The sequence below is a fragment of the Mustelus asterias genome, chromosome 9, assembly GCF_964213995.1.
Source record: "Mustelus asterias chromosome 9, sMusAst1.hap1.1, whole genome shotgun sequence".
Taxonomy (NCBI): domain Eukaryota; kingdom Metazoa; phylum Chordata; class Chondrichthyes; order Carcharhiniformes; family Triakidae; genus Mustelus; species Mustelus asterias.
This window is the reverse complement of record NC_135809.1, coordinates 108,577,010-108,720,732: the sequence shown is the minus strand read 5'-3', so window position 1 is coordinate 108,720,732 and position 143,723 is coordinate 108,577,010. Positions and strand designations below refer to the sequence as shown.

The 143,723-nt window shown below is 42.5% G+C and overlaps 3 protein-coding genes, 1 long non-coding RNA gene and 8 other non-coding genes across 14 annotated transcripts in view; all 12 read left to right on the top strand.

Moving 5' to 3' along the window:
• pik3c2a (phosphatidylinositol-4-phosphate 3-kinase, catalytic subunit type 2 alpha) overlaps window positions 1–43,791 on the top strand; it is a 120,788-nt gene extending 76,997 nt beyond the window's left edge. The window contains exons 13-33 of the mRNA XM_078220761.1: window positions 3,757–3,924; window positions 4,066–4,177; window positions 7,722–7,861; window positions 10,678–10,866; window positions 12,382–12,475; window positions 14,243–14,337; window positions 17,471–17,651; window positions 18,743–18,844; window positions 19,876–19,968; window positions 20,472–20,601; window positions 21,764–21,900; window positions 22,247–22,416; window positions 23,408–23,564; window positions 24,132–24,241; window positions 28,409–28,616; window positions 35,129–35,253; window positions 35,344–35,461; window positions 36,506–36,587; window positions 38,581–38,690; window positions 39,214–39,339; window positions 40,545–43,791. Coding sequence (XP_078076887.1) covers window positions 3,757–3,924; window positions 4,066–4,177; window positions 7,722–7,861; window positions 10,678–10,866; window positions 12,382–12,475; window positions 14,243–14,337; window positions 17,471–17,651; window positions 18,743–18,844; window positions 19,876–19,968; window positions 20,472–20,601; window positions 21,764–21,900; window positions 22,247–22,416; window positions 23,408–23,564; window positions 24,132–24,241; window positions 28,409–28,616; window positions 35,129–35,253; window positions 35,344–35,461; window positions 36,506–36,587; window positions 38,581–38,690; window positions 39,214–39,339; window positions 40,545–40,727 — 2,830 coding nt within the window. The 3' untranslated portion in view covers window positions 40,728–43,791. The remainder of the gene's footprint in view (window positions 1–3,756; window positions 3,925–4,065; window positions 4,178–7,721; window positions 7,862–10,677; window positions 10,867–12,381; window positions 12,476–14,242; window positions 14,338–17,470; window positions 17,652–18,742; window positions 18,845–19,875; window positions 19,969–20,471; window positions 20,602–21,763; window positions 21,901–22,246; window positions 22,417–23,407; window positions 23,565–24,131; window positions 24,242–28,408; window positions 28,617–35,128; window positions 35,254–35,343; window positions 35,462–36,505; window positions 36,588–38,580; window positions 38,691–39,213; window positions 39,340–40,544) is intronic.
• A 49,423-nt stretch (window positions 43,792–93,214) lies between these two features.
• Window positions 93,215–106,584, top strand: LOC144498900 (uncharacterized). 3 transcript variants are annotated; one of them, XR_013498772.1, is made up of 8 exons: window positions 93,215–93,259; window positions 93,840–93,888; window positions 96,833–97,002; window positions 97,845–97,945; window positions 102,669–102,745; window positions 104,308–104,477; window positions 105,297–105,397; window positions 106,307–106,584. It is a non-coding gene; the product is annotated as an uncharacterized LOC144498900 (long non-coding RNA). The 3 variants fall into 3 exon arrangements; XR_013498774.1 differs by having other exon boundaries at window positions 102,669–102,868; XR_013498773.1 differs by lacking the exon at window positions 93,840–93,888.
• On the top strand, window positions 96,599–96,691 carry LOC144499341 (small nucleolar RNA SNORD14). The gene has a single exon (XR_013498816.1). It is a non-coding gene; the product is annotated as a small nucleolar RNA SNORD14 (small nucleolar RNA).
• Window positions 97,611–97,705, top strand: LOC144499340 (small nucleolar RNA SNORD14). Its single transcript, XR_013498815.1, has one exon. It is a non-coding gene; the product is annotated as a small nucleolar RNA SNORD14 (small nucleolar RNA).
• Window positions 98,042–98,137, top strand: LOC144499343 (small nucleolar RNA SNORD14). Its single transcript, XR_013498818.1, has one exon. It is a non-coding gene; the product is annotated as a small nucleolar RNA SNORD14 (small nucleolar RNA).
• LOC144499344 (small nucleolar RNA SNORD14) lies at window positions 104,064–104,156 on the top strand. Its single transcript, XR_013498819.1, has one exon. It is a non-coding gene; the product is annotated as a small nucleolar RNA SNORD14 (small nucleolar RNA).
• Window positions 105,062–105,157, top strand: LOC144499339 (small nucleolar RNA SNORD14). The gene has a single exon (XR_013498814.1). It is a non-coding gene; the product is annotated as a small nucleolar RNA SNORD14 (small nucleolar RNA).
• Window positions 105,494–105,589, top strand: LOC144499342 (small nucleolar RNA SNORD14). The gene has a single exon (XR_013498817.1). It is a non-coding gene; the product is annotated as a small nucleolar RNA SNORD14 (small nucleolar RNA).
• Window positions 106,585–110,958: 4,374 nt separating the features above from the next.
• rps13 (ribosomal protein S13) lies at window positions 110,959–120,560 on the top strand. The gene is made up of 6 exons (XM_078220760.1): window positions 110,959–111,106; window positions 111,693–111,741; window positions 114,221–114,299; window positions 118,284–118,453; window positions 119,279–119,379; window positions 120,276–120,560. The coding sequence occupies exons 1-6, from the start codon at window positions 111,084–111,086 to the stop codon at window positions 120,307–120,309; spliced, it is 456 nt and encodes a 151-aa protein (XP_078076886.1). The 5' UTR covers window positions 110,959–111,083; the 3' UTR covers window positions 120,310–120,560.
• Window positions 119,049–119,143, top strand: LOC144499346 (small nucleolar RNA SNORD14). The gene has a single exon (XR_013498821.1). It is a non-coding gene; the product is annotated as a small nucleolar RNA SNORD14 (small nucleolar RNA).
• LOC144499345 (small nucleolar RNA SNORD14) lies at window positions 119,473–119,568 on the top strand. Its single transcript, XR_013498820.1, has one exon. It is a non-coding gene; the product is annotated as a small nucleolar RNA SNORD14 (small nucleolar RNA).
• A 2,442-nt stretch (window positions 120,561–123,002) lies between the features above and the next one.
• On the top strand, window positions 123,003–143,477 carry LOC144498897 (uncharacterized). The gene is made up of 3 exons (XM_078220759.1): window positions 123,003–123,113; window positions 136,707–137,566; window positions 141,539–143,477. The coding sequence occupies exons 2-3, from the start codon at window positions 136,772–136,774 to the stop codon at window positions 141,749–141,751; spliced, it is 1,008 nt and encodes a 335-aa protein (XP_078076885.1). The 5' UTR covers window positions 123,003–123,113; window positions 136,707–136,771; the 3' UTR covers window positions 141,752–143,477.
• The last annotated feature ends 246 nt before the right edge of the window (window positions 143,478–143,723 follow it).

Here is a 143,723-nt window from a genome sequence, read left to right as displayed (position 1 = left end):
CCAAACCCTATTCCCATAAACCCATGCATTTACCCTAGCTAGTCCCCCAACACTAAGGGGCAACATGGCCAATCCACCTAACTCGCACATCTTTGGATTGTGGGAGGAAACCGGAGCACCCAGAGGAAACCCACGCAGACAGGGGGAGAATGTGCAAACACACAGACAGTGACCCAAGCCGGGAATCGAACCCTGGCACTAAGAAGCAGCAATTCTAACCACTGTGCTGCCCAAAGTTAGTTGGAAACTTGCTTTAGTCAATCTGCTTGTCTTTGACTCCCTGGTGGAGTTGAAGTGTGCACCTGTTCTGCGACCTGTTTTGGAAATACACGCAACTTTGATTTTCTACTGTTGAAATGCATTGGGTTGTCCTGATGATCTTGCAGGTAAAACCATTGGCTGGTGTACTACCAAACCATAAAGAATGGAAAGTTGCAGGTTCAGTTACTATGTGCTGTGGTATTGGTACCTGCTGGGGTACAGGCCACCTTAAAATTTGGTGAGGGAAATAATGAGCAATGGTTCATGTTCATGGTTGTTATCCAGTAGTCTTTTTCTAGAAAATTCACTTTGTGTTGGGTGAGGTCTGGTTTGAGCTTGACTGTTGACCCATCTGCTGTTGCTGACCATGCAAGGTCATGCATGAAGAATGACCAGTTGGATAAGCTAACAAAAAAGCAACCATGGAACCATGCTCCTCTTCTGAAGAATAGCTGATGTGATTGTGTGTGCGTGTGTGTGTGCGCGCGCACGCGCACGGACGGACGGACACTGTGGGGAAAAAAACCATTTTTCCTCTTTCAATTCTATTAGCTTGTTGACAAAGGGTTGGATTTAAATAAATGATGACTCTTGTTCATGACAATTGGCATGCTACCTAAACAGCTATTTTAGTTTTCCTTTGGCCTAAAGGCACAATTGGTTGTAGGCTAGTGTTTAGTCTCAAAAGCAGCAATGTTGTGATCTTTCCTATCCACTTTAAGTTGCAACTTGCCACCTATAATTCAGTATTCCAAAATCATATTCATTATTCACTGACTGCTTCCACATTTGCTTAAAAAAAACACACACCAGGTGTATGGTTCTTTTTAAAATTAGCATATTTGAGATTTTCTCATGTTTTTAGGAATTTTTTGAAAAATGTCAATGGAGTTTGATTTCTCGTGTCTGCTTTTGAGTGATGGGGAAAAGGAGAGAGAACAACTTAAGTGATGACAGAACAAAATGAGTGAAAATCAATTCCTTGTGACAGATGAGTTTGCTCAAGTTGGGTGCAGACCTAATGAATCAGAATGCTGTTATGGGGATCATGCAAAATATTCACTCCTAGTGAGTTAATAGAGGGTATTCTCTAAAGTCACATGGCAGGTGGCGGGCTTTTTGGCCAGTGACATGTGCTTTTCTCTTTTTATGTTGAAATAATGTCCAGCACGGTGGCACAGCGGTTAGCACTGCTGCCTCTCAGCACCAGGGACCTGGGTTCAATTCCTGGCTTGGGTCACTCTTTGTGGAATTTGCACATTCTCTTCGTGTCTGTGCGGATTTCCTCTGGGTGCTCCCACTCTCCAAAGATGTGCGAGTTAGGTGGATTGGCCATGATAAATTGTCCATTTGTGGCATGGGGATTAGCAGGGTAAATATATGGGGTTACAGGGATAGGGCCTGGGTGGGATCATTGTCAATGCAGGCTCGGTGGGCTGAATAGCCACCTCTTGCACTTTAGGGATTCTATGATTTTTTTGAACGGACAAATGGTTATAAAGAACCGTAGATAGAGATGTTTGTTTTCTTTTGATCTTACAATGTGTAGTGTGCATTTATCACCACACCAGTGAGCAACCGTTCAGCTGTTCCCTGTTAAATAATTGATTAATCATATTGCAGGTTTTGTCTCCCTGCAGGTCAGGGCAACTTGCTGACAGCTAAAACCATCAGTGAAATAAAAGCAAAATACTGTGGAAGCTGGAAATCTGAAATAAAAACAGAAAATGCTCTGGGTAAACTCAACAGGCCTAACGACATCTGGGGAGAGAGAAACATTAACTTTGTAAACATTAACTCTGTCTCTCTCTCTCTCTCTCCACACATGCAGCCAGACCTACTGTGTCGATCCAGACTCTCTCTTCTGTTTATATTTCAGAATGTGGAGATGCCGGCGTTGGACTAGGGTAAACACAGTAAGAAGTTTAACAACACCAGGTTAAAGTCCAACAGGTTTATTTGGTAGCAAAAGCCACACAAGCTTTCGAAGCTCTAAGCCCCTTCTTCAGGTGAGTGGGAATTCTGTTCACAAACAGAGCTTATAAAGACGCAGACTCAATTTACATGAATAATGGTTGGAATGCGAATACTTACAACTAATCAAGTCTTTAAGAAACAAAACAATGGGAGTGAAGAGAGCATCAAGACAGGCTAAAAAGATGTGTCTTGTCTCCAGACAAGACAGCCAGTGAAACTCTGCAGGTCCACGCAACTGTGGGAGTTACAAATAGTGTGACATGAACCCAATATCCCGGTTGAGGCCGTCCTCGTGTGTGCGGAACTTGGCTATCAGTTTCTGCTCAGCGACTCTGCGCTGTCGTGTGTCGCGAAGGCCGCCTTGGAGAACGCTTACCCAAATATCAGAGGCCGAATGCCCGTGACCGCTGAAGTGCTCCCCAACAGGAGGAGAACAGTCTTGCCTGGTGATTGTCGAGCGGTGTTCATTCATCCGTTGTCGCAGCGTCTGCATAGTTTCCCCAATGTACCATGCCTCGGGACATCTTTTCTTGCAGGCGGCCTTCGCGACACACGACAGCGCAGAGTCGCTGAGCAGAAACTGATAGCCAAGTTCCGCACACACGAGGACGGCTCAACCGGGATATTGGGTTCATGTCACACTATTTGTAACTCCCACAGTTGCGTGGACCTGCAGAGTTTCACTGGCTGTCTTGTCTGGAGACAAGACACATCTTTTTAGCCTGTCTTGATGCTCTCTTCACTCCCATTGTTTTGTTTCTTAAAGACTTGATTAGTTGTAAGTATTCGCATTCCAACCATTATTCATGTAAATTGAGTCTGCGTCTTTATAAGCTCTGTTTGTGAACAGAATTCCCACTCACCTGAAGAAGGGGCTTAGAGCTTCGAAAGCTTGTGTGGCTTTTGCTACCAAATAAACCTGTTGGACTTTAACCTGGTGTTGTTAAACTTCTTACTATATTTCAGAAACCATCATTGAGTTCAGTGGCAAAGGAGTTGCTGCCATTCATGCTTAAGGAAGGTAGACAGAATCGCCCTGCTCAAATTTTAATGTTAATGAGAGGCGAAAAATGCAAAAGTGAATTTATAAAGTTCCCTGAAGGTTGAGTAGGTTCCGTGTGTTTTTTTTTAAAAAAAGGTTTGCGCAAAGCTCAATTTAGACTACACCTGTGAGAAGTCCAATCAATGTAAGACTTTGAACTGGAAGCAGTTTGTAGCCCTTCACTGCTCTTGTTTGATTAACCTTCCTGTTGATGCTTCTGAAGCCTCTTCACATCAACACCAAAATGTTCGCCTAAAACAGCCCCAGTTTCCCTATGAAACTGATTTATCACACTCTCATTTGGTGGATCATTCCATTCCATCAAGTATTTTTGCTCTCTGATTTTAAAATACTTTTCTGATTTGTATTCATCAGTGGAGGCAATATTGAAAATCTTGATTCACAGTGCTTAAATAAGTATTGCCCACAATATTTGTATTGCCATAACAAACTTTTTATTCATTTCTACATTCCAGGATTAGCTTCCCTGTTCAGATTGCACAGCTGCCCCTCGAATCAATACTAAGTCTTAGTTTGCACGGACTTCTAAATCCCTCTGCAGCTGGATCACCAGATTCTAACAAACAACGGAAGGGACCAGAGTACCTTGGTCGAGTCTCCATGCCTCTCTTTGACTTTAAGCGGTGAGAATAGTTCTCCTCTTCCCTCTTAAGTAAATGCTATGCTAGATTTTGGCTCAATGTACCACAATTTGGGGATGTCTCATTTTGTTGTATATTTGACACTTCTCCTTTTGTATCTCCTTTCTGTATTTTCATGACAAGGGTATTGACAAGTGGAACAAAACTACTTAGTTTATGTACATCGATCCTTGTGAATCCAAGTGGTACGACTACCAGCAAAAAAGGGAGTTTGATGGAAAGAATTGTGTTGCAAGTGAGTTCAGCTGTTTGGTCAGTTAAACCCTTTTGGTAGATTCATGCTTTGAAAGATTTAAACTCAGTGTTTTTGCTATGTTTTCTGCTCAAACGTTTAGTTTTTCGTACAATTATTTTTCTACTTAGAAATTGGAACTTCAGATGATTTAATGTATGTTCTCGAATATCATAGGGAGCAAGATTTGTTTTACAGACAAATTGAATGTCTGCACCTCAACCTAGTTTTTCTGATTATTGAATAAAATCAATTATGGGGTGCCTGTATCTCAGCCAAACCTAGTCATTTGCTGAAAGACTGAGAAACTATTACTGTTGCAGAAATATCATTGTAATGATCATGTTAAACTGACAGTTCTCTCCATTTGTACGATTGCACGTTTAAAGCAAAGCTGGTCAACTAGGTTAGGATTGTTTTTGCTGGAGTTCAGACAAATGAGGTGGGATCTCATAGAGACTTACAAAATTCTAACAGGACTAGACAGGGTAGATGCAGGGAGAATGTTCCCAATGGTGGGTGTGTCTAGAACCAGGGATCACAGTCTGAGGATTCGGGGTAGACCATTTAGGACAGAGGTGAGGAGACATTTCTTCACCCAAGAATGGTGAGCCTGTGGAATTCATTGCTACAGGAAGTAGTTGATGCCAACACATTGAATGTATTCAAGAGGCAGCTGGATATAGCACTTGGGGTGAATGGGATCAAAGGTTATGGGGAGAAAGCAGGATTAGGCTATTGAGTTGGACGATCAGCCGTGATCGTGATGAATGGCGGATCAGGCTCAAAGGGCCAAATGGCCTCCTCCTGCTCCTATCCTCTATGTTTCTATGTAACTTGGTCCAAGTTTTTTATGCACAAAACAGTTGGGTGTATCTGTTTTTTGATTTTGTATTCAAATAGTACCTAGATTTTTCCACAAACATTGCTTAATGGTTTGGGATCTTTTTTAAATACTTAAAAGAAATGTCTTTACATCTCCCACTCTGTTTTCTTTGGACAGGGTAATTGTGAAACATTATAGATTGAGGTGCAATAAAATACTGGGTTCAACTTTGTTATTTAACAATAGCTTGCATTGAGAAATGATTACAATGGGTAAATTTGATTTTTTAAGAAAACATTGATTGCTTAACTGTTTAAGGTTGTTTCCATTGATTCCCAATTGTGAAGTGACTTATGTATTAAGGATTGTTGTTTGCGGGGTAAATGGAGAAGTTCACTTTTTATTCACCAATACTCCCCAAATTCAGGGCCGTTAGATCATGGAATCTTTCATTGAGGCACAAAGTTGTATAAAAGGGAGCTGGATTAATAAGAAAAAGAATTCTGAGAATTTGGAGTAGAGGAGATCTAGTCTTGGGCACCTGAGAAGCCCAAGACTAGATGGTGTTGGTGACCTTTGAAATAGTTGAGTTTGAAGATAACGCAAGCACATTTGAGGGTTTTGGCAGTAGACAGGTGAGGCAGTGTACAGAGAATTATATTTTGGAGGTGGAAGCAGGCTGTCTTATTGGAGAAGAAATTAGATTGAATGCTCAGCTTGGGATCAGAAATGGTGCGTAAGATACTGATGTTGCTTGTAGTCTAATCGGAGCAATAGGAAACTGAAACTGTGTGTCTGACTAATAATAGCCTTGCTCTTTGATAATGCACAACCACTATCACCAACAAGGAAATCACCTTGAATCATTTCAGAACTGAATATAGAGATAAAAGGGTTGATTATTTCCAACAAACCCAAACTCCAACTACTGAGACAAACCAGAAGTGATGAGGCAATTTTTTAATATAGATTTGTATTCACTAGGTAAGACTTGGCACATCCTAAAATCTAAGCAGTTGTTCCAAAGGTCAGCAGCATTCTCATTACACCCTCTGTGTAAATGCAATCTGCACACGACTTCTCCCAATGGCCCCAGGCAATGACCCACCAGTCAGTGCGCCAATAAATGTCCGATCTCTCTGCCAGCCCATCCTTCCTCTAGGATTTAACTGTGGAATGGTTCAAAACCACCTATGGCTTGAATACCTTCACTCTCTGCTCAGGAACCCCTTCTCAGGCTTTGCTGCATAAAGAAAATATATGGAGACCAATTTAACCCAAACATTAACTTTGTTATTTAACTAACCTCGTTACAAAAGATGACCTGTACCAGCTGTCCACCCAGGCAAAAGGAGAGTCTCAGAATCTCTGTCTTCCCTCACTCTGACTCCTATTAGCTTGTAAACTTTCCAATGTCAAGCTTGACTAAAGCAGAGAAACATGGTCTGCCTTGGTAACCAGTTGTTTTGTTTCCACTTTGCTTGCATCTGAGTCTGGTGTTCTACTGGGATGCTTATCTTTTAATTTTAGAATCTCTTAGTTTTTGTTCAGCAATCATCAGTTTTCTCACTCACTCGAATTTCTGCTGATTACTTTTAAACTTTTCAAGCCAATATGTGATCAGAGAAGGCCCAATTCAGTTTCCCATCAAGTCACCTTCCAGCTGTTTTTACCCAGAACCTATCACAAACAGGAATATAGTTCAGTTCAACCATAATCCTGCCTCATGCAGTAAAAGACACTCTAATTTACAATCAGTCAATCATACCACTTAGGTTAGCTCTCACCGGTTAGCAAGAAAGCCTGATTTTAGGGATTTCCAAGGATGCTTAACAGTGGAATGAAGAGCCATCACAAGAGTTGCTGATTTTGAATAGATAGGCAGTAGTGGGACAGGTGTCACCAGTCCACCTCAGCTGAAGGATGGCATGAGTGACCTTGCCAAAGGATGCAGGGATTGAGAACTATGAGGAAGGATAGTGCATGGCTGGATAGAAGTAGCCAGGATTGCCCATAGATTGCAACATACAATTTCAGAAAGTTGCTTGAATTTATTGTGCAAATCTAGCAAACTTTTTTTGTATTTGGCTTTTAAGCACCTTAACTTTCAGATTGTACCATTTTGCACAGAAAATAGTGGTAACCATCTGTGTTGTCTCAGTTATGTTCAATACTTTACCTGGATGAATATGCAAGAGAACTCACCTTATTAAAGCATGGTTTTTATATTTAATTATATTGGGGCAGAATTTTTGGGAAGCATGCACTATCTTCATTTGGTAACTTAGGATCATAGAATCCCTACAGTGCAGAAGGAGGCAATTCAGCCTATCAAGTCTGCACCCAGGCCCTTTCCCCATAACCCCACGTATTTGCCCTTGCTGGTTCCCTGACACTAAATGTCAATTTAACATCCACCTAATATGCACATCTTTGGACTGTGGGAGGAAACCAGAGCACCCGGAGGAAACCCACACAGAAACAGGGGGCGCAGTCACCTGGAATTGAACTTGTGTCCCTGGCTCTGTGAGGTAGCAGTGCCACCATGCAGCCCTTCCTGACAAAAGACTCATTCTGGTCAAGGTGTAGAATCCTGAACTTGGCATTCATTGAACAGTTACAGCATTTTTTAATACAAAAACATTATCTTTTGTCTGCTTTATGTACCACAGATAGCAGTAAGAAGTAGATTCTAATCTATTGCTTTATTTCTTAATGTAGGTGGACTTTCCATCCTTTTCCTTTGATATTGTCTACTGTCCTCCACAACGTGGGCGAGTGATTGAACTTGGGTTTGAAACACTGGATCAAAGTTTTCAGAAACAGCTTCTCGAGTTGTTTGCCAAAGATTTGACATTTGAGTAGGTTCTTCCTGTGAAAACATTCTTGATTTCATTTTGATTTGTTACCATATGTAGGATCCCATTGAAGACAACATGTCTAGAAGTTCACTTTGCAAAGAAGGTTGTGTTACTTTAGGGACACTGTTGCATGCTCTGAATAAGTCAAGTGCTACAAATGTTCATCGGTTACATTTTTTAAGCTGCAGTTAATGCTCGTTAAATAGAGGTGAAATCATACTGGACCAAGCTTCCAAGATGAATGATTTTATAGTTTTACATATTTTTTGATAATCTCCAGTTCATTTAATGAAGAAAAGACATTTCTAAAAAATCTTGATCGTGCAAAGAGTAATCCTGCTTCATTCAATAAGGCAGAATGAATGTTAAGCTGACATCCTTCAAGGACAAAGAAAAGTGGGTCACTCTCCAGATGGCTGTTGTAAAAGCAGTATTACAAACCATACAGGCCAGAATGCACTGAGTTCAGTTCCTGGTCGGCTAAGTTAGCTGATCTAAAATGGATCTGTTGAAGAATAAGAGCTGACTCCTGAGCTAGAGGAAGGAAAAGTAATTGGAGCCAGGGATAAAATTCACTGCATCATTTTCCATATTGAAGGCCAGTTGCTTGCAGCAGAGCGACTATGTATCTATTTCCTTCCTTCCGTATTTTTTCATCAGGGGTGATGTCAGTAAATTCTAATAAACACGGTGCCAAACATTTGAGTTCTTTTAGAATTTCCTGTTATGGTAGTTATAATGTGAAGGGCTGATCTGGGAAGGCATATTGTACTTAAACCGGCTTGAAATCTGCACAGGTTCCTGCATGCTTAACTATTAACTTTGGTTAGGATTTCTGCTTTGCAGTTTATCTATGTAGTTCTTGATCTTGATGTGAGTGACTACATGTACAGATTTAAAAACCTGATGAGATGCAAGATTATAATTGTTTGAAATTGCAAGTATGAGTTAGATGCTTACAATGTGGCTCAAAATCTGTTGCCCAAATTATGTTGTGCCAGCAGAATAATTGCAGCAACTCTCCAGTTATCTTCCTGAGTAGCAATCCTTCATGTGTGTGCGCAAATTGAATGCTTATTACCCTGGGCTAATAACATATTGTGCTTCATTTTGTCCTTGCACATTTTTTATGTATGATCTTGGCTCTTTAATTCTGTTCATGTATAACCTAATCAAAAAAAAAGGCAATAACAAAATCTGTTTTGTCTGTGACATCAAACTTTGCCATTTCCCACCAGACCAATTTGGTGTTACATTGCTTGTCTTTTTCCCTCAGCTGCATCCCAGCGCTGAAATATAAATTTGCAGAGGGTTTAATGCCACACGTTTGCTTTGAATGTTTCATGCATATCTGGTTGCATACACTTGCTGAATTCCAAGGTAGTCAGTGTAAGGCTTATGTGAAATGTATCAGTAGGCATTAAATCTCTGGCTCTAAAATAATTTATGTATTTACAAAGACTATTTAAACATACAGGTTAAAAACACCACAAATTTCAGAGGTCACCCAAGACTCATCTCTATTACAGAGATACATATTTTGAATGGTTACTTGGAGTTAGAGTCATAGAGGTTTACAGCATGGAAACAGGCCCTTCGGCCCAACTTGTCCATGCCGCCCTTTTTTTTTAAACGACTAAGCTAGTCCCAATTGCCTGTGTTTGGCCCATATCCCTCTAGAGCCATTTCGCCCATGTAACTATCTAAATGCTTTTTGAAGGACAAAATTGTACCTGCCTCTACTACTACCTCTGGCAGATTGTTGCAGACACTCACCACCCTGTGTGTGAAAAAATTGCCCCTCTGGATCCTTTTGATCTTTCCCCTCTCACCTTAAACCTATGCCCTCTAGTTTTAGATTCCCCTACCTTTGGGAAAAGATATTGACTATCTAGCTGATCTATGCCCCTCATTATTTTATATACCTCTACAAGATCACCCCTAAGCCTCCTACGCTCCAGAGAAAAAGTCGCAGTTTATCCAGCCTCCTTGTAACTCAAACCATCAAGTCCCGGTAGCATCTTAGTAAATCTTTTCTGCACTCTTTCTAGTTTAATATTCTTTCTATAATAGGATGACCAGAACTGTACACAGTTTGCTCCCTCTAACTGCCAGTCCTTGGTATGCTTCTTTAACTGACTCCAGTTTTAATGTAAACTGGTGCTTGAAGACTATTTGATCTCATGTGAAATTGGCAATACTTCTGGGAATGTGTATCTGAACAGAAACGCATAACTTAGCAATATGAAGCTAATTGCCATTTGTGTTCCCTCAAGCAGTTGTCAGAGCAGGCAAATGTGTACGTTTCATTATATTTTACCTGCTGTGGCCTATTTAGTGCATTTCTGCTATACATTGGGGAACCTCTTAATCACTGTGTCTGGAACGAATCATTACTTGTTCTGAAGTGCTTCTAGGGCTCCGATTTCCTGAGTTATAAATGCCAAGACTTTCCATCTGCAGTCTGAGAATGTCAAACATGATATATTACATCTAAACGTTTTGTAGAGACCCCTGCTGGGGAGAACAGGTGTGTGGGCATTAATTGAATATGACAACAGATGGATTCTTGATGCCCTCCACTGTCCATTAGCCTCCTGACGGTTGCTGTTCTAACTCTTCTATGAATAAGGACCCGCACCTGGGGGGCACAGCTATTTGGCTAATGTCTGAGGGATGTACTGCAGTAACACCTTTGATAGTACAGAATGAAATTTGGAGGGGGGAACTAATTAGCTTTATTGTAGTATGCAGTTTAAAAGAGAAAAGGGCATGTAATAATTCTAACAGACTGCCATTTGTTTTTTTGCCTACAGACTGTCCAAGGCAGATAAAGAACTTTTGTGGGATAAGAGACAGTACTGTTTTTCCCATGGTAACAGCCTTCCTAAGATACTTGCTAGTGCATCAAGTTGGGACTGGGATACTCTACCAGAGATCTATGCACTGCTTCATCAATGGACACCACTCTCACCTGTTGCTGCCCTGGAACTACTGGATTCTAAGTAAGTTTTTTCTTAACAGAAACTCAACTGCTTTATAAGCCTAGTTTTTTGTCTACCTGCTGCTGATAAATATCAGCCAGAGGCTCTGCTTCTGGTTACTGTCCAGTAAACAGCTGCCTGAATCTGAAACACTCTGTAATAATCTGTTCTCTATTCAATCAGTGCAAATATGACAGCTCAGTAATGAAGCCCCCCCTGGTCAAGTAATCTGTGAGCAAACATTGTTATTGTAAGGGCAAGACAACATAGTCAGGATACTAGAGGAGCCCATAGAGCTTGGTGGCCCAGGCGCTTCAGTTCCATGAATTAAATGGTATAAAAGTGTCGAGTGACATTTTTAAACTTGTAATCAGAGTTCATAGTGTTTTGTTGTATCTGCAAGTTCCAATGGTGCTGATGTTTTTAAGAATGTAATTTGACTTAGAATTTTAATTAGAAGTAATAGATTGAAGTGATGGTGTAAAGAAAAATCTCCATCGTGTTCTTTTTGTCATTTTTATTTTTCTTGGAAGAATCTGTGATGTAACATAAATGAACACTGAGGAATAACTGTCTTACAATCAGAATCCTATCAGATAACATTACTCAAAAGAAAAGTTTAGTCAAGTTTCTTTTTTGAGTTGGAAGATCCAGGTAATTGGGTTGTGCAGGATCATATTTTCCAGGATTTCCTTTTGAGCTTTTCATGTCACAGAAGAAAAACAAAAGCAAACCAGTCTCCCATCCATTGACTCTGTCTACACTTCCCGCTGCCTTGGCAAAGCAGCCAGCATAATTAAGGACCCCATGCGCCCCGGACATTCTCTCTTCCACCACCTTCCGTTGGGGAAAAAGATACAAAAGTCTGAGGACACGAACCAACCGACTCAAGAACAGCTTTTTCCCTGCTGACATCAGACTTTTGAATGGACTTGCCCTGCATTAAGTTGATATTTCTCTACACCCTAGCTATGACTGTAACAGTACATTCTGCACTCTCTCGTCTCCTTCTCTATGAACGGTATACTTTGTCTGTAAAGCGCGCAAGAAACAATATTTTTCACTGTACACTAATACATGTGACAAATCAAACTTGCCAATAGGTCGGGCAAATTTATTACAGACTCTACTGCGTTTAGCAGCCTTGAATCCCTCATCTCTATCTCCGAGCACCTTGTGGTGACAGTGGCTGCAACAATTGGAAGGTGACTGTCCTGCATGAAACTGTAGGCATCCACAAAAAGAGGGAAATATAAGCTGTCAGGCCAGGAAGAAGAAAGGAAAGAACAGGATGTACATAAGAAATGCACTTTAATCTCATGAATTAAATGGTGCAAAAGTGTTTGAGTCATTTCCAGTGACTTGTTTTAAACTTGTCATCGGTGTTCATAGTTTTTTGTTGTATCTGCAAGTTTTGATGGTACTGGTGTTTTGAAGAACATAATTTGACTTGGAATCTTAATTACAAGGTAATGGAGTCTCTGCTGTAGTTTAAAACGATGCATTTGGAGCTTTGATCATTGTGCTTCTTTGCAGGTTTGCAGATCAAGAAGTGCGAAGCACAGCAGTGAACTGGATTGAACTCATGACTGACGATGAACTTGTTGATTATCTGCCTCAATTTGTAGAGGTATGTTGGCTTGTTGAAACATTTGGACTCAACAGTGCAAACATGTGTTTCCTGATGCACGGTAGCACAGTGGTTAGCACTACTGCTTCACAGCTCCAGGGACCTGGGTTCGATTCCCAGCTTGGGTCACTGTCTGTGTGGAGTTTGCACATTCTCCTCATGTCTGCGTGGGCTTCCTCCGGGTGCTCTGGTTTCCTCCCACAGCCCAAAGGTGTGCGGGTTAGGTTGATTGGCCATGCTAAAATTGCCCCTTAGTGTCCTGGGATGCGTGGATTAGCGGGTAAAATATGTGGGGATATGAGGGTAGGGCCTGGGTGGGATTGTGGTCGGTGCAGACTCGATGGGCCGAATGGCCTCTTTCTGTATTGTAGGGTTTCTATGATTTCACACCTAATTGTATGCAAATTAATCTATAGGCATTTTGTGAGTAAAATATCAAAGGGGATGGCACTATCTTGCAATTTGCCTGGATTAAAACGAAATTCTCAGCAACAAAGATGCTGTGATCCCTTGGCCGCCTTGAATTAAATTTAAATACTCTGAACAATGGGACTGTTTTTAGAACTCCTCCCCTTGGTCTAATTTATTTGAACTCCATTGTAATGAATATTTCCCGTAGTTTATTTTCTTCTAATTTCCACCCCCGTCCCACCTCCTTCCAGTTGGAAGGGATTGACTTCATTAGGGTTCCATATCTCATGCCAAGTCTGCAATATTGAATCTAGGTCGCTATTCCTCGTGTGTGAGCCTAAATTCCTCATGCGGACCCAGGTTCGATTCTCGGCTTGGGTCACTGTCTGTGTGGAGTTTGCACATTCTCCCCGTGTCTGCGTGGGTTTCCTCCGGGTGCTCCGGTTTTCTCCCACAGTCCGGAGATGTGTGGGTTAGGTGGATTGGCCATGCTAAATTGTCCATTAATGTCAGTGGGACTAGCTAGGGTAAATGCATGGGGTTATGGGAATGGGGCCTGGGTGGGATTGTGCTGACCCAATGGGCCGAATGGCCTCCTTCTGCACTGCAGGGAATCTATGAACAAATATCATGTAATTAGGTCAGAGATCAAACTTGTTTTTTCTTATTAAGCAATGAATGTTTCAGCATTTTTAGAAATAAACTTGATGTATGTTAATTTTTCAAACCTTTTCTAAACAGACAGCAACACGTTAAGCTTATTTAAGTATAAATTCCAATTAAATTGATCTGCTGCATTCCCATTCTTTGCACCACAGCAAAAGAAAATCTTGAATTAAATGATCTGTGTATGTTCTGTCCAGTTACTCGTCAAGGCAGATCTGAACATGGGGTCTATTCTACCCCAATCAATTGTCAACTCACTGGCTTTATTTGATTTAATGAATGGTTAGGCGCATTGGCCAGGCTAAATTCTCCAACAGTGTACCCGAACAGGCACTGGAGTGTAGCAACTAGGGGATTTTTGCAGGAACTTCATTGCAGTGTTAATGTAAGCCTACTTGTGACACCAATAAATAAACTTTTAAAACTGAATAGTACTTGTGGTTGTTGCATTCAAATTTAAATTATTTACATCAAAAAGCTCCAAACAATCTTGTTTATATTTCAAATTTAAAGTGGAAGAAGGCCAAAATGCTTCACACAAGTGATAAGTTAAATGATTTTTAAAATACTCTTTTATTGAATCATATAAATCCTACACCTCTGTGGGGCTCCTGCTGTTTTTCTTTACAAGTTAGGATTTCGCGTTTCCAGAACACTAGGATTTAATCGTGTTGCCTGATTCATTTCTAGGCTGTGAAGCACGAGTGTTATCTAGACAATGCCTTGGTGAAATTCCTTTTGTCTCGAGCATTGGCAAATGTTGGCGTGGCACACCACTTATACTGGTAAGAAGATAACTTCATGCATGTAATAAATGTTACTTTCTTGACTAACCTACTTGGAATAAGCATATAATCAAAACTCTGGTATTGGGGTTCTGAAGTAAGTGCCCATTTTTCCCTTCCCTTTTGAATCTCCTACCACTGTTATAGCACTTAAACAACCTCAATCAATGTCATAAATTACATTCACTGTGACTGCAGTCTTGTATTCCTCGTCAACCTTCTAGACCTCTCTGCCTTTGAATGTTTCACCTGGGTCAAAATCCTGGATCTTGGTCCCTAGCAGCACCTTGAATGAATCTACACAACATGGACAGGGTTCAAGAAGTGACTCACCACTGTCTTCCCGAGGGCAAAGAGATGAGCAATAAATGTTGGTCTTGTCAGCAATGGTCACATCCCATGACTGAATTTTTAAAATAAGCCTCCAAGCATCCTCCTGGCACACCTGCTTCCAGCCTCCGTAAACTTGAGCTCAGTTGAACTGCCCTGCACAGTTACCCTGTAATCCCCTAAGGATCTATCCTTGCCTCCTCCTCCTCTCCCCCCCCCCCCCCCTTCCCCCCCTTCCCCCCCCCCCCCCCCCCAATCTTACTCTTCTGCATGCTATCCTTCTGTGGCATCCTTCTAAAGACAAGGTGACATGTTCTGCATACATAATGTCAAACAACCCTATCTCACTGCTATTTCTCTTGACTCCTCCACACCTCTGTTTTGTGCAAACCACAATGTCCATCATTTAACTTTGAGAACGCTAGAATCTCATGAGTCTTTGGCTCATGCTAAAAATATGATTCCCTTCACCATCCCTAGCCTCCTAGCCACTATCTGACCTGACAGAATTGACACTTTGCAAAATCAACAACATATTTGACCTGAGCTGAGCTCCCTACCCTGTATCCTCTTCATCACAAAAACTACCAACTTCCACCTCTGACATCTCCCATTTCCATCCCTACCTCTGCTACTGAAGCCTCCCCTGTTCTTTTCATCTCCAGACTCCACAATTCCAATGTTTTCCTGGCAGGCCTCACATTTTACAGTCTCCGTACACTTGAGCTCATTCAGAACTCAGTCCAGATCCTCATGTATCCAAAATTCTGTTCAGCCATCACCCTGGGCTCGGTGAACTGCAGTGGCTTCTAGACACTCAAATCTCCCCTTTGTGTTGAAGTTCCTCCACCGAGCCTTATCCCTCCTGGTATCTGTAGTCTTCTGCAACCCTACAACCCTCAGAATACTACACCTTTGGCTTCTGATGAATTACCCAGTCCCATTCAAAACTAACCTATGGAAGCAATATTTTGCTGATCAGTAGGTGGAACAAGCTCTCTAGGGAGACAGTGGATACTGTTGTTTTATTTAGATCCAAATTGGGATAATTTATTTTTGAGAATAACATTTGGCACACATTCCCCCCTTTCTTTCCTCCTCTAAGATGCACTTCATAAAGTCTTTCTTGTTGACCAAGATTGTGACTATTTGCCGTAATATTTCCTTATGTGGCTTATTGTCATATTTTTGGTTTTGTAGTGTCTCTTGGCGCATTAAAGGTGCTATATAATTGTATTCATTGCCACAATTAATTAATTTAATATCCTGCATCTACCAAGGTGGTTGAAGGCAAATTAGAAACATCTCGGACATGTTTTGTCTAGTGATCGCGACATTGCTTTTCTCCCCACCACTGGTGGTATTTCATCAATTATGTAGAGTCGAAGGGTTGGAATTCCCTCCTTAAACCTCTCCAACCCTTTCCTCCTTTTAAGGCTATACTTAAACCTGATCACCTTGATCAAGCTTTCCCTGTGAAAGACCTTAAAACATATTGCAGTGTAAAAAAAAAGCTGTATATATGCAAATTGCTGTTGATTATTTGAATTTTTGATTTGCCATTACTGTCCCTTTTGAATATGCTGAAACAATCCAGCACTCCAGCTGCACTGGCAGTAAAAGGAAAGCTGGTATTTAGTCTAGAGGATTTTGATCAGTTTCCTGATACTAATCTCAAATTCATATATTCCTCCACTTGAAGCCATACCATAATTGTTTCACACCAAGTGTGAGCAGTCTTTACAGATAAATTCAAATTATAGGGCCAGCAATAAAAACACTCTAGATCATTTAGAAACTGGCAAAACGCCAGAAAAATTCCAAACAAGGAGATTTGTTGCTTATTGAGCACCAACAGACCCACAAAAGCATTTAAATTGGTTAAGAGCAAAAATAGCCGACTAGCTAGATATCGAAGGTTTAGCTAAATTTGGTTGTTGTAGTCACCGCCAGTGTTGACTTGATAGCAATAATTGATGCTTCATTTTCAAATCCCAATACTAAACCCTATACATAGCTGTGTTTACTCAAGTTACTTCTATGTTTAATTTGGAGCTTGTGTCAACAGTTGCTAATGGTGTGGGTTTTACACACTCTGAAAACTTCAAACTTGGTTCAATTTGCTAAATCTGGTCACCAGAAGATTTCTTTTTGTGTATTCTGTTCTTCCTGCTGGCCCACTAAGTGAATCTGGAGCGTTTCGCTTTTTCGACAATCTGCTTAAAACCTGTGCAGTGGGGCTGGCAACACCAAAACCTGTGAAACTCAGTATTAACTCCCCTTTAATCAATTTAGTATGCTTATATGTCTTTGGTTTAAGTGTATAAAGTTAGCTTTTTCATTATAGGGCCACACTGTGAAATTCTCTTGTACTGCAACAATTATAGTTATAGCACCATAATCCATTATTGAAATTTAACCTATTTTATTTGGCAGAATCTGCAAAGTGGAGACTGTTATTTTCCAAAAGTCTAGGTCTGCTTTTATGTTGGCACTATTATTTTGGATTCTTGAAGGTGAAACCATCAGCTAACTCCTTTTCTTTATAATCCAATCTCATCTTTTTGTTTGCATTTATCGTTACAAAATACAGTACAAAAAGGTGATCCTTTTTGAGGTCAGTGATTAACTTGTTGGCTCTGCAAGTTTATACAGTGATACAGCCTCTGTGCTATAACTCAGCAGATCAACTCTTAACAAGCTGCTTGGGGCTTATAACTTATGTTACCTTGTTGGAAGCTTTGCATTCGTCACTTGCAAAAAAACCCCTTATTCAATTATTTAATTCACTTTAATTTTACAGGCTATTGAAAAATGCACTTTATGACCCATATTTTGGAATGCGCTATGAGCTCCTTTTGGGTGCCCTACTGTATGTATGTGGGCAAGGCTTACAACAGGAGTTTGAAAAACAGACCAAACTAGTACGAAAGCTGGGTGTGGTAGCAGAGAGAGTGCGCCAAGCCAATGGATCAGCAAGGCAGGTATGGAATCAATACCGACAAAATATTTAATATGCCGTGCAAATCCCAAAAGGTGTGTTATGTATTGAATTCACCAATAGCCTAGGTTACTGCAAAAACTAACTTTAAGGCTGCAATAGCATTAAAATAAAGTTCTGTGGATTTACACTAGTCACATGCTCCCTTCCTCTATTTTCTCTTCCTTTCACCTTGAAAAGTTGTCCCTTTCAAAGATGACAAGCCTTAACAGATTTCATTTGAACATGACCATTCCTGGAACAGCTCGTCATTACTCTCAAACACACTTGTACTAATGTGTATGTTGTAAGAACAAACATAACTGGTATGTCTTTTGCAAGAGTCCCTATCTACCCTCATGTTTTGATAAAATCTAAGTTGCTGAGTTTTGTTGCTTAGTTTTGCTCACTAATGGAGGGTTTGCTCATTAGTTGTGCTATTCGTTTTCCGACTCCATTCTTTCCACTGACATTTTTTTGAACAGGTAGGATGTTCATTCCCAAAGCTTCGTTGGACTGTTTAACCTTAGGATAAATGCTCATTCACATACCTGATTGGAACCAGCAAGTGCTGTGCTGTAGGTAAAGCAGCTAACTCTTTTGCATCGTTATGTTTAAGCTCTTTCTTGCAATTGAGAGGAACAAAAATCATGTTTGCCCCTCACCCAAAGCTATTTAATTCTTTATCTTTGGACTGTAAAAGTGTTCCTTTCCTGCACATGGAAGCCTCCCTTTTTCTCTTTGCTGCTAACCGTGTGTCTTGACTGTCTGCACTCTCCCTCCAAACCCCAGTCAACTGTTAAATTTGACTGATAGCCAGCAACACAGGTTTGCTTATAAAAGTGCAAGACTACTCGTGATCTAAATTGGGGAATCTTGCTTTACACTAGTGCCCGTTTTTTGCAATTCAAGGGAAATATGTAGCTGATTTGGAACGGCACTCATCATTTTTTCCTCATCCATATTTGTATAAGAAAACACACAATGCTAGTGATGGTTTTCATTCCGTATTTTTCAAGAATATAAATTCCTCCAATAATAAAGGATAAAGTAACATCACATAGTTACCAATACCAGTGTTTTACTTTTTTAAAGGTGGTCCTTCAGGAGGGTATGGATCGTGTCCAGTCATTCTTCAAAAATAAGTGTCGTCTGCCCCTGAATCCAAGCCTCGTGGCGAAAGAGTTAAATGTTAAGGTATGCAGACATCCAATAATTTGTCAAAACTGCCTTCTAATGCAATCTAAGCATTGTGTTAAACTTTCCTTATAGGCTACCTTTGCTGCAAGGAAACACCTTGAATTACAAGTTTATTTTTCACCTCAGTTACATTCTGATACATCATTTTGTTGCTGTAAATTTGTTTTTGGTCAGTAATCTTTTCAGAGTTGAAAGTTGAAAATGGCATTTCAATGTATTGCACTTGTGAGTAAATGTTTTTAAGTGTTGCCTTTCTCTGCCATGTCCTTTACATATTTTGCATGAAATAAAAATTGTGACGGTTTAAACTCTGTTTTCAATTTTAAATCAGTCGTATGGTGAGTATCAACAGCTCTTTGCGTGATGGCTTACTAAACCGACTACAATTTAAAAATCCTGCATTCAAGCTACACTTTGACATGGATCCCACTGATCTGCATCTACAATGCAAGTGCACACTTCTGTTTTTTATAGTCGTTTGGTAAAGGCTTCCTATAATTGATGTGGGGGGTGTTTGCAATTGATGTTTAACTTGTTGCAGATCGTTCACTGTTGTGCACAACATCAATATTTAGTGTAGCTCGCTAGCTTTTAGAATTTGCAGTATTTTAGTGCTGTTTCTCTGCACCTTTTGTGCACTGCAGCACAGTTTGTGGCCTTCCCTTGACTTTCCATCCATCTGTCCAAGATATTTTTTTCCCCATTTGTGCTTAACTGAGCTAAGCACAAACCATTCCTCAACCTGAAGAGACCAACTTCCAACAGGCTGCTTTGCTCCATTGGTAACAATCTTGAGTCCGTAAATTGAATTCAAGCCCTATCATGAACAAGAAGACTTTGCCCACATTTCAGTCCGGGACTGGGATTGAGAATGCTGCATTGTAAGAGTTGCTGCCTTTCACATGAATCCTTTAATTCACATGACGTTACCTTTGTGTTCTGGATAGTGCCAAAGTGTCTCCATCTAAAGCTTTTGCCTTTAATATGACTACCTCGTTTTCTGATTGTGTGCCTCTTTTTATTTTTAGGCTTGCTCTTTCTTCAGTTCCAATGCAGTTCCACTGAAGGTAACACTGGTGAATGCTGACCCCCTGGGAGATGAAATCAATGTTATGTTTAAGGTATGTCAATGTTTACAATGGCACACACTTGTACAGAAATTCTATGGGGAGGGGGGGGGAATAGATGGAAATAGGAAATTGAGAGATTGTCGTCGGACTGCAAGTCAGTTGATACAAATACAGCAGTAGTTTTGTTGTTGTTTCACTTTGCTTTCCCAAGGTCATGAATTTCAGTTCTCAACCATTGTTAAATTCTCATTCCATATTTTAAAGAGCCACGGTATTAGAAACTCATTTCTGTGTTGCTGGTATACATCCATAATCTTTCATTTTCTAGCCCAATAGTGTGTGAACTTTTGTGGGTTTTATATTGATTTGATTTTTACTCCAGTAGTTGCATGTTACCAAGATTTATATGTAATGCCCTTACTGCCAGCTTTCTGCATAACCCAATATGTGAACAAGTACTAGTTCTAAGCAATGAAGTGATACTGATAAAGAAAATTGCAGTTTTCTTCTGGATTTGAAGTATACAGTGACCCACTATCTTCTCCTGCATGCAGATTGGAGAAGATTTGCGACAAGACATGCTTGCACTGCAAATGATCAAAATTATGGACAAAATCTGGCTTCAGGAAGGATTGGACTTGCGCATGGTCATTTTCAAATGTATCTCCACAGGGAAAGACAGAGGTATGTTGTATTTGGGTGTCTGTAGTTACCATTGACATTCAAGTCAGCTTTCAAAAGAAAGCTGTATGCTGCGTCTTTCTTGCGTTGAATTATATAAAACCCACTAATTTTTCACACCCAAGTACAGTTGAGATTCTGAACATAACTTTTTCTCTACGTGACTGGGGAAAGAAATGAAACTTGCACAAATTATTTTTTCCAGTCATGTTTTTTCTAGATTTAAGTGCAGATTTTGCAAATAGATTTTGTCATGAAATCACTGTTCACTTCGGACAATGCACACCAGTCTGCTTGTAGAAGTGCACGTTCTGTTAGGTCCATTGCTCATGGGCCACTGAAGCTGATTCTTATGCCAAGATCTAATTTAACGGTGGGATGAAATTGGGAACTACCCTGGTCTGTATATTTCGGCCACTCAACTCCTTGGAACATAAAAGAGCCCTTATTGAAATTAAAACAGAATTCATGCCTTAAATGAAGGCGCTGCCTCTTTTCAAGCACAAAGTGTTGACTGAGTGGTTTAATTCCTCTGTATCCTGAAACTTGTGCAACTTCCTCAAAATTCCAAAAGGTAATTTTGTGTCAACTAGTGGCTTAAGATAGGTGATTCAGCTGTCAGGTGGTTAGTTGGAGCCTTGCTGAAATATTCAGATGTTGCAATTACAGGATGTAACTGGACAGTTGCAAGAAGTAAATTTCAAACAGTTTTTGGAGGAAAAACTTATTTAGTTACAAACATTGAATAATTTCACAACCGGAGAAGGACAGATACAAATTGAGGTTTCTCTTCATTTTGGTTTTAAAATTGGGGCTTCCCAAATTGGGGGCCAATACCAGTGGCATGGTTAAATGAGATTCTAGGCTCGCAAGCTTTGCAGCAGCGATGGCTACGTTAGCTCCAACTGAATGTTAACAGCTGTGAGGCCCCTTTATATAACCTTTGTTTATTTTTAAAATGATGGGTGTGGCCTCAATGGCTGATTGAGGCCTGATTTTGGTTTCCCCAAGCTTGCGCACTCCATTCCCACTGAGGGGCACAGCTGTCTTGGAGCCTCAATGGGGCCAAGAGTGGAAAACATTTAGGATGCATTATGTTAAATGGGATCAGCCACAATGGCTCATTTTGACTATCCTCTTCGGTTCATTTCCTTTTATTCTCTAGGTATGGTTGAACTTGTACCAGCTTCAGAAACACTTAGAAAGATCCAGGTTGAGTATGGAGTGACTGGTTCATTCAAGGACAAACCACTAGCTGAATGGCTCAGGAAGTACAATGCCACAGAAGAAGAATATGAGAAGGTGAAGCACTACTTGCAGTGGATATCTGTTTATTTCCACCTGGGTTTTTTCAGTTTTAGTCCCGCGCTCAACGTATTTTGTGAAAATATCCCCATTTGTTCTGAATGGTGTTGAGCTTCTCGAATGCTGTCGGAGCTGCACTCATCCAGGCAAGTGGGGAGTACTCCATTACACTCCTGACCTGTGCCTTGTAGTTGGAGTCAGAATTCTGAGCCTCTGACCTCACCAACAAATAGCAAGCTGGCGTTTTGAGAAGTTCTGACCTGCAATTAGTTGTGTGAATTAATCAATACACGCTGTTACATAATTCTCAAAATAAACTTTGTGAAAACTTCAACTTCTGCAGGCATCTGAAAACTTCATCTATTCATGTGCGGGGTGCTGTGTGGCTACCTATGTACTGGGAATATGCGATCGTCATAATGACAATATCATGCTCAGATCAACCGGCCACATGTTCCATATAGATTTTGGGAAGTTTCTTGGACATGCACAGATGTTTGGAAGTTTTAGAAGGTGAATTTACTTTTTAATGTTAATCTTGTATTTTTTGTTTGTTGTTTTACAAAGATTGTTGTCTTGCACAAGTATCTGCAAAGGGATTAATGATTAAGATGAAACTTGAGCAGAAGCAATTATGTCACACAGTTAAGTTACCCTTTCAAGTAGTTTGGCTGTATTGGTGTTTGATTTATAGAGGAAAATAATCTGTTTTAGCAATTCCCATTTTAACTATACATTCTGTAGAATATTTTGCTGTGCTTTCTGCGAGATAACCCAATGAGTAAATACAGATTGGATTAACTTTTGCATGCTCTGGAGGTCAAATAAATGAGGTTCAGGAATTTTTGAATTTTTTTATAGCCCTTTTTGAATTGTGACTTTTAATCTTTGAATTGTTTTCACATGATTGACATGTTGGCAATGAACTACTTCAGGCACTATTAAAAGCAAATTACTGCAGATGCTGGAATCTGGAAGAAAATGCTGCAATATCTCCGTAGACCTGACAGCATCTGCAGAGAGAGAACAGAGCTAACATTTCAAGTCTGGATGACTCTTCATCAAACATTAGCTCAGGTCTCACAGCAACTGTGGAGAGAGAACAATCGGGATTTTCCAGCATTTTCTGTTCTTGTTTCAAGCACTATTAAGCTTGGTATCAAATTGCCCTTTATTATTCATTGAATATTGTGATACAGATCCATAAAGTCTGTGGCTTGAGTTAGCTCATGTCAGCTGGGACACTAGATGGAGTTGGTGCAATTCTTTGTGTTCATAGCTGTTGATGAGGTTGGAGGGTTGGGTTTGGATGGAAGAGTAAAATCAATCCAGGTTCCCACTCCTAATCAACAGAGTACTGCTATTAAGTGCACATGTATGTATGAATGTTAAAGTAAGATCTGGCTTGGCCTTTTTCCTCATATTCAATGGGACATTATGCAAAAATGCAACGTTTTGTAGCATTTTGAGTGGGGGAACCATTCTTATCATCTTTCTCCCGCAGAGATCGAGCTCCATTTGTGCTGACCTCCGACATGGCTTATGTGATTAATGGTGGGGAGAAACCAACCAGCCGGTTTCAGTTGTTTGTAGACTTGTGCTGTCAGTCGTACAATCTCATCCGCAAGCATGCCAACCACTTCCTGAATCTCCTGTCACTGGTAACGCATTCTTTGAACGGTTGTCCTTGATTAACTATGCAAGAAATGAGTGAGATAAAGCTTGAGTTCAGCAGTTAAAAGAAAATGCTTGAGAAGCATGGCAGATAAGTCAGTGTTTGATAAGGAAAGAAACTGATTCAAGTTTTGGTGTGTGCTTTATATCAAATAAAGATAAGCTAGCCCCTTAATGGGGTTAAGGGCACGTTGGTTATCTTTTTTGTCATCTGTAGAACTTTATGATTCTTAATGCCCTGTTTAGAAGTTCTGTTTTCTGAATTCAATTTTGAGACTTTATTTCTGTACCAATAAATTATATGGCTAAAGAAAAAAACAAAGTGAAAAATGTCGAAGAATCCAAACAAATCTACATCTCCTTTCTGTATTAGTAAATAAACGACAGTAATTTCTCTTCCAGATAGTTTGTATATGCCCTCATGGCATCTTACCTTTTTAGTAGACCAACTTCCATGTTGATGTTCTGGCGATTTTGCGTATTTTCTTTTCCCAGCCTAAGTAATAAACGGTAGCAGAAATGCTCTAATCATGTTGCCTCTTGACCTCTTTCAGATGCTGTCTTCTGGATTACCAGAACTTACCACAATTCAGGATCTGAAATATGTCCAAGATGCTCTGCAGCCCCAGACGACCGATGCTGAAGCCACCATCTTTTTCACAAGGTAAGCTGAATTGTAAACCAACTCTCAATTAAAACCCACTCGAGGTAGAATGGCTAGATAGTCATGTTAGTTGTCAAATAATGAAATCGTAGAAGTACATTCATACAAGATGGAGAGTAACTTGAGCTTCACAACTTCAAAATTACTTCTCTCTTTTTACCTTGTGTACAGATGTATAATGACCTTTACTGGTAGTTGTGTGAAATATTAACCCACCGCCTCACCTATTGAGCATTTCCAGTACTCTGTTTAAAATCTCACTTGGGATCTGGAGTTTTCACAATCTACTAATAATTCAATGTCATTTTTAAATGCAAAACATGTATGCAGTGATTTAAATTGTGAAATGTCATGAATAAGAGAATTTGGTGCTTTTGCACAAAAACGCTAAATAATATTTAAAGCAACTTTACATTGAGAAAAGCAAAATACTGTACTGGAAATAGAACAAAACCAGGAAATCCTGGAAGTACTCAGCAGCAGGTCGGGCAGCATCCATGGAAAGAGTTATTGTCTCAGGTTGATGTTTTGTTACAACTGGAAAAAGTAGAGATGTACACAGTGGAAGGGGGAGGGAGGAAAGAACTACAGAAGAAGCTTTGTGATAGGATTTAAAGCAGGAAAGATTATTGGACCAGGGTGATGGTAATGGGAGAGGTAAAGAAACAAAAGATAGGTCTAGAGCTGGTGTAAATGGCAATAGCAGAATCATCTGGTGAGTCTGGTAAAATGTTGTCATGATCACATTTAAGGAGTTGACCCAAGAGGAGAGGGAGAAGTTTGGATCCTGAAATGGCCAGAGCTGGGGTAGTATGAATTTAATCACGAGGCTTGGATTTCTGAGCAATATGCAAAAACAAAATTGAACAGGAATGATAAAGAAATTTTTGTGTGGACTGCTCAGTTTTGTTTCAGAAATAAATTTCAATGTGTCATTTCAGTTGTACCTAGAGACACTTAGCAGCAGAATGGACAATAGTTCAGAAATAGGAAATTTCAGAAAGGGGGCAAATTCAAGGCAACCTAAGCCAGGTTGAGAGTACATGCACAATAAAGGCACACGAGTGGTAAAATAAGGTTGCCAAGCTGCAGATAGGAGTCGTCATGTAAGAGTGGTGGTAATGATGAGCTGCCAGCCTCTACTTGAAACCCAGCTCTTGGCAGGTGGGATCTCTGCCACCAGGGACCTCAACCACAGTGAAGGTACATCAGTGCCACTTAAGTACCTGAAGGATATTGGGCCTCCACCAGGGAACTGATCAGCTCTACAAAATCCCAGTAAATGTTGCTATTTGGAAGAGTGCTTCAGGAGTTTTAGAACATGGTCATGGAACTTAGGACAGGTAAAAGCACATGAGATACAATGTAAAGCTACACCTACACTATCCCATCAAATTCTCCCCAAGCAGGTTCAACAACAGCTTGGATGCACAGCACATCTATCTATGCAATCAGGGTAGCTTCAACCTTGCCTATAACCTCTGCTGTTGCAGTAGATAACAGTAGCAGGTAGGAGTAAATGGGACATTATGTTGGGTACCACAAGAATCAATATTTGGGCATCTGCTATTTGCAATCTATATTAATGACATAGCTGAGGGGTGAGTGTGTATTTAGAGAAACCTGCATTTAATTACCCATGAACCTCTAAAGTAAAATTGGCTAGACCAGGCCTTTATTCTCTGAAGTTTAGGGAAATGAGGGGTGCTCTAATTTGAAACAAGGGCTTGACAGGGTAAATGTTTAAAAAACAAAATGTTTGACACGAAAGCAGAAAATGCTGGAAAAGCTCAGCAGGTCTGACCGCATCCGTTGAAACATTAACTCAGCTTCTCTCTCCACATTTGCTGAATTCCAACATGCCCAGTATTTTTACCTTTATTTTAGTGAAAAAATGTTTCGCCCAGTTAGATTCTAACTTCTAGATTTCCTATGAAATAAAGATCTGGGATAAGTGGGTCTTTTTTTTTGGGTTGGCAAGCTATAGTAAATGGAATGCTAGAGAGATCGTGCTGGGCCTCATCTATTCAAAAGCTATGTCAATGGCTTGGACGAAGATTGTATGGTACTTAAATTTGTTGATGACATCAAGATAGGTGGGAAAGTAAATTGTGGAGGGAAAAAATTTGGCAGATGCAATATAATGTGGGGAATCATGAACTTGTCTGCTTTGGCACAAACAATCAAAGTGGAATGCTATTTAAATGGAGAGGGATTGCAGAACTCGGTGATAGAGATTATCTGGGTGAGCTGGTACATGAATCAGGAAAAGTTTGTATGGAGCTATAGCAAGTAACGAGGGAGACAAATGGAATGTTGGTGTTCATTGAGAGGGGACTGGAATATAAAAGTAAGACAGCTTCACTGCAGCTGTAGGGGCCTTGAGATCACATCAGAAGGACTGTTAGGGTTTTGTTTTCCTTTATTTGAAAAAAGGATAGAATTGTTTTAGATCAGTTCACAGGTTTACTTGACTCACTCCTGGTAAGAACTCATCTTATGAAAGAAGATTTAACAGGTTGGGTCTATACCTACTGCAATTTAGAAGAATGAGAGGTTATTACATTGAAACATTAAAAAGATCCTGAGGGGACTTGACAGGGTGGATACCTCCTACTGTTTAAGAATAAGATATCTCTCTTTTAACATGGGCATGAGGAGAATTTCTTTTCGGAGGGTGGTTAGTTTGTGGAATTGCCTTCCCCAGAAAGCAGCGGTGGCTGGATCATTGAATTTATTAAAGACAGAGTTAGTTAGATTTTTGATCTACAAGGGAGTCGAGAGTTATGGTGGACAGGAAAGAGGAGTCAAGATGGCAGTCAGATCAGCCATCACCTTATTGAGCAGTGGAATAGGTTAGAAGGGCTTTGGTGGCAGGTGGCAAAGTGTTTAGCACTGCTGCCTCAGTGCTAGGGCCCCAGATAACTGTGTGGAGTTTGCATGTCTGCATGAATTTCCTCCGGGTGTTCCAGCTTCCTCCCACAGTTCAAAGATGTACAGGTTGGGTGGGTTGACCATGATCAATGCGTGGGGTTACAGGGCTAGGGTGGAGAGTGGGTCTCGGTAGAGTGCTCTTTTGGAGGGTCAGTGCAGACCTGATGGGTCGGATGGCCTCCTTCAGCACTGTAGGGATTCTACAGTTCTATGGCTGGAAAATGGAAATCATGCCATTTTAAAGCTAGCAGCACATCACTGCAATGAGACAGATGAACAAGAACTGCTTTGGATTTCCCAACTCCAAGAAACTATACAATAGGCTTACAAAGCACATGACTGGCCTGGCCTTCCATTCTTCACCTCAGTGAATAGTGACAGATCCTAACACTACAGCAGTCAAATCACCTAATCTAAACTGAATACCCATCACATGTAAATGAGCTGAATATTACAAGCGACACAAATAACAAACAGCAACACTGAAAGATTCAATGACAAACTGCAAGAGCGCCTATTTGGATTCCCTTCTGTTATGTCATGGTCATTACTCAAAACACTTCCTAGTTATCAGAATATTTCAAAGAGTACAGACTGAAGGGAGGTGTGTGGGGGGAAACAGGGCCAGACAGTGCAAACTGTAGCTCGCACCGAGCGATGAACACCAACTGGATCCTTTTACACCCCTGATCCAGACAAACAGCTGGTGGGGATCTGCACACAACGTTCATTGTGGGAATCATGGAACTCCTCATGGTGCAAAATGTCCCCAGCATTCTGATATTGATTTCTCCCCCTCATCACCAATGCTAACAATGATATACTGTGCTTATCTGCTAGCAAGTAGTTACCACGTAACAGAGCTTGATCTCCGTACCCCCAGCAGCTTGCTCTTGGACAGAGTTTGAAGAGGTGATACTTTGGTTGGAATTGGTATTTGGAATCGAGTTGCAGTCATTGATTCAGAAGATGTGGCTCCAGAATATGTACATTTGCAAGATTTATGTCAAATGTGATTGCTATTTCAGCCCTGTTGTGATGTTAGCAGAGTAGCAAATGTAGGTTGATCTCTGCTGCCCCTCCTGCTGTTTGTAAGAGCTAGTCACAGGTCACTTCTTAGTGTTGTGATGCACAGCTCAGTAAATAACCCTGGAATCTTGTAAAGCGTATCTCAACTTGAATTACGATGCATACAATATGATGCAGCATTTTTTTCTATCGTTTCTATTCTAGGTTGATAGAATCCAGCTTAGGCAGCGTGGCAACAAAGTTTAACTTTCTCATTCACAATTTGGCACAGCTACGGTTTTCAGGGTTGCCGTCCAATGAACAAGCTATCCTTTCATTCTCTCCTAAAACCTATTCTATAAAGCAAGATGGGCGAATCAAAGAAGTGACTGTTTACACCTACCAGAAGAGATACAACCCTGACAAATACTATGTAAGTAGAAGGCAGCTTCTGCTGTGCTGCAAATAAGCGTAGCTTTTGCCTGTCTGTACACTGTGAAATACTACGCATGCAGTGTGTGTCTAATGCACTTAGTTACTATTTTGCTGGTAGAAGTCTGTCATTTTATATTGGACAGTCAAATGTTGCATTAGATTTTTACTTCTTTGAAATGCACAATTTTGTAATCTTGCATCTTAAGGACAAACGGAAGCCTGTTTTATGCCTAGAATCTCCCCACGGAGTTTGTGACCTGATGTGACGAGTAGGATGACAGCAGGCAAAGTCATTCTTCAGGGAGGCAAAGAATTTTTTGAGTTCCATGTAACCAGGGCCATTTTAAAGAATGATGTTTCAGGACAATATTAACAGGTTATCAGTCATGATCAAAAGCAACAGAAAACGCATGTGTTTTTATGCAGTCCTAATATGCATCATATGAAGTGTTATCCTATTGGAACTGAGTGCATTAGGCACAACGGCTTAGTCAAGGGAGTAGGGAGATATTGGCAAAGGATCTGGGGTTGTTCTCCTTGGAAAGACGGAGGATGAGGGGAGACTTAATAGAGGTGTATAAAATTATGAAAGGCATAGATAGGGTGAACGGTGGGAAGCTTTTCCCCGGGTCGGTGGTGACGTTCACGAGGGGTCATAGGTTCAAGGTGAAGGGGGGGAGGTTTAACACAGATATCAGAAGGACATATTTCACACAGAGGGTCGTGGGGGCCTGGAATGTGTTGCCGGGCAAGGTGGTGGAGGCGGACACACTGGGAACGTTTAAGACTTATCTAGACAGCTATATGAACGGAGTGGGAATGGAGGGATACAAAAGAGTGGTCTAGTTTGGACCAGGGAGCGGCGCGGGCTAATTGTTCCTGGTTTCTCGTTTCAAGGCTTCATTCTATGATCATCTTGCTGGTGCCAGTACAGAGTGAGACTGCGGATAGTTGGGAACCTGTCTCGGGGGCAGGGAATTCATATGGTGTTCGTGGAAGTGGAAATGACTAGGGTTGGGAAGCATTTTCCGATCGGGGCCATTGTGATCTCCTGGACTCGTTTCGATCGCCTCAGGGGGTCGGAGAGGAATTTCCCAGATTTTTTTCCCCCATATTGGCCCTGGGGTTTTTCACTCTTGGTTTTCGCCTCTCCCTGGAGATCACATGGTCTGGAATGGGGGGGTGGGGGTAAGTTAATAGGTTGTAATGAACAAAGCATCGTAGCTGTGAGGGACAGCTCGGTGGATAGGATATTGGTATGTAGATAGGCTGGAAAATTGGGCGGGGATCCTGGATTCAGGATTCAATCCTGGACCGGGGAGCGGCGCGGGCTTGGAGGGCCGAAGGGCCTGTTCCTGTGCTGTATTGTTCTTTGTTCTTTGTTCTTTGTTGAATCTGAACTAGTTAAGAACAGAATCACACCACATGATTTTGAAGAAATGTTACTTATTTTATTTTCTTTGTCCTGTTTGATACCTGTGTTTACCCCAGTCCAACGTCGGCATCTCCACATCATGATACCTTGGAACCAGCACAAACAGTTTACATTTTATGTATCTATTGAAAAGTCTACAGTGGGGGATAAAGTTTGTTTATTATTAAAGCATTTTTCAAAGAACTTAAATTGACATAAAACTGATGCACATCAAAGTGATTGGTGTGAAAGCATTTCTGTTTTTTTAGGTTCTCATTTAAGAATATTTGAAGGGCTATGTACTCCAGGATAAAACGCCACAATGATGTTGCCTTTGACTTTGAGAGAATGCATTCCATTAGATTGTAAAAATGAAACTCTCAAGTACCTAGCATGTTAAGGGTCCCCACATTTCACACTTGGGCACTGCATTCAACATTCTTTTTTTCATTTAAAATCTTGAGTGATTGGAGCCATTAAGAAATGGTCCATCATACTTCGAAAAGAAGATTCAAGTTTACAACTCTGGGAGATTGGGGAAGGAGCAAGAAGGCAACCATGGTTCGGAAATTTTTTTAGGGCTGTATATTTGTTGGATAAGAGTATTCCTTTAGTAATGATCCAGGAATCTCATATCTAATAATATGCTTTCAAAAAACCTATCTACAAATTAAATTGTTTTAAACATTGCAGGTATTATGAATTGGAGTTTTAACCAAAAGTGGCACCTGGAACTCCATTTTTATATAAATAATGTGTCATTATGTTATGCTGCGCAAAACAGAAAAGGCTCATGTTTAATGCTGACCTGACTAAACTGGCAGTGAAGATACTGCAGCTAAACATGTAAAGCTTCTCCATTGTAAGGACAGGAAAGACTGTTGTGGATTCAAGTTGCCTCCCTTTACTGTGAAAAACGCATGTAGATACTTGTTTAAGAGACAAACTGATTTTGTTCATTTACTATCCTCTCAGTTACCTAGATTCACACACACACACTGCTATTTGGCTAGGTTGAGTTTGTGTCTTTATATGCCCTGTTTGTGAACAGAACTCCCACTCACCTGATGAAGGAGCAGCGCTCTGAAAGCTTGCTACCAAATAAACCTGTTGGACTTGAACCTGGTGTTGAGACTTCTTACTGTAGATACTTCAAGCCAGCTTCTCCATTATATTTTTTTAAAAGGCTTGTATTTATATAATGCCTTTCATAGCCACCCAATGCTGCAACATGCTTTACACAGTAAGAAGTTTAACAACACAAGGTTAAAGTCCAACAGGTTTATTTGGTAGCAAAAGCCACACAAGCTTTCGGAGCTCTAAGCCCCTTCTTCAGGTGAGTGGGAATTCTGTTCACAAACAGAGCTTATAAAGACACAGACTCAATTTACATGAATAATGGTTGGAATGCGAATACTTACAACTAATCAAGTCTTTAAGAAACAAAACAATGGGAGTGGAGAGAGCATCAAGACAGGCTAAAAAGATGTGTATTGTCTCCAGACAAGACAGCCAGTGAAACTCTGCAGGTCCACGCAACTGCGGGAGTTACAAATAGTGTGACATGAACCCAATATCCCGGTTGAGGCCGTCCTCGTGTGTGCGAAACTTGGCTATCAGTTTCTGCTCAGCGACTCTGCGCTGTCGTGTGTCGCAAAGGCCGCCTTGGAGAACGCTTACCCGAATATCAGAGGCCGAATGCCCGTGACCGCTGAAGTGCTCCCCAACAGGAAGAGAACAGTCTTGCCTGGTGATTGTCGAGCGGTGTTCATTCATCCGTTGTCGCAGCGTCTGCATAGTTTCCCCAATGTACCATGCCTTGGGACATCCTTTCTTGCAGCGTATCAGGTAGACAACGTTGGCCGAATTGCAAGAGTATAGATTGCAAGAGTCGCTGAGCAGAAACTGATAGCCAAGTTCCGCACACACGAGGACGGCCTCAACCGGGATATTGGGTTCATGTCACACTATTTGTAACTCCCACAGTTGCGTGGACCTGCAGAGTTTCACTGGCTGTCTTGTCTGGAGACAATGCACATCTTTTTAGCCTGTCTTGATGCTCTCTCCACTCCCATTGTTTTGTTTCTTAAAGACGTGATTAGTTGTAAGTATTCGCATTCCAACCATTATTCATGTAAATTGAGTCTGTGTCTTTATGAGCTCTGTTTGTGAACAGAATTCCTACTCACCTGAAGAAGGGGCTTAGAGCTCCGAAAGCTTGTGTGGCTTTTGCTACCAAATAAACCTGTTGGACTTTAACCTGGTGTTGTTAAACTTCTTACTGTGTTTACCCCAGTCCAATGCCGGCATCTACACATCATGACATGCTTTACAGCCAATGAAGTACTTTGAAATGTAGTCACTGTTGCAATGTAGAAAAGATGGCAACAAATTTGCACAGGGAAGAAATTGCAGGTCCCCGAGCAAAGATATTTGAATCATCGATAGTCACAGGTGAGGTGCCTGAAGATTGGAAAGTGGCAAATGTTGTGCCTTTGTTTAAAAAGGGCTGCAGGGAAAAGCCTGGGAACTACAGACCAGTGAGCCTCATCAGTGATGGGTAAGTTGGAAGATATTTTGAGAGCCAGGATCTACAGGCATTTAGAGACGCAAGGACTGATTAGGGACAGTCAGTATGGCTTTGTGAATGGAAAATCATGTCTCTCAAATTTGATTCCGTTTTTTGAAGGGGTAACCAAGAAGGTAGATGAGGGCAGTGCAGTTGATGTTGTCCACATGGACTTTAGCAAGGCCTTTGACAATGTACCGCATGGTCGGTTGTTGCATAAGGTTAAATCTCACGGGATCCAGGGTGAAGTAGCTGAATGGATACAAAATTGGCTTCTTGACAGAAGCCAGAGGGTTGTTTTTCAAACGAGATCTGTGACCAGCAGTGTGCCTCAAGGATCGGTGCTGGGTCCACTGTTATTTGTCATTTATATTAATGATTTGGATGAGAATATAGGAGGCATGGTTAGTAGGTTTGCAGATGACACCAAGATTGGTGGCATAGTGGACAGTGAAGAAGGTTATCTCGGATTGCAATGGCATCTTGATCAATTGGGCCAGTGGGCTGACGAATAGCAGATGGAGTTTAATTTAGATAAATGCGAGGTGATGCATTTTAGTAGATTGAACCAGGGCAGGACTTACACAGTTAATGGTAGGGCGTTAGGGAGAGTTACAGAACTCTCTCAAAAAGAGACCTAGGGGTACTGGTTCATAGCTCCTTGAAAGTGGAGTCACAGGTGGGCAGAGTGGTGAAGAAGGCATTCCGCATGCTTGGTTTCATCGGTCAGAACATTGAATACAGGAGTTGGGACCTCTTGTTGAAGTTGTACAAGACATTGGTACGGCCACACTTGGAATATTGTGTACAGTTCTGGAAAGGATATTATTAAACTAGAAAGAGTGCAGAAAAGATTTACTAGGATATTATTGGAACTTGATAGTTTGAGTTATAAGGAGAGGCTGGATAGACTGGGACTTTTTCTCTGGAGCGTAGAAGGCTGAGGAGTGATCATATAGAGGTCTAAAATAATGAGGGGCATAGATCAGCTAGATAGTCAATATCTTTTCCCAAAGGTAGGGGAGTCTAAAACTAGAGGGCATGGGTTTACGGTGAGATGGGAGAGATACAAAAGGGTCTAGAGGGGCAGTTGTTTCTTTCTGTGGCAAGTGTCTGGGACAAGCTGCCAGAGGTCGTAGTAGAGGCGGGTACAATTTTGTCTTTTAAAAAGCGTTTAGAACTGTTACATGGGTCAGATGGGTAGAGAGGGATATGGGCCAAATGCAGGCAATTGGGATTAGCTTGGGGGTTTTTTTTTAAAAAAGGGCGGCATGGACAAGTTGGACATGCTGTAAACCTCTGACTCTAAGTTCCCACAACCAGATAATCTACTTTTGTGACGTTGATTGAGAGTTAAGTATGGCCAGAGACGCTTCCCACTGATCATCTTCAAAATAGTGTTGTGGGATATTTTACGTTCATCCAAACAGATAGGGCCTTACCCAAAACGCAGCACCTCCAACAAAGCAGCATTCCCTCAGAATTGCACTGGGGTGTCAACCTAGATTTTTGTACTCTAGCCCTTGAGTGGGGCTTGAAATTGGAACCTTCTCACTTGGGGGAGAGCTACCAACTGAGCCACAGTTGATACATAGTCATAGAGTCATAGAGGTTTACAACATGGAAACAGGCCCTTCAGCCCAGCTTGTCCATGCCGCCCCTTTGTTTTTAACCACTAAGCTAGTCCCAATTGCCCACATTTGGTCCAAATGCCTCTATAGCCATCTTGCCCATGTAACTGTCTAAACGCTTTTTAAAAGACAAAATTTTACCTACCTCTACTACTACCTCTGGCAGCTTGTTCCAGACACTTACTACCCTCTGTGAAAAAATTTCCCCTCTAGACCCTTTGTATCTGTCCCCTCTTAAACCTATACCCTCTAGTTTTAGACTCCCTTACCTTTGGGAAAAGATATTGACTGTCTAGCTGATCTATGCCTCTCATTATTTTATAGACCTCCATAAGGTCACTCATCAGCCTCCTACGCTCCAGAGAAAAAAGCCTCAGTCTATCCAGCCTCTCCTTATAACTCAAACCATCAGCATACCAGTAGCATCCCAGTAAATCTTTTCTGCACTCTTTCTAGTTTAATAATATCCTTTCTACAATAGGGTGATCCAAGTGTGGCCTTACCATTGTCTTGTACAACTTCAACAAGACAACTCAACTCCTGTACTCAATGTTCTGACCAATGAAACAAAGCATGCTGAAAGCCTTCTTCACTACTCTGTCCACCTGTGACTCCACTTTCAAGGAGCTATGAACATGTACCCCTATGTCTCTTTGTTCGATAACATTCCCCAATGCCTTACCATTAAACTGAGTAAGTCCTGCCCTGGTTCGATCTATCAAAATGCATCACTTAGCATTTATCTAAATTAAAATCCATCTGCCATTCGTCAACCCACTGGCCCGTTTGATCAAGATCCCGCTGCAATCCTTTTAGGAAATGACTGATCAAGCAAGAAATAGTTTTGCACAGGTTTAATTGTGAAATACGTAATGGCTGTCCTTTGTATTATACAGATATATGTGGTGAGGCTATTACGGGAAGGGCAGATTGCTCCCGCATTTATCTTCAGAACGTTTGATGAATTCCAGGAGCTGCACAACAAACTGGGCATCCTCTTCCCCCTGTGGAAACTTCCAGGGTAGGTTATACTTTTAAGAAAAATGCTCTTTAACTTATGATGAACTCTTTGTTGTTCGTGGCAATTTAGATGAGCCTTTTGTTCTTCCAGCTTTCCAAATAAAGTGGTCCTTGGACGAACACACATTAAGGATGTGGCCTCCAAGCGGAAGGTGGAGCTCAACAATTATGTGCAGTGTCTGATGAATGGCTCAACTGAGGTAGCTGAGGTAAGATTTGGGGACAAAGTTAAGACAGTTCAGGTCACAAATCTTGTCCTATGTTGGGGCCTGTGAAATAAATGAGCGACTTGAACAGTTTTCTTTATCTAACTCCAACATACACCAAGCTGTTGCTATGAAATATGAGGCTATCCGTGTTCTCCCGCAACTCCCTGCATGACATTGCTGAACTACCTCAGATCAGTCAGCCTGCTCTTGCATATTGACCAAGGACCTTGGTGAGACCACATTTGGAATATTGTGTGCAGTTCTGGTCACCTCACTATAAGAAGGATGTGGAAGCGCTGGAAAGAGTGCAGAGGAGATTTACCAGGATGCTGCCTGGTTTGGAGGGTAGGTCTTATGAGGAAAGGTTGAGGGAGCTAGGGCTGTTCTCTCTGGAGCGGAGGAGGCTGAGGGGAGACTTAATAGAGGTTTATAAAATGATGAAGGGGATAGATAGTGAACGTTCAAAGACTATTTCCTCGGGTGGATGGAGCTATTACAAGGGGGCATAACTATAGGGTTCGTGGTGGGAGATACAGGAAGGATATCAGAGGTAGGTTCTTTACGCAGAGAGTGGTTGGGGTGTGGAATGGACTACCTGCAGTGATAGTGGAGTCAGACACTTTAGGAACATTTAAGCGGTTATTGGATAGGCACATGGAGCACACCAGGATGATAGGGAGTGGGATAGCTTGATCTTGGTTTCAGATAAAGCTCGGCACAACATCGTGGGCCGAAGGGCCTGTTCTGTGCTGTACTGTTCTAAGTTGATTAAATCAAACTGGCTGAGGCTGGTGAAATGAATTCAAGGAATAGAAAGGTAACATCAAACATTGTGGTGGGGGATGATTTTTACACAATGCAAATTAAGCAATTGTGTCCTTGTAAATGTACTGTCCACGTGTGCATCTCTCTCTGCGTAGGGGTCTCTTGCTCTATGCACTCGCTTTCTTACATGCCCCCTCACTGCTTTGTGTCTCTTGTTCTGTGCCTTGTATAGTGCTTTTAGTTGAAATGTAAAAACTTATTTTACATTAATGTCCGCAGTGTGATCTCATCTATACCTTCTTCCACCCACTGGGCCGAGATGAGAAGGCTGAAGGAATTGATGGAATAGTCAAACCCTCAGGTAATGCAAATGTCATTTTATTGTGCTGAGAAGACAAATGTGTCTTGTTTTCTTGTTTAGTTGTGGTTGTGCCACCTATCAAGATTTGGTGATGCAATGTTTAACAACTTCGAGCATGGTGACTTGCCTCAACGTGCATTTTTATTTTAAAAACAAAAGCGGTGCACTTTATGCCACATACAGATGTGTTGCAGCCTGTTGACCGTTTTTGATGTGTTTTGAAAGCCTATTTGATATCTTATGCACTTGCGTGCTTTTATGCTCTTAAGATTTCCTTGAATGAACTCTCCAACAGAAACTCTGTTAACCTTGGCAATCCTCTAACTTGTTAAGGCACGTGTGCAGTGGTTTTCTAATCTTATTTTGTACACCTCTAGAAATTGCTACAACCAACAGTGTTCTTAGTAATGTGATGGCTTTATGCAGGTTTCGGTTCTGAAAATTGTGGGTAGCATGACATGATCTCTTCTAATTTTTACATTAGATACATTCCCTCACTGGTTTGTTCTTGTCAAACTGTACAGAGGTCCCAACTTCTAAGGATCCCGTCATATGATAGACTTGCAAAAATAAATCTGCAGCTGGATTAAGCTCTGCTCTTGCGTGCAAGGTTAAATTGCAAAGATGGGCTGGTGCATTAACATTCCTGTAAGATTTTGACCCAGATGACAGCTTGTTAGATACTGTTCACAAAATTGCAAAGAATGTCCATGTAAGCAGCCTGCAAAGATCCTGGAATTGATTTGAAATCCCCCACATATGAATCTACTCATCAGCAATCTCCAAGGGTCGTCTTTGCACTGCAATACCCTTGAATTCTGACAGCAGGCAGAAGTCGAAGTTTATTTATTAGTCACAAGTAAGGCTTACGTTAACATTACAATGAAGTTACTGTGAAATTCTCCTAGTCGCCACAGTCAGGCACCTGTTCGGGTCAATGCACCTAACCAGCACATCTTTCAGAATGTGGGGGGAAACTGGAGCACCTGGAGGAAACCCACGCAGATATGGGGAGAACGTGCAGACTTCACACAGACCGTGACCCAAGCTGGGAATCGAACCCGGGTCCCTGGCGCTGTGAAGCAGCAGTGCTAACCACTGTGCTACCGTGCCGCCCCATGGAAGAGTTGGGAGCAGAAAGTAAAGCAAAATTGTTAAAATGACACTACTTTCAAGCTAAAGGAGTTATTTAACCATCAATTTAATTTCTTTACACCATATTTGAAGGGACATTCTGGCAGTTTTTTTGTGTAGTCTAAAGGAAACAAAATGGTGATCCTAAACAATGGAAATGAGTTGCTTCCAAGGCTCAGGTAGGAACTCTGCTGCCTGGCATGTAATATTGTATCTGATGGACTGCAACCTTACCAGGAGCTATATACCTGCTGTTCAGAAAGGAATAGGGAGGAAGAGGCTAGGGGTCTGGTTCATTGAGTACTGGTGGCTCTAAAGCACTTTGGGCTCAAAAGCATTTTGCCAGTTTGGCAGTGAATATGAACAACCTACTTGGGCAACGCTACTAATCCAGTCCTATTCTATTCCAGTATCGACCTGGGGACAATCCAAGACTCGGGTCATCAGGAGCTGGATTCATGGTTTTTTTTTCCCCCTTTCCTCATACAAATATTTTTTTTCTCGGTCTCCCTCACCACTTCTGTAGAATTCGGACACATAGTTTAGGAGGCAGGGAAACAAAACAGAGATTTGATACTGGAGCACAGGTTAAGGGATATAACTTGGAGATTTCCAAGCCTGGATGTGGCTCATTTTGAGTTGCTGAGAAAAGCCTGATAAAACTATCTTCAAGTCAGAGAAATTTTGTTTCGAATCAAAACCAAATGATTTTTAATTAAAAATTTGACTGTCTAAGCTTTGATTACGAATAGACAATTTTGGATAAAGATGCTGCTTCATGATCCTTCATTTTGGTATGTATTACAGTGGGTGTCTTTTCCATGTATAATTTGCATTTTCTTTACATTTGTATCTCTAGAAATTGTTCTGCCAAGCCATAACACCAGTCAAGTGGGAGGAGAGGTTAAGCTATCTATTTCATACCGAAACAATACACTGTTCATTATGGTAATGCACATCAAAGACCTGGTAAGTAACAGTCATGCTCAGAGCTGAATATTAGCCTCCAGCTAGAGTTAGAGTGCGCGCAAACTGTTTGTCAATCATATGGGTTGTGAGGCGCCCCCCCCCCCCCCCGGCCACCAACCCAGCCAAGGAATTCCATACCCCCGGCCACCAACCCAGCCAAGGAATTCCATTAGATAACATTAGAGCGTGTGCAGGCTCTGTCTCGCTCTCGCCCTTTAAACTCCCCATATGCACCCTTTCATTTCCCTTTCCTCATACATACCCCCTCTTTCTCTCCATTCACTCAACTCTAGTGTGCATTGACTCTCACTTTTATTCTACTTCACTTCTCCACTGGACACAATTATTCTTGTTTTTCTCTGTATTTCTGCCTTTTAACGTATTTGTTAATGAATGTAATGTGAGATATCATTAATGAGCATTCATCTTGCAGTTTTTTATACAAGCACGTGACTGACAAAACATTTAGTATTTAGCATGGTGTCATCTTTTGGTTTAGTGTATTTCCTATTTTTGACTTCAGGTAACTGAAGATGGAGCAGATCCAAACCCTTATGTAAAAACCTATTTGCTTCCTGATCCACACAAGGTAACCAAGCATAAAACCAAGGTGTCAAGGAAAACTCAAAACCCAACTTACAATGAAATGGTGAGACTTTGTATACTGGTATTTCTGTAGTTTCAATTTTGAGCTTATAAACTTGTGTCCCTTTTAAGAAAGTTTACTTTTTAATCTGTTTGGAAATGCCAGTGCAAATATCACAATCTAGGCAAGCGACATGGTGTGAGGTACCACCTTGTGGATATCTGTGCATATTGCAGGTAGTGTGATTTGCTGTCCAAAGTCAGCGGATTTGGATATAGTGCGGGCTGAAATTGCTGATTTCTGTGGTGATGATGCTTTAGGGGAATAAATTAATTGCCTTAAAAACTTGAATTTTCTGGCTGATTTCCCACTCCCTGCAAGTTGAACAAGGTCTCTCTCTCTTCAAAGATTGTTGCTTTGTCCTAATCCATTGGCAGTTGCATTCTTAATTTGAACTCATTGACTTTGCCCAAGCCAGTCCTTTTGGCAGTTTCTTCTTCATAGGATCCCTTTTTTTTAAGTTTCATTCTCAAATGTGAGAATGACATTTGTAAACTATTTTACTTTACAATTGTTCTATAGCTTCATAATTTTACTGATACCAACTTTTTATTTCGAGATTTTTTTTTTGTTAATACCAGTCGCCTAAGTATTCCGAGCAACTCACTTGGAAATGAATGATTCAATATAAAATTCCCCACAATCTCATTATACTCTTTGAAGAAAATCTTGGCAGTCATAGGCTCCAGTGACATCTTGAATACCCTATGTCCCAGACCTCAACAGAAGTAAGGTGATTGGTCCTAGAAAAGCTTGAAGAGAATAGTTCCTAATGCTCTCTTTGCAACTGGAAATCTTTTGAGCCCTAAAAGTCTTTGACCAGAGAAAGAGGGTATTGGAGGGGGAAAGATGTTATGGTTCAACATGAATCCGACATAGCATTGGTCTGCTACAACAAAACTAGTCTGTGATTTATGTGCTAGGCTGTGGGTTGGACATAGCCTTTGTGAAATAATCTTGTGTGCTTGTTGACCTGCAGTTCAATTCGGATCATTGGACTAACTGTCCTAATAAGTGTCCTACATAAGGAAAGAGCTGTATACATTGCTAAAATTTCTCAAGTCATCTTGCAACATCCTTCAGTTCATTTGTAACATTCAGGAGCAGCAAACATGGTGTTAGTTGCTGGACACAGAGGTGAAGACATTAAGGAGTTCTTGACATGTGCAATTCCATAACGTGTTTTCTTTTTCTCTTTCCCCTTTTAGTTGGTGTACAGTGGATACAGTAAAGAATTACTTGAACAGAGGGAGTTGCAGCTGAGTGTTTTAAGCGCAGAGTCATTGAGAGAAAATGTTTACCTGGGTGGTCTCACGTTAAATCTGAAAGAGTTTGATTTGAGCAAGGAAACCATTAACTGGTACAAACTAACTGCTGCATCCAGTGTGTAACACCCAGCCCTCAAACATTGTTTGGAAGTGGAACATGTAGCAAAGAAAAACCTAACATGAACTCCTGCATTTTTTTTTACTTGAAAAGAAAAAGTTAACTGTGGACAAACAGCAACTTCCAGCTGATGCACATTACCAGTGGACCAATCTATTTGATAAATCAACAAAAAAAAATGGTTGCATGCACTTGGTGTCACCTTCATTTTATATCTATTTTTGAATATTTCAAGATTAAAGGATGGTGGGAAATTGTGTGTGCCAAAAACAAAATACTGAAGCACTTCACTGATTGTTAGCAAGAAATGGTGCCTTCCTCTATCACAGCTGTAAACTCTTAATATCAAAGGTGCGAAGTTCACTGACTTACTCAAAAGCGCATAGCTTTTCCTAGGGAACAGCACAAACAAAATTAGCCACTAAGGCATTAATTGCCACAATCGCACATTACTGGACTGCTTCAAGTGGAACTGAATGGTTGCAAATGATCATGCCTCCTTGGGTTATTTGTGTAGTAGACATGTAGAATGAAGATTCAAATTATGAAGATGCTATTTCTGTAAACACTAATTCTGTACTTTAGTTTGTAATCTGGAAGTTAAAGCAGGTTTTCTTCAGTTTGTACACAGCCACACCACTTTGCTGTGACCTGTGTAAGGGACACTGTTCATTTGTGATAGTGGCAGTCTCCAGGGCAAATGTGTCATTGGAGAAGACCCAGAACTAATAACCACTGCGAGCAGACATGAGTGCATGCAAGTGCAGGCGCATGCATAAAATGTGTGCATAGAAAGATTGCACAACTACCCACCAATTCACATGCAGATCATTAAATCTTTGTTGTGAAACATGTAAAACAATCCAGAACGGTGTGATGACTAATTGTTAGGGTAAAAACAATGAATTTATCTAAATCTTGTTCTATCATACTTTTAGTAAAAGTCCAAAGTCTGAGTTGAAGGATATTGTGGCTTCAGAGTCACTTATTTAAGTATTACTGCTAGCAACATTTCAAAAGTTTTGGTGATTCAATGAAATGTATCTCAAATGTATTTTTTAGAAGTTGCTTTCAAACATTTCTATTACAGCAAAGGGCATTGTCTCAAGTGCAGAAAAATAAAACATAACCAGATAAATTAAGTGCTTAAAGCTTTTAAAATATAAAACTGAATGGTTATAATTGAAAAGACATATCAAAGATGAATGCAAGTGTCTCACTCCTGGTGGATATGTGATATTATTTCTACTGAAATTCTTCATTGACGAAGAAGCAAAAAGTGGCAATTTCACAGAAAATTAAATTCCTTTTTTTTTTCACCAATACTTGGCACATCAATTAGTTGACTATCTTTTAGGGCTGTATTCAGCAGCTTCCACCACTACAAATAGCCACAGGATGATTAGTCAGCTACAGAAGTGCAATTGAAACACTTGCTCTAATGATTTTTAAATTAAAGGTATGCGTGCTTTGTTTCGAAGAGTCAGTAAAGATATACAAAAATTCCAGGGAAGCTGGCACTTAAAACTGTACTTGCTATTGTACATTCTTTTTCTTTAAAATCTGTCCTTCTGCCATTGTCCTGTACAAGATGCTCTGTTCACACCAAGTTGTGCAGCAATCCTTTAGCAACACTTACACTGCTGTGGAAATGCAGAATCGTTCATTGCAGAAAACTGGAAGGGCTTTGTATTTATTCGTATCAATATGTCTTCATTTGCTGCAGAGTCAAATCATGTACAATGCTGGCAGGTTAGGAGCCTTCACAGCAATCTGCAGAATCATTGTTCCTGCAAGCTTGCTATGTAACCCTATGTAACCATGGGTACCTCTGAATAAGATGAATTTGCACAAACCGACCATGTAGTGTTCTGTCTTTTACAATGTTGTGCTGAGCTAGGGTTGACCTAATAGATAACTATGTAAAATGCCTCTTAGCTGTACTAATGTTAGAAGTCTGCAGCTCTCCTCCCACCCCAGAGCCCTCCCTCACCCCTGTATCTAAAAACTGAGATGTTGCATTTAATACAGCTCAAATTGCATTATAAAAAGGGCATGCGTCACTTGTCATTCATATAAATAGATACATCTGAGGGCTGTGGTTTCTAACGATCCAAATGCCACTGTGGCACAGTGCAGTTTCCTCTGTTTAAAATCAACTTAAGTTGCCTAACCAAAAACAAAGAAAAATATTCATTCCATTGAAAGAGCACAACCTTGAAGTTTATCTATCAACAGGAGAAATAGTGAACCTTTTTGTTTTACAAATACCGCCTGTTTTAAAATGAAATGTCCATGTACCTTGCTCAACTGTTCTAACTGAATGTGTGAACAAATAATTCCTCATCATACTTCACTCTTTTGGCAAAAATGAAATGCTGCTTTTTTAATGTAAATACCTAATACTTTGTCCTTGTATTTTAAAATTCCAAATAGTCACATTTAATGGAGGCTTTAAAAATAACCAATTTAAAATTAATAGTTGACAGTTGCAAGATATTGGATTGAATGTGACAAAAGGTTTCAAATGGATAGGGAAGGACAACAGAAGCTCCTCCAGAACAGCTGAATGGTGAAACTGAAAACTTTATTTTCATTACAATAGGTTGAATTTAGGACTCTGAGAGAAACTAAATTTTAGCCTTAATATGACAAACTGCCTTTCTGTATTAATCATGCTATCATTGAAAATTAATATTTGCAGAGATTATATGATAAATTCTTTGCAGGTCATTGCTTAAGTGGGAGACTGACATTTTTTGCAAATGACCAGTGTAGGTGAGGGGATGTCACACTATTGGAGCAATTGTGATTATCACTACTTGATTCTGTGACTGTTACGTGTGAGTGTTAGCAGAACAAGAAACAGTGGGGAGCAAAGATGTTGGCTTGACTGATGTACATTGCCTTCAGCTCTTAAGAACCAAATGTATGTCAAAATTATGTTTATCTTTTTACTTAGTAAAGATGTACAGTATTTCTATCCAAATCCTGTCCACATCCTAATGGACTAAATGTGACTCCATAACTGCATTAAATATGTAACTTGTTTTTAATAAAGTCTGTTTCAAAATCACGTTTGTGTGCCTGTTGACTTGGGTTGTGCTGTTACAAGGTTGAGTGAGACACAGGACACAGTGCCAAAACCCAGTAAAAGTGACAATGGGAAGGAAGGGAAAATAATGCCACAGACCCACAAGTAAAAGGGACGGTGGTGAGTCAGTGGTTACAAGAGCAGGTCAGAGAAAAGGAAGCTTTCAGCAATTAACTCACCTCCAGACTCCACAAAGCCTGTCTACAAGCTAGGGGTGTGATAGAACACTCTCCACTTGCCTGGATAAGTGCAGCTTCAACATTTAAGAAACTGAATACCATCCAGGATAAAACTATCTGCTTGATTGGTACCCCTTCCACAAACATTCAGTTCCTCCACCACTGACGAACAGTGGCAGCAGTGTGTGCCATCTACAAGATGCACTGCAGGAACTCGCCAAGGCTCATCTGACAGCACCTTCAAAACCCATGACCCTTACCATCTAGAAGCACAAGGGCAGCAGATACCGAGGAACACCACCATCTGGAGGTTCTCCTCGAAGTCATTCGCCATCCTGACTTGGAAATATTGTGCCATTCCTTCAAGGTGGATCAAAGTCCTGGAATTCCCCCCACCTAACCGCACTGTGGGTGGGTGTACTGACATCCCTAGGACAGCAGTGGTTCAAAAAGCCAGCTCACCACTCCCTTCTCAAGGGGGATTGGGGATGGGCAATAAATACTAGCCTAGCCAGTGACACCCACATCCTTTTTTTAAAGGTGCCGGGGAGGGGGGGAATCTTTAGCGTCTTCTCCACCAGTTTTTGTGAGACTGAAGATGAACTCCTATCTGAAGGAATTCAAGGTCAGAGCATCAGAATGGAATGCAAGTGTCAGGGAGCAATAAAAAGCATCAGCACCAATAAGGATGCTGGCTGAGGTTTTTAAATGTTTTTTCATATTTTTCTGTTTAATTGGTGGAATAAACACGAGCCTCAGTCCTATGATATGCACACATCCTGGGTGCTTCTTGTGTCCTGGACAACTACATCTGCAATGAAGTGAAATCAGCTGGAGGAGTTCTGCCGCCTTCTTCAGTTCCTCCACCTCTTTTGGGCTTCTCCAGCTGGTTAACATTCAGCTAAGATGCTGTGCTTTTCAGCAAAACACCCCTCAAGATTAAATTGTGTTGTTGTCATTGGAACATTTCTCACTGCAAATGAAATGCGGGAGGCCAGCTGAATTTGCAATGAATGCAAATTAATCTGCTCCCATCACCTGAAATTTTTTTTTTCCATATAATCCCCACAGTGCAGCAGGCCATTTGACCTATCAAACCTGCACGGACAACAATCCCAACACAGCCCTATCCCCTTTTTTTATTTATTTACAGGATGTGGGTGTCGCTGGCTTGGCCAGTATTGCCCATCCCTAACTGCCCTCCGTTTCAGAAGGCGTTTGAGAGTCAACCACATGGCTGTGGAGTCACACGTACAGTAAGAAGTCTCACAACACCAGGTTAAAGTCTCACAACACCAGTCACACGTAGCCAGACCAGGTAAGGATAGCAGATTTCATTCCCAAAGGACGTTAATAAACCAGATAGGTTTTTAATGACAATTGACAATGGTTTCACGGTCATCATTAGACTTTTAATTCCAGATTTTTACTGAATTCAAATTTCACCATCTACCATGGTGGGATTTGAACCTTGGTCCCCAGAGCATTATCCAGGGTCACTAGATTACTGGTCTAGTGACAATACCATAATGCCACTGCCTCTCCTTAACCCCTTAATTTTACACTGCTAGCCCCCGTGACACTAAAGGGCAATTTAGCACAGCCAAGCAACCTAACCCACAAATCTTTGGACTGTGGGAGGAAACCCACGAAGACACGAGAACGTGCAAACTCTACACAGACGGTGACCTGAGGCCATGTTGGAGAACGCTTACCCAAAGACGGGTAAGTGTTCTCCAAGGTGGCCTTCACGACACACGACAACGCAGAGTCGCTGAGCAGAGACTGATAGCCAAGTTCCGCACACATGAGGACAGCCTCAACCGGGATCTTGGGTTCATGTCACATTATCTGTAACCCCCACGACTTGCCTGGGCTTGCAAAATCTCACTAGCTGTCCTGTCTGGAGACAATACACATCTCTTTAACTTGTGCTTAACGCTCTCTCCACTCACATTGTCTGTACCTTTAAGACTTGATTACCTGTAAAGATTCGCATTCCAACCATTATTTTGTAAATTGAGTTTGTGTCTTTATATGCCCTGTTTGGGAACAGAATTCCCACTTACCTGACGAAGGAGCAGCGCTCCGAAAGCTAGTGAATTTTGCTACCAGATAAACCTGTTGGACTTAAACCTGGTGTTGTGAGACTTCTTACTGTGTTTACCCAAGTCCAACACTGGCATCTCCACATCGAGAGAGAATAGAGCCAAGGTTTCAAGTCTGGGTGACTCTTCATCAGAATAAGATTAAATTGAAATAGGGTGCTTATGACAGATGTCAAGATTGATTAAACAGGTAAAACTGGGGTGAATATAGAAAAATTAGAGGGGAAAGATAAAACAAGAAATGAGGCAAAAAGGTAATATAAAACAAGTGGCAACCAGCATTAGAGGGAATCTAAAAGTCTTCTAAATGCATATAAATAAGGAGGATTAAGGTTGTTTGAGGACCAAAAAGGGGGTTACACATGAAGGCAGAGGGCATTGCAGAGGTACTAAATGAATTTCGAGGAAGATGCTGCCAAAATATGTCTTAATGAAAGAGGATATAGTTGAGACACCTGATAGACTAAAACATGAAGAAAGAGGTGGTATTAGAAAGGCTCACTCTACTTACAATTGAAAAGTCACCAGGACCGGATCAGATGTAGCTAAGGATGCTGTGAGAGACTGGTTCAAATGTATCTGAAGACACTGTTGAGAATTACAGATGGAAATTGCAGAGGCATTGATCATAATCTTCCAATCCTTCTGAGATATACGTGTGCTGCTAAGGAACTGGCGAATTTCAATTGTTACAGCTGTTATCCCTGGAAGAGACCAGCAGCTTCTAAAAAGAGATATGAATTTTCTAGTGACTGATGCTAAGAATTTCACAATTTAAGACTTGTACTGTTGCGCACAAACTAAATTCAACATTGACTAAACTTAGTAGCCACTAATGCAATAAAGTACAGAAAAGATAAATAACCTCAACAAAACTGAAAACCTTGCGCCACATGTATACACTGGGCTTAGCAGAAATGTGGACCTGTATATAAAATTTGATTTGATTTATTATTGTCACATGTATTAGCATACAGTGAAAAATATTGTTTCTTCCATGCTATACAGACAAAGCATACTGTTCATAGAGAAGGAAATGAGAGAGTGCAAAATGTAGTGTTACAGTCATAGCTAGGGTGTAGAGAAATATCAACTTAATGCAAGGTGGGTTCATTCAAAAGTCTGATGGCAGCAGGGAAGACGCTGTTCTTGAGTTGGTTGGTACGTGACCTCAGACTTTTGCAGTTTTTTTTCCCAAAGGAAGAAGGTGGAAGAGAGAATGTCCGGGTGCATGGGGTCCTTAATTATGCTGGATATTTGCTGAGGCAGCGGGAAGTGTAGACAGAGTCAATGGATGGAAGTCTGATTTGCGTGATGGATTGGGCTACATTCACGACTTTTTGTAGTTCCTTGCGTTCTTGGGCAGAGCAGGAGCCATACCAAGCTGTGATACAACCAGAAATAATGCTTTCTATGGTGCATCCGTAGAAGTTGGTGAGAGTCGTAGCTGGCATGCCAAATTTCTGCCCAGCTTCTATGGGACCTCTTCTCCCTTCACCACCAAGATGGATCTTCCAGGACTCTTTTTTAAATATTCCTTTTGATCAAACTTCTGAGCAGAATTGACTCGACTTCCCAGCACTCTGCCGACTGCTTCATCCTTAAATATCCACAAGCCTCACCTCTTTAAACAGGAAATCTTTTTTTCCCTTCTTCACCAAATACTTCTGGCTGACTCGGAGTCAGTGAGCCTCCTCCTGTCTGTCCTGTCTTAAAGCTTGCACCTTATTTTCAAGACTGGAGCCCTGTCCGCATGACAACCAGAGCACATGGACCTGTTTCCAGGCAGATCTTATAGAAGGTTGTATCGCTCTCTCCAAAGTACTCCATTCTAATTAACTGTCCAATTAAGTCTTGAGGTAGCACAGCCTTGTTCAAAGAAGTGGAAGGATTAATTGACTGTCATCAGCGACATTGCTACATACACAAGTACCAACGATAGTCCTGGACTAATATTAAAAATATCCTGAAAAAACCGAACATCTCCTGAAACCTATATTTGTCTGCAGCCCGGCCTGACCAAGGTAACAAAAACTACACCCCGTGCAGAAGACATTATGCAAAAGTTTTGCAGCAAGCCTGTATGAATTTGACCCAGAGAGACAGTTACAGTCCATGATGGTTATTTTAAATGTTTCTTTTAAAACATTTGGGTTTGATATGATGCTTTTGATAAGTGTGGGAATATTCATTGAATCCCACATGCATGTTAGCAAAAGCAGTCAATGACTGCATCACGTGACACAAATTCCATGGCATTTTTTTCACTTGAAAGGTGCTGTAGGCGAGCTCGTCCCATTCTGCTTCTCAGCCAACTGTGTAAGATGTCTTAAAGCACTGCAGGTGAGCATAACCAGTACCACTTTATTTATAAATGGGAATATGAAAGAGCCTAACAGCTTGTACACAGTTTTCATGTCAAGATTTTCACCAGTCTCGTTTGCGACCTATGTAGTTTTTAGCAATGAATACTTCCTCTGATTGTAATTCCATTTTGTAATGTTTTGCAAGCACAATAAATCCTCTGGCAAGCGAACGCCTTTTGAAGGCGTATTGAATGCTTGAATTCCCTTCATTAGCTCAATTTTGACACTAGAAAATCACACCACAAGTTCAAAAATTGTCCGATCTAAACAAGGAAAAAATTGTAATTGTTATTTCTGCCCTGGGAAAAAAGCTTTGAACTATACATCTCATCTATGCCACTCATAATTTTATAAACTTCCAACAGGTCGCCCCTCAGCCTTTGTCTTTCCAGGGAGAACAATCTCAGTTTATTCAATCTCTCCTCAGAGCTAATACTCTCCATACCAAGCAGCAGCCTGGTAAACCTTTTCTGTACTCCTGCCAAAGCCTCTGGTGGTGTGGCAACCAGAATTGGACGCTGTACTCCAGTTGTTTCAGGAAAACAATCTGATCATATCCAATAGTATTTTTCAATCTAGCTGGCTTTCAAAAGTTATTCCCTTAAAAAACTAAGCTTGTTTGCGGTTGAGTTACTGACCTCCTACATCTAGACAGTGGCCTTGATAATTGTCTTAGTACCCTTGTCAAACTGCACAATTACCCCACATAACATTTTTTTTGAGAGTAATGAGTTTTTTGTTTTGTGTGTTAAAATGGCTTCTTTCAAAATAAGTTCAGCATTCTTTATGATGTCATGGTTCCCTATGATTAAAATTGGATGTTATGTATTAAAAATATATGATATAGAAGGAATTTTGATTTTAACTTGGTGTCTGCAGTGTGATGCATGAGCATTACAACTTTTCACCCCAGCTTGTGAATGTGCAACTTTATCAAATCAAGCAAAACCACACTTGGCCACTCTACGTGAATGAGTCTAATATGTTTTAATAAATTGATAGTTTCAAGATTTCAGAGAAAATGAAAAATTATCACTGGAAGTCTCCTGATCGAAAAAAATTACTTTCGCCCACTTGAAAATATTAGAGTCCAATTTGTTTGCTGCAATTTACCAAAAAGTCAACAATAGTGCTAAATGGACTTAGCTTATATTAAGTTGATCTTTCTTTACCCCCAAGCTATGACTTTAACATTACATTCTGCACTCTCTCCTTCCCTTCTCTTTTGAACGGTACGCTTTGTCTGTACAGTGCGCAAAAAACAATACTTTTCACTGTATATTAATACATGTGACAATAAATCAAAAATGGAACATTCCATTACTTGTAGATTGTTACAGTTCTGTGCAGGGCATAATCCATTGGCCCCCAAGGCCATGGATGAAGTTAGCCCCTCACAGCTAGTATCGCTATTTCCACAACTCAAAGACCACGTATTGCCAAAGTTTCTGCACAGGACAATATGGACCGAGCTACTTCTGTTAGTCACTGGTGATCACCCACCATGTGTACCACTACATTAATGTAATTGATCAAGAAATTAAAACGCATAACCCGATTCGTGTTTCAAATTCAGATCTTCCAGTGGCTAACAAAATAGATCCGCAGCGAGCCATCCCGGGCATGGCAAAATAGATCCGGGTTGCGAGCAGAAAGTAATGTTGCAGCCATAGGTAGGGTGTAGAGAAAGATCAACTTAATATAAAGGAGCTACGTTCAAAAGTCTGATGACAGCAGGGAAGAAGCTGCTATGGTTTCGGTTGATAAGTGATCTCAGAAATTTCTCTCATTTTCTGATGTGAGAAGGTGGAATTGAGTATGTCCAAGCACGCAGCATTGTTCATGATGCTGGCTGCTTTTCCAAGGCAGAGTAATGGACTAGGCTACATTCACAATCCCTGCTCAAATCCAACAAACAAGCACTCAAGCTGTCTCACGGCTCTGATACCACGTCCTTGTTCATTCATTCACTTCTAACAATTTCTCCACTGTCAACGTCGCAAGAGTAGATGTATATGACTTAAGGTTAGGCTGTAAATATGAGAGTGGGAGAGAAAGAAACAGAGAGAGAGAGACAGCAAAATGTTCATTGTAATTTCCACTTTCAGCATTGATCGATAACCCACTTTGGCAATTCACCGACCCCCATTGTTCAATGTCCTCTCTACCAAGTCTATCCTCAAACATAAGACCTGAGTTGATAACTGTAGCAAAGGAAACACGCAGTAACCAAGCATTGTGCTTAATTTGGGGGTTATTCCAGAGGCACAACAGAAATTCATCCCAAGGAGGAGGAAACATGCTAAGGGGAGGACAAGGGGTCCATGGCTGATGAGGGAAGTCAAGCACAGCATAAAAGAAAAAGAAAAAGCATACAAAATGGCGATGATAAGTGAGAAGCCAGAGGATTGAGAAGCCTTTTAAAGCGAGCAGAGAACAACTAAAAAAGCTATAAGGGGGGAGAAGATGAAATATGAGTGTAAGCTAGCTACTAATATAAAGGAAGATAGGAAGAGTTTTTTTTCAATATTTAAAAGGTAAGAGAGAGGCAAAAATAGACATTGGATCACGATAAAATGAGGCTGGAGAAGTAACAACAGGAAACAAAGAAATGGCAGATGAACTGAATAGTTACTTTGCATCAGTCTTCATGATGGAAAACACCAGTGGGATGCCAGAGCTCCAGGAGAATCGGGGGCACAGGTGAGTGTAGTGGCCATCACTAAGTAGAAGGTTCTGGGGAAACTGAAAGGTCTTATGGTGCATAAATCACCTGGACTGGATGGACCACACCCTAAGGTTCTAAAAGAGATAGCTGAGGAAATTGTGGAGGCATTGGTGGTGATTGTTCAGGAATCATTGGAGGCAGGGAGGGTTCCAGAGGACTGGAAAGTAGCTAATGTGACACCGCTGTTTAAGAAGGGAGGGAGGCAAGAAATGTGAATTTAGAGGCCAGTGAGCCTGACTTTGGTCACTGGCAAGATTTTAGAGTAAATTATTAAAGATGAGATCGCGGAATACTTGGAAGTGTATGATAAAATAGGACTGAGTCAGCATGGCTTCATCAAGGAGACGTCATGTCTGACAAATTTGTTAGAATTCTTTGAGGAGGTAACAAGGAAGTTAGATAAAAGAGAACCAGCGGACGTGATTTATTTAGATTTCCAGAAGGCCTTTAATCAGGTGCCGCATAGGAAACTGTTCAATAAGTTAAGAGCCCATGTTGTTAAGGGTAAGATCCTGGCATGGATAGAGGATTGGCTGACTGGCAGAAGGCAGAGAGTGGGGATAAAGGGGTCCTTTTCAGAATGGCAGCTGATGACTAGTGGTGTGCTTCAGGGGTCGGTGCTGGGACCACAACTTTTCACAATATACATTAATGATTTTGAAGAAGGAACTGAAGGCACTGTTGCTAAGTTTGCAGATGATACAAAGATAGGTAGAGGGACAGGTAGTATTGAGGAAGCAGGGGGCTGCAGAAGTACCTGAACAGGTTAGGAGAGTGGACAAAGAAGTGGCAGATGGAGTACAATGTGGAAAAGTGTAAGGTTATGCACTTTGGAAGGAGGAATGGAGGCAGAGACAATTTTCTAACTGGGGAATTGCTGAGGAAATCAGAAACACAAAGGGACTTGAGAATCCTTGTTCAATGTTTTCTTAAGGTTAGCATGCAGGTTCAGTCAGCAGTTAGGAAGGCAAACGCAATGTTAGCATTCATGTCGAGAGGTCTTGAATACAAGACCGGCGATGTACTTCTGTGGCTGGACCAGGCTCTGGTCAGACCCCATTTGGTGCATTGTGAGCAGTTTTGGGCTCCGTATCTAAGGAAGGATGTGCTGGCATGGGAAAGAGCCCAGAGGAGGTCCACAAGTATGATCCCTGGAATGAAGAGCTTGTCGTATGAGGAACGGGTGAGGACTCTGGGCCTCTACTTGTTGGAGTTTAGAAGGAAGAGGGCGGATCTTATTGAAACTTGCAGGATACTGCAAGGCCTGTATACAGTGAACGATAACATGAGGCTGGAGAAGTGACAACAGGAAACAAAGAAATGGCAGATGAACTGAATAGTTACTTTGCATCAGTCTTCACCGTGGAAAACACCAGTGGGATGCCAGAGCTCCAGAAGAATCGGGGGCACAGGTGAGGGTGGTGGCCACCATTAAGATAGAGACAGATTCGTTCTTGATTAATAAGGGAATGAGGGGTTATGGGGAAAAGGCAGGAGAATGAGGATGAGAAAAATATCAATCATGATTGAACTGCGCAGCAGACTCGATGGGCCGAGTGGCAAAATTCTGCTCCTATGTCTCATGGTCTTCTGGTATCATAGCTTCCACTTGGCAAAAAACTGCGTCACATTCAGAGATCTGGAAAATCAAAGGTCTCTGTTCCACTCTGCTGTAATGCGCGCAGTAAACGCGGGTATTTCAGGGGCAGACAGCCGAGCTGCTGCGTGCCATTCCAACAGAGAAAACGGCTCCTTATTTTCATCGGCACTGATACTCGGGCTGAGGACAGGACTGAGTGAATATATTCATGATGTGGAGATGCCGGCGTTGGACTGGGGTGAACACAGTAAGAAGTTTAACAACACCAGGTTAGCAAAAGCTACCAAATAAACTTTTGCTACCAAATAAACCTGTTGGACTTTAACCTGGTGTTGTTAAACTTCTGATTGTGAATATATTCAGACAGGTTCCATGAATACAAACAAAAATTCGCACAAATGAATTTTAAGATGTCAATTAGACTATCTTGAGCATTCAAAGTTGAAGCGTGCTCAAATTATTACCAGTTGAGTCAGTGAAGCAGCCGATTATATTTGCAGTGAAGTCTGCATTCGAGCTCTTGCTGCTGTTTGAACCGAAGGCGGCTGAATCAAGGATTGTGTTTGCCGGGTGCTGTGGCGCGCACCTGTAATCCCGCTGCTGGGAGGCTGAGGCTGCTGGATTGCTTGAGGTCGGGAGTTCTGGGCTGTTGCTCTCTGTGCCGATCGGGTGTCCACACTAAGATCAGTATCCGCATGGTGTTCCAAGAGGACTCTGGGAGCGCCAGGTGTGCTAAAGAGGGGTGAACCGGCCCAGGTCGGAAACGGAGCAGGTCAAATCCCCTGTGCTCTTCAGTGGTGGGATTGCACCTGTGAATAGAGACAGCAGTGCAGCCTGACCAATACAGCGAGACGCATCCTTTTCTCCACACCTTCAATCGCAGCAAACAAAATATTTTCCCGTTCCCATCAATGCAGACAAACCCGATGCCTCTCTGCCTGCCTCCACACTCACTCCCTCTGCTGCCCCTTTCATTCACTCTCACATCCAATGCTATCACCACAGCAAACTACGCAAGTACACCAAAAAAAAGTACACACACTTTTTACCAACCAACTCTCCACCTGCCCTGCACGCTCACACGCTCCATTCTGCAACTCCCACTTACCTCACTCTCCCCATTCTTTGCCTCCTCAATATCCACCTCACTTTTACTGCTCCCTGCTGCTCACGGCAGGAACTGCACTTTTAAAATCTTCAACTTGTACAATCATGTCAGCCACGGCCACAAGAGAGCGCCAACCTATTCACTTCCTCCACACTACTCATATCGCGCACACACTTCCCAGCACATCCACCAAGCATTCAACCTGTCTCTCGGCTCTCATAACTCCTTCTCGTTTATACATTCCCTTCTGACAATTTCTCCATTGTCAACTTCGAAAGTCTGGACGATTTTGACTTCACCTAATGCTGTAAATGAGAGATTGGGAGAGAAAGAAATAGAGAGAGACAGCAAAATGTTCATTGTAATTTCCAGTTTCAGCGTTGATCGCCAAGCCACTTTGGCAATTCACAGACACCCCATTGTTCGATGTCCCTCGACCGAGTCTATTCTCAAAGATAAGACCCGGGGTGGTGGCTGCACCGGAGGGAACGCGCAGTAACCAAGCATTGCGCTTAATAGAATTCACACGGCAAATAGTGCGTCACATTCAGGGATCTGGAAGAGGAAAGGTCTCTGTTCCACTCTGCTGTGATGCGCGCAGTAAACGCGGGTATTTCAGGGGCAGACAGCCGAGCTGCTGCGTGCCATTCCAACAGAGAAAACGGCTTCTTATTTTCATCGGCACTGATACTCGGGCTGAGGACTGGACTGAGTGAATATATTCAGACAGGTTCCATGAATACAAAGAATAATTCGCACAAATAAATTTAAGTTGTCAATTCGACTAACTTGAGCGCACAAAGTTGAAGCTTCCTCAAATTATCGTCAGTTGAGTCAGTGAAGCAGCCGATTATATTTGCAGTGAAGTCTGCATTCGAGCTCTTGCTGCTGTTTGAACCGAAGGCGGCTGAATCAAGGATTGCGTTTGCCGGGTGCTGTGGCGCGCACCTGTAATCCCGCTGCTGGGAGGCTGAGGCTGCTGGATTGCTTGAGGTCGGGAGTTCTGGGCTGTTGCTCTCTGTGCTGATCGGGTGTCCGCACTAAGATCAGTATCCGCATGGTGTTCCAAGAGGACTCTGGGAACACCAAGTGTGCTAAAGAGGGGTGAACCGGCCCAGGTCGGAAACGGAGCAGGTCAAATCCCCTGTGCTCTTCAGTGGTGGGATTGCACCTGTGAATAGAGACAGCAGTGCAGCCTGACCAATACAGCGAGACGCATCCTTTTCTCCACACCTTCAATCGCAGCAAACAAAATATTTTCCCGTTCAGATCAATGCAGACAAACCCGATGCCTCTCTGCCTGCCTCCACACTCACTCCCTCTGCTGCCCCTTTCATTCACTCTCACATCCAATGCTATCACCACAGCAAACTACGCAAGCACACCAAAAACAAGTACACACACTTTTTACCAACCAACTCTCCACCTGCCCTGCACGCTCACACGCACCATTCGGCAATTCCCACTTTCCTCACTCTCCCCATTCTTTGCCTCCACAATATCCACCTCACTTTTACTGCTCCCTGCTGCTCACGGCAGGAACTGCACTTTTAAAATCTTCAACTTGCACAACCATGTCAGCCACGGCCACCAGAGAGCGCGAATCTATTCACCACCTCCACACTACTCATATCGCGCACACACTTCCCAGCACATCCACCAAACATTCAACCTGTCTCTCATAAGAACATAAGAACATAAGAAATAGGAGCAGGAGTAGGCCATCTAGCCCCTCGAGCCTGCCCCGCCATTCAATAAGATCATGGCTGATCTGACGTGGATCAGTACCACTTACCCGCCTGATCCCCATAACCCTTAATTCCCTTACCGATCAGGAATCCATCCATCCGCGCTTTAAACATATTCAGCGAGGTAGCCTCCACCACCTCAGTGGGCAGAGAATTCCAGAGATTCACCACCCTCTGGGAGAAGAAGTTCCTCCTCAACTCTGTCTTAAACCGACCCCCCTTTATTTTGAGGCTGTGTCCTCTAGTTTTATCTTCCTTACTAAGTGGAAAGAATCTCTCCGCCTCCACCCTATCCAGCCCCCGCATTATCTTATAAGTCTCCATAAGATCCCCCCTCATCCTTCTAAACTCCAACGAGTACAAACCCAATCTCCTCAGCCTCTCCTCATAATCCAAACCCCTCATCTCCGGTATCAACCTGGTGAACGTTCTCTGCACTCCCTCCAATGCCAATATATCCTTCCTCATATAAGGGGACCAATACTGCACACAATATTCCAGCTGCGGCCTCACCAATGCCCTGTACAGGTGCATCAAGACATCCCTGCTTTTATATTCTATCCCCTTCGCAATATAGGCCAACATCCCATTTGCCTTCTTGATCACCTGTTGTACCTGCAGACTGGGCTTTTGCGTCTCATGCACAAGGACCCCCAGGTCCCTTTGCACGGTAGCATGTTTTAATTTGTTTCCATTGAGATAATAATCCCATTTGTTATTATTTCCTCCAAAGTGTATAACCTCGCATTTCTCAATGTTATACTCCATTTGCCATATCCTCGCCCACTCACTCAGCCTGTCCAAATCTCTCTGCAGATCTTCTCCGTCCTCCACACGATTCACTTTTCCACTTATCTTTGTGTCGTCTGCAAACTTCGTTACCCTACACTCCGTCCCCTCCTCCAGATCATCTATATAAATGGTAAACAGTTGCGGCCCGAGTACCGATCCCTGCGGCACGCCACTAGTTACCTTCCTCCAACCGGAAAAACACCCATTTATTCCGACTCTTTGCTTCCTGTCGGATAGCCAGTCCCCAATCCACTTTAACACACTACCCCCAACTCCGTGTGCCCTAATCTTCTTCAGCAGCCTTTTATGGGGCACCTTATCAAACGCCTTTTGGAAATCCAAAGACACCGCATCCACCGGTTCTCCTCCATCAACCGCCCTAGTCACATCTTCATAAAAATCCAACATGTTCGTCAAGCACGACTTTCCCCTCATGAATCCATGCTGCGTCTGATTGATCGAACCATTTCTATCCAGATGCCCTGCTATCTCCTCTTTAATAATGGATTCCAGCATTTTCCCTACTACAGACGTTAAGCTGACCGGCCTATAGTTACCCGCCTCTTGTCTCCTTCCTTTTTTAAACAGCGGTGTAACATTAGCCGTTTTCCAATCAACCGGCACTACCCCAGAATGCAACGAGTTTTGATAAATAATCACTAACGCATCCACTATTACCTCTGACATTTCTTTCAATACCCTGGGATGCATTCCATCCGGACCCGGGGACTTGTCCACCTTCAGTCCCATTAGTCTACCCAGCACTGCCTCTCTGGTAACATTGATTGTATTAAGTATTTCTCCTGCTGCCAACCCTCTATCGTTAATATTTGGCAAACTATTTGTGTCCTCCACCGTGAAGACCGACACAAAAAACTTATTTAAAGACTCAGCCATATCCTCATTTCCCACTATTAACTCCCCCCTCTCGTCCTCCAAGGGTCCAACATTCACTCTAGCCACTCTATTCCTTTTTATATATTTATAAAAACTTTTACTATCATTTTTTATATTAATTGCTAGCCTAGCTTCATAGTCTATCATAGAAATCATACAGTGCAGAAGGAGGCCATTCGGCCCATCGAGTCTGCACCGACCACAATCCCACACAGGCCCTACCCCCACATATTTACCCACTAATCTACGCATCTCAGGGGCAATTTTAACCTGGCCAATCAACCTAACCCGCACATCTTTGGACTGTGGGAGGAAACCGGAGCACACCCACGCAAACACGAGGAGAATGTGCAAACTCCACACAGACAGTGACCCAAGCCGGGAATCAAACCCGGGACCCTGGAGCTGTGAAGCAGCAGTGCTAACCACTGTGCTACCGTGCCGCCCCAATCCTTCCTTTCTTTATCGCTTTCTTAGTCTCTCTTTGTTGTTTCTTAAATTTTTCCCAATCACTTGTTTCTCCACTATTTTTGGCCACTCTGTACGCAGCTGTTTTTATTTTAATACTCTCCTTTATTTCCTTCGTTATCCACGGCCGGTTCTCCCTTTTCTTACAATCCTTGTTTTTTGCTGGAATATATTTTTGCTGAGAACTGAAAAGGATCTCCTTAAAAATCCTCCACTGTTCCTCAGCTATCCTACCTGCCAGCGTGCTCTCCCAGTCTACCTTAGCCAATTCATCCCTCATCCTATCATATTTCCCTCTGTTCAAACAGAGGACACTGGTTTGGGACCAAACTTTCTCCTCTTCCAACTGAATCAGAAATTCGACCATATTGTGGTCACTAGACCCAAGAGGGTCCTTCACAATAAGATCCTTAATTCTACCTACCTCGTTACACAATACCAGATCCAAAATAGCTCGTTCCCTCGTCGGTTCCGTAACATGCTGTTCAAGGAAACTATCCCGACAGCATTCTAAGAACTCTTCCTCCATTCCACCCTTACCGACTTGAGTCTGCCAGTCAATGTGCATGTTGAAGTCCCCCATGATTATTGCCGTTCCGTTTTTACACGCATCCCTTATCTGCTTGTTTATAGCCCTCCCTACCTCAACATTATTATTTGGGGGCCTATATACCACACCTACTAGTGTCTTTCTCCCTCTACTATTCCTCATCTCTACCCATAATGATTCCACGTTTTGTTCCTCAGAGCCTATGTCATCCCTCAGTACTACCCTGATATTATCTCTTATTAATAGCGCGACCCCACCACCTTTTCCTTCTTGTCTATTCTTCCTAAACGCCTGATACCCCTGGATATTCATCTCCCAGTCCTGGTCACCTTTCAGCCACGTTTCTGTAATGGCCACCAGATCGTACCCACTTGTGCTGATTTGCACCATCAACTCATTTACCTTGTTCCGAATGCTTCATGCATTCAGGCAAAGTGTCCTTATTCCAGCTTTTATCTGGACCCGCTTTGATGAGTCGCGAATACCCTCTCCCTCTACTCCCTTATCTAAATTACCGCCTTCATTCACTTGCACCCTCTCCTCTACCATTAATTTTGTAATTCCCCTTACCCCTGCATCCTCCCCCCCATCAATTAGTTCCTTGATCCTAGTCAACTCTTCTAGCTCCCCTCCCCCCAACCTCTCGGCTCTCATAACTCCTCCTTTCTTCATTCCCTTCTGACAATTTCTCCACTGTCAACGTCGAAAGCCTCGACGTTTATGACTTCATCTCATGCTGTAAATGAGAGAGTGGGAGAGAAAGAAATAGAGAGAGAGAGACAGCAAAATGTTCATTGTAATTTCAATTTCAGCGTTGATCGCTCACCCACTTTGGCAATTCACCAACCTACATTGTTGAATATCCCCTCTACGGAGTCTATCCCAAGGAGGAGGAACCATGCCAAGGGGAGGACGAGGCATCCACGGCTGACGAGGGAATTCAAGAACAACATTAAAGCAAAAGAAAAAGAATACAAAGTGGCGAGGATTAGTGGGAAGCTGGAGGATTGGGATTTTTAAAAATACGAGCAGAGGACAACTATAAAAGGAATAAGCGGGGGGGGGGGGAGATGAACTATGTGTGCATGGTACCACTAATATAAAAGAAGATAGGAAGAGTTTTTTTCAACATATAAAAGATAAGAGAGAGGCAAAAATAGAAATTGGATCACGATAAAATGAGGCTGGAGAAGTAACAATAGGAAACAAAGAAATGGCAGATGGACTGAATCGTCACTTTGCATCAGTCCTCACGGTGGAAGACACCAGTGGGATGCCAGAGCTCCAGGAGAATCAAGGGGAACAGGTGACTGCAGTGGCGATCACGAAGGAGAAGGTTCTGGGGAAACTGAAAGGTCTAAAGGTGGATAAATCACCTGGACTGGATGGGCAACACTCCAGGATTCTAAAAAAGATAACTGAGGAAATTGTGGAGGCATTGGCAGTGATCTTTCAGCAATCCCAGAGGACTGGAAAGTAGCTAATGTAACACCGCTGTTTAAGAAAGGAGGGAGGCAAGAAATGTGAAATTAGAGGCCAGTGAGCCTGACTTCACTCATTGGCAAGGATATAGAGTCAATTATGAAAGATGAGGATGCAGAATACTTGGAAGTGCATGATAAAATAGGACTGAGTCAGCATGGCTTCGTCAAGGGGAGGTCATGTCTGACAAATCTGTTAGAATTCTTTGAGGAGATAACAAGGGCATTAGATGAAGGAGAACCAGTGGACCTGATTTATTCAGATCCCAGAAGGACTTTGCAAATGATGCCGCATAGGAGATTGTTCAATATGTTAAGAGCATATGGTGTTAAACTTAAGGACCTGGCATGGAGAGAGGATTGGCAGATTGGCAGGAGGGAGAGTGTGGGGATAAAGGGGTCCTTTTCAGGATGGCAGCTGGTGATGAGAAGTGTGCTTCAGGGATCGGTGCTGGGACCACAACTTTTCACAACATACATTAATGATTTGGAAGAAGGAACTGAAGGCACTGTTGCTACGTTTGCAGGTGATACCAAGATATGTAGAGGGGCAGGTAGTATTGAGGAAGCAGGGGGCTGCAGATGGACCTGAACAGGTTAGGAGAGGGGGCAAAGAAGTGGCCGATGGAGTACAATGTGGAAAAGTGTGATGTTATGCACTTTGGAGGGAGAAATGGAGGCATAGACGATTTTCAAACTGGGGAAATGCTTAGGAAATCAGAAACACAAAGGGACTTGGGAATGCTTCTTCTCCAGCTTCATGTGCAGATTTTGTCGGCAGTTAGGAAGGCAAATGCAATGTTAGCATTCATGTCGAACGGGCCAGAAAACAATCGCAGGGATGTATTTCTGAGGCTGCATAAGGCTCTGGTCAAACCCCATTTGGACTATTGCGAGCAGTTTTGGGCCCGTATCTAAGGAAGGATGTGCTGGCCTTGGAAAGGGTCCAGAGGATGTTCACAGGAATAATCCCCAGAATGAAGAGCTTGTCGTATGATGGACGGTTGAGGACTCTGGCTCTGTACTCGTTGGAGTTGAGAAGGAAGAGGGAGAAACTTGCAGGATACTGAGAGGCCTGGATAGAGTGGACGTGAAGAGGATGTTTTGATTTTGATTTGATTTGATTTGTTATTCTCACATGTATTAACATACAGTGAAAAGTATTGTTTCTTGCATGCTATACAGACAAAACATACCATTCATGGAGAAGGAAAACAAGAGAGTGCAGAATGTAATGTTACATTCATAGCTAGGGTGGAGAGAAAGTTCAACTTAATGCAAGGTAAGTCCATTCAAATTCTGATAGCAGCAGGGAAAATGCTGTTCTTGAGTCGTTGGTACATGACGTAAGACTTTTGTATCTTTTCCCGAAGGAAGTAGGTGGAAGAGAGAATGTCCGGGGTGCATGGCGTCCATAATTATGCTGGATGCTTTGCCAAGGCAGTGGGAAGTTCAGATAGAGTTAGGGGATGGGAGGCTGGTTTGCGTGATGGATTTGGCTACAGTCACGACCTTTTGTAGTTTCTTGCGGTCTTGGGCAGAGCAGAAGCCATACCAAGATGTGATACAACCAGAAAGAATGCTTGCTATGGTGCATCTGTAAAAGTTGATGAGAGTCATAGCTGACATGCCAAATTTCCTTCATCTTCTGAGAAAGTAGAGGCGTTGGTGGGCTTTCTTAACAATAATGTCAGCATGGGGGGACCAGGACAGGTTGTTGGTGATCTGGACACCTAAAAACTTGAAGCTTCCAAACTTTTCTATTTCATCCCTGTTGATGTAGACAGAGGCATGCTCTCATTTACACTTCCTGAATTTGATGACAATCTCCTTCGTTTTGTTGACATGGACGCAGTGTTTATTGTTGTCACACCATTTCACCAGATTCTCTATCTCATTCCTGTACCCTGTCTCATCATTGTCTGAAATCCAACCCATTACGGTGCTGTCATCAGCAAACTTGAAAACCAAATTGGAGGGGAATTTGGCCACACAGTCATAGGTATTGTAAGGAGTATAGTAGGGGGCTGACAACACAGCTTTGTGGGGCACCAGTGTTGAGGATGATCGTGGAGGAGGTGTTGTTGCCTATCCTTACCGATTATGCTCTGTGAGTTAGGCAGTGCAGGATCCAGCCACAGAGCATGGTGCCGATGCCCAGGCCACAGAGTGTGGAGGTGAGTTTGGTGGGAATAATAGTATTGAAGGCCGAGCTGTGGTCAATAAATAGGAGTCTGACATAGGTGTCCTTGTTATCTAGGTGTTCCAGCGTTGAGTGCAGTGTTGATGTTTCCAGTAGTAGGAAAAACTAGGACCAGAGAGCACAACCTCAGGCTAAAGGGACAATCATTTGAAACAGAGATGAGGAGGAACTTCTTCAGCCAGAGAGTGGTGAATTTGTGGAACTCTTGGCCGCAGAAATGAGTGTCATAAAGGCAGGGATAGATAGGTTCTTGATTAATGAGGGGAACAGGCGTTATGGGGAAAAGGCAGGAGAATGAGGATGAGAAAAATATCAGCCATGATTAAATGGCGGAGCAGACTCGATGGGCCGTGTGGCAAAATTCTGCTCCTATGTCTCATGGTCTTCTGGTATCAGAGCTTCCACTTGGCAAAAAACTGCGTCACATTCAGAGATCTGGAAAAGGAAAGGTCTCTGTTCCACTCTGCTGTGATGCGCCCAGTAAACGCGGGTATTTCAGGGGCAGACAACCGAGCTGCTGCGTGCCATTCCAACAGAGAAAACGGCTCCTAATTTTCATCGGCACTGATACTCGGGCTGAGGACTGGACTGAGTGAACATATTCAGACAGGTTCCATGAATACACAGAAAAGTTCGCACAAACGAATTTTAAGATGTCAATTAGACTAACTTGAGCGCACAAAGTTGAAGCGTGCTCAAATTATTACCAGTTGAGTCAGTGAAGCAGCCGATTATATTTGCAGTGAAGTCTGCATTCGAGCTCTTGCTGCTGTTTGAACCGAAGGCGGCTGAATCAAGGTTTGCGTTTGCCGGGTGCTGTGGCGCGCACCTGTAATCCCGCTGCTGGGAGGCTGAGGCTGCTGGATTGCTTGAGGTCGGGAGTTCTAGGCTGTTGCTCTCTGTGCCGATCGGGTGTCCACACTAAGATCAGTATCCGCATGGTGTTCCAAGAGGACTCTAGGAGCACCAGGTGTGCTAAGGAGGGGTGAACCGGCCCAGGTCGGAAACGGAGCAGGTCAAATCCCCTGTGCTCTTCAGTGGTGGGATTGCACCTGTGAATAGAGACAGCAGTGCAGCCTGACCAATACAGCGAGACGCATCCTTTTCTCCACACCTTCAATCGCAGCAAACAAAATATTTTCCCGTTCAGATCAATGCAGACAAACCCGATGCCTCTCTGCCTGCCTCCACACTCACTCCCTCTGCTGCCCCTTTCATTCACTCTCACATCCAATGCTATCACTACAGCAAACTACCCCAGCACACCAAAAACAAGTACACACACTTTTTACCAACCAACTCTCCACCTGCCCTGCACGCTCACACGCACTATTCTGCAACTCCCACTTTTCTCACTCTCCCCATTCTTTGCCTCCTCAATATCCACCTCACTTTTACTGCTCCCTGCTGCTCACGGCAGGAACTGCACTTTTAAAATCTTCAACTTGCACAGTCATGTCAGCCACGGCCACAAGAGAGCGCCAACCTATTCACCTCGTCCACACGACTCATATCGCGCACACACTTCCTAGCACAACCACCAAACATTCAAGCTGTCTCTCGGCTCTCATAACTCCTTCTCGTTTATTCATTCCCTCTGACAATTTCTCCACTGTCAACGTCGAAAGACTGGACAATTTTGACTTAACCTAAGGCTGTAAATGTGAGAGTGGGAGAGAAAGAAATAGAGAGAGAGAGAAAGCAAAATGTTCATTGTAATTTCCACTTTCAGCGTTGATCGCTAACCCACTTTGGCAATTCACAGACACCCTATTGTTCGATGTCCTCTCTACCGAGTCAATCCCAAGGAATAGGAACCATGCCAAGGGGAGGACGAGGCATCCACGGCTCACGAGGGAGGTCAAGGACAACATAAAAGCAAAAGAAAAAGAATCCAATGTGGGGAGGATTAGTGGGAAGCTGCAGGATTTAGAATTTTTAAAATGCGAGCAGAGGACAACTATAAAAGCGATAAGGGGGGAAAAGATGAAATATGAGTGCAAGGTAGCCACTAATATAAAAGAAGATAGGAAGAGATTTTTGCAAAACAGAAAAGATAAGAGAGGCAAAAATAGACATTGGATCACGATAAAATGAGGCTGAAGAAGTGACAATAGGAAACAAAGAAATGGCAGATGGACTGAATCGTCACTTTGCATCAGTCCTCACGGTGGAAGACACCAGTGGGATGCCAGAGCTCCAGGAGAATCAAGGGGAACAGGTGACTGCAGTGGCCATCACGAAGGAGAAGGTTCTGGGGAAACTGAAGGGTCGAAAGGTGGATAAATCACCTGGACTGGATGGATTACACCCCAGGATTCTAAAAAAGACAACTGAGGAAATTGTGGAGACATTGGCAGTGATCTTTCAGGAATCACAGAGGACTGGAAAGTAGCTAATGTAACACCGCTGTTTAAGCAGGGAGGGAGGCAGGAAATGTGAAATTAGACGCCAGTGAGCCTGACTTCGCTCATTGGCAAGTTTATGGAGTCAATTATGAAAGATGAGATTGCAGAATACTCGGAAGTGCATGATAAAATAGGACTGAGTCAGCATGGCTTCGTCAAGGGGTTTTCATGTCTGACAAATCTCTAAGAATTCTTTGAGGAATTGACAAGGAAGTTAGACAAAGGGGAACCAGTGGACGTGATTTATTTTGATTCCCAGAAGGCCTTTGGCAATGTGTCGCTCAGGAGACTGTTCAATATGTTAAGAGCACATGTTGTTAAGCTTAAGTTCCTGGCATGGATAGAGGATTGGCTGATTGGCAGGAGGCAGAGTGTGGGGATAAAGGGGTGCTTTTCAGGATGGCAGCCGGTGACGAGCAGTGTGCTTCAGGTGTCGGTGCTGGGATCACAACTTTTCACAATACACATTAATGATTTGGAAGAAGGCACTGTTGCTACGTTTGCAGGTGATATCAAGATATGTAGAGGGGCAGGTAGTATTCAGGAAGCAGGGTGCTGCAGAAGGGCCTGAACAGGTTAGGAGAGTGGGCAAAGAAGTGGCAGGTGGAGTACAATGTGGAAAAGTGTGAGGTTATGCACTGTGGAAGGAGTAATGGAGGCACAGACTATTTTCGAACTGGGGAAATGCTTAGGAAATCAGAAACACAAAGGGGCTTGGGAGTGCTTGTTCTCAAGGTTAACATGCAGATTCAGTCGGCAGTTAGGAAGGCAACTGCAATGCGAGCACTCATGTCGAGAGGGCGAGAATACAATAGCAGGGATGTATTTCTGAGGCTGCATAAGGCTCTGGTCAAACCCCATTTGGACTATTGTGAGCAGTTCAGGGCCCGTGTCTAAAGAAGGATGTGCTGGCCTTGGAAAGGGTCCAGAGGAGGCTCACAGGAATGATCCCCAGAATGAAGAGCTTGTCGTATGAGGGACGGTTGAAGACTCTGGCTCTGTACTCATTGGAGTTTAGAAGGAAGAGGGGGAAACTTGCAGGATACTGCGAGGCCTGGATAGAGTGGATGTGAAGAGGATGTTTTGATTTTGATTTGATTTAATTTATTATTCGCACATGTACTAACATACAGTGAAAAGTATTGTTTTTTGCGTGCAATACAGACAAAACATGCGGTTCATGGAGGAGGAAAACAGGAGAGTGCAGAATGTAGTGTTACAGTCATAGCTAGGGTGCAGAGACAGTTCAACTTCATGCAACGTAAGTCCATTGAAAAGTCTGACAGCAGCAGGGAAGAAGCTGTTCTTGAGTCGGTTGGTACATGACGTCAGACTTTTGTATCTTTTTGCTGAAGGAAGAAGCTGGAAGAGAGAATGTCCGGGGTGCATGTGGTCCTTAATTATGCTGGCTGCTTTGCCGAGGCAGTGGGAAGTGCAGATAGAGTCAATGGATGGAAGGCTGGTTTGCGTGATGGATTCGGCAACATTCACGATTTTTGGTAGTTTCTTGCGGTCTTGGCAGAGCAGGAGCCATACCAAGCTCTGATACAACCAGAAAGAATGCTTGCTATGGTGCATCTGTAAAAGTTGATGAGAGTCATAGCTGACATGCCAAATTTCCTTAGTCTTCTGAGAAAGTAAAGGTGTTGGTGGGTTTTCTTAACTATAGTGTCGGCATGGGGGGGACCAGGACAGGCTGTTGGTGATCTGGACACTTAAAAACTTGAAGCTCCCGACCTTTTCTATTTCATCCCTGTTGATGTAGACAGAGGCATGTTCTCATTTACGCTTCCAGAATTTGATGACAATCTCCTTCGTTTTGTTGACATGGACGCAGTGTTAATTTTTGCCATACCATTTCAGCAGATTCTCTATCTCATTCCTGTACCCTGTCTCATCATTGTTTGAGATCCAACCCACTACGGTGCTGTCACCAGCAAACTTGAAAAACAAATTGGAGGGGAATTTGGCCACACAGTCATAGGTATTATAAGTAGTAGGGGGCTGACAACACAGCTTTGTGGGGCACCGGTGTTGAGGATGATCGTGGAGGAGGTGTTGTTGCCTATCCTGACTGATTATGCTCTGTGAGTTAGGAAGTGCAGGATCCAGTCACAGAGCGTGGTGCCGATGCCCAGGCCACGGAGTTTGGAGATGGGTTTATTGGGAATAATAGTATTAAAGGCTGAGCTGTAGCCAATAAATAGGAGTCTGACATAGGTGTCCTTGTTATCTAGGTGTTCCAGCGTTGAGTGCAGTGTTGATGTTTCCACGAGTAGGAAAAACTAGGACCAGAGAGCACAACCTCAGGCTAAAGGGACAATCATTTGAAACAGAGATGAGGAGGAATTTCTTCAGCCAGAGAGTGGTGAATTTGTGGAACTCTTGGCCGCAGAAATGTGTGGAGGCCAGATCATTGAGTGTCATTAAGGCAGGGATAGATAGGTTCTTAATAAGGGGATCAGGGGTTATGGGGAAAAGGCAGGAGAATGAGGATGAGAAAAATATCAGCCATGATTAAATGGTGGAGCAGACTCGATGGGCCGAGTGGCAAAATTCTGCTCCTATGTCTCATGGTCTTCTGGTATCAGAGCTTCCACTTGGCAAAAAACTGCGTCACATTCCGAGATCTGGAAGAGGAAAGGTCTCTGTTCCACTCTGCTGTGATGCGCGCAGTAAACGCGGGTATTTCAGGGACAGACAGCCGAGCTGCTGCGTGCCATTCCAACAGAGAAAACGGCTCCTTATTTTCATCGGCACTGATACTCGGGCTGAGGACTGGACTGAGTGAATATATTCAGACAGGTTCCATGAATACAAAGAAAAATTCGCACAAATGAATTTTAAGATGTCAATTAGACTAACTTGAGCGCACAAAGTTGAAGCTTCCTCAAATTATCGTCAGTTGAGTCAGTGAAACAGCCGATTATATTTGCAGTGAAGTCTGCATTCGAGCTCTTGCTGCTGTTTGAACCGAAGGCGGCTGAATCAAGGATTGCGTTTGCCGGGTGTTGTGGCGCGCACCTGTAATCCCGCTGCTGGGAGGCTGAGGCTGCTGGATTGCTTGAGGTCGGGAGTTCTGGGCTGTTGCTCTCTGTGCCGATCGGGTGCCCACGCTAAGATCAGTATCCGCATGGTGTTCCAAGAGAATTCTGGGAGCGTCAGGTGTGCTAAGGGGGGGGTGAACCGGCCCAGGTCGGAAACGGAGCAGGTCAAATCTCCTGTGCTCTTCAGTGGTGGGGTTGCACCTGTGAATAGAGACAGCAGCGCAGCCTGACCAATACAGCGAGACGTATCCTTTTCTCCACACCTTCAACCGCAGCAAACAAAATATTTTTCCGTTCCCATCAATGCAGACAAACCCGATGCCTCTCTGCCTGCCTCCACACTCACTCCCTCTGCTGCCCCTTTCATTCACTCTCACATCCAATGCTATCACCACAGCAAACTACGCAAGTACACCAAAAACAAGTACACACACTTTTGACCAACCAACTCTCCACCTGCCCTGCACGCTCACACGCGCCATTCTGCAACTCCCACTTTCCTCACTCTCCCCATTCTTTGCCTCCTCAATATCCACCTCACTTTTACCGCTCCCTGCTGCTCACGGCAGAAACTGCACTTTTAAAATCTTCAACTTGCACAGTCATGTCAGCCACGGCCACAAGAGAGCGCGAACCTCGTCACCCCTTCCGCACATCTCATGTCGCGCACACACTTCCCAGCACATCCACCAAGCATTCAAGCTGCCTCTCGGCTCTCATATCTCCTTCTCCTTTATTCATTCCCTTCTGACAATTTCTCCACTGGCAATTCACCGACCTTCATTGTTCAATGTCACCTCGACCGAGTCTACCCCAAGGAGGAGGAAATATGCCAAGGGGAGGACGAGGCATCCACGTCTGACGAGGGAAGTCAAGGACAACATAAAAGCAAAGGAAAAAGAATACAAAGTGGCGAGGATGAGTGGGAAGCTGGAGGATTGGGATTTTTAAAAATGCGAGCAGAGGACAACTATAAAAGCAATAAGGAGGGGAAAGATGAAATATGAGTGCAAGGTAGCCAGTAATATAAAAGAAGATAGGAAGAGTTTTTTTCTATATATATATAAGATAAGAGAGAGGCAAAAATAGACATTGGATCACGATAAAATGAGGCTGGAGAAGTAACAATAGGAAACAATGAAATAGCAGACGGACTGATTCGTCACTTTGCATCAGTCATCACGGTGGAAGACACCAGTGGGATGCCAGAGCTCCAGGAGAATCAAGGGGAACAGGTGACTGCAGTGGCCATCACTAAGGAGAAGGTTCTGGGGAAACTGAAAGGTCTAAAGGTGGATAAATCACCTGCACTGTAACACTACTGTAACACCGCTGTTTAAGAAGGGAGGGAGGCAGGAAATGTGAAATTAGAGGCCAGTGAGCCTGACTTTGCTCATTGGCAAGGATATGGAGTCAATTATGAAAGATGAGGATGCAGAATACTTGGAAGTGCATGATAAAATAGGACTGAGTCAGCATGGCTTCGGCCAGGGGAGGTCATGCCTGACAAATCTCGTAGAATTCTTTGAGGAGATGACAAGGAAGTTAGATAAAGGAGAACCAGTGGACGTGATTTATTTAGATTCCCAGAAGGCCTTTGGGAATGTGCCACATAGGAGACTGTTCAATATGTTAAGAGCATATGATGTTAAGCTTATGATCCTGGCAGGTTAGGAGAGTGGGCAAAGTAGCGGCAGATGGAGTACAATGTGGAAAAGTGTAAGGTTATGCACTGTGGAAGGCGTGATGGAGGCACAGACTATTTTCGAACTGGGGAAATGCTTAGGAAATCAGAAACACAAAGGGGCTTGGGAGTGCTTCTTCTCAAGGTTAACGTGCAGAATCAAGAGGCAGTTAGGAAAGCAAATGTAATGTTAGCACTCATGTCGAGAGGGCGAGAATACAATCGCAGGGTTGTATTTCTGAGACTGCATAAGGCTCTGGTCAAACCCTATTTGGACCATTGCGAGCAGTTTTGGGCCCCGTATCGACGGAAGTATGTGCTGGCCTTGGAAAAGGTCCACTGGATGTTCACAGGAATAATCCCCAGAATGAAGAGGTTATCGTATGATGGACGGTTGAGGGCTCTGGCTCTGTACTCGTTGGAGTTTAGAAGGAAGACGGGGAAGCGAGGCCTTGATAGAGTGGACGTGAAGAGGATGTTTTGATTTTGATTTGATTTGATTTATTATTATCACATCTATTAAGATACAGTGAAAAGTATTGTTTCTTGCACGCTATACAGAATAAACATACTGTTCATGGAGAAGGAAAGCAAGAGAGTGCCGAATGTAGTGTTACATTCATAGCTAGGGTGTAGAGAAAGTTCAACTTAATGCAAGGTAAGTCCATTCAAAGTCTGATAGCAGTAGGGAAGAAGCTGTTCTTGAGTCAGTTGGTACATGATGTAAGACTTTTGTATCTTTTTCCTGAAGGAAGAAGGTGGAAGAGAGAATGTCCGCGGTGCATGGGGTCCTTAATTATGCTGGATGCTTTGCCGAGGCAGTGGGAAGTCCAGACAGAGTCAATGGATGGGAGGCTGGTTTGTGTGATGGATTGGGCTACATTCACGACCTTTTGTAGTTTCTTGCAGTCTTGGGCAGAGCAGGAGCCATACCAAGCTGTGATACATCCAGAAAGAATGCTTGCTATGGTGGATCTGTAAAAGTTGATGAGAGTCATAGCTGACATGCCAAATTTCCTTAGTCTTCTGAGAAAGTAGAGGCACTGATGGGCTTTCTTAACTATAGTGTCGGCATGGGGGGACCAGGACAGGTTGTTGGTGATCTGGACACCCAAAAACCTGAAGCTCCCGACCTTTTCTATTTCATCCCTGTTGATGTAGACAGAGGCATGTTCTCATTTACACTTCCTGAATTTGATGACAATCTCCTTCGTTTTGTTGACATGGACGCAGTGTTTATTGTTGTCACACCATTTCACCAGATTCTCTATCTCATTCCTGTGCCCTGTCTCATCATTGTTTGAGATCCAACCCACTACGTTGCTGTCATCAGCAAACTTGAAAACCAAATTGGAGGGGAATTTGGCCACACTGTCATAGGTATTACAAGGAGTATAGTAGGGGGCTGACAACACAGCCTTGTGGGGCACCAGTGTTGAGGATGATCGTGGAGGAGGTGTTGTTGCCTATCCTTACTGGTTATGCTCTGTGAGTTAGGCAGTGCAGGATCCAGCCACAGTGTGTGGTGCCGATGCCCAGACCATGGAGTTTGGAGATGATTTTAGTGGGAATAATAGTATTGAATGCCGAGCTGTAGCCAATAAATAGGAGTCTGACATAGGTGTCCTTGTTATCTCGGTGTTCCAGCGTTGAGTGAAGTGTTGATGTTTCCACTAGTAGGAAAACTAGGACCAGAGAGCACAACCTCAGGCGAAAGGGACAATCATTTGAAACAGAGATGAGGAGGAAATTCTTCAGCCAGAGAGTGGTGAATTTGTGGAACTCTTGGCCACAGAAATGTGTGGAGGCCAGATCATTGAGTGTCATTAAGGCAGGGATAGATAGGTTCTTGATTAATAAGTGGATCAGGGGTTATGTGGAAAAGGCAGGAGAATGAGGATGAGAATAATATCAGCCATGATTAAATGGCGGAGCAGACTCGATGGGCCGAGTGGCAAAATTCTGCTCCTATGTCTCATGGTCTTCTGGTATCAGAGCTTCCACTTGGCAAAAAACTGTGTCACATTCAAAGATCTGGAAAAGGAAAGGTCTCTGTTCCACTCTGCTGTGATGCGCGCAGTAAACGTGTATATTTCTGGGGCAGACAGCCGAGCTGCTGCGTGCCATTCCAACAACGAACCGGCTCCTTATTTTCAACGGCACTGATACTCGGGCTGAGGACTGGACTGAGTGAACATATTCAGACAGGTTCCATGAATACAAACAAAAATTCGCACAAATGAATTTTAAGATGTCACTTTGACTAACTTGAGCGCACAAAGTTGAAGCTTCCTCAAATTATCGTCTGTTAGAAACATAGAAAACTACAGCACAAAACAGGCCCTTCAGCCCCTCAAGTTGTGCCGAACATATCCCTACCTTTTAGGCCTACCTATAACCCTCCATCCTATTAAGTCCCATGTACTCATCCAGGAGTCTCTTACAAGACCCTATTGAGTTTGCCTCCACCACCACTGACGGCAGCCGATTCCACTCGCCCACCACCCTCTGTGTGAAAAACTTTCCCCTAACATTTCCCCTGTACCTACCCCCCAGCACCTTAAACCTGTGTCCTCTCGTCGCATCCATTTCCACCCTGGGAAAAAGCCTCTGAGAGTCCACTCGATCTGTGCCTCTCAACATCTTATATACCTCTATTAGGTCTCCTCTCATCCTACGTCTCTCCAAGGAGCAAAGACCGAGCTCCCTCAGCCTATCCTCATAATGCAGTTGAGTCAGTGAAGCAGCCGATTATATTTGCAGTGAAGTCTGCATTCGAGCTCTTGCTGCTGTTTGAACCGAAGGCGGCTGAATCAAGGATTGCGTTTGCCGGGTGCTGTGGCGCGCACCTGTAATCCCGCTGTTGGGAGGCTGAGGCTGCTGGATTGCTTGAGGTCGGGAGTTCTGGGCTGTTGTTCTCTGTGCCGATTGGGTGTCCACACTAAGATCAGTATCCGCATGGTGTTCCAAGAGGACTCTGGGAGCACCAGGTGTGCTAAGGAGGGGTGAACCGGCCCAGGTCGGAAACGGAGCAGGTCAAATCCCCTGTGCTCTTCAGTGGTGGGATTGCACCTGTGAATCGAGACAGCAGCGCAGCCTGACCAATACAGCGAGACGCATCCTTTTCTCCACACCTTCAATCGCAGCAAACAAAATATTTTGCCATTCCCATCAATGCAGACAAACCCGATGCCTCTCTGCCTGCCTCCGCACTCACTCCCTCTGCTGCCCCTTTCATTCACTCTCACATCCAATGCTATCACCACAGCCAACTACGCAAGTACACCAAAAACAAGTACACACACTTTTTACCAACCAACTCTCCACCTGCCCTGCACGCTCACACGCGCCATTCTGCAACTCCCACTTTCCTCACTCTCCCCATTCTTTGCCTCCTCAATATCCACCTCACTTTTACTGCTCCCTGCTGCTCACGGCAGAAACTGCACTTTTAAAATCTTCAACTTGCACAATCATGTCAGCCACGGCCACAAGAGAGCGCCAACCTATTCACTTCCTCCACACTACTCATGTCGCGCGCACATTCCCAGCACATCCACCAAACATTCAACCTATCTCTCGGCTCTCATAACTCCTTCTCCTTTCTTCATTCCCTTCTGACAATTTCTCCACTGTCAACGTCGAAAGCCTCGACGTTTATGACTTCATCTCATGCTGTAAATGAGAGAGTGGGAGAGAAAGAAATAGAGAGAGAGAGACAGCAAAATGTTCATTGTAATTTCAATTTCAGCGTTGATCGCTCACCCACTTTGGCAATTCACCAACCTACATTGTTGAATATCCCCTCTACGGAGTCTATCCCATAGATAAAATGAGGCTGAAGAAGTGACAATAGGAAACAAAGAAATGGCAGATGGACTGAATCGTCACTTTGCATCTGTCCTCACGGTGGAAGACACCAGGGGGATGCCAGAGCTGCAGGAGAATCAAGGGGAACAGGTGACTGCAGTGGCCATCACGAAGGAGAAGTCAAGGGCAAGATCCTCGCCAAAAGAATTAATGTGCGTATTGAGCACATCAAGCATTCAAAAAGCAGAGACAGTTTTCTGCAGCGTGTGCAAGCGAATGAAGCAGCGAAGGAGAATGGGACCTGGGTTGAGCTGAAACGCAAGCCTGCTGAGCCCAGAAAGGCACACTTCGTACGAACCAAGAACAACAAGCCACAGTTGCTAGAACCAATTCCATATGAGTTCATAGCATAATTGTGATACCAAATCAAATAAATTTACTGTCAAATATTGTAAAAAAAAAGGAGAAGGTTCTGGGGAAACTGAAAGGTCTAAAGGTGGATAAATCACATGGACTGGATGGGTAACACCCCAGGATTCTAAAAACGATAACTGAGGAAATTGTGGAGGCATTGGCAGTGATCTTTCAGGAATCACAGAGGACTGGAAAGTAGCTAATGTAACAGCGCTGTTTAAGAAAGGAGGGAGGCAAGAAATGTGAAATTAGAGGCCAGTGAGCCTGACTTCACTCATTGGCAAGGATATAGAGTCAATTATGAAAGATGAGATTGCAGAATACTTGGAAGTGCATGATAAAATAGGACTGAGACAGCATGGCTTGGTCAAGGGGAGGTCATGTCTGACAAATCTGTTAGAATTCTTTGAGCAGATAACAAGGGCATTAGATGAAGGAGAACCAGTGGATGTGATTTATTCAGATTCCCAAAAGGACTTTGCAAATGATGCTGCATAGGAGATTGTTCAATATGTTAAGAGCATATGGTGTTAAACTTAAGGACCTGGCATGGAGAGAGGATTAGCAGATTGGCAGGAGGGAGAGTGTGGGGATAAAGGGGTCCTTTTCAGGATGGCAGCTGGTGATGAGAAGTGTGCTTCAGGGATCGGTGCTGGGACCACAACTTTTCACAACATACATTAATGATTTGGAAGAAGGAACTGAAGGCACTGTTGCTACGTTTGCAGGTGATACCAAGATATGTAGAGGGGCAGGTAGTATTGAGGAAGCAGGGGGCTGCAGACGGACCTGAACAGGTTCGGAGAGGGAGCAAAGAAGTGGCAGATAGAGTACAATGTGGAAAAGTGTGATGTTATGCACTTTGGAGGGAGAAATGGAGGCATAGACGATTTTCAAACTGGGGAAATGCTTAGGAAATCAGAAACACAAAGGGACTTGGGAGTGCTTCTTCTCAAGCTTAATGTGCAGATTCAGTCGGCAGTTAGGAAGGCAAATGCAATGTTAGCATTCATGTCGAGCGGGCCAGAACACAATCACAGGGATGTATTTCTGAGGCTGCATAAGGCTCTGGTCAAACCCCATTTGGACTATTGCGAGCAGTTTTGGGCCCCGTATCTAAGGAAGGATGTGCTGGCCTTGGAAAGGGTCCAGAGGATGTTCACAGGAATAATCCCCAGAATGAAGAGCTTGTCGTATGATGGACGGTTGAGGACTCTGGCTCTGTACTCATTGGAGTTTAGAAGGAAGAGGGAGAAACTTGCAGGATACTGCGAGGCCTGGATAGAGTGGACGTGAAGAGGATGTTTTGATTTTGATTTGATTTGATTTGTTAATCTCACATACAGTGAAAAGTATTGTTTCTTGAGTGCTATACAGACAAAACATACCATTCATGGAGAAGGAAAACAAGAGCTGCAGAATGTAATGTTACATTCATAGCTAGGGTGTAGAGAAAGTTCAACTTAATGCAAGGTAAGTCCATTAAAAGTCTAATAGCAGCAGGGAAGAAGCTGTTCTTGAGTCGGTTGGTACATGACGTAAGACTTTTGTATCTTTTTCCTGAAGGAAGAAGGTGGAAGGGAGAATGTCCGGGGTGCATGGCGTCCATAATTATGCTGGATGCTTTGCCAAGGCAGTGGGAAGTTCAGATAGAGTCAAGGGATGGGAGGCTGGTTTGTGTGATGGATTTGGCTACAGTCATGACCTTTTGTAGTTTTGTGCGGTCTTGGGCAGAGCAGGAGCCATGCCAAGCTGTGATACAACCAGAAAGAATGCTTGCTATGGTGCATCTGTACAAGTTGATGAGAGTCATAGCTGACGTGCCAAATTTCCTTAGTCTTCTGAGAAGGTAGAGGCATTGGTGGGCTTTCTTAACAATAGTGTCAGCATGGGGGGACCAGGACAGGGTGTTGGTGATCTGGACACCTAAAAACCTGAAGTTCCCGACCTTTTCTATTTCATCCCTGTTGATGTAGACAGATGTGCGACGTTTTAAAGTCCAACAGGTTTATTTGGTAGCAAATACCATGTATTTGCAAATACCATGATGGTATTTGCTACCAAATAAACCTGTTGGACTTTAATGGTATTTGCTACCAAATAAACCTGTTGGACTTTAACCTGGTGTTGTGAGACTTCTTACGATGCAGACAGAGGCATGTTCTCATTTACACTTCCTGAATTTGATGACAATCTCCTTCGTTTTGTTGACATGGACGCAGTGTTTATTGTTGCGCACCATTTCACCAGATTCTCTATCTCATTCCTGTACCCTGTCTCATCATTGTCTGAAATCCAACCCATTACGGTGCTGTCATCAGCAAACTTGAAAACCAAATTGGAGGGGAATTTGGCCACACAGTCATAGGTATTGTAAGGAGTATAGTAGGGGGCTGACAACACAGCTTTGTGGGGCACCGGTGTTGAGGATGATCGTGGAGGAGGTGTTGTTGCCTATCCTGACTGATTATGCTCTGTGAGTTAGGCAGTGCAGGATCCAGCCACAGAGCATGGTGCAGATGCCCAGGCCACGGAGTTTGGAGGTGAGTTTGGTGGGAATAATAGTATTGAAGGCCGAGCTGTAGCCAATAAATAGGAGTCTGACATAGGTGTCCTTGTTATCTAGGTGTTCCAGCGTTGAGTGAAGTGTTGATGTTTCCAGTAGTAGGAAAAACTAGGACCAGAGAGCACAACCTCAGGCTAAAGGGACAATCATTTGAAACAGAGATGAGGAGGAAATTCTTCAGCCAGAGAGTGGTGAATTTGTGGAACTCTTGGCCGCAGAAATGTGTGGAGGCCAGATCATTGAGTGTCATTAAGGCAGGGATAGATAGGTTCTTAATAAGGGGATCAGGGGTTATGGGGAAAATGCAGGAGAATGAGGATGAGAAAAATATCAGCCATGATTAAATGGCGGAGCAGACTCGATGGGCCGAGTGGCAAAATTCTGCTCCTATGTCTCATGGTCTTCTGGTATCAGAGCTTCCACTTGGCAAAAAACTGCGTCACATTCAGAGATCTGGAAAAGGAAAGGTCTCTGTTCCACTCTGCTGAGATGAGCGCAGTAAACGCGCGTATTTCAGGGGCAGACAGCCGAGCTGCTGCGTGCCATTCCAACAAAGAAAACGGCTCCTAATTTTTATCGGCACTGATACACGGGCTGAGGACTGGACTGAGTGAACATATTCAGACAGGTTCCATGAATACAAAGAAAAGTTCGCACAAATGAATTTTAAGATGTCAATTCGACTAACTTGAGCGCACAAAGTTGAAGTGTGCTCAAACTATCGTAAGTTGAGTCAGTGAAGCAGCCGATTATATTTGCAGTGAAGTCTGCATTCGAGCTCTTGCTGCTGTTTGAACCGAAGGCGGCTGAATCAAGGTTTGCGTTTGCCGGGTGCTGTGGCGCGCACCTGTAATCCCGCTGCTGGGAGGCCGAGGCTGCTGGATTGCTTGAGGTCGGGAGTTCTGGGCTGTTGCTCTCTGTGCCGATCGGGTGTCCACACTAAGATCAGTATCCGCATGGTGTTCCAAGAGGACTCTGGGAGCACCAGGTGTGCTAAGGAGGGGTGAACCGGCCCAGGTCGGAAACGGAGCAGGTCAAATCCCCTGTGCTCTTCAGTGGTGGGATTGCACCTGTGAATAGAGACAGCAGCGCAGCCTGACCAATACAGCGAGACGCATCCTTTTCTCCACACCTTCAATCGCAGCAAACAAAATATTTTGCCATTCCCATCAATGCAGACAAACCCGATGCCTCTCTGCCTGCCTCCACACTCACTCCCTCTGCTGCCCCTTTCATTCACTCTCACATCCAATGCTATCACCACAGCAAACTACGCACGTACACCAAAAACAAGTACACACACTTTTGACCAACCAACTCTCCACCTGCCCTGCACGCTCACACGCGCCATTCTGCAACTCCCACTTTCCTCACTCTCCCCATTCTTTGCCTCCTCAATATCCACCTCACTTTTACTGCTCCCTGCTGCTCACGGCAGGAACTGCACCTTTAAAATCTTCAACTTGCACAATCATGTCAGCCACGGCCACAAGAGAGCGCCAACCTATTCACCTCTTCCTCACATCTCATATCGCGCACACACTTCCCAGCACATCCACCAAGCATTCAAGCTGCCTCTCGGCTCTCATATCTCCTTCTCCTTTATTGATTCCCTTCTGACAATTTCTCCACTGGCAATTCACCGACCTTCATTGTTCAATGTCACCTCGACCGAGTCTACCCCAAGGAGGAAGAAACATGCCAAGGGGAGGACGAGGCATCCACGCCTGACGAGGGAAGTCAAGGACAACATAAAAGCAAAAGAAAAAGAATACAAAGTGGCGAGGATTAGTGGGAAGCTGGTGGATTGGGATTTTTTTTAATGCGAGCAGAGGACAACTATAAAAGCAATAAGGGGGGGAATGATGAAATATGAGTGCAAGGTGGCCAGTAATATAAAGATAGGAAGAGATTTTTTCAATATATAAAAGATAAGAGAGAGGCAAAAATAGACATTAGATCACGATGAAATGAGGCTGGAGAAGTAACAATAGGAAACAAAGAAATAGCAGATGGACTGATTCGTTACTTTGCATCAGTGATGACGGTGGAAGACACCAGGGGGATGCCAGAGCTCCAGGAGAATCAAGGGGAACAGGTGACTGCAGTGGCCATCACTAAGGAGAAGGTTCTGGGGGAACTGAAACGTCTAAAGGTGGATAAATCACTTGGACTGGATGTACAGCACCTCAGGATTCTAAAAAAGATAACTGAGGAAATTGTGGAGGCATTGGCAGTGATCTTTCAGGAATCACAGAGGACTGGAAAGTAGCTAATGTAACACCGCTGTTTAAGAAGGGAGGGAGGCAGGAAATGTGAAATTAGAGGCCAGTGAGCCTGACTTCGCTCATTGGCAAGGATATAGAGTCAATTATGAAAGATGAGGTTGCAGAATACTTGGAAGTGCATGATAAAATAGGACTGAGTCAGCATGGCTTGGTCAAGGGGAGGTCATGTCTGACAAATCTCTTAGAATTCTTTGAGGAGATGACAAGGAAGTTAGATGAAGGAGAACCAGTGGACGTGATTTATTTCGATTCCCAGAAGGCCTTTGGCAATGTGCCGCATAGGAGACTGTTCAATATGTTAAGAGGACATGGTGTTAAGCTTAAGATCCTGGCATGGATGGAGGATTGGCTGATTGGCAGGAGGCAGAGTGTGGGGAAAAAAGGGTCCTTTTCAAGATGGCAGCCAGTGCGAAGCAGTGTGCTTCAGGGGTCGGTGCTGGGACCACATCTTTTCACAATATATATTAATGATTTGGAAGAAGGAACTGAAGGCACTGTTACTAGGTTTGCAGATGATACAAAGATAGGTAGAGGGGCAGGTAGTATTGAGGAAGCAGGGGGCTGCAGAAGGACCTGCACAGGTTAGGAGAGTGGGCAAAGAAGTGGCAGATGGAGTACAATGTGGAAAAGTGTGAGGTTATGCACTGTGGAAGGGTAATGGAGGCACAGACTATGTTCTAACTGGGGAAATGCTTAGGAAATCAGAAACACAAAGGGGCTTGGGAGTGCTTGTTCTCAAGGTTAACATGCAGATTCAGTCGGCAGTTAGGAAGGCAAATGCAATGCGAGCATTCATGTCGAGCGGGCTAGAATACAACAGCAGGGATATATTTCTGAGGCTGCATAAGGCTCTGGGCAAACCCCATTTGGACTATTGTGACCAGTTTTGGGCCCCGTATTCACGGAAGGATGTGCTGGCCTTGGAAAGGGTCCAGAGGAGGTTCACAGGAATGATCCCCAGAATGAAGAGCTTGTCATATGAGGAACGGTTGAGGACTCTGGCTCTGTACTCATTGGAGTTTAGAAGGAAGAGGGGGAAACTTGCAGGATACTGAGAGGCCTGGATAGAGTGGACATGAAGAGGATGTTTTGATTTTGATTTGATTTGATTTATTATTCTAACATATTCTAACATACAGTTAAAAGTATTGGTTTTTGTGCGCTATGCAGACAAAACATACCGTTCATGAAGAAGGAAAACAAGAGAGTACAGAATGTAGTCTTACAGTCATAGCTAGGTTGGAGAGAAAGTTGAACTTCATGCAACGTAAGTCCATTCAAAAGTCTGACAGCAGCAGGGAAGAAACTGTTCTTGAGTCGGTTGGTACATGACATCAGACTTTTGTATCTTTTTGCTGAAGGAAGAATGTGGAAGAGAGAATGTCCGGGGTGCATGGGGTCCTTAATTATGCTGGCTGCTTTGCTGAGGCAGTGGGAAGTGCAGACAGAGTCAATGGATGAGAGGCTGATTTGCAAGATGGATTGGGCTACATTCATGACTTTTTGTAGTTTCTTGTGGTCTTGAGCAGAGCAGGAGCCATACCAAGCTGTGATACAACCAGAAAGAATGCTTGCTATGGTGCATCTGTAAATGTTGGTGAGACTCATAGCTGACATGCCAAATTTCCTTAGTCTTCTGAGAAAGTAGAGGCATTCGTGGACTTTCTTAACTATAGTGTCGGCATGGGGGGACCAGGACAGGTTGTTGGTGAGCTGGACACCTAACAACTTGAAGCTCCCAACCTTTTCTATTTCATCCCTGTTGATGTAGACAGGGGCATGTTCTCCTTTACGCTTCCTGAAGTTAATGACAATCTCCTTTGTTCTGTTGACATGGAGGGAGAGATTATTGTTGCCGCACCATTTCACCAGATTCTCTATCTCATTCCTGTACCCTGTCTCATCATTGTTTGAGATCCAACCCACTACGGTGCTGTCGTCAGCAAACTTGAAAATCAAATTGGAGGGGAATTTGGCCACACAGTCATAGGTATTGTAAGGAGTATAGTAGGGGGCTGACAACACAGCTTTGTGGGGCACCAGTGTTGAGGATGATCGTGGAGGAGGTGTTGTTGCCTATCATTACTGATTATCATCTGTGAGTTAGGAAGTGCAGGATCCAGTCACAGACTGAGGTGCCAAGGCCCAGGCCACGGAACTTGGGGATGTGTTTCGTGGGAATAATAGTATTGAAGGCTGAGCTGTAGTCAATAAATAGGAGGTTGACCATAGAACCATAGAACCATAGAAACCCTACAGCACAGAAAGAGGCTATTCAGCCCATCGAGTCTGCTTCAACCAGAATCCCACCCAGGCCCTACCCCCATATACCTACATATTTACCCACTAATCCCTCTAACCTATGCATCTCAGACACTAAGGGCAATTTTAGCATGGCCAATCAACCTGACCCGCACTTCTTTGGACTGTGGGAGGAAACCGGAGCACCCAGAGGAAATCCACGCAGACTCGCCGATAACAAGGACATAGGTGTTACATCGGTGTCCTTGTTATCTAGGTGTTCCAGCGTTGAGTGCAGTGTTGATGTTCCCACTAGTAGGAAAAACTAGGACCAGAGGGCGCAAGCTCAGGCTAAAGGGACAATCATTTGAAACAGAGATGAGGAGGAGTTTCTTCAGCCAGAGAATGGTGAATCTATGGAACTCTTGGCTGCAGTAAGGTGTGGAGGCCAGATCATTGAGTGTCATTAAGGCAGGGATAGATAGGTTCATGATTAATAAGGGGATCAGGGCTTATGGGGAAAAGGCAGGAGAATGAGGATGAGAAAAATATCAGCCATGATTAAATGGTGGAGCAGACTCGATGGGCCGAGTGGCAAAATTCTGCTCCTGTGTCTCATGGTCTTCTGGTCTCATAGCTTCCACTTGGCAAAAAACTGCGTCACATTCAGAGATCTGGAAAAGGAAAGGTCTCTGTTCCACTCTGCTGTGAAGCGCACAGTAAACGCGGGTATTTCAGGGGCAGACAGCCGAGCTGCTGCGTGCCATTCCAACAAAGAAAACGGCTCCTTATTCTCATCGGCACTGATACTCGGGCTGAGGACTGGACTGAGTGAACATATTCAGATAGGTTCTTGAGCGCACAAAGTTGAAGCTTCCACAAATTATCGTCAGTTGAGTCAGTGAAGCAGCCGATTATATTTGCAGTGAAGTCTGCATTCGAGCTCTTGCTACTGTTTGATCTGAAGGCGGCTGAATCAAGGATTGCGTTTGCCGGGTGCTGTGGCGCGCACCTGTAATCCCGATTTTCTGTGCCGATCGGGTGTCCACACTCAGGTCAGTATCCTCATGCTAAGGAGGGGTGAACCGGCCCAGGTCGGAAACGGAGCACGTCAAATTTCCTGTGCTCTTCGGTAGTGGGGCAGCACCTGTGAATAGAGACAGCAGTCCAGCCTGACCAATACAGCGAGACGCATCCTTTTCTCCACATCTTTCAATCGCAGCAAACAAAATATTTTGCCTTTCCCAGCAATACAGAGAAACCCGATGCCTCTCTGCCTGCCTCCACACTCACTCCCTCTGCTGCCCCTCTCATTCACTCTCACATCCAATGCTATCACCACATCAATCTATGCAAGTACACCAAAAACAAGTACACACACTTCTGACCAACCAACTCTCCACCTGCTCTGCACGCTCACACGCACCATTCTGCAATTCCCACTTTCCTCACTCTCCCCATTCTTTGCCTCCTCAATATCCACCTCACTTTTACTGCTCCCTACTGCTCACGGCAGAAACTTCACTTTTAAAATCTTCAACTTGCACAATCATGTCAGCCACGGCCACACGAGAGCGCAAACTTATTCACCTCTTCCTCACTTCTCATATCGCGCACACACTTCCCAGCACAACCACCAAGCATCCCACCACCACCAGTTCTAGAGTCATCCTGTCATGGAGTAATACAGCACGGAATCACTTCCCTTCAGACCAGTCTGTCCGACCATGGTGCCCTCCCAGCTAGTCGCACTTGCCCGCGTGTGGTCCATTTCCCTCGAATCCTTTTCCATCTCTGTACTTACCCAAATGCTTTTAAATATTGCTATTGAAGCTGCCTCAACTACTTTCTCTGGCAGCTCATTCCATATATGCACCACCCTCTCCATGAAGAAGTTGCCCCTCAGGTCCCTTTTCAATCTTATCTCTCTCACAGTAAAACTATTCCCCCCATTTTTCAATTCCCCAACCCTGGGGAAAAAAGACGATGGTGGGGCGGGGTGTGATTTTCACTCGAGCAAGACCAGAAATTCTTCCCGAGGTCAACAGACATTTCCGTTGTCTGACCTCGCCCGCTCCAATTGCATGGCAGGTGAGGCGGTAGAGTTCCAGGGAATGTTTGTTCATCCTATCTATGTCTCTCATGAATTTATATACCTCAACAAGGTCATCCCTCATTCTCTTACGTTCCAAGGAATGAAGCCAACTGTTCCCTTTAACTGTTTGGCCAACTGTTCCTTTAACTCAGGCCCACTAGTCCTGGCAACATCATAGTAAGTCTTCTTTACATATTCTGTGACGTTCCGTGAATACAAGGTAAAATGTGCACAAATTAACTTAAAGCTCACAATGAGACTAACAAGATCATATGATGTTGAAGCTTCCCCAAATTATCAGCAGATGAGTCAGTGAAGCAGCCTTATTCTTTCGGCTGCAACTGAAAATGAGAGAATGAGAAAAAAAGAAAGACAGAGAAAGCAAAACATTCATTGTAATTGCCACTTTCAGAGTTGATCTCTATACCGCTTTGGCAAATCACCTAACCCTTAAAGACATTTTTGGATCGTTCAGTCCTATTGTTTGGAAAAAGATGAAGGGTCATTTAAAATTAGTTAAGCTGCAGTTGCCTAATTCTAAAGGAAGGGTAAGGATGCCAAATATTAAGCTGTACCAGTTAGTTTCCTGCCTTCGATTTATATGTGAATGGCTTAGGTTATACTCCTCCTCCATATGACTTGATGTTGAAGTTAACCAGTCCTTGAACTCCTTGCAGTCACTTTTATTTCAAAGGGATTCTAAGGTGGTATTAGGTAAGTGTTATAATCCTATTGTTGTTAACACCCTAGAGGCTTGTAGGATGGTCCATGTGTTGGGGGAGAGATCTAATTTAACTTCCGCTCTTTCTCCCATTCAGGGTAATCTGGATTTCCCACCAGGATTGATGAACCATGGTTTTGATCAATGGAGGAATAGAGGTCTCTGTGGACTAAGGCATATGTTTGATGGTGCTACCCTGTTATCTTCTGAGCAGTGTCAACATTCCAAAACACTCCTTTTAAGATATTTGCAATTTACGGAGTTTGTCCTTAATAAGATAACTCTGCTTTTTGATGTAAAGATTTCACCAGTGGAAAAATGTTTGATGGTGCTACCCTGTTATCTTCTGAGCAGTGTCAACATTCCAAAACACTCCTTTTAAGATATTTGCAATTTACAGAGTTTGTCCTTAATAAGATAACTTTGCTTTTTGATGTAAAGATTTCACCAGTGGAAAAATTCATGCTATCTGTGGGGCCCAGGCATTTAGTTAATGCCCCTATGCTCCAAATCTAGGTCTTTGAAGAGAGACCTTGCAGTAAATATTGATAAGGAGACATGGGGTGATATTTGGGAATGTGATACTAAATTTTCAGTTTGTAATAGAACAAACAAAACTTGGCTCAAGATATTACACCATCTGCATATTACTGCAAGTTTGTAGCACAGGTTTGACCCCATCATATCCTGCTCATGCCAGAAGTGCAAAGTGGATGTAGAGGATTACCGACATTGTTTTTGGTCCTGTGTCAGGATTAAAGTCTATTGGTTTATTGTTCTTAAAGTGTTTGGGAGGATCTTTGATATGGCCTCAGAATGTTATCCTTTGCACCTGATGCTGGGTCTCCCAGAAAAAAACATTAGTACTGTGAATGAGAAAAGGCTGTGCACTCTCCTAACATTTGAAGCCCGGAAGAATATTCTTTGCTCATGAATTATTGATGAACCTTCTTCAATTCAGAATTGACGCAAAATCCTTCTGGAATGTATACGAATGGAACTTTTGACTTGTTTACTTTGAGCTAAATTGGATAGATTCCATCAAATCTGAGTCCCTTATCTTTAAGTTCTGAGCTCCACATTATCTAGTTTATGCCTGCAAGGTTTTCCATAAGTTCTGTGGCTCTGTGCCACTATCCTATGAGCTTGGTTGTGCAATGCTGAGCTAAATGTGGCTTATCCTGTTATCCTGATCCCCCCCCCCCCCCCCAATTCTTTTGATATATCCTCTTATTACTCATATGGTGGAAGGCGCTGGAAATGACGAATCATCCTAATTTTATTTTTCCCTACCTACTTGTATTTGTTAGAAAATTATCCTGCTGTCCTGTACCAACCTTTGAGAGTTTGTTGCATTTTTGCATTAAATGAAAGAATCTTCAATAAAAGTATAATTAGGAAACAGTGTCATTTTAAGTTCAGGCTGTTTTAGCTCTTCCTTCAAACGTATTTGAAAACAAACACCTACTCATATTTTGCCATTAAGACTGCTTCAATTCAAGACTCAAAAGAGTACCCTTCATAAAATAATAAAACTACTTTGTTTCTTCATATTTACTTTTCCTATTTCCCCAACTGCTTAATTTTAAACGGTGGTTACTGAATAAAATACATAGATATTACAGATTTTAAAAATTAGTAGAGTTATCAAAATATTATAGTCCCCACCACAAGGAAGTATGTGTACAACAGTGATTTCTCACTTAACCCACATTTAACCTATCTCTATCTAGTCAAAATTGAAAGTTTGGTTGGAAATATTCCCTCCCTTATATTAAAATTGAAACATCATGTTTCCTAACCCGTTCACCTCAGACCTCCTCATACCAAATACCTAAATCTTATTATAACTCAATCAGATTAACCAGGACTTTAACAAAAGCAGAAAATGCTGGAGAAACTCAGCAGGTCTAACAGCATCTGTGGAGAAGGGTCATCCAGTCTTGAAATGTTGGCTCTATTCTCTCTCCACAGATGCTGTCAGACCTGCTGAGTTTCTCCAGCATTTTCTGTTTTTGTTTCAGATTCCAGCTTCCTTAGCATTTTGCCTTTTACCAAGACTTAAGTTGTGGGACCTATTACGAAGACCTTAATTATAGAAATTGTACAACAAATGAATAAACTAATCCTCAGGCACCTGTATTTTGCCTTTAACAATAATATTATTACTATAACTTTTCACAAGTTCTCTTTAATTCATTCTAAACCCCAAATTCTATCCTCATATTCTCCTGCTACTCCTTTGAATCTATCACGTGAATATTCATTATTATTAGCTACCCAATCATCCAATCAACTTAGACAGTCATCTTATTTAGTTTTACTCCCTTTAACCAATCACTGTTAAATCACTTTCCCCAGAAAGTATGTGTCAAACCTTGGATAATCTAAAAATTCTCTATTACAGTACACAAGAACATGAAGCACACAAGAAATAGAAGCAAGAGTAGGTCACCAGGCTTTTCAAGCCTGCCCCGTCATTCAATACAATCATGGCTGATCTATGCTGGCCTCAACTCCTTTTCTGTGCCATTTTCCCATACCCTCTATTCCTCAATCTGTCAAATATTTATCCACCTCCACTTTAAATTTTTTTATTTATTTATACTTTTCCAATTCAATCAAATCAAATCCAATTCAGAGTCTCAACAAGTTGAGACATTTCAGATCCAGGCTGACAAGACAGGGCGAGCGACTAAACCACCCTGTCCTGGGCCTGATCTACATGAGCCAAGCTGATTGGAGAAGGGGGAGGTTCCTCCTCCAAAACTTGAGCTCATTTGCATCTTAGCCAAAAGGCCGAGATGCCGCTTTTAAAAATTGCTTCATATGAGACATATGAAGCTTCAGTGTAACCTAATGACCTCAACCAAGTGCGGCCGACCAAATGGGCTGCCGACCATACTACACTTGATCTTAGCCACTAATGATCCATCCTCCTTTGGGACTGAGAATTCCAGATATTCACCACCCACGGTGACATGAAATTTGTATACGCCTTCTGATACAACTGCTTTACCTCTAAATCTTTCTTTTAATTCTGCCAATCTTCCTGAACTAAATATGTCTGGTTTATCCTTCACCTGTTCATGATAGTTATCAACCATCTGGTCAAAGATTGTTTCTTTTAACTGAAGGTCAGTCTCCTCATCTTTACTCCTTGATTTTTCCTACTCCTGTCTCAAGCTGTGGCTTTGTGATCTTGATATCATATTGTCAGAAAACATCCCAGGATATGCTTCCTGCAATATCTCATTTCTTTGATTTTCCATTGGCTTTTCAACCGCAATAGGTGTCACTCCCACCTGTGACTCAGTTATATCGTTAACCAGGATAAACAGTACTCCTGAAAAAGGTAGTTTCTGTCTTACTCCAACCACAACTTCACCACTTTTCACCGGACTCTCTAATCATACCTTATATAATGGAACATTACTCCCTTCACCATTAATTCCACATATCACCACCTTTTCTAGCAATACTCCTTCTACATATCTCCTCGTCCCTCACCATTGAAGCTTGACTTGCTCCTGTATCCCTTAAGATCTTAACCTCATTAACTACTCCTCCCTGTACAGATGAGTAAACCTTACCCACACAAATAAAATCTTTAAAAGATCTGACACTTGCTTATCAACTAACCTCTTTTGGACCTCTTCACCTTCAACCCTGGTTTCTTTTGCCAATTTAACAAACCCCACTGGCTCATCCTGTTTTATCATATCTGTCTTCCCAGTATGTTTCTTAAACACTGTGTATCCAACTTTGATATAATAAAAACATTTAAGGTTCCTTATCTCTCTTCCACCCTCATAGGTTTCCTTTTTAATCTGAAGCAAATTATCCAACGAGACCTACTTTGCCTTGACCACCTGTGGATTTCTCTTTTCCCCAGTTTCTATCTTTCATAGATTGAAATTGATGTCAAAAATCAAACCTTGATTTATGAACTAATTCAAAATCATCTGCCATTTTTGCTGCCATTTTTGACCATTTGCTCTTTCTTCCACATGTGGGAAATGAATTTTTAAATTTCTCCAAAATAATCATTTCCCTCAGAGTATCTTATGCCTGGTCTATTTTTAATGTTCTTATGCACCTATCAAAATTACTTTGTTTGATTCTTTCAAATTTTATATGTCTGATCTGGTTCTTCCCTTAGACTTCTAAACTTCTGTCTACAGGCTTCAAGTACTAGTTCATATGCACTTAATATGGCTTTTCATCAAAATCCCTGGATACCTCCTCTGACACTTCACTCGCCCTGCCTACCAACTTTTTTGAACCAACAATACCCGTATGGTCTGGGACCATTTCAACTGTTTAGCTACTTTCTCAAATGAAATGAAAAAGGCTTCTTCAGCCTTCTTGTCAAATCTTGGCAGCGCTTGAATATATTTGATTTGATTTGATTTATTATTGTCACATGTATTAGTATACAGTGAAAAGTATTGTTTCTTGTGCGCTACACAAACAAAGCATATCATACATAGGGAAGGAAAGGAGAGAGTGCAGAATGTAGTGTTACAGTAATAGCTATGGTGTAGAGAAAGATCAATTTAATGCGAGGTAGGTCCATTCAGAAGTCTGATGGCAGCAGGGAAGAAGCTGTTTTTGAGTCAGTTGATACATGATCTCAGACTTTTGTATCTTTTTCCCAAAGGAAGAAGGTGGAAGAAAGTACGTCCGGGTGCGTGGGGTCCATGATTATGCTGGCTGCTTTTCTGAGGCAGCGGGAAGTGTAGACAGTGTCAATGGATGGGAGGCTGGTTTGTGTGATGGACTGGGCTTCATTCACGACCCTTCATAGTTTCTTGCATTCTTGACAGAGCAGGAGCCACGCCAAGCTGTGATACAATCAGAAAGAATGCTTTCTGTTAAGCATATCTCCACTAGGCCTTTGAATAAGAGGGGTTGATTCCTTCTCACCACTTTCCTCAATTTCTGCCTTTGGATTTACCAGTTTAAGTTGATGTTCTCTTTTCAGTTCCAGTTTCTGAAATTCAAATGCTCTCTTTTTCTGCTGCCATTGCCACTCTCTCTCTTTCCTTTTGCTCTGCCATGACCACATTTTCTCTTCCCTTTACACTTTCTCTCTTTTTCCTTTGCTTTTACTTCAAGCTGTTTGATTTCTTTAGCCTGTTGCAACTGTTTCAATTATTTTTCTTGTTGCAACTGAAACTACTTCTAATGCTTCGAACTGTGTCTCAGAAAACTTAAACGCTGAGCTATCACTGAAATTATCTCTGCCTTCCTCGTCCCTTCAGCTACAGTCAACTGTAGCTTGTTTGCCAACTCCAAAAGCTTTGTTTTAACAACCCTTTGTAAACCATTCAGAGTGACCTCTTCCACACCCAGGAAAACTTTAGCCACTGAATGAGCCATTTTTCACATGGCATTCCCTATTTAATCTAACTGATTGCAACACCTGAAAGAAAGTACCAGTTCCCCACATTTAATGGGCACAAGCTTACCGCCCATTCACGCCACACCCCCGCTGCAGCAATGTTGGAGAATTTGCCAGCCAGCTAAATCTCCATTCACTGCAGCGGAATGGGAAAATCCCACCAGCATGAATAGTGATATGATTCTGGCCACTGTCCTTAAATTCAATAATCCTAAACCAAACAACTAATTATATCTTTTAATCCTGCATTAGTCCCTGAATTTTGTTGGGGTCCTGGACCAGGAACCCAAATTACAGTAGGACGCCAGACTAGACTCCAACCAATTTTCTCTTTTGTCATAAATGTGAGAATCGGAAGCTTCGCTCCAGGACTAATTCCACTGACAAATTAGGGATACTTTGCAGCAAAGCAAATGTTATTTAATAATATAGTTTAACTATAGCTCTAACAAATGAAGCAGCTTAACTATTAACTGATGAACAATATTTTGAAATGAAAGGAAACAACTTTAATTTTAACTTATTGCTCTTTCAGTACCAAATAAGCAATTGTGGTCGGTGCAGACTCGATGGGCCGAATGGCCTCCTTCTGCACTGTAGGGTTTCTATGATTTCATTCTTCTTACAGACTTAAAAATGCCACTTTAAATACAGTAAGCACCCATAAATATATCAGAGAGAGAGAATGAGTTTGAATGCTTACAGGAAACCTCTGTCTTCAAGCAATTCCTAGTCAGAACTGAAAAGCTGTTTCTCTGCTACATAGCTAGCTCATCCCATTCACCACACGATCACATGACCCTGCACACCTAACTCCACATTCCATTCCTTTAATCAAAACCTCAGGGGAAACTGCCATCTAAAAACAAAAATCCATTAGCTCTATCTTAAGTAAATACTACATTGCTAAAATGAGTAATTAACCTGCTCTCCCAGCATCTGAGTTGAATGTTTTCCAGATGCAGTGACTGCTTGCAGAATAGAGTTGAATCTGTGAACAGTTCCCTTAAATATAATATATATATTACATATATATATAAAGAGAGAGAGAGAAAGAGAGCAATAGCACACTATCATCACAAGATGATCCTTGCTCCCATTTTGTGGTACATTCAGTTTAGCCCTAAAAGTTTGATTTTAGGCCATTGTGGAAATTGAATTTTTATTCTAATTGGTGTGCCGATTCATTTTGATTCCAATTTAGGAGCAGGCCATTGCATGTGTTAATGTTCTATATTGCAGAGAAATCATCAGCAATGCAAAAAAGTGCATTTTATACATATGTGTGTGCGAATGTGTGCATTTACTAAATCTGGAAGCACTCCATTCAGATGGAGGGTGATTGACTTGGGTTTTGCTCCTACACATTAGCTAATCATTGCCATTTTCAAAGTAACATTTTGTGAGGAATTCAACTGTAGTAAATTTATCCTTATGTTTTGTCCTAAATATTCCATAAGCACAGTATTATATTGTGATTAGTTATATTTTTTACAATATGTCTGTATTTTTCTTAAAAAGGATGGTTTACAGATTTTGCAGTCAGTAGTAAAGTGATGGCATTTATTGAAATGATTCTAAAGAGAGCTCTCTGCAAGGACTTTAACAGTGCAACTTATGGAGCAGCAGAAATCACTGGCAGTAACTTTTGCATTTCCATGTGGAACTGTTTACTTGCAGGTATTATATATTATTGTCAATTTCATGGTTGTAAAGTCAATGAATGCTAATATTTCTGCCATCATTAGAATGGCAAATCTTGAGTCATTCTCCGAGCAGATTGTTCAATCCTTGGTATTTCTACATGATCAGGTGGGCATCAGGAGGTAGTCTTTTATTTGAGTCTGCTCTGATATTTTGGGCATGTGGCAAAATGGTAGATAACATGCAATTTCTAAAAAAATAGATTTTCAAAATATATATTGGATTCAATCAATTATACATATGCCAGTTATCTGATCATAAGTAAATCTTATGAAAATAGTATCATGCCATGAATGGATAAGTGATCTTTGTTTCCAGGGACAAAAGCCATTGTTCACACTCCATTTTATGAGCTAATGGACATAATTGATTTATTATATACTGCACTTGTAGGATAAAAGAATGTGAAGTAATAACATGTGAGGTTGGATGCAAACAACAATGCGGGTTTATTTGATAGCTGTTCACTCTACATAGGCAGGTTGATTGAATAGCTGATAACTCTAGACTGAGGCAAAAGCTCGTGAAGTAGTCGATGACCTCATGACCTATACACATGTCTAGACTCCTAAAGTGACAACACAACAACAACCCTAAATATATAATATTTTCTACAGTGTGTGACAATACTGTGCCTTTAAGAAATGTATTTTAATCATGTTTCTCTGCAGGATGGTTCGATCAGGCACTGGCATTTTGTTGGCACCGTGTTGTCTGTGGTTGGAGTCCTTTCTTATACTGCTCAGGCAGTATAATTAATATTATATTTATTTTTAATCTGGAACTAATGCAGTGTTCTGTAATTTTGATGTGTCCTCTGGGATTGCTGACAGGATTGGGGTAGATTGACAGTTCATATCATGTGACTGAGGACAGTATTTTTCCACAGAGCATTCTAGTTTTTAGTTTTGTTTCTCAGTAGCTGCCAGAAGCTGCTGGAAGAAGGCAATCTCTCTCTCTCTCTCTACAGAGGCTTTCTGAAAGTTCCAAGACAGGGGAGCCTTGGAGATTTGATCCAACATTCAAAGGACCAATTCACATAGGTGTTACAAAGCTGAAGCTCCAGCATCATGTAAGCATACTTGCTTTTTGTGCTAAGTCTGAAGAAGTGTGTATGTCTCTGGGATGGTGTTTAACTTGGAACAGCAGCGATAGCTAGCCATTAGAAGTGTTGTGTTTAATTCTTGTAATTGGTAAAAGTTATGCCAATTCTTTTAGTTATATTCTAACTGTGTTCTTAAATAAACTTTGTTTGATAAAGGCTTCCTAGTGGGTCACTTTAATCATAGATGGAGTGAAACACCTTATGCTCACCCATGCCAAAATCAAAATGCAAAACCTAGGGTCTACGCTAACCTCATAAAAAACCTTGAAGGTTCTGGCCTGGGTCTTAACAGGTGAATTGACCTGACAACAGTAATTTTCTTGGGTTTACACATGACAAGTGCAGCAGCTAGATTCTGGCACAGCTCCATTTTTTTCGGAATATTTTTCAAGGTCCTGCTGAGACTTCCACAGAGTCAAAAGCCTCCCTGCTTATTGTCTGGGGAACCAACATCAGATTACAGATTCCTTTTTTCATAATCGGGCCGACATTAAGTCATTCCACCTGAGAATCTTTTTGGTGGTACATGTAGGGTAAAATTTCAAAAATAGAATTCACCGTGGGTCAAATGTTTGAGGCACAATTTCAGTGTATTCACAAGAAGAATATGTCAGAGGCTACATGTCTGAAATGTATTAATTTTGTAATTTCATGGCCTGTGGATAACTCCAAACCCAGCAGGCAATACATCCAAGTCCTTCAGTTGAAGATGAAGTGAAGTTAGTGCTATCTTGCGGTGATCATAGGTATAAAAATATTTGGACTAAATTTTCAAATACAACATCAAACAGTGGCCAGCAGAGAGTGGTAGCAATCAGTTGACCCAAAACTTTGGTTTTCAGATCAGAAACGTTTTATTGGTATCACATACGATTGCATGGAAATTGGATGCTTAATTTGCATGTACAGTGGTGCGACGAATGAGCACTTATTGCTGCTGCATATCCATAAATGATATGGTGAAAAAATAGATGAGAAACTATTTCAAGAATGTGAAATGCATTAGTTTTCAATTGGTGGTTGAAGTAACAGGGACACGGGAGGAAATGTTTTAAAAGGCAAAGTGCTGGGAATTCTCAGCATTTGTGGAAAGTGAAGCAGTAAATGAGGTTTCTTCCAGCATCTTCTGTTACCATTATGGATTTATGGTTGAACAATTCCCCATCTCAATATAAAATTGCCACCCTATGATTGTGGATTTAAAAAGACTGCGTCCCGCTGTGTTGGGCAGGCTGGGCTACAGCGTCTATTCACAGGCACGATCCCACTACAGATCAGCACGGGGGCTTTGACCTGCTCCGTTTCCGACCTGGGCCGGTTCACCCCTCTTTATCCCACCTGGCGATCCGAGGTTCCCCCCGGAGCACCATATAGATACTGAACTTAATGCGGGTGCCTGATCGGCACAGTCCGCTGGCAGTCCAGAACCCCTGACCGCAAGCGATCCGGCAGCCTCAGCCTCCGAGTAGCCGGATAACAGGCGCGCGCCACCGCGCCCGGCGTTCACTCCCTGCTGCAGCCGGCCCCTTCAGGCTGCCCTGGCGATGATGTCACAAAGGGATGACGTCCACAGGGGGGAGGGGCGCTACGACCGTCTGGGGGCGGGGCTGAGCACTGCGTTACGTGCTGACGTATTTCCGGACCGGCCGCCTCAAATGACTTCGGCGCAGCGCCCTCGCTCTCTTTCCTTTTCGACGCCGGGATGGGTCGCATGCACGCTGCTGGGTAAGGGGCCTGGGCCAGCTCGACTCAACTACAGTGGCTTCTCCAGCAACGGGAAGGCCTAGCACCGCTTTGTCGCATAGGCGGCGGCGCGGGCCTCGTTTTGTTCAGCCGCTGCGGGGTTAGTGGGGAGCGGAGCGGCAATGGCGCATTTTCGGGCGGGGAAAGCTCCCGGGCCCGAGTCATTCCCCCATCCCCCCCACCCCAGCTCCCCCACCCCAGTCTCCACCGGCCCCGCACGCGGCTGTATGGAGGCTGCGCCCGCAGCTCTGAGTAAGCTCTGCAGCCACGTTGGCGCAAGGCTTCAGGCCTCGCTTGTAACACGCGGGCCCCGCAGCTGAGTTCATGCCCCAGCTCCCAGCATGTGCTCCCCGCAGCCCTCCTGGCAAAGGCCTCTGGGCCCATTTACTATTACTGCAAAAGCAGTGGGTTCGGAGTATCTTCCACAACTGATACTTCAGGCCGCCTGGGCATTCTCACCATTTTCTGTTTTATTGAAATTCCTGCAGAGAGCAAAACGTTGGAGCTGATTGAAAATAATTGTTTCAGATGGTCATTGTGTTTCTACTTTATTTCCTTACAGCAAGGGCTTGACCCAGTCAGCTTTCCTCTACAGGCGCAGTGTGTCCACAGTAAGTCCATTGACTTTTTTCCCTTTCAGTAAAAGGAGCTGGTAGACATGGTTTTAGAAAGGGGATGTTTGAGTTACACAAACCCCAGAGCTTTGTGTAATCAGTGAATATATTTAAGGCAGAGAATTTCTAGTGTTGCAGGGATTTGGAAGGGGTGTGCGCAGGGAGTAGGGAAGTAAATTTAAACCCCAGAACCAACCTTATCATATTGAATGGTGGGCAGGCCTGATGTTTCTTATGACTTATGAGCACATGGCTGATGGGGAGCAGGTCTCTATGGCAATTGACCTGAAACCTTGCCTGTTTTTCTGTCTGTTCACAGTTACTGCTTGACCTGAGTATTTCAGCATTTTCTGCTTTTATCCCATATATTGTCATGCCTAATTATTCAGAATGATCCCAACGCTGTCAGGTCTGCCAGAAGAAAAGCCAGATTAAGAGCCCAAGGCAGTTTTGCAGTGTTGGTAGATTCCTCTGCATGACAGATTGTGCGCAGTAGAATTTGTTTAAATCTTGTTTGGTGGACATGTGGAAAGAGTTCAATCTAAACGGCATTACTGTAGTACATGTAGAAAAAAGTTGAATTTAATAAAGGATGAAAGTGGAAAAAATGGAATATGTAATAAAGGATGAGAGTAGTTAAGTTATTGATCTCTTAGAGGCAGAGACTGGTGGAATTATCTTTTGAAAGAAGGAAATGGCAGAAATGTTTCTCAAAATTGTTTAGTCTTCACAGTAGAAGGCAGTAATTACATGTCAGAAGCAACAAATGAGCAGTTGAGTGACACTTGAGGAAATATTGGCAGAAATGGGGCTAAAGACTGGCAAATCACTGGATCTGCTGACCTTTGTCCAGGGGTGTACTGTTTAATCAAGATCCTGATTGATTGGAAGTTGGCAAATACAAAACCAGTATTCAAGACACGTGGTTGTGAGGAATTGTTGGAATCGTATCTGGAGGAAGTCTCAAAGCAGTTAGAACATTGTCGTATGATCAGACAAAGTCAGTCATGTTTACCATTTAGTTTTGTTGGTTGGTTTGATAAAGTGGAACCAGTAGATGTTAATGCACCTGGTTTTTCAAAAGACATTTTATTAAGGTTAGTACACAAGTCATGGGTTTGTAGAGTTGGAAGAATATATTAAACATAGAAACTGGAAGCAGGAATAGGCATCTGGCACTTCGCGGCCTGCTCTGCCATTCATTTTGATCATGGCTGATATTCAATGTCCTGATCTTCTCTTCTTTCTCCTCTTCTCTTCTCTTCTCCTCCTCCTCCCCCCCCCCCCCCCACCCCCACCACCACCACCATCATCTCTTTAGCCCCTAGAGCTATATCTAATTTTGTGAAATTGGACAACATTTTGGCCTCAACTACATTCTGTAGTCATGAATTCCAATTGCACATGTTCGCCTCTGGGCAAAGTACTGTCTCCTCATTTCAATTCTAAAAGGTTTATTCCTTATCCTCAAACTATGACCCCTAATTTTGGACTCCCTCACCACTGGGAACATGGGTGGCATGGATTGGGTAGCTGACAGTAACTGGTTAAGTACATGAGCGGCAAGGTGGTGGTTGGGTTATCATCTGGGGTTTGTGAGGTTATTCACTTTTAGTAAAATAGAAAAACAATATTTTTAAAAACATAATGAAACATAGAAACCCTACAGTACAGAAAGTGGGAAACTGAATGTTAATACTCGGAGGAGCTTGCGTTATCTTGTCTGAGAAGACAAAGTTGACGTGCAAATATAGCAAGCAATTGGAAAGACCCAGAAAAGTTTTGGAAGTCATCTTTGGGAAAGATGGTCATGGAGTTGGGAAGACAGCTTTTACAAGGACACGACGCCAAAGTGTAGTTGAAGGTGGGCCAATTGTTGTGATAAAGTTTTTGATAGGGTGGCACTACCCGAGGAGAGGAAACCAATGAAAATGCCAGTCAGCGTTGAGTGTCTAATTCTTAAGTGTTCAACACATGGAGCATTGCAAGAGAGAAATCAGATCAGTCAATATCCAGTGTTTTCAATGTTGCCATTGTCAAATTTAGTGTAATTGAACTTGCATGCTTTCTTGCATTTTGAGGCAATTTATCTTGTAAATGAAATGTAAGAGTAGCTTAAACAGGAAAGTTTTATTCATGCATTCCAGTAAATGCCCATGAGAAGGGTAGAATTTATAGTGTCTGAGTTAAAGCTTTTAAAATTTCCCATTCTTGAGAATGAACCTAGTTCAAAAAACCTTCAAACTCGTGGCTTCCTGTTGTTGCTTCTGCCAAATTGTGTGATGCTCAAGTTTGTTTTTTATTTTGGTGTTCAAACTTTTTTCCAATTTTCTCTTAAATTTCTGGTGGAAGTGCTGATTACTAGCTGGGATCTTTGTTTTGCAGCTTTCCTCTGATTGCTAACTCACTGAGCTTGTTCAGATGGCAGGGTGTTTGGAGCAGGTTGTTGGGTCAGCTCTTCTGCTAGTATTGATTTTAGCAAGAGATTTCACATTATTTGAAATTTTTACGGTCATATCACTTAAACATGTTTACTGATTTTTCACTTTTTTAGAATTTGAATAGCAAATTTACAATTTCTGTATCTTGGTTGTGTACATAACAACTTTCTATGCATCATAACCTAGTTTCATGGAGCAATATTATTCCTTTTCACAATTTCTAATTTGGCTGTGTCTGACTAAGACTGTTCGGTTTAGTGATTTGCTCACAATGATGACTGTTTTTCCAACCATTCGCAGTTTCCTCCAGAAAGGACTAGTCCACGTGTTGGTTCAACCTTCCTTGGATGTCTGAGTGAGCATTTCAGTGTAACTGGCCGCAGGGCTTGCAATTTTATATTTTGGGGTTTTAGAATTGCTATTCTAAATAACAAGTTGGGAAAGATTGTCTTTCAACTTGTTTGGTTGATGTTGGTTAATTAAGAACTCTTGCCTTTCAGGTGTGATCCTTGGGGATTCCCATGGTGTTGCCCAGGTGCGTTTTGTTACTGGGAACGAAATTCTCAGGATCCTGAAGTCTAAGGGACTTGCTCCAGACCTTCCAGAGGATCGGTATCACTTGATCAAGACTGCTGTGGCTGTTGGCAAACACTTGAAGAAGAACAGGAAGGTTAGTATGCTGTTCAAAATCTCATTGCACTTCATTTAACATGAGCTTTTTCAAGTGCTTTTTGCAGAAACTGGCAGTGTTACACTGGAAGTTCTCATCATTCAATTTGCGTTGATTGCGGTTCGGAGGGAGATAATGCCTCAACAACGCACCCTCTGGAGAAGTGTTGGTACTAGCAACAGTTATTCTTTGTGTGTGGGTTTCAGAAGTTCAGGACTATTTCAGTGAAGGGATAATGGACAACGCTGACAGTTTCACTGTCTTGTCCAATGTAAAGTCTATGCCTTTATGATTTTTTGGCCTTTTGGGGGAAAGTGGGTATAAACTTCCAATCTTGATAAGAATTTTGTTTATGGCAGAATTTGGGACAGAGAAAGCAGTTTAAGAGTAATGGGTTTACTGGCTGCATCAGTGTAACAGTGGGATGGTTTGGCTTGATCCTGAGCCACAATTCAAATTTCAAGTTTGTACTGTGAAACATTGAAGTTTGTGCGTTACCTACGTTTTGAATTTTCTTTAATACAAATGCATTATTGAAGTTACAACCCTAATTTTGGGATAAAGATCAGCTTCCATTTTCTTTGAAGGGGGATTTGCATGTATTTGGCTCACAATGATGAATGTTTTATCCACCATTCGCAGTTTCCTCCAGAAAGGGGTTTCTCCTTAATGTTGGTAAATCCTTCCTTGGATGTCTGAGTGAGCTATGCAGCTATTTCTGGCAGTTCCAGGTACCTATGGAAGCTGAAGCAGCCAATAATAAGTTGATATGGGGATGCCTGTTAAACAGCGCTGATAAATGCTTTGCACTCAGTCTGAACAATGTAATATTTTCACTGCAGAATAAAGATGCCAAATTCCGTTTGCTTCTTACTGAAAGTAGAATCCACAGGCTGTCTCGTTATTACAAGCCCAAGAGGGTACTTCCACCCAACTTGAAGTAGTAAGTATTTAATGCACATTGTGTTATGCAACACAACAAACCAAATCTACTTTGAATCTGTTAAAATGGACTAGAATTTGTGCTTTTGGATTTGGCTCACAATGATGACGGTTTTATCCAACCATTCGCAGTTTCTTCCAGAAAGGGATTTACTCTTCATGTTGGCAAATCCTTCCTTGGATGTCTGAGTGAGAAACAGTGGGACCTTGAGCACATGTGTGCAGATCCCTGACGATAGCAGGGTAGACTGAAAAGGCAAACTAGCTATATCCTTTATTGACTGAGGCCTGGAGTATATAATGAGGGAGGTTATATATAACGCTGCATCAAAGTTAGAGTACAGTTCTGATCACATTACAGGAAGAACTAGAGATAGTACAGAAGAGAGTTACAAGAATGTCATTAAGGATGGAAAACTTTAGCTGCAAGGAAAGTCTGAATGGGCTGGGTTTATTTGGAACAAAGGCAACTAAAGGGAAATTTAATTGGTGTGTAAAGCTGAGCAGCCTAGGGTGGATTGGGGAGACCTATTGCCATTGAAGTTGGAAATTGTGGGGGAGGGGGGGTGTAATTATTTAGAAGTAATTGGTGAACGCATTAGGTGTGGTAAGAAAGAGTTCAATCGAAACAGGGCATTTTATGTAGTACGTGTAGAAAGAAGTGGAATGTAATAAAGGGTGAGAGTAGTTAAAGTTAAGTCGTTGATCTCCAAGGCAAAGACTGATGGAATTATCTATTGAAATAAGGAAATGGCAGAAATGTTACTCAATTGTTTTTGTCTTCACAGTAGAAGGCAGTAATTACACGTCAGAAGTTACAAATGGGCAGTTGAGTGATACTTGAGGAAGTATTGGTGGAAATGGGGCTAAGGACTGGCAGATCCCTGGGCCTGATGACCTGTGTCCGGAGGTGTACTGTTTTATCTAGGTCCCAATTGATTGGAAGTTGGCAAATAGAAAACCAGTATTCAAGACTGGTTGTGAGGAATTGTTGGAATCTCATCTGGAGGAAGTCTCAAAGCAGTTAGAACATTGTAGTATGATCAGACAAAGTCAATCATGTTTGCCATTTAGTTTTGTGTGTAGCTGGTTGGTTTGATAAAGTGGGACCAGCACCTGGTTTTTCAAAAGACATTTTCTTAGACATCACACAAAAGGTTAATACACAAGTTATGGGTTCGTAGAGTTGAAAGAATATATTAAACATAAACTGGAAGCAGGAGTAGTAGGTATTTGGCAATTCGTGCCTGCTCTGCCATTCATTTTGATCATGGCTGATCATTGAATTCAATATCCCGATTCTCCTCCCCCCACACAACCCACCCACCCACATTCCTTTAGCCCCTAGAGCTGTATCTAATTTCTTGAAATCACACAATGTTTTGGCCTGAACTGCATTCTGTTGTAGTGAATTCCAATTCCATGCGTTCACCTCCCTCTGGGTGAAGAAATTTATCTTTGCGTCAATTCTAAAAGGTTTAGCCCTTATCCTCAAACTATGACCCTAGTTCTGGACTCGCCACCATTGGGAACTTGGATGGGGCATTGGGTAACTGATAGAGTAACAAGTTAAGTAAATGAGCAGCAAGGTAGGGGTTATCATTTGAGGGTGTGTGTGAGACGTTATTCACTTTTAGTAAAAATAGAAAAACAATATTTTTTTAAAACTTGGGAAACTGAACATTAATGCTCAGAGGAGCTTGTGTCTTGTCTGAGGAGCACAAAGTTGACATGCAAATATAGCAAGCAATTGGAAAGACAAAGGTGACCGAGGTACAAGCGTGAAGAGTTCTTGCCTCAATGTGTATGTTTTTGGTGAGACTGCACCATTAGAATTGTGCAGTTTTAGTCTCCCTATCCAAGGAAGTGCATGCTTGTAATGGTAGTGGTACAGCAAATACTCACTAGATTGGTTCTTGGGGTGAGATGGGGAACAGTTTGGGAACAGTGACCACAATTCAGTAAGCTTTAAGGTACTGATGGATAAAGATAAGTGTAGTCCTCAAATAAAGATGCTAAATCCGGGGATGGCTAATTACAATATTAGGCAGGAACTGAAGAATGTAGATTGGGGGCAGATGTTTGAGGGCAAATCAACATCTGGCATGTGGGAGGCGTTCAAGTATAAGTTGATAGGGGTTCAGGACTGGCACATTCCTATAAGAATGGAAAGTTTTGGGAACGTGAGATATTGTGAGCCTAGTCAGAGAAAAAGGAAGTATTTGTCAAAGCTAGGAGGCTGGGAACACAAAGCAAATGTGGAATACAAGGAAAGTAGAAAGAAACTTAAGCAATGAGTAAGGAGGGCTAAAAGGGGTCATGTAAAGTCATTGGCCATAAGGATTAAGGAAAATCCCACTGCTTTTTTATACATGTATAAAGAGCAAGAGGGTAGCCAGGGAGAGTTTGGTGCACTCAAGGATAGGGGAGGGAATCTATGCGTGGAGCCAGAGGAAATGGGCGAGGTATTAAGTGAATACTTTGTGTCAGTGTTCACCAAAGAGAAGGACTTGGTGGATGATGAGTCTGGGAAAGGGTGTGTAGATAGTTTGAGTCAAGTTGAGATCAAACAGGATGAGGTATTGGGGTTATTGAGAAACATTAAGGCAGACAAGCCCTCAGAGCCTAATGGGATATACCCCAGAATACTGAGGGGCAAGGGAGGAAATTGCTGGGGCCTTGAGAGAAATCTTTGTATCCTCACTGGCTAAAGGGGAGGTCCCAGAGTATTGGAGAATAGCCAATGTTGTTCCTTTGTTTAAGAAGGGTAGCAAGAATAATCCAGGTAATTAGAGGCCGGTGAGCCTGATGTCAGTGGTAGGAAAATTATTGGAGAGGATTTTTCGAGATAGGATTTACTCCCACTTGGAAATAAGTGGACATATTAGCGAGAGGCAACATGGTTTTGTGAAAGGGAGGTCATGCTTCACTAACTTGATTGAGTTTTTCGAGGAAGTGACGAAGATGATTGGGGGTAGGGGATGGATGTTGTCTACATGGACTTCAGTAAGGCCTTTGACAAGGTCCCTCATGGCAGACTGGTACAAAAGGTGAAGTCACTTGGGATCAGAGGTGAGCTGGCAAGCTGGATACAGAACTGACTCGATCCTAGGAGACAGGGTAGCAGTGGAAGGGTGCGTTTCTGAATGGAGGGCTGTGACCAGTGGTGTTCCACAGGGATTACTGCTGGGACCTTTGCTGTTTGTAATATATATCAATGATTTGGAGAAAAATGTAACTGGATTGATTAGCGAGTTTGCAGGTGACACAAAGGTTGGTGGATTTGTAGATAGTGATGAGGACCATCAGAGGATACAGCAGGACATAGATCGGTTGGAGACTTGGGCGGAGAGATATCAGGTGGAGTTTGATCTGGACAATTTGAAGTAATGCATTCTGGAAGGTCTAATACAGATAGGAAATATACAGTAAATGGCAGAACCCTTAAGAGTATTGATAGGCAGAAGGATGTGGGTGTACAGGAGTACACAGGTCACTGGACGTGGCAACGCAGGTGGAGAAGGTCGTCAAGAAGGCATATGGCATGCTTGCCTTCATCGGCTGGAACATTGAGTTTAAAAATTGGCAAGTCATACTGCAGCTTTATAGAACCTTAGGCCGCACTTGAAATATAGTGTTCAATTCTGGTCGCCCCACAGCCAGAAGGATGTGGAGGTGTTGGAGAGGGTACAAACAAGATTTACCAGGATGTTGCCTGGTATGGAGGGCATTAGCTATGAGGAGAGGTTGGAGAAACTTGGTTTGTTCTCACTGGAATGACGGAGGTTGAGGGGAGACCTGATAGAAGTCTACAAGCTTGAGGGGCATGGACAGAGTGGATAGTCAGAAGCTTTTTCCCAGGGTGGAAGAGTCCATTGCTGGGGTGCGAGGGGCAATGTTTAAAGGAGATGTACGAGGCAAGTTTTTTTTTAAACAGGGTGGTGGATGCCTGGAACTCGCTGCCGGAGGAGATAGTGGAAGCAGATACGATAGTGACATTTAAGGGGCTTCACAAATATATGAATAGGATGGGAATAGAGGGATACAGTCCCCAGAAGGAAAGAATATTTGACTGGACATGAAATCAGAGCTTGCCAACAGTTACACCTGTGACTGAGAGTATATAGTTTTGTGTGGGCCAATGATAGTCATTTTGCTCTTTCCACTGAGTTACACAACAGAGATTAACTTCTGTGTGTGATTAACTTCTGAACACTATAGAGATCTGGAGGCATGAAGATAAATGACCATCGCTTTCACGGTATGGTTTGTAACTGGGTTGTGTGTGTTTCAGTACTATAAAGGAAAAAAAAGTTTTGTAAGTCATGTTTGGGGAAAGATGGTCATGGAGATGAAAGGCAGCGTTTTCAAGGATATGAGAACGAACGGCAAATGAAGGTGGTCAATTGTTGCGATAAAGTTTTTGATGGAAGGATGACACTACCTGAGGAGAGGAAACCAATTAAAATGCCAGTCAGCATTTAGTGGATAATTCTTGGAAAGTGTTCTACACCTGGAACATTGATCTGATTTCTGTCCTACTGGCAATGTCCAATGTCTATAACCTATCAAATGCAGTGTTTTCAATATTGTCATTGTCAAATTTATTGCATGGTTTCTTGCATTTTGAGTCAATTTATCCTGTAAACGAAATGTAAGACTCGCTTAAACGGGAAAGTTTTTTTATTCCTGCATTTGATTATATCTACTTCTTCCCTTCCTAGTGGCTCAAACTAACATCGGATAATGTGAAATAACAGACTTGCAAACTGGCAAAGAAAGGCCTGACCCCATCAGATTGGTGAGTGTACAATTTTAGAGAGTTCCCTAGAATTTGCAGCACCAAAAAGGCCAATTTCTCCGAATACCAACACAAAGAACTTGAGATCTGAATGAAAGACAAACTGCAGGAAATACTAAACAGGTCAGCTATTGTCTATGGAAAGAGATGCTTGATGTCTGAAGGGTCATAACCTGAAACATTAACTCTCCCCCCGCCCCCACATTTTTGGGATGGTTTTTATTTTAAAAAATACACCTGGGGTCTTTAAGGAAGTTATGCTAAGCCTCTTGTCGAGCGCTGGTAATGCTTTAGCTGGAGCTTTGTGTTCACTTCTATCTCAATCTTTAGGAAGAATCTTTTGTCTTTGAGCAAGTGCAGAGGTGCTTTCTTAAAATGGTGCCAGGCTTTAATGACGTGGAGAGACTAGAAGCTGGGATTTTCTTGGAGCAGCGAAGGTTCCAAGAAGATTTTAGGGTTTTTTTGATAAGTAAACGTAGGGAGACATTTGTCACTGGGCTGGAGGTGGGGCATTTTAAGGTAACTTGGGGAAGGGGGTTTGTGGGGAGTGAGCTATGGTCAAGAATACACTGCGTGAAGGGCTGGTGAGTGTAGATTTAATGGCAGTTTTCAAAAGGGATTTGCTATCTGTTAGAAAGTGAAAAAATTACAGGGATATGAAAAGAGAACAGAAAAGTGGCATATCATATCTCTTGATTAAGCAATTTCGTGCACTGCATAGCTAATCAATTGCAATGCAAGTTGTGCTTTTTTAATCTAATTTCCAGTAAAGGCCCATGAGAAGTGTAGAATTTATAGTGTCGGAGTGAAAGCTTTCAAACTTTCCCGTTCTGAATGGTGAATCTACTTCAAAAACCCGTCAAACTCGTGGCTTCCTGTTGTGTCGATTCTGCCAAAGTGCGAGATGCTCAAGTTTTTATTTTTATTTTAGTGTTTGAAATGTTTTTTTGCCAATTTTCTCTTTTATGGTTGGAAGTCTTGATTGCTAGCTTGGGATCTTTCTTTTGCAGCTTTTGTCTGATTGCTCAGCCCCTGAGCTTGCTCAGTTTTAGAGCAAGTTGTTGGATCAGCTCATCTGCTAATATTGATTTTAGGCAATTGATTATTTGAAACTTTAAAGTTTATCACTTAAACATGTTTACTGATTTTTAACTTTTAGAACTTGAATAGCAAACTGACAATTTCTGTATCTTGGTTGTGTACATAAAGACTTTCTATGCTCTGTCATCTAGTTTCATGTAACAATGTCATTCCTTTTTGCAATTTTTAGTTTGGCTGTCACTGACTAAGACAATTATCATTGGGTTTAGAGATTTGCTCACAATGATGACTGTTTTTCCAACCATTCGCAGTTTCCTCCAGAAAGGACAAGTCCACGTGTTGGTTCAACCTTCCTTGGATGTCTGAGTGAGCATTTCAGTGTAACTGGCTGCAGTTTTGTCAGGGAATGAAATTTTATACTTTGGGGTTTTAGAATTGCTATTCTAAATAACAAGTTGGGAAGGTTTGTCTTTCAACTTGATTGGTTGAAGTTGGGTAAATTAAGAACTCTTGCCTTTCAGGTGTGATCCTTGGGGATTCCCATGGTGTTGCCCAGGTGCTTTTTGTTACTGGGAACAAAATTCTCAGGATCCTGAAGTCTAAAGGATTTTCTCCTGACCTTCCAGAGGATTAATATCACTTGATCAAGACTGCTGTGGCTGTCCGCAAACACTTGGAGAGGAACAGGAAGGTTAGTGTGCTGTTCAAAATCTCATTGCATGTCATTTAACACTAGCTTTTTGAAGTGCTTTTTGCAGCGCAACTGGCAACATTACACTGGACGTTCTGATTGCTGCTGAGGGGGCCTCAATAATGTGCCCTCTGGATAAGTGTTGTTACTGGCAGCGGTTATTCTGTGCATGTGTGGGTTTCAGCAGTTGAGGACTATTTCAGTGGTGATAATGGACAACAGTGACAGTTTCTCAGTCCTGTCCAACATAAAGTCTGCCTTTATGATTTTTTTGGCTTTTTGGGGGAAGATGGGTATAAACTTCCAATCATGGTGAGAATTGTTTGTTTATGGCAGAATTTGGGACAGAGAAAGCAGTTTAAGAGCAAGCGGTTTACTGGATGTGGTTGAGAGCTGTCAGCGTAAGAATGGGATGATCTTAAGCCGTGACTTAAATTTTGAGTTTGTACTGTGAAACATTGAAGTTTGCATTACCTAAGTTTTGAATTTTATTTAATACTAATGCATTCTTAAAGTTACCACCCAAGTTAAGTGATAAAGATCAGCTTCCATTTTCTTTGAAGGGGGATTTGCGTGTATTTAGCTCACAATGATGAATGTTTTTATCCACCATTCGCAGTTTCCTCCAGAAAGGGGTTTCTCCTTAATGTTGGTAAATCCTTCCTTGGATGTCTGAGTGAGCTATGCAGCTATTTCTAGCAGTTTCCGGTACCTATGGAGGCTGAAACAGCCAATAATAAGTTGATATGGGGATGCCTGTTAAACAGCACTGATAAATGCTTTGCACTCAGTCTGAACAATGTAATGTTTTCACTGCAGGATGAAGATGCCAAATTCCGTTTGATTCTTATTGAAAGCAGAATCCACAGGCTGGCTCATTATTACAAGTCCAAGAGGGTCCTTCCACCCAACTGGAAGTAGTGAGTATTTAATGCACATTGTATTATGCAACATGACAAACCAAATCTACTTTGAACCTGTTAAAATGGACTAGAATTTGTGCTTTTGGATTTAGCTCACAATGATGACTGTTTTATCCAACCATTCGCAGTTTCTTCCAGAAAGGGATTTACTCTTCATGTTGGCAAATCCTTCCTTGGATGTCTGAGTGAGAAACAGTGGGACCTTGAGCACATGTGTGCAGAACCCTGTAGGGAGCAGGGCAGATAGAAGAAGTGGCTGAGAAGGCAAACTAGCTTTATCCTTTATTGGTTATATACGCCAAGTCTCAATCAGAGAGATTATACTAAATTATATATAGCACTGCATCAAAGAGTACAGTTCTGATCACGTTACAGGAAGAACTAGAGATGGTACAGAAGAGAGTTTTAAGAATGGTGAACTTTAGCTACAAGGAAAGTCCGAATGGGCTGGGTTTATTTGGAACAAAAGCAGCTAAGGAGAAATTTAATTGGTGTGTAAAGTCGAACAGCCTAGTGTGGTTAGATGAGACCTATTGTCATTGAGGTTAGAAATTATGCAGGGTGGGGTGTCATTGGTTAAAAGTAATTAGTGAAAGGATAGGTGTGGTCAGGAAATATTTTATCCAAGGGTTGATGGGGGTCTGAAACTCACTGCCCCCGAGTGTTTGAGGTAGAAAGTGAAAGTGCACTTGATGCCATAAGCTACAAGGCTGTGCACCAAGAGTTGAAAGATGGATTGTACTGGACCGCTTTTCTCTACTTGTGTGGGATCAATGGCTTTCTATGAGGTAAATCCTTGTGCGTGTCTGGATGGTGATAATTTGCGAGAGAACATTGCCTCCCTCGGTTGAGCTTTCAGTTTTGTTTATGCAGTGGGCTAATAGTGCTTTTCTTTCCTCTTCACAGCAAGTTCTCTGCAACTTCAGCACTGGTAGCCTAAGAAGTTTCTTCCTTGAAATAAAAACAACACGCTGCAAATGCTGAGAATCTGGGGAAAACAGAACAAGCATTGGAAAAACTCAGCTGGTGTGGCAGCATCTGTGTAGAGGGTGGAATAGTTACTGTTTTGAGTTGGTTGTCAACAATTTAACTGATTCTGCACAGGCTTGTTGTATTTTTTCCAGCACTTTTTTTATTTCAAATTTCTTCTTTGGACCTGAAAAATAAAACACTTCATGTTACAATTGGTCTGTCTGGGTTTGTTGATTCAGTGAATGCAAGTACATGGATTGCAGGTTTGTTTGAGGTTGAGAGCTGTAATGTGTAGTCAGCTGTCAAGGCTTCAACAATAGCAACCATTCGACCTTGCTTTGATGTTTAAATCTGCTTACAACATTCTGTTTATTTTTTTAATGGCCTCTTGTGCTCTTATTGAAAGGCCTAGTTAACTCCAGAAACCCCCCCACCACCACAACATATGTGATTGTAGAATAGCACAATACTGTGGATGCTGGAATCTGAAACAAAAACAGAAAAGGCTGAAATATCTCCCCAGGTCTGACAGCATATGTGGTGAGAGAATAGAGCCAACATTTCCAGTCACGATCAAGTGATGTGTCTTTGATCCAAATACATAAAGTCAATAATGCACTAATCTAAGTGCTTCCAAACTCTTAATTGTGTAGATCAGATTAATTTATTTGATTCATTATTTCATAAGCATTAACATAGTGAAAAGTATTGTTTCTTGCATGCTATACAGACAAAACATACCATTCATAGAGGAGACAAGAGAGTGCAGAATGTAATGTTACAGCCATTGCTAGGGTGTAGAGAAAGATCAACTTAATGCAAGGTAAATCCATTCGAAAGTCTGACAGCAGGGAAGAAACTGTTCTTGAATTGGTTGGTACGTGACCTCAGATTTTTGTATCTTTTCCAAAGGAAGAAGGTGGAAGAGAGAATGTGTGGGGTCCTTAATTATGCTGGCTACTTTACCAAGGCAGCAGGAAGTGTAGACAGTTAATGGATGGGAGGCTGGTCTGCATGATATATATTGGGCTACATTCATGACCTTTTGTAGTTGCTTGCGGTCTTGGGCAGAGCAGGAGCCATACCAAGCTGTGATACAACCAGGAAGAATGCTTTCTATGATGCATCTGTAGAAGTTGGTGAGAGTCATAGCTGATGTGCCAAATTTCCTTAGTCTTCTAAGAAAGTAGAGATTAACCATGCTATTGCATAAAAAATGTAAAATGGTAGTTCAGGGGTTGGGGCATCAGAAATGTGAGATTTGATGGTATCAAAAATCTAACTTCACACGAGAACTAGGAACAAGCAATTCAGTCATTCAGTGCGATCATGGCTCATCTCATCTGATATTATCTCCACTTTCCTCTGCATAACCTCTTCCTGAAAACTTATACCTAATTTATTTGGTGTTCTGACATCCACTGCCCAGTAGAGTAAGATTATGAAACCCCTTGTATCTCTTAAGACTTTAATCTCTTTACCTGCTTTATGGATGAATAAACTATCCACACACAACTGCTGATTGACACTGCACTAAGATAAATATCTATATGGTATTCCTCGGCAAGCCTTGAAAATTGGTGCAGGTCAAATCCTCAGTACTAACAACCAATGAGGCTGCTAACGCAGACTAAATCCCCACTAAAATGTAGGAACACTCTTGACATGAATACGTGACCTCATCTCCCTCAATTGGATGGAGGACGGTATGCCAGGCGATTAGGCAATGTAATTGCGATGACCTTCACAGAGGGAGACAAGACTAACTGCAGTAACGATAGAGGGGTATCGCTGCTGTCTGCCATGGAGAAGGTCATTGCAAAGATTCTTCTCAATCTCCTTCACCCAATGGCGCAGATTCCTGGGGTCACAATTTGGATTCTCTCCATCAAGAGGTGCCATGGCCATGATATTCATAGATAAGTCGAAAAAAAATGCAGGTGGCAGCAGTAACCTCTATTCACGGCCGCCTTTCACCTCAGAATTGCAGAAATTCATCACCATCCTCCACTTGCTGCACAATGACATACAAGCCATGATTCATACTAATGGATATGCCATAGAACCAATATGAGCACAAGCTGAGGTCAATCAAGGTTGTGTCATTGCACTGACACTCTTTTCCATCTTCCACACCGCAACATTCCACCCCATCTCCAGGAAGCTCCCCCACCCCCCTGACTACTCTGCAGGATAAGAGGGAAAATATTCAACCCACATTGCCTCCATTCCAGAACCAAGATCGGCTCAACCTCTGTCATGGAGCTGCAGTATACTGATAACATTTGTGTATACACAATGCGGGGCCGAGCTTCAATCTATCATCAATGTATTTGCAGGGGTATATGAAAGAATGGACTTGGAATATCCAGACGACCTCTACCAGCCTGTTCCCATTGTGCAACACTGCACTACCCTCCGTCCGTGCCACCTCCACCCCCCCCCCCCAAAAAACTCAAGATCCATGGCGAACCATTGGATAGCATTGATCATTTCTCATACCTTGGGAGCTTCTTCTTGGCAAGGGCAGAATCGATGGTGGAACTGGACATTGCCTCCAGTGTGCCAGTGCAGCCTTCACCCATCTGAGGAAAAGATCATTCAACAACAAAAACCTGAAATCCAGCACAAAGCTCATGGTTTACAGGGGTGCAGAGCCTCCTGCCTTCCTGTGTATGTCAGGCACGGATAATGTACTGCTGACACCTTAAATCCCTGAAGAAATCACCAATGATGCCTCTGCAAAATCCTGCTAATTCAATGGCGAAATAGATGTTCCAATATCAATATCCTCTCCCAGGCCAATATCCCCAATTTTGAGGTGTTCATTATGGCTAATTAGCTATGTTGGGCAGTCCACATTATGTGCATGCCTGACACAAGACTCCCAAAAAAAGCTCTGTACTCAGAGCTTCGTCATTGCAAGCAGTTACCAGGAGGGTAGAGGAAATACTTCAGGAATGTTCTCAAAGCCACCCTGAAAAAATGCACCATTCCCACTGATCCATGGAAATCTATTGCTTGACACTGTCCAAACTAGAGAAACATCTGTGAAGGTACCAACCAATTTTGAGCATCTTTGGCAGGCCCAAGTGGCAGCCACGCGGAAGCGAAATACTAAAATCCAAGCTTCCCACCTGCCTGTCGCATCAAACACTATTTCAGCTGCGTGCGAATCCAGCATTGGACTTTTCAGTCATCTCAGACCCACAACCCTAGATTGGATGGAAGTCATCCTCGGTCCTGAAGTAGAGTTCAAACTTTCCAATTCTAGCATTGTTGACTCCCAGGGCCAAGAACCACAAGGAGTAGACAAATAGTGCAAGTTTTCATACAGCTCTACAATGACGTTCCCCCCACTCCCCAATATCAGATTACCACCTGGTGCCCAAATCACCCACCCAATAAAATGAAGTCCATAGAGCAAAAGACAAAAGTGAGGAAAGAACAGCAAAAAATTATTAGTCATACCTATTTACAATTATTTTTCCAGTCGCACAGAGAGGCAGGAAACTCATTCACCTTTAAGTATTTTCCCTACTTATTGCTCTGGTAACGTTATAAGCAGAGAATAAACAGCAATTAATCAGTACTAGATAGAATAGAAATCAGAGGGTAAACATAACTTCATTGTGTATATAACAAAATGTCTTCCATCACTTCCCAGATCCAATGGAACACTAACATCATGTAATTTGACTAAGAGTGATTGGGGATTTGTCCTTAAAAATCATATTTTAAAAGTAAACATTCCTCGTTTCGGAGCAGTGGGTAATTAAGTGAAGTTAGTGCTATCTTGCGGTGATCATAGGTATAAATATATTTGGACCAAAATTTCAAATACAACATCCAACAGTGGCCAACAGAGAGCGGTAGCAATCAGTTGACCCAAAGCTTTGGTCCACAGATCAGAAACGTTTTGTTGGTATCACATACGATTGCATGGAAATTGAATGTTTAATTTGCAAGTACAGTGGTGTGACAATTGAGCAGTTATTGCATGTCATAAATGGTATGGTGAAAAAATAGATGAGAAACTAGTTCAAGAATGTAGCTTTCGAATTAGTGGGTGAAACAACAGGGAGGAAATGTAAGGCTGCAGATGCTGGGAATTCTCAGCATCTGTGGAGAGTGAAGCAGTAAATGAGGTTCCTTCCAGCATCCATTTGAGCAATTCAATATAAAATTGCCACCCTATGATTGTGGATTTAAAAAGACTGCGTCCCGCTGTGTTGGGCAGGCTGGGCGACAGCGTCTATTCACAGGCACGATCCCACTACAGATCAGCACGGGGGCTTTGACCTGCTCCGTTTCCGACCTGGGCCGGTTCACCCCTCTTTATCCCACCTGGTGATCCGAGGTTCCCCCCGGAGCACCATATAGATACTGAACTTAATGCGGGTGCCTGATCGGCACAGTCCGCTGGCAGCCCAGAACCCCTGACCGCAAGCGATCCGGCAGCCTCAGCCTCCGAGTAGCCGGATAACAGGCGCGCGCCACCGCGCCCGGCGTTCACTCCCTGCTGCAGCCGGCCCCTTCAGGCTGCCCTGGCGATGATGTCACAAAGGGGTGACGTCCACAGGGGGGAGGGGCGCTACGACGTCTGGGGGCGGAGCTGAGCACTGCGTTACGTGCTGACCGTATTTCCGGGCCGGCCGCCTCAACTGGCGCAGGCGCACTACCGTCGCTCTCTTTCCTTTTCGACGCCGCCATGGGTCGCATGCACGCTCCTGGGTAAGGGGCCTGGGCGGCTAGGCCCAGCTCGACTCGAATAAAGTGGCGTGTCCGTGTGAAATGGGAAGGCCTAGCACCGCCTTGTAGCACAGACGGCGGCGCGGGTCTCGCTTCGTTGAGCAGCTGCGGGGTTAGTGGGGAGCGCAGCGGCAGTGGCGCATTTTCGGGCGGGGAAAGCTCCCGGGCCCGAGTCATCACCCATCCCCCACCTCAGCCTCCACCGCCCCCCACCCGGGGCAGCGGCAGCACCGGCTGTCCGAAGGCCGCACCCGCCTCTCTGAGTAGCTCTGCAGCCACGTTGGCGCAAGGCTTCAGGCCTCGCCTGTAACACGCGGGCCCCGCAGCTGAGTTCATGCCCCAGCTCCCAGCATGTGCTCCCCGCAGCCCTCCTGGCAAAGGCCTCTCGGCCCATTTACTATTACTGCAAAAGCAGTGGGTGTGGAGTATCTTCCACAACAGATACTTCAGGCCGCCTGGGCATTCCCAGCATTTTCTGTTCTATTGAAATTCCTGCAGAGAGCAAAACGTTGCAGGTGATCGATAGGGAATAGATTCAGATGGTCATTGTGTTTCTATTTTGTTACAGCAAGGGTTTGTCCCAGTCAGCTTTACCCTACAGACGCAGTGTGCCCACAGTAAGTCCATTGATTTTTGTTTCTCTTTCAGTAAAAGGAGCTGGTAGGCATGGTTGTACAAAGGGGATGATGGAGTTTCTGTGAGATCCCCTCACTCTTCTAAACTCCAATGAATACAAACAACCCTAACTAACTTAGTCTCTCCTCACATGACAGACCTGCCATCCCTGGTAAATTTTCACTGTACTATGGCAAGAACATCCATCCTCTGATAAGGATACCAAAACTGTGCACACCACGCCAGGTGTGGCCTCACCTATGCCCTGTACAATTGCAGTAAAACATCTCTATTCCTGTACTCTAGCTATGAAGGCCAACATAGCATTTACCACCTTTACTGCCTGCTGTACACAAGCTTGCCCAATATGTGCCAGGACATTCCGTGCCCGAATTGGCCTGATCAGTCATCTTCGGACACACCGCATCCAGCCTCATAATGACTAATGGTATCAAGGTCCTCATCGACGATGATGGATGAACAACAACAACCTGCATGCTTACTTTCAGTAAGGACACTAAGGTCTTGCTGACTATCCATCAATTTACACCCATTCAAGTAATAATCTGGCTTCCTATTGTTCATACGCACTTTACATAGTAGTCTGCAATGTCAGACCTTGTCAAAAGCCTTTTAAAAATTCAAAGAAATTTGGAAATGGATCTACTATTTCCAGGACCACTCCCTTAAGTACTTGGAGATGAAAGTTATCAGGGTCTGGAGATTTATCCACCTTCGATCCCATCAGTTTCCCAAATCTATTTCTCTACTAATGCTGATTTCCTTCAGCTTCTCATTAAAGCTTGTTTCTCTCTGAACTTCTGGTACATTATTCATGTCTTCCTTTGTGAAGTGCAAATTTAGTTCCTTGGCCATTTCTTTGCTCCCCTTTATGAATTCTACAGTTTCTGACTAAGGGGCCTTCATTCATTTTTGTCAATCTTTTTCTCTCTTTAAATACCTATGGAAACATTTACAGTCAGTTTTTATTTTCCCCACTAGCTTACATTCCTACTCTATTTTCCCCTTAATCAATCCTATGGTCGTCCTTTACTGAACTATAAACTGCTCCCAATACTCAGGTCTATTGCTTTTTTTGCCAATTTGTATTAATCTTCCTTGAATCTGATCCTATCTCTAATTTCCTTTGTAAGCCATAGTTTGGCCACAGTTCAGTTACCATTCTTATGCCAAACAGTTTATGATCACTGACCTGAAACCATGCCTGCTTCTCTATCTGTCCACTGTTCCTGCTTGACCTGAGTATTTCAGCATTTTCTGTTTTTACCCCATATATTGTGATGTCTAATGATTCAGAATAATCCCAACACTATCAGATCTGGGAGAAGAAAGGCCAGATTAAGGGCCCAAGCCAATTTTGCCATGTTGATGGATTCCTCTGCATGACAGATTGTGTGCAGTAGAATTCTTTTAAATCCTGTTTGGTAGACATGGAAATAGTCAGTTCAATCTAAACAGGGCATTTATATAGTACATGTAGAAAGAGGTGGAATGTAATAATGGATGAGAGTAGTTAAACTTAAATTATTGATCTCTTGGAGGCGGAGACTGGTGGAATTATCTTTTGAAATAAGGAAATGGCAGAAATGTTTCTCAAAATTGTTTTAGTCTTCACAGTAGAAGGCAGTAATTACATGTCAGAAGCAACAAATGGGCAGTTGAGTGAAACTTCAGGAAATATTGGTGGAAATGGGGGCTAAGGACTGCCAAATCCCAGGACCTGCTGACCTGTGCCCAGGGGTGTACTGTTTTATCAAGGTCCTGATTGGTTGGTAGTTGGCAAACATAAAACCAGTATTCAAGACTGATGGTTGTGAGGAATTGTTGGAATCTCATCTGGAGGGAGTCTCAAAGCAGTTAGAACATTGTAGTATGATCAGACAAAGTCAATCATGTTTGCCATTTAGTTTTGTGTGTAGCTGGTTGGTTTGATAAAGTGGGACCAGCACCTGGTTTTTCAAAAGATATTTTCTTAGACATCACACAAAAGGTTAATACACAAGTTATGGATTTGTAGAGTTGGATGAATATATTAAACATAGAAAGCAGGAGTAGGCTATTTGTCCCTTTGAGCCTATTCTGCCATTTATTTTGGTGATGACTGATCATCGAATTCAATATCGTGATTTTTCACACACACACTTGATCCCTAGAGCTATGTCTAATTTCTTCTTGAAATCAGACAACGTTTTGGCCTCAAATGCATTCTGTAGTGAATTCTACACGTTCACCGCTCTCTGGGTGAAGAAATTTCTCCTCGCCTCCATTTTGAAAGGTTTACACCTTATCCTCAAATGCAGAGTGTTTTCAGTGTTGTCATTTTTTCAAATTTTGAACTTGTATGATTTCTTGCATTTTGAGGCAATTTATCCTGTAGATGAAATGTAAGAATAGCTTAAAAAGGAAAATTTTCAGTTTTATTCCTGCATTTGATATATCTGCTACTTCTTCCCCTCCTAGTGGCTCAAACTAACATCGGATGATGTGAAAGAACAGATTTACAAACTGGCAAAGAAAGGCCTGACCCCATCGCAGATTGGTGAGTGTACAATTTGAGAGTTGCCTAGAATTTGCAGCACCAAAAAGGCCAATTTCTCCTAATGCAAACACAAAACTTGAGATCTGAATGAAAGACGAGCTGCAGGAAATACTCAGCAGGTCAGGTATTGTCTATGGAAAGAGACACTTGATGTCTGAAGGGTCATGACCTGAAACGTAAACTTTTTTTTCCCCACGTTTGTACGGTGGTTTTGCGGTTTTAAATAAAATACTTATGGGGTCTTTGACTTTAAACGCAAACCAGTGCAAAAACAAGGTAGTTATGCTAAGCCTCTTGTAAAGAGCTGGTGATGCATTAGTTGGAGTTTTGTTTTCACTTCTATCCCATTCTTTAGGAAGAATCTGTGTTTGAGAGGGTGCAGAGGTGATTTCTTAAATGGTGCCGGGCTTTAATGATGTGAAGGGACTACAGAAGCTGGGATTTTCTTGGTCCCAAAGGTTCCAGGAAGATTTTAGTTATGCTCAACATTGGGACATTTTGACCATTGGGCGCAGTGAGAAATCAGTCACTGGGCTGGGGGTGGAGCACTTTAAGGTAACTTGGGCGGGGTGTTGTGGGGAATGAGCTATAGTCAAGAATGCACTGCATGAGGGGCTGGTGAAAGTAGATTTAATGGCAGTTTTCAGAAAGGATTTGATAAATACTAGAAAGTGAAAAAAATTACACGGATATTAAAAGAGAACAGAAAAGTGGCAAATCATACCCCTTGATTAGCTATACTGTGCAAGAAATGTTGCTTCTGCTTTTTAAATCCACTTTCCAGTAAAGGCCCATGAGAAGTGTAGAATTTGTAGTGTCGGAGTGAAAGCTTTCAAACTTTCCCGTTCTGAATGAAGGTGAACCTAGTTCAAAAACCCTTCAAACTCATGTCTTCCTGTTGTGTTTTTTTTAGCATTTGAAATGGGGTTTTTTGCCAAATTTTCTCTTTTTTTCTGGTGGAAGTGTTGATTACTAGCTGGGAACTTTTTTGTTGAAGCTGCAAGTGGAGAATATTCCATCATACTCCTGACGTGTGCCTTGGAGATGGACAGGCTTTTGGGGTGGGGGGGGCGGAATTTGCTCTCACACTGAGCTTGTTCAGTTGGCAGGCTTTTTAGAGCAGGTTGTTGGATCAGCTCATCTGCTAATATTGATTTTAGGCCAGAGATTCCACGTTATTGATTATTTAAAAATTTAAGTTTTATCACTTAAAACATGTTTACTGATTTTTAACTTCTAGAATTTGAATAGCAAACAATTTCTGTACCTTGGTTGTGTACATGAAAGTTTTCTATGCACCTTAATCTAGTTTATGTAGCAATGTCACTCCGTTTCACAATTTTTAGTTTGGCTGTGACTGACTCACGATTATAATTGCATTTAGAGATTTGCTCACAATGATGACTTTTTCCAACCATTTGCATTTTCCTCTAGAAAGGGCAGGTCCATGTGTTGGTTCAACCTTCCTTGGGTGTCTGAATGAGCATTTCAGTGTAACTGGCCACAGTTTTGGCCACATCTGACGAAGGAGCTGTGCTCCGAAAGCTTATGGTATTTGCTACCAAATAAACCTGTTGGACTTTAACCTGGTGTTGTGAGACTTCTTACTGTGCTTACCCCAGTCCAACGCCGGCATCTCCACATCACAGTTTTGTGTCAGGGAATGCAATTTTGGATTTTTAGAATTACTATTCTAAATAACAAGTTGGGAAGGATTGTCTTTTAACTTGGGGGAAATAAATAGTGATATCTTGAGGAGTGTACATATTACAGAGAAGGAGGTGCTGGAAGTCTTGAAGCACATCAAGGTAGATAAATCCCCGGACCTGATGAAGTGTATCCCAGGACATTGTGGGAGGCTAGGGAGGAAATTGCGGGTCCCTAGCAGAGATATTTGAATCATTGATAGTCACGGGTGAGATGCCTGAAGATTGGAGGGTGACAAATGTGCCTTTGTTTAAAAAGGGCTCCAGGGAAAAGCCTGAGAACTACAGGCCGGTGAGCCTCACATCTGTGGTGGGTAAATTGTTGGACGGTATTTTGAGAGACAGGATCTACAGGCATTTAGAGAGGCAAGGACTGATGAGGGATGGTCAGCATGGCTTTGTGAGTGGAAAATCATGTCTCACAAATTTGATTGAGTCTTCTAAAGGGGTAATCAAGAAGGTAGATGAGGACAGTGCAGTTGATGTTGTCTACGTGGACTTTAGCAAGGCCTTTGACAAGATACCGCATGGTAGGTTGTTGCATAAGGTTAAATCTCACGGGATCAGGGTGAGGTAGCTAAATGGATACAAAATTGGCTTGGAGACAGAAGCCAGAGAGTGGTTGTAGAGGGTTGTTTTTCAAACTGGAGACCTGTGACCAGCAGAGTGTGTCAGGGATCAGTGCTGGGTCCACTGTTATTTGTCATTTATATTAATGATTTGGATGAGAATATAGGAGGCATGGTTAGTAAGATTGGAGGGTGGCAAATGTGCCTTTGTTTAAAAAGGGCTCCAGGGAAAAGCCTGGGAACTACAGGCCGGTGAGCCTCACATCTGTGGTGGGTAAATTGTTGGAAGGTATTTTGAGAGACAAGTAACAATTCCATTTCTACAAAGTCTCATCAAAAATGAAATCCATACATTTGGGTCTACGATGAATGCAGTTTTTATATGCTCTGCTCAGTAAGTTTGCAGATGACACCAAGATTGGTCGCATGGTGGACAGTGAAGAAGGTTATCTTGGATTGCAACGGGATCTTGATCAATTGGGCCATGGGCTGACGAATGGCAGATGGAGTTTAATTTAGATAAATGCAAGGTGATGCATTTTGGTAGATTGAACCAGGGCAGGACTTACTCAGTTAATGGTAGGGTGTTGGGGAGAGTTACAGAACAGAGATCTAGGGGTACATGTTCATAGCTCCTTGAAAGTGGAGTTCACGGGTGGACAGAGTAGTGAAGAAGGCATTCAGCATGTTTGGTTTCAGTGGTCAGAACATTGAATAGAGGAGTTGGGATGCCTTGTTGAAGTTGTGCAAGACATTGGTGAGGTCACACTTGAAATACTGTGTACAGTTCTGGTCACCCTGATATAGATAGGATATTATTAAACTAGAAAGAGTGCAGAAGAGATTTACAAGGATGCTACTGGGACTTGATGGTTTGAGGTATAAGGAGAGGCTGGATAGACTGGGACTTTTTTCTCTGGAGCGTAGGAGGCTGGGGGGGGTGATCTTATGGAGGTCTATAAAATAATGAGAGGCATAGATCGGCTAGATAGTCAATATATTTTCCCAAAGGGAGGGGAGTCTAAAACTAGAGGGCATAGGTTTAAGGGGAGAGATACAAAAGGGTCCAGGGGAGGCAATTTTTTCAGAGGGTGATGAGTGTCTGGAACAAGCTGCCAGAGGTAGTAGTAGAGGCGGGTACAATTTTCTTTTAAAAAGCATTTAGACAGTTACATGGGTACGTTGCATCTTACCCATATAAGGTGGGTATAGAGGGATATGGGCCAAATGTGGGCAATTAGAATCAAGAAATCCTACAGTGCAGAAAGAGGCCATCTGGCCCATCGAGTCTGCACCAACCACAATCCCACCCAGGCCCTACCCCCATATCCCTACACATTTACCCGCTAATCCCTCTAACCTACGCATCTCAGGATGCTACGGGGAAATTTTAGCATGGCCAATCAACCTAACCCGCACACCTTTGGACTGTGGGAGGAACCCGGAGGAAACCCACGCAGACATGAGAATGTGCAAACTCCACACAGACAGTGACCCAAGCTGGGAATCGAACCCAGCTCCCTGGAGCTGTGAAGCAGCAGTGCTAACCACTGTGCTACTGTGCTGCCCCTTGGGACTAGCTTAAGCATTTTTTTAAAAATGGGTGGCATGGACAAGTTGGGCCCAAGAGCCCGTTTCCATGCTGTAAACCTCTGACTCTATAACTTGTTTGGTTGATGTTGGATAAACTAAGAACTCTTGCCTTTCAGGTGTGATCCTTAGGGATTCCCATGGTGTTGCCCAGGTGCGTTTTGTTACTGGGAACAAAATTCTCAGGATCCTGAAGTCTAAGGGACTTGCTCCAGACCTTCCAGAGGATTTGTATCACTTGATCAAGACTGCTGTGGCTGTCCGCAAACACTTGGAGAGGAACAGGAAGGTTGGTATGATATTCAAAATCTCATTGCACTTCATTTAACACACAGCTTTTTCGAGTGCTTTTTGCAGAAACTGTTAGTGTTACACTGGAAGTTATCAATTCAATTTGCGTTGATTGCTGTTCGGAGGGGGATAATGCCTCAACAACGCACACTGTGGAGAAGTATTGGTACTGGTAGCAGTTAATCTGTGGGGTTTTCAGAAGTTGAGGACCATTTCAGTGAAGGGATAATGGACAACAGTGACCGTTTCGCTGTCCTGTCCAATGTAAAGTCTATGCCTTTATGATTTTTTTTTTAGTCTTTTGGTGGAAAGTGGGTATAACCTCCCAGTCTTGATGAGAATTGTTTGTTTATGGCAGAGTTTGGGACAGAGAAAGAGCAAGGGGTTTACTGGATGCGTCAGTGAGTAACAATGGAATGGTTTGGCTTGATCTTGAGCCACGGTTCAAGTTTGTACTGTGAAACATTGAAGTTTGTGCATTACCTACGTTTTGAATTTTATTTAATACTAATGCATTCTTAAAGTTACCACCCAAGTTAAGTGATAAAGATCAGCTTCCATTTTCTTTGAAGGGGGATTTGCGTGTATTTAGCTCACAATGATGAATGTTTTATCCACCATTCGCAGTTTCCTCCAGAAAGGGGTTTCTCCTTAATGTTGGTAAATCCTTCCTTGGATGTCTGAGCTATGCAGTTATTTCTAGCAGTTTCGGGTACCTATGGAAGCTGAAACAGCCAATAATAAGTTGATATGGGGATGCCTGTTAATCAGCACTGATAAATGCTTTGCACTCAGTCTGAACAATGTAATGTTTTCGTTGCAGGATAAAGATGCCAAATTCCGTTTGATTCTTATTGAAAGCAGAATCCACAGGCTGGCTCGTTATTACAAATCCAAGAGGGTCCTTCCACCCAACTGGAAGTAGTAAGTATTTAATGCGCATTGTATTATGCAACATGACAAACCAAATCTTTGAACCTGTTAAAATGGACTAGAATTTGTGCTTTTGGATTTAGCTCACAATGATGACTGTTCTGTCCAACCATTCGCAGTTTCTTCCAGAAAGGGATTTACTCTTCATGTTGGCAAATCCTTCCTTGGATGTCTGAGTGAGAAACAGCAGAACCATGAGCACATGTGTGCAGATCCCTGAAGGTAGCAGGGCAGATTGAGAAGGTAGCTGAGAAGGCAAACTAGCTCTATCCTTCATTGACTGAGGCCTGGAGTATATAACCAGGGGCGTTATGGTAAATTATATGTAACAGTGCATCAAAGTTAGAGTACAGTCCTGATCACATGACAGGAAGGACTGGAGATAGAAAAGAAGAGAGTTACAGGAATGCTGTTAAGGCTGGAGAACTTTAGCTACAGGGAATGTCTGAATGGGCTGGGTTTATTTGGAACAAAGGCAGCTAAGGGGAAATTTATTGTGTGAAGTCAAGCAGTCTAGTGTGGATTGGAGAGACCTATTGTCTTTGAGGTTAGAAGTTGGGGGAGCGGTGTAATTGATTAGATGAGTGTGTGGTGAGGAAATGCTTCATCCAAAGGTTGATGGGGGTCTGCAACTCACTGCCCTAAAGTATTTGAGGTAGGAAATGAAAGTGAAAATGCACTTGAGAAGCCATAACCTATGTGGCTGTGGATCAAGAGTTGAAAGATTATATTGGACTGCTTTTCCCTGCTAGTATGGGATTGATGGCTTTCTATGCGGTAAATCCTTGTGCATGTCTGGGTGGTGATAATTTGGGAGAGAACATTGATTGAGCTTTCAGTTTTACTTATGCAGTGGGCTAATAGTGCTTTTTTTCTTCTCTTCACAGTGAATCCTCCACAGCTTCAGCACTGGTAGCCTAAGAAGTTTCTTCAATGAAATAAAAGCAACATGCTGAGAATCTGGGGGGAAACAAGAACAAGCAATGGAAAAAATCAGCTGGTGTGGCAGCATCTGTGTAGAGGGTGGAATAGTTAATGTTTTGAGTCAGTTGTCAACAATGTAATTGATTCTCTCTGCACAGATGCTACTGGGCCTGTTGTATTTTTCCAGCACTATTTTATTTCAAGTTTCTGTATTGGACCTGAAAAATAAAATACTTCATGTTGTTACAGTTGGTCTGTCTGGGTTTGTTAATTCAGTGATTGCAAGTGCACGGATTGCAGGGTTTAAATTTGGTGTGGTTGAGAGCTGTAACGTGTAGTCAACTGACAAGGCTTCAATAATAGCAACCATACTGCCTTAATTTGATATGTTTAAATTACTGCTTACAACGTTCCATTTGTTTTTTGGCTTCTTCTTGTGCTCTTTTGGAAAGGCCTAGTTAACTCCAGAACCCACAAATTTGTAATGTACAACAGCAAAGTACTGTGGATGCTGGAATCTGAAACAACAACAGAAAATGCTGGAAAATATCCCTGGGTCTGACAGCATCTCTGGAGGGAGAATAGAGCCAATGGTTCAAGTGATGTGCCTTTGATCCAAATACATAAAACCAATAATGCATAATCCTAAATGCTTCCAAACTCCTAAATTTTGCAGATCAGATCAAATATGCTGTTGCATGAACAATATAAAATGGTAGTTCAGGGGTTGGGGTATCACAAGTGTGGGATTTGATGGTATCTAGATCTACCTTCACACAAGAACTAGGAGTAGGCAATTTAACCAGTCATTATGAATATGGCTGATCTCATCCTGGCCTTTATCTCCACCTTCCTGCTTGCTCCACATAACCCTTCATCCTGAAAACCTATCTACGCCTCAAATTTGTTTGGTTTTCTGGCATCCACTGCCCAGCAGAGTAAGATTAGGAATGAAGTCAAAACAATTAGGAAGGCAAAGATGAACTATGAAATTAATTACCAAGGAATATAATAAAATTGCAAACTATTTCCAAGGTGCATCAATGAAAAAGAGGCTGTGATGGGAATAAGACTAATTAAGGTTAAACAGGATATCCGAGGCAACACTAGCAAGATGATAGGAATATAAAATAATTGTTTCATTTGACTCTACTGGAGATAGAGCAAGTTGACTTGACAATGCAAGTAGTAATGAAATAGGTGTCAAAAGAACCAGACAACTATGGAATTTGGACAGTCTTAGGAAGACTGAAGTTAAGGGAATAGAGACCAAGCTGTTCAATATGGTACTGGTCAAGAGAATTCAAGGGAAACACAGATCGTGTTCTGTATTAGAGGTAACTGCAGTAACCAGATTTAAAGTGGGAAAACAAACTTAAAGGATAAATCAGAAAGATTGGTGCAATCTCAATATCCGAGGATTGACAGTTAAAAGTAATTGTGCAGAGTTTGTTCAATAGTCCAGGCAGAAATCTTGATATGGGAGATGTAAAACCTGGATGCTGGATTCCTTGTTAAAAGTGGAGTGGAAGCTTTGAAAGAATAGTTTGGAAATCCTGGAATGAATTTTTTAAAAAATATATAAAAAGTTGAGGGAAAGCATTGTTTAAAAGAAGATTTGAGGGCAGAATTTAAAATCACTTGGTGTGGAAGCCAGAGTTCGACGAGACAAGGTGGGTCATGGTATAAGAGACACCTGGAGGAATTTGAGAAGAAATTCACTTGGGTTTGGAGTGGAAGGTGTCTCACCACAAGTAGTCTGTTTAAAGGGACTGTTATTGAGACCATTATAGCTTGACATATACTTTGTAACCTGTATAATTGTGACATCCAGCGAGGAGTATTATATTATGATCAAACTTTACATGTTTATTGCTTTTTTTCTTGTTAGAATTAATTAGTGGTCCTATGACGTTCTCCAGGTTTTCTAATGAAATAAGTCCAGGTCTTTTGAGCCACTCTGGGATCTTCCTGTCCAGTTATAATACCAACTGGGATTGTAACTCGTGTGAGTAATTGTAACAAAATTAGCTGCCCAATGTTGGAAAATAAGTTAGTTTGCAGAATCGGCAAATGGAAGATATGACGGGTAATTCTCTAGCTTTAAGTGGATCAATGTTATAAAGGAGTTTTGCACCATGTTTTGTTGTAATTCTAACTTTGAGAAGATTGCAGAAAATTCATATAGTTACTCTGATTCCTTCTTTCAAGATGCTCTGGAACTGCGATCTGAGAGCTTAAGCTTTTTGCTTGTCATCCAATAGAAATTTCCCACTGCGTACAGATCTGGTATTCCAGTATTATCCTTTCTTGGGCCCTCTGAGCTGGTCAATCCAGTTTCGCATTTACGCTTGGCATATCTAATCCCTCTTGACCACAATTTGGTTGGATCAAACTTAATCCAGGTTTTTCTTTTCTTCCAAGGGGTGTCTTTTTGCCAAGAATGTTAAACACAAGTGTATTGTTTCCCCTTTATATAGTCTCTCGTTGTGAAGTTACAATTGCAAAATATTCTGAGGTCGTTTTGATTGGTTATGATCTCAGCTGATCAATTGGGTGGGAGGAGGAATCTAGCTGGATAACTAATCAAAAACAGAAAATCTCAGCAGGTCTGACATGTGGAGATGCCGGTGTTGGACTGGGGTGGGCACAGTAAGAAGTCTCACGAAGTTAAAGTCCAACAGGTTTATTTGGAATCACAAACTTTCGGAGCGCTGCTCACTCATCAGGGGTGAGTGGAGAGAGAATTGAGTCAACGTTTCAAGTCTGGATAATCTCCGTCTGAGCTCTGTTCCCCACAGGTGCTGTAAGACCTACTGAGATTTTCAGCATTTTCCCTTTTTATCTTGGGGAACTTGAATCGTAGGTCAGACATCAATTGAACTCAATCTCCCACGTTACAATTCTTTCTGTACCCCGGAGGTATGGCTACTAAGGAATTCGAGGATAAGACAGGACGGTGGAGTTAATAAAGGATCAGTGGTGATGCGATTGGATAGCGGAGTGAGCTCTAATTTTCTACTAGCTCATTTGTTATCTTTCTTCTTTAACTCGGGGACAGCAGTGTGTGTGCGCGAGTGACTCATTCTTGGGGTTGCACAGACGTAATTTCGGGGGAGTATGGGTGGGAGTTTCCTGTGACGTTTTGGAAATATCGCTCGAATCTCGGAATCCACGCTGTTTATAGCTGTTTCAATTTAATGGGGGAGGAAGCTCCGGTTTGAATCTCATTCCGCCGCCCACTTATCAGCATTGCTAGTTTTGAAAACCGGTCAGACAGGACTCTCACTAATAGGGATTAAATAGGATTGGATATTAAACCGCTGCGTGAGAAGCGTTCTCGATTATTTTTTTGTGTGAAAATAGAGTGTGCCGTGTTATTTTACGTTTGTTTAACCACATTGCCGCTTGGCTGCTGTCTCACATGGTTCTGGGAAAGCACATTTACACTAAAGACTGCACCGCCTTCATGATGAGCCTCCTCGATCCACTCTCTGTGTTATGGGACTTCGGAGTTACTCTGATGACACAGTTCAAGGAGTTCCTTGGACTATCGATCAAATTTCACATAGGTAAGGAGGGCAGTAATGTGGGTCAGCGAGCGCGTTGTTGCAGGGGACTGGGACCAGTTTTAGACGGTAATGTAACATTTCTGTTTTCCTAAAGCACCTTTTGGGTCGTTGGGCCGGTGAAACTTTCTGTTCCGTTAGAACTGATAGACTGTTGAGGCTTTTCTAACTTGCTGCTCGACCTTGGTGTGCTGCACACAACCCCTGGTGAGGAGAGGCCAGTACAACGAGGCTGAGTCATAGACTCATAATGTGGAGATGCCGGCGTTGGACTGGGGTAAGCACAGTAAGAAGTCTCGCAACACCAGGTTAAAGTCCAACAGGTTTATTTGGTAGCACAAGCCACTAGCGCTGCTTCTTCATCAGGTGAGTGGGATTTCAGTTCACAAACAGGGCTTATAAAGACACAAACTTAATTTGCAAAATGGTTGGAATGTGAGTCTTTACAGGTAATCAAGTCTTAAAGGTACAGACAATGTGAGTGGAGAGAGGGTTAAGCACAGGTTAAAGAGATGTGTATTGTCTCCAGCCAGGCCAGTTAGTGAGATTTTGTAATCTGGGGGTTACAGATAGTGTGACATGAACCCAAGATCCCGGTTGAGGCTGTCCTTATGTGTGCGGAACTTGGCTATCAGTCTCTACTCAGCGATTCTGCGCTGTTGTGTGTTGTGAAGGCCGCCTTGGAGTACATTTACCTGAAGATCAGAGGCCGAATGCCCATGACTGCTGAAGTGTTCCCCAACAGGAAGAGAACACTCTTGCCTGGTGATTGTCGAGCGGTGTTCATTCATCCGTTGTCGTAGCGTCTGCATGGTCTCCCCAATGTACCATGCCTCGGGACATCCTTTCCTGCAGCGTATCAGGTAGACAACGTTGGCCAAATTGCAAGTAAATGTACCGTGTACCTGGTGGATGGTGTTGTCACGTGAGATGATGGCATCCGTGTCGATGATCTGGCACACCTTGCAGGGGTTGCTGTGGCAGGGTTGTGTGGTGTCATGGTCACTGTTCTCCTGAAGGCTGGGTAGTTTGCTGCAGACAATGGTCTGTTTGAGGTTGTGCGGTTGTTTGAAGGCAAGAAGTGGGGGTGTGAGGATGGCCTTGGCAAGATGTTCGTCTTCATCAATGGCATGTTGAAGGTTCCAGAGAAGATGTCGTAGCCTCGCTGCTCTGGGGAAGTACTGGATGGCGAAGGGTACTCTGTCCGGCGTGTCCTGTGTTGGTCTTCTGAGGAGGTCGGTGTGGTTTTTTGCTGTGGCACATCGGAACTGTCGATCGATGAGTCGAGCGCCATATCCTGTTCTTATGAGGGCATCTTTCAGCGTCTGGAGGTGTCTGTTGCGATCCTCCTCACCTGAGCAGAACCTGAGTATACCTAGGGCTTGTCCGTAGGGGATGACTTCTTTAACGTGTTTAGGGTGGAAGCTGGAGAAGTGGAGCATCATGAGGTTATCCGTGGGCTTGCGGTACAGTGAAGTGCTGAGGTGACCGTCCTTAATGGAGATGCGTATGTCCAAGAATGCAATCCATTCCGGAGAGTAGTCCATGGTGACTCTGATGATGGGATGGAACTTGTTGATGTCATCATATAGTTGTTTCAGTGATTGTTCACCATGAGTCCAAAGGAAGAAAATGTCATCGATGTATCTAGTGTATAGCATCGGTTGAAGGTCTTGTGTGGTGAAGAGGTCTTGTTCGAACCTGCGCATGAAGATGTTGGCATATTGAGGTGCGAATTTGGTCCCCATGGCTGTTCCATGTATCTGGATGAAGAACTGGTTGTTGAAGGTGAAGACATTGTGGTCCAGGATGAAGCGGGTGAGTTGTAAAATTGCATCTGGAAACTGGCAGTTGTTGGCGTTGAGTACTGAGGCAGTTGCAGCAATGCCATCATCGTGGGGGATGCTGGTGTAGAGTGCCGAGACATCCATTGTGACGAGGATTGCTCTTGGTTCAACTGCTCCATGTGTGTTGAGTTTCTGTAGGAAGTCCGTAGTGTCGCGACAAAAGCTGGGGGTTCTTTGTACAATGGGTTTCAGGATGCCCTCGACGTAGCCGGAGAAGTTCTCGCACAGGGTCCCATTGCCCGATACAATGGGACGGCCTGTTGTGTTGGCCTTGTGTATCTTTGGGAGGCAGTGGAGATCTCCAACGCGGGGAGTACGTGGGATGAGAGCACCGAGGGTCACCGGATCAAAGGTCTTGATCAGTCTGAGTTGATGGATGTGTTCTTTGGTCGGATCTGTGGGTAACTGTCTGTAGTGTTCCTTGTTGTTCAGTTGTCGTTACACTTCTTTGTAGTAATCCATTCTGTTCAGTATGACAATGGCCCCTCCTTTGTCTGCTGGTTTGATGACAATGTTGCGGTTGGTCTTGAGAGCGCGGATGGTGTTGCGTTGTGCTTGGGTGATGTTCGCGGCTGTCTTGTGAGTGCGGTTGGTGAATCTGGTGCCCTCCTGATGGATTGGGCATACATGTCAAGTTGAGGGCAGCGGCCTTCCGCAGGAGTCCAATTCGACTCTTTCCTCTTCGGTTGCTGCACCGCGGATCTCTCTGTCGGCAGTTCCAGTTCATTGGCTGTCTCATTGTGTTTGCTGTTGGCCTCTTGCAGTTTGTGGAAGAACTCTCGCAGCCTCATTCGCCTGATTTCCTCTGTGTCTGCTGCGAGACTGATGGGGTTTATTTTGGTGGTGGGGCAGAAATTGAGCCTTCAGCTGAGAACTTCGATTTCATCTGGTTGAACTGTATAGTCCAACAAGTTGACAATGGACTTCCCTGCAGTGGTACTGTTTTCTACTGTGGTACCGGGGGAGGCTTGGTTGCTGCTGGTGGTGATGCAGAGTTTCTCAAGTTTCATGTTCTTGGTGTGCATGTAGATGGCGTAGTTCCTTTGTCTCGTCTGCTGGTCTGCATCCCGAGTGCAAGTTGAGAATATGGACTCTATCTTGGTTTCCAGGATGCGGCGTTTGCTGTAGAGCTGGTGTATGAGGTGGTTGAGGAGTGTGAGAGAGGTGTGACTGCAAAGTCTCTCAGCGTAGTCTGTGTTATAGGTTGACCTGAGTGGGTTTGTGATCTGTAGTCCTTTTGGTATCTTGTCTGCTTTCTTGCATCTTTGTAGAAACTTGATGTTTCTCATAGAGACTCATAGTCATAGAGTAATGCAACACAAAGGTCCTTAGAAATCATAGAAACCCTACAGTGTAGAAAGAGGCCATTCGGCCCATCGAGTCTACACCGACCACAATCCCACCCAGGCCCTACCCCCATATCCCTACATATTTACCCGCTAATCCCTCTAACCTACGCATCTCAAGACACTAAGGGGCAATTTTAGCATAGCCAATCAACCTAACCCGCACATCTTTGGACTGTGGGAGGAAACCGGAGCACCTGGAGGAAACCCACGCAGACACGAGGAGAATGTGCAAACTCCACACAGACAGTGACCCAAGCCGGGAATTGAACCCAGGTCCCTGGAGCTGTGAAGCAGCAGTGCTAACCACTGTGCTACCGTGCCGCCCTTCGGCCCATCGATTCTGCAGGGACAATAACTACCATTAAAGGCCCACTAATCCCATTTTCCTGCACTTGTCCCATATCCTTGATGTTATATTTCAAGCAAATATTTTTTACAAGTTGTAAGATTTCCGACCCTCACTACCTTCCCAGGCAATGCATTCCAGATTCCTGCCACCATGTGAGTGAAAAGGTTTTTCTCAAATCCCCTTACCCAAAGTCAGACAAGTATTCTGGAATAAGAAACCGAAAATGTTGGATAAACCCAGCAGGTCTGGCAGCAGCTGTGGGGAGAGAAACATTTTAAGTCAATTTGACCCATCTACAGAACTGGAATCTCAGGTCCAGAATGCCCATTATTAATGTAGTGTAATGTGCCTTTTTGCAATTATCTATTTAAAATTTTGATTGCTCATTTCAATTGCTCCCCCCATGCCTGGTAAAAGGGGAATTAGGGTGATCTGCCCACTTCCTGTACTGCCTGCTTCTAGATTCATGTGGGTTGCAGCATCCTGTCTGCTAATCTAGGTCAGTTTTTTTTTGAAAGGAGAAATATGTAAAATCCCAGTTGTGACATTAGTGTACTGTTGTTCTTTAAAAAAACAATGTTCTTTGTAGCTTACAACCCTGGCTGATGACATTGTTGTTGGGCTGCCTACTAGGAACACTTTTATTGCTCCATCAGTGGTTTAATTGGGGTTTGTTTATTTTTACTTTGGGAAGTAGTTATATGATGCTGCATTGTCAGGAGGAAGACTGTTTGCAGTAAGGTGACGGGAGCTTTTTCAGTTCTGAGCTGCAGGTTTTAGTTTTTAGAAGGGACATCAAGTTGGAATGAAGTCTCTCTCTCTCTCTCTCTCTCCTGGTATTGGGAAATTCTGCTGGCTAGCGGAAAGCCTTCCTGGGGTAGAAAATCTGCTGTTGGTGGCTTGACCAGTCTCTCCCTGGTGTTCTGGGAAGCTGTCCTGACTTGAAACTGTTCCGAGTGTATCAGGAGAACTGCAGCATTCATCCAAATGACTCCATTCCAGTATCCCGTGAGCATTAGTCTTGGCTGTGTTAAACCTGTGGAAGGGTTTTGTTCATAGGATTGATTTGATTGGAACATCTTAGATATATTTGTTAAAGGTTATACATTATTGTAGTTGCTTTGTTTGTAATTGATAAATCTTTGCTAATATTCTTACTAGAGTTGTTAGCTATATTAAATAAACTTTGTTTGATAAAAGCTCCCTCGTGGGTCATTTGAATCATACCTGAGGTGAAAAATATCATGTTTATCCAAGCCAAATTCAACTTATAATTCAGGTGGGCTCCATAAAACACTTTGAAGTTTCTGACCTCCACCATAACAGTAGCTTGTAGCATCTTGGGGGACACATGAAGTATTTATTTTCCCCTGGCACAATTCCTAAATATAACTTTCATTGCTGTCATGAGTGGTCAATCTGCAGGACGAGATCTCCAGAGCCATTGAAATGAAATTGCAAGTAGCTTAAACTTCCAAAGTTAGAGCTCATAATGCACTTGTCAGTCGGTGAGTTTGATCCCACGGAGGGTACCAAGTTTCGACATGGATATAGAACCATAGAAAATTACAGCTCAGAAACAGGCCTTTTGGCCCTTCTTGTCTGTGCCGAACCATTTTTTGCCTAGTCCCACTGACCTGCACTTGGACCATATCCCTCCGCACCCCTCTCATCCATGAACCCGTCCAAGTTTTTCTTAAATGTTAAAAGTGACCCCGCATTTACCTCTTTATCCAGTAGCTCATTCCACACTCCCACCACTCTCTGCGTGAAGAAGCCCCCCCTAATATTCCCTTTAAACTTTTCTCCTTTCACCCTTAACCCATGCCCTCCTAGTTTTTTTCTCCCCTAGCCTCAGCGGAAAAAGCCTGCTTGCATTCACTCTATCAATACCCATCAAAATCTTATACACCTCTATCAAATCTCCCCTCATTCTTCTACGCTCCAGGGATTAAAGTCCCAACCTATTCAATCTCTCTCTCTGTAACTCAGCTTCTCAAGTCCCGGCAACATCCTTGTGAACCTTCTCTGCATTCTTTCAACCTTATTTACATCCTTCCTGTAACTAGGTGACCAAAACTGTACACAATACTCTAAATTTGACCTCACCAATGTCTTATATAACCTTACCATAACACTCCAACTTTTATACTCGATACTCCGATTTATAAAGGCCAATGTACCAAAGGCACTCTTTACGACCGTATCCACCTGTGACGTTACTTTTAGGGAATTCTGTACCTGTATTCCCAGATCCCTCTGTTCAACTGCACTCTTCAGAGTCCTACCATTTACCCTGTACGTTCTACTTTGGTTTGTCCTTCCAAAGTGCAATACCTCACACTTGAGTGCGTTAAATTCCATTTGCCATTTTTCAGCCCATTTTTCTAGTTGGTCCAAATCCCTCTGCAAGCTTTGAAAACCTTCCTCACTGTCCACTACACCTCCAATCTTGGTATCATCAGCAAACTTGCTGATCCAATTTACCACATTATCATCCAGGTCATTGATATAGATGACAAACAACAATGGACCCAACACCGATCCCTGCGGCACACCACTAGTTACAGGCCTCCACTCAGAGAAGCAATCCTCCACAACCACTCTCTGGCTTCTTCCATTGAGCCAGTGTCTAATCCAATTTACTACCGCCCCATATATACCCAGCGACTGAACCTTCTGAACTAACCTCATATGAGGGACCTTATCAAAGGCCTTGCTGAAATCCAGGTAGACAACATCCACCGCCTTCCCTTCATCCACTTTCCTGGTAACCTTCTCGAAAAACTCTAGATTGGTCAAACATGACCTACCACGCACAAAGCCATGTTGACTCTCCCTAATAAGTCCCTGTCTATCCAAATATTTGTAGATCCTATCCCTTATCACCCTTCCAATAACTTGCCCTCCACCAATGTCAAACTTACTGGCCTATAATTTCCCGGATTTCTTTTGGAACCTTTTTTAAACAATGGAACAACATGAGCCATCATCCGGCACCTCCCCCCATGAATACTGACATTTTAAATATGTCTGCCAGGGCCCCTGCAAGTTCATCACTAGCTTCCCTCAAGGTCCGCGGGAATACCCTGTCTGGTCCTGGGGATTTATCCACTCTGATTTGCCTCAAGACAGCAAGCGCCTCCTCCCCTTTAATCTGTAAAGGTTCCATGACCTCCCTACCTATTTGCCCTATTTCTGTAGACTCCATGCCCGTTTCCTCAGTAAATACGGATGCAAAAAAACCATTTAGTATTTCCCTCATCTCTTTTGGATCCATGCACAGTCTACCACTCTGGTCTTCAAGAGGACCAATTTTATCCCTCACTATCCTTTTGCTCCTAACATACCAATAGAATCTCTTTGGATTTTCCTTCACTCTGTCTGCCAAAGCAGCCTCATGTCTTCTTTTGGCCCTCCTGATTTCCCTCTTAAGTAGCTTCTTGCACTTTTTATACTCTTTGTACAGTATCTTTGTACAATTCCAGAGGGCAGTTGGATAAAGAACAATGACCAAAGAAAAGTACAGCACAGGAACAGACCCTTTGGCCCTCCAAGTCTGTGCTGATTATGATGCCCTAACTTAAAAACTCGGGGTCTGTATCCCTCTATTCCCTCCCTATTCATATACCCATCCAGATGCCTCTTAAATGTTGCTAATGTGCCTGCCTCAACCACAACTCTGACAGCACATTCCAGGCACCCAACACTCTCTACATGAAAAACCTCTCCTGCACATCTCCCTTAAACTTTCCCCCTCTCCCCTTAAACCTGTGCCCCCTTCTAATTGATACTTCCACCCTTAGAAAAAGCCTCTGACTATCCACCCTGTCTATGCCTCTCATGATTTTGTAGACCTCTATCAGGTCTCCCCTCAGTCTCTGTCTGTCCAGTGAAAACAATCCTAGTTTATTCAACCTTTCCTCATAGCCAACACCCTTGAGACCAGGCAACATTCTGGTGAACCTTCTTTGCACTCCTTTCCAAAGTTTCTACATCCATCTGATAATGTGGTGACTCTGAACTGCACGCAATACTCCAAATGCGGCCTAACCAAGGTTTTGTATAGCTGCAACATGATTTCCCAACCCCAGGACTCGATGCACTGACTGATTAAAGGTAAGCATGCCATGTGCCACCTGTGTTGCCACTTTTGGGGAACTGTGGACCTGCATGTCCGCATCATTCTTTATAAGAACATAAGAATGAGGAACAGGAGTAGGCCATCTGGCCCCTCGAGCCTGCTCCGCCATTCAATAAGATCATGGCTGATCTTTTTGTGGACTCAGCTCCACTTACCTGCCTGCTCACCATAACCCTTAATTCCTTTACTGTTCAAAAATTTATCTATCCTTGCCTTAAAAACATTCAGTGACTTAGCCTCAACTGCTTCACTGGGCAGGGAATTCCACAGATTCACAACCCTTTGTGTGAAGAAGTTCCTCCTCAACTCAGTCCTAAATCTGCTTCCCCTTATTTTGAGGCTATGCCCCCTAGTTCTAGTTTCACCTGCCAATGGAAACAATTTCCCTGCTTTTATCTTATCGATTCCCTTCATAATCTTATGTTTCTATAAGATCTCCCCTCATTCTTCTGAATTCCAATGAGTATAGCCCCAGTCTACTCAGTCTCTCCTCATGAGCCAACCCTCTCAACTCCGGAATCAACCTAGTGAATCTCCTCTGCACCCTCTCCAGTGCCAGTATATCCTTTCTCAAGTAAGGAGACCAAAACTGTACACAGTACTCCAGGTGTGGTCTCACCAGCACCTTAGACAGCTGCAACATAACCTGGCTGTTTTTAAACTCCATCCCTCTAACAATGAAGGACAAAATTCCATTTGCCTTCTTAATTACCTGCTGCACCTGCAAACCAACTCCTTGAGATTCCTGCACAAGGACACCCAGGTCCTTCTGCACAGCAGCATGCAGCAATTTTTTACCATTTAAATAATAGTCTATTTTGCTGCTGTTCCTACCAAAATGGATGACCTACATTTACCAACATTGTACTCCATCTGCCAGACCCTTGCCCACTCACTTAGATTATCTATATCCCTTTGCAGACTTTCAGCGTCCTCTGCACACTTTGCTCTTCCACCCATCTTAGTGTCATCTGTGAATTTTGACACACTACACTTGGTCCCCAACTCCAAATCATCTATGTAAATCGTAAACAATTGCGGTCCCAACACTGATCCCTGAGGCACACCACTAGTCACTGATCGCCAACCAGAAAAACACCCATTTACCCCCACTCTTTGCTTTCTGTTAGTTAACCAATCCTCTATCCATGCTGATATATTACCCGTAACACCGTGCACCTTTATCTTGTGTAGCAGTCTTTGGTGCTGCACCTTGTCAAATGCCTTCTGGAAATCCAGATACACCACATCCACAGGTTCCCCATTGTCCACTGCACATGTAATGTTCTCAAAGAATTCCACCAAATAGTCAAACATGACCTGCCCTTCATGAACCCATGCTGCGTCTTACCAATGGGACAATTTATATCCAGATGTCTCGCTATTTCTTCCTTGATAGATTCAAACATTTTCCCTACTACAGAAGTTAAGCTAACCAGCCTATGGTTACCTGCCTTTTGTCTACCTCCTTTTTAAAACAGTAGTGTCATATTTGCTGTTTTCCAATCTGCAGGAACCACCCCAGAGTCTAGCGAATTTTGGCAAATTACCACTGATGCATTTGCTATTTCTCCCGCCATCTCTTTTAGTACCCTGGGATGCAATCCATCAGGACCAGGAGACTTGTCTACCTTTAGCCCCATTAACTTGCCCAACACTACCTCTTTCGTGATAATAGTTTCTAGGTTCTCACCTGCCATAGCCTTCCTGTCATCAATTTTTGGCATGTTATTTGTGTCTTCCACTGTGAAGACCGACACAAAATATCTGTTCAATGCCTAATTTTATGTTAATGTTCCTAAGCGTTCTGCCATTTACAGTATAATTCACACCTAAATTTGATCCTCCAAAATGCATCACTTCACATTTGTCCGGATTAAACTCCACCAGCCATTCGCACACCTCCATCTGCCGTTCACACACCTATCCCTGACCTCCATGTCATGTCCTTCTCCTTGGTGAATACCAATACAAAGTACTCAGTAAGGATTTCACCCACTTTCTGTGGTTCCACACATAACTTCCCTCCATTGTCCTTGTCCTACTCTTTCTCTTGCGACCCTCTTGTTCCTAATATCTGCATAAAAAGCATTGGAATTCTTCTTGACCCTGTTTGCTAAAGACATTTCATGGCCCCTTTTAGCCCTCCTAATTCCACGTTTAAGTTCCTTCCGACTTTCACTGTACTCGAGGGCTTTGTCAGTTTTTATGTGCCTAGATCTATCATATGTTTTCTTTTTTTCCTTTTGACTAGTGTGAACAAACATGAAAATTAATGGTTTAATTATCTGCTATTGCATCATAACATCAGCAATAAAAGCAGGAGTATTGTAGCTCATATTAATGCGCCCCCCTCCCCCAAACTACTGTGCCATTCAAGAAGATCAGCCATGTTCTTGTAACTCTTTGCTGTACTACCCCCATGTCCCTTCATTGCCTTTGTACCCAAAATACTATCTCTAGCTTAAATATATTAATTGACTGAGCATCCACAGCTCAAGTGAAGCTCTTCAACTTTTCTTCTCATCCCAGTCCTAAATGGATAACTCCCTATGAGGCCAGAGCCCCGAGTTCTATGCTCCTCCGACAAGGGGAAACAATCTCCCAGCATCTATCATGTCAAGCCCCTTTAAAAATGTTATGTTTCAATGGGATCATCTCTCATTCTTTTACACTTCAGGGAATATAGATAATGTCCAATTAATCTTTGTTAATAAACAATTCCCTCATCCTCGTGAGCCTTTTTTGCTCTCCCTCTAAGGCAAATATACTTTTACTTGGGTAAGCTCTGAACTGTACAAATACTTTAGTTCTCTGTTTTCTCTCGCCCTTCTTCTGCCCCTGCAAATGTAACCCCACTATATAAGTATGACAAAAAAACAAGTTAATAGATTGGAGAAAAGCTGATTTTTTTTAATATGGGCTTAGAATCAAACTGGAGGGGATACAATGGTTCTGACTCTGAGCTGAAAAAGCTCTGAGCAGAAATCCCCTGAGATGCGAATACGTACTGCAGATGTGGTTAATCAGGATTACAGTATTTTCCATAAATACCCACATAGTGCAAATAAAGCAAAACACTTGCCCTGCCAGTGGCTGCCACCCCTATTAAACCTTGCCTGTATTTATTTAAAGTTGATGCAGTTAATCAACTAAAATTTTAGTTTTTAAACTAATTAAGTGGTCTAGTTAAGTTAACCTGAATATATATCCAGTAAGGATGGCAGATTTCCTTTTCTAAAGAGCATTAGTGACCCAGAAACCCATCTGGTGGGTTTTTTACTGCTGAATCCAGGCCATTAATGTTGTCTGAATTTCTTAATGTCACCAAGAGTGGTTTTTGGAGGGACATGCTTGGGTTAGAGAAGGGAGTTTTGGGGGTGGGAGAATCTTGAAATAAGCCTGGATACCTACTTCCAATCAGTATCCAGTAGATTTTGCTGTTTAATATGTCCATTCAGACATTGAGGTCAGTTCTAAATCTCTGAATGGTTGCATATTCTGTGACCTTTTGTGTCCAGGCAGACATATGAAGTCTGTCGGCATGTGGACAAATAATTCGAGGACTGATCATGTCCAAAGCACCATATTGTAGCATCGCCTTTTAGGAGAATGGATTGAGTTGAGATCTGTAAATGATGCAAACGAGGATAATTGGGCAATGCGATAAACATTAGTGAACGGTTAATATTTCTGTATGTCTTGATAATGACAATGTATGTAGTGGACATGAGATTTTGTAGAAATACTCCATCACACAAGTACAGCTGTATGACTGGTCGTTCATGTGTGAATATGTATTATATCTGTGGGGATTTTGTTTTGTTCTCCATTGTTTAAGCATATAGTATTAACAACAGCTTGATCCAAAGAAGCATTTGAAGTGAATAATTAAAGCTTCCTCAACTCAAGTCATGACAGTAGTGCTGAAATTTTAAAAAACAATCAGGCAATCTGTTCACTTGCAAAATATTTTGTTGTGACAAATGATGATTTGGATATCATCCGTTTGAATGTTAGCCTTGTTTTTATTCATAATGTTATATAATAGAGCCATAATTGACAGGGGGGGGGGGGGAGAGGGGAAGTGATACTGTTGGAAAGTACATGGTTATAGATTTTGTATGAGGAGTAATATCAGGATCTGGCATGGCCCATGGCTGGATAGCCTGCCGATACTGACTGTCTAGACTTGCACACATAGTTTAGAAAGGCCATTTTGTTGGGGTACAGATGGGGGACTGAAATATATGGATGACCACCACAAATTGATGTACTTCGCAAAGGAGTAGCACAGTAGTTAGCACTGTTGTTTCACAGTGCCAGGGACTCGGGTTCAATTCCCGGCTTGGGTCACTGTCTGTATGGGGTTTGCACGTTCTCCCTGCATCTGCGTGGGTTTCCTCCGGGTGCTCAGGTTTCCTCCCACATTCTGAAAGACATGCTGGTTAGGTGCATTGACCAGAGCAGGCACTGGACTGTGGTGACTAGGGGAATTTCACAGTAACTTCATTGTAGTGTTAATGTAAGCCTTATTTGTGACTAATAAATAAACTTTTACTTTAGGAATGTGAAAATTGGGAATAGAGGGTGGTGGCAAGATTGAATGATGCAACCCCAATTGTACCAAGCACGAGAGAATGCTTGTGATGTGTCAAACTAATTGATGTTTTTGCAAAAGCCCCATTTCTGGGTGAAGAAATTGATTTTCTTTTCACCGCCTTCTCAGCATTTTTGGAAAAGCGGTAAGAAGAAAACCGAAGAGGTCTACATTAGTCTGCCTAATGTTCAGACATGAATGGCCAGTCATAAAGCTGCACGTGTGATGGAGTAGTTCTACAAAATCTCATGTCCACTACATACACTGTCATTATCAAGACATACAGAAATATCAACCATTCACTAATGTTTATCACACTGCCCAATTATCCTCGTTTGCATCATTTACAGATCTCAACTCAATCCACTCACCTAAAAGGTGAAGTTACAATATGGTGCTATGGACATGATCAGTCCTCCCCATCCAAATGTAAATCAACACTTAGTGCATCTTATTTTTTGATGAGCAAAATCTGATATTTGATGAGCAGAATTTATGCAATTCTTTAATCTGATCTTGACCTTGATATTTTGCAGTTCTTCAGTTGTGTCGAGCAATACTTCATCAGTTTATAGAAGAGGCACCATCAAGTCGCAGTCAGATGGATGAAGTCAAAAGAAGTGACAAAGAATTGCTGAAATTCCCCTCATTTGGGACAGTGGCCAGTACTGTTAAAAGAAGTGGTCTGCAGTACAGATCTATGCAGCAAGGCAAGCTAATTAATTCACAGTTGAATTTCATCAAATTCAACTTTAACCACACAGGATGCTGTAAGTCTCCAATTACATCAGAAGACAATACTCAACCGAGCCCTGAGGGGAACAGCAGCAGTCAGCATTATCTGAACGGGTCCAAACAAGATCATTTCGGGGAAGGTGATGATGGTGTATCTGTTAATCATTTAAACAATCATTGCATAATTCCAAAAAGTTCGATATTTCCAACAGAATGGAACATGATGGTGACTACTGGAGGCAACTACAACTCCAGTTATAATGAAGAGTGGGACGACTCCGAGGAAGATTCTGACACTGTGTACAGCAGTGATGATTCAATTAATGACGAGAGTGATCAGGAACTGAATGAAGTTCTCTGGAACTCTTTCTTCACTGCAGACGCTTACAATCCTTTGAACTTCACAGCTTGCCTTGCCAGCTCTTCCACAAAAAAAGCAATGGTGTATTTGACTGAACAGAGCTTGGGAGAATGCGAGAATGGAAGAAAAAACTTGACCAAAGTAAAATTGTCAATGTTACAGAAACCAGTAATATCACAGAGACATTTTCGACATTTCTGCACTGGGGAAAATATCAAATTCTGTATATGGAGAAAATCAGCAAGATCCATAAAATATGAAGATGAGAAAAGGGAAGTGGAAAAATCAGTTGTTAAAAAGGTATGCCATCACAGTAATTCCCATTACACCACCACCCCCCTCCCCACCGCCCCAACCACCAATTCATTTTTAAAGTTTGTTTATTTGTCACAAATAGGCTTACATTAACACTGCAATGAAGTTCTGTAATCTGTTCTAACAATTTTCACCTCTTCTGGGACTATCTTTTGTTTCTATACAAAGGCAATATATGAATTAAAATGTTCAGCAAGTTGGACAGCATCTGTGAAGAGAGGAACGGAGCTAACAATTCAGATTGGTGCTTTTTCGTCAGAACTGTTTGGTTTCTCCTCTTTCATTATTAACACTTTTGACTTGACTTTTTGTGATTTGATCACTCGTACTTTAAGCCCCATCACAAATCTTTTTTGTTCTCATCTTGCCGCTTTTTGTCTGGCTCTATACTTAAGTGTTTGTCTCTAACATCTTCAATTCTAACAAAAGATCATTGACCTGAAACATTTGCAGATACTGCCTGAGCTGCTGAGTGGTTCTAGATTTTTCTGTTTAAAATTTCCAATATCTGCTGTATTTTATCATTTTGAAGTGTCTTATCTTGCTTTTAATTACCCCATTGTTTCCAGCTATCCTGCTCTGCAGATACCAGTTTAAGGGACCTTTGTTCCTCTATATCTGGAGAGGATGGAGGGAATATTACAGAGGAAGCATCAGGCAGCAGCCTATTTCTATCATCAGCTTGTGTTCTAAATGCTTTTCTTACAGCATAGAAAGCGGTCATGTGGCCCATTACGCAAGTTCTGGTTCTCCACAAGAGAAACTCTTCTCTTTCCTCACTCCTGCCTTTTCCCATCGCGTTGACATTTTTGACTCTTCGGATAATTGTCCAATTCCATTTTTAAGAGGCATAGTTGATTCTGTGTCTCCCACATTCTCAGGCCATGTATTCCTGGTCCTAACCACCCGCTGTGTAAAATTATTTTCCTTGTGTTGTCTTTGGTTCTTATGCCTTTATCTTAAATTGGAATTGTTCTCAACTATTCGGCCAACGGGACCAGATTATCTCTGTCCAATGATGTGTGGGTTAGGTGGATTGACCATGCTAAATTGTCCCTTAGGGGGATTAGCAGGGTAAATACATGGGATTACGAGGATAGGGCCTGGGTTGCAATAGCTGTCCATGCAGGCTTGATGGGCTGAATAACTGCCTTCTGCAATGTAGGGATTCTATGATCCCTATCCACTCTGTCCAGACTCCTCATGATTTCGAACATCTCTATCAAATCATCTTTCGATGCTCTTTTTGCTAAGTTGAACAGCCCCAGCTCTCTTTAATCTATCCATGTAATGGAAGTTTCTCATCCCAGGAAGCATTCTTGTAAATCTTGGTTTCCTGAATTAGGCATAATACTCGAGTTGAGGCCAAACCAATATTTTATAGAGGTTCACCCCATCCTCGTTTTTGTCCTTAATGCCTTACTAATGACATCCAGGATCCCATTTGCCTCGGACACCATTTTCTCAACAGCCATGCCACTTTCCCAAATTGGTGCACAGAAACTCACGTCCTACTGCTCCTGCAACCCCCCCCCCCTTCGTAAGTGTATTCTTTCCCATATATTTTATCTGCCAACGCCCCCTTAAAGTCTATCACTGTCCTCCGTGCTGTTCACAAAATTTGTCATCTGAAAGTTTGAAATACGTAGTGCTCTGCACACCCCAACATTGACATAGAATCAGGAAGAGCAGTGTTCTTCTTCCCAATCCCTGCAGAAACTGACTGTATACCTTTCTCCAGTCCGAAAAACATTCGGCACTACACTCTTTCCTGTTGCTCACCACGTCATGTCATATTGCCACTTTGTTATTCCACAGGCTATGTGGCACTTTAGCCAAAACCTTTTGGAAGTTCATCTACACCAATCAACGGTGTTACCTTCATTTTAGAAACACAAAAGTGAGCTAAATGTGATTTTCCCTTGGCAGTTCTGTGCTGGTTTTCCTTTTTAATGCATCTACATTTGTCCAAGTGACTTAATTTTCTTCCAGATTATGATTAGCTATTTTAACAGACAAACATTTTAACCTGAAACTTTCTCTCTCCTTTTTTTATAGTTCATTACTGTATCTCAGTATTTAATCACTTTAAATAAAGATACTGTACTAACATTTTCTACCCATAGAACTACAAACATTACAGCACGGAAGGGGGCCATTCTGTCCTTGCCAGTCTGAGGACACCCAGATGCCCATTTCCCTGTAGCGTACAGCACTTAAGGCGCAGATCCAAGTACTTTTTAAAGAATTTAGGGTTTTTGCCTCCACCACCAACTCGGACAGTGAATTCCAGACGCCCACTATCCTCTGTTTTTTTTAAAATACTCATGTCCCCTCTACGCCTTTTGCCACCTATCTTGACTCTGTCTCCTAGTTCTGAATCCCTTTTCTATATACACTATAATTTATTAAATGTCACTTTGTTTACTTTCTCTCGCATCTTTCACAGTAAGAAAGTGTCTATGGAACTCCAAAAGAGCTGGTGTGCTCTCCAATGATCTGAACACCAACTCATTCACACCTTGTTATTAATGGCAGGTGCATAACAACCATAATAATGCACAGCATTACTTCTGTGTTAAATACTTGAGACATTTCATTTGGTGATTTATATTGCTGCAATTCTGTTGCATTGAGTGTAACATTCAGCTAATAAATGTGTCATTTTCTATTTGTTTGTTTGGGCACAAAATCTTGCCTTTCAGCTCTGCGGCAAATTGAGGATTTGTATTGTTTGTAGCCAAAACAGCATATTGTTATCCATCACAAATCAAAACCAGAAGGGTTGTATTGTCTTGACATCACAGGTTTTTAAGTGACAAACATTTCTGAAGTGTTTTCAAATATAATAGCCATAAATACAAGTAAACTGACGAGGGGATTTTGCTAATATTCCCCAACCCTGCTCCTTCCAGTAATAGTTGAGATTGAGCTGCCTGAATTTATATGCTGCCAGCACCCAGCAACTAACTTCCTTTTGAATTTACTTCAGTGTAATTTTTAAATTTTGAAACTCTTCCTCATCCCGACTTGATACTGAAGGAGTCAAAAACTTACTGCCAGTCCATGAAATGGAATGTTCTGACCATATCTTGTGACTACAAAACCATGCAACACTGTATTTTGTTTAAATGTTTTCCCCTTGCATATGCTGCTTTTCAATTTATGGGTATTGCATACATGGGTGACCATTCTTTATGCAAGCCTTTTACAGAGTTGTAGATTCATCTATGGGAAATAATGGCTGGGGGGTGCAGGGCTGAGGGTTTGGTGTCTGTTTAGCTGAGTTTCGTCTTGCCCTTAACTTGACATCTAGTAATAAGCACTTTACTTGTAATAAGCACTTTACGGACATTATGGGATCATGACAAATCCCTAATTTGCTGCAGGGCTGAAAGGTATAAACAATCACTGAATTATTTCTTTCGCCCACCCGTACTGGTGTTCGATGTTGATAGCATTATGCTAATACAGCACTTTTTAATCTTCCAAATTGTGCTTCTGAAAAATACAAATTGTGGGTGGGACTTTTTTCAGTATTTTCCTACTAAGGAAATATGGAACGCTGCCCCAAGCTGTTGAGATAAATTAACTGTAAACTTATAAACTGACAAATCTTTGTTAGACCAGTGTATTAACATTGAAACATAAGAGCAGGAAAAGGTCATTCCACCCTTCTTGCCTGCTGCACCATTCATTGTGATCATGGCTGATCATGCAACTCAGTACCTTGATCTCACCTTGAGAGATGAAGAACCAAGAGTCAAGATGCATTGAGCCATAATTGTGGAACAGGCTTGATGGCCAAAATGTCTTACTCTTGTTCCTGTGTTCCCACACTGATTGCATTGACTACAATTCTGTGTGTACCAGAATATGTCATGCAATTGCTCAATGAACCATGAAACTTTTAAAATTTTAAGTAATGATTTTTACCTTAATTTTGATATTTTCCAGCTCAGATTTTCTCCTCTTGTTGAAGTTCACAAGATGGTAGCATGGTCCTTCGCATCACGGGAGGCTCGCAGGGGCCAGTGGCTACAGATGGCTCAGGATAGGATCAGATTTCTGCACAGGATTCAGGACGCAGAGCAGGCAATTGATTACTGTCTACAGAGTGTCCACAGGAAGAAAATATGGGAAAGAAATTCACAAGCAAGCCAGAACTGAGAAATGCGTCCTCACCCATGTTTAGTCTTGAAAACATTTGACAGACATATTGCAAGTGATGGTTAAGTGCGTACCTTGTTGGTCTGCATTTCTACACAGGAATGGTGAAGACAGTTCAGTGCAGTGTGAACGAGATTTGAATAAATCTTTATTTCCAGATAATTAGGTTTCACATTGACCATGATTTTGGACCTATTGTCCAGAGCCACAATTCTGAGCAGTTTCTTCTCTGGTGTTCATTATTGGTCCAGCACACTGCACCACTGAGTCATGGAAGGGAGCTCCTTCAAATGTCAGTTTGGGCAGCCATTTCCCCACAAGAAGGGTGGATACAGGGATAGGGAGTGATGGGTAATGATCATTAGTTTAATAAGTTACCAGCCCTGTCTGTAATTTAGTGTGTCATTTAATACAGTCATTTCATCTGCTTATGGAAGATGGACAACATTATCTTTATTTATTTTCTTGTTGGATATCAGGGGCAGAAAGGAAATCACAGTAAATCCTAAATCAACTTGCAACAATGAGTGGAAATGTACAAAGGAGAAAGTTGTCTGACCACCACAGTATTAGTGATTTTAGCACCGATGCAGAGATTATATCAAATGATAGCCCATCTAATCTAGTGAAGCTTTATAAACAATTAATCTAATGCCATTGGGAATATTGGTAAGCGAATTGCAGTCATTGATTAGGGGGGAAAAAAAGCAAAATTAACCAAATGAAGCTGAACCAAATTGCCTGAGGAGTAACAAATGAAGCATCAGTGACACAATATGAATTCTCATTGTTCCAGAGATATCAGCTTTGTGATGCATTTACGCAGAGCTGGATCAATAATAGTGTAACCATACAATAAAAGAAGTGATGCTGCTGTCTTCTGAGACACAAACTGGTTGTTTTCCCCAGTGCCTCTTGGATTTATCATATTCCTGCAGTAACAATTCAAGCACTGGTGCCTTTTTCGTAGCTGGTCTACTGGAGGTTGTGCTTGAATTGCTGACTCAAATGACTTGGTGCCACCTGTACAAACAGTTACCACTGATCTCTGCAGATCATTCCCAATCATTCTTCAGCAAACTGGATATATAAACTTCTGTAAGCAGGAGTCTACACAGTAGTTTCTCATTCTTCATCAATTCTGAGCTGGAACTGGCTTTTTCTTGCATAACGTAGAGATACCTTCCTTATCAGCATTTGTATACGAAATATAATGTTTTATATGTTGCTTTTGTTCAGATCAGCAATTCTGATTTACATTTGCAGAGAGAAATCACATTGTTTGTAGTGTACTTTCATTTTATTTTGATAAGGTTAGTGAGTCAGATGATGCGTTTTGATTTGGGTAGTGATGCTAATAAAAAAAGCGGATGAGAGGTCATAAAGGAATCAATTTGTTATTGCTACTAATCTGAACTTTGTTTGCATCCCAAGGTAGTTACTGCAAAATAAGCGTTTTAAAAATGTGAAGGGCAATAGTAACTGAAAGCTCTGTGCAAAGAGAATGTAGCAAGAGCTAAGACTTTAAAACCATTATTACTGCATTCCAAATTATGGAATATATCCTCCATTGCCATGTTATCTGCTCATTTCAAGAGATGGTGCTTCCATCAGACTAAGTGTGGCATGTACTAAATTATCAGACACGTTTATGGTGAGATTTGTAATAACTGCAGTTCTAAACTTGGTGACTTGCTCTCAGCATTAAACTGTGTATTGGAAGCTGATTTGTTTACTTTGTCTGGTTATTTTCTACCACTGATATTTTTAAACTTCGTCCTCAGACTGACTGGTCTTTGTACACCTTTTGAAAGTATAGCTCCAAATTTCTTAATGCATATTAAAGCTGATTTGTCAGCTTTTCTTTTCGTTCATATAATGTGGGTGTTGCTGGCTAGGCCTGCAATGTGTTTATTGCCCAGCTCCAATTGCCCTTGTTCAGAGGGCATTTAAGTCAACCACAATGTTGTGT

Coding starts and splice junctions, on each gene's coding strand:
- LOC144498897 (XM_078220759.1), top strand. CDS start 136,772: ATGGATGAAGTCAAAAGAAGTGACAAAGAATTGCTGAAATTCCCCTCA. Junction 137,567..141,538: donor AAAAATCAGTTGTTAAAAAG/GTATGCCATCAC, acceptor GATATTTTCCAG/CTCAGATTTTCTCCTCTTGT.
- rps13 (XM_078220760.1), top strand. CDS start 111,084: ATGGGTCGCATGCACGCTCCTGG. Junction 111,107..111,692: donor GGTCGCATGCACGCTCCTGG/GTAAGGGGCCTG, acceptor ATTTTGTTACAG/CAAGGGTTTGTCCCAGTCAG. Junction 111,742..114,220: donor ACAGACGCAGTGTGCCCACA/GTAAGTCCATTG, acceptor TTCCCCTCCTAG/TGGCTCAAACTAACATCGGA.